Source organism: Numenius arquata, chromosome 6 (genome assembly GCF_964106895.1).
Source record: "Numenius arquata chromosome 6, bNumArq3.hap1.1, whole genome shotgun sequence".
NCBI classification, from domain to species: Eukaryota; Metazoa; Chordata; class Aves; order Charadriiformes; family Scolopacidae; genus Numenius; species Numenius arquata.
The window spans coordinates 4,588,808-4,713,808 of NC_133581.1; the positions used below are offsets into that span (position 1 = coordinate 4,588,808).

Below are 125,001 nucleotides of genomic sequence, written 5' to 3' on the forward strand. Positions count from 1 at the left end.
GTGGGGAAAAGAAACCCACCCAGTTCTTTGTCTTCCCCATTTACATTTTCTCATTGTTTCTCCATTGCAACCCATCAAGTAAGCTCTCATTTCAAAAGGTACAGAGGTAGAAAAGCTAAAGTTTGCTGTACTTTTATTTCCCTGTAACTTCTCTGAAGTTGATGAAGTGATGAGAAGTTAGAGACTGAAAAGAAAAGCAGTTGGGAAAATGGGGACAAATGAATCCCTCCCACTCCTCACCCTGGCATCTCCTCAACATCTTTCATTTTATTTTGTTCAGCAACAACAACAATAGGAAACAAAATTATCTATCAAGTAATCAAATGTCTTTTGTGAATGCTCAAAAAAGTTGATTTTTTAGTTTATTTCCATAAGTATTGGGCTACGTTGCTATACATTCTCAGGGCTATTTAAATGGGGGGTTGTTTTTTGGAAGAGCATGTATTGTGGAAAGGACACCAGAGTTGCCTGAAGCAAATTAATTTCACATTCAGATGAAATAAGGTGAAGGAGGTGGAAAAAAGGGAAAAGTTAAAAAGAAAAGCTTTGTAGAAAAGCAGGTTATGGTATGCATGCTCCCAGCCACCAGGAGCTCGGGATGAATACGAGAGGTGAAGATCCACCCAGAAGCGTGGGAAGACCAGGGTCTCCAGGGCCACACTTGCACTTAGATATTATTATGTCCAACAGACCATATTCTCTCTACAGTATCAGTAAAACCTGAAAGCAGTTTCTTTGTTTGTGCCTTTCCCCAAGTTGGGGCATCCTTCGTTCCCACCTCACACTTGGTCCCTCGCGTGGTACCAGCTCCTTCCCCCAGCTGCTTTTAGGGGACACCCCTGGAGTGTTACCAGAGCCCAGGGCTTAGGCGTTTGCCCTTCACGTCAGGACACCATAAATGCATTTCAGCATTTAAAAGGTGGTTTTATCAGTTTCATTGCCTTGTGTGTAATATATATGTACGAAGTGTGTGTCCATACGATTTCTACCACTGAGCTTCTAACCCTGTGGCAGCCCTACGGCTTAGCAGACTTACAGGCAGCAAGACTCAAATTCTTTCCTTTTAACATCAAATCATTCATTACTGTGTGATTTATTCAAAGGCTGCAGCATGGAAAGTAAGAAATGCCCGTTGTTGCCAAAAATATAATCACGTGTGGGGCTTAATCCTGTAAACATGCACAAGTAAAGTTACTTACATATCTAAGTCTTTGGTGCACTCAGCCATTTGAATTTAAACCCCTCAGCCTGAACGTGCATCTGTACAGTATTTAATGTGAAGGGTTTGAGCCAGCCTGGGGTCTTTGTGCTAAATATATAATAATTATTATAATGAGGGTATTAATGATTTGTTTGTGTGCTGTTCTTACATCTAGTGCCAAATATTCTATAGGACGTTTATCTGGGAAGAATTTAGCCCTTCATATTTTATATCTGTAATAATCCATGACTGAGTTGCTGGATTCCATCTCATTTGTATATGCCATATTTTTTTCCAGAACATCTGTTTAAACCCACACTGGATTGCTGCCAGATTAGTGGAAAGGATATGGTATAAAGAAGACTTTTGTTTCCTCCGAGCAAGGAGAAAAAATAAGTTACAAGTCGGTGCATATTGCCGGGAAGAAGCAACTCTTTCTCTCCAGAAGCAGATGTCCCGTAGTGTTTGAAAATGAAATGTTTTTGTGTCTCGCAGGCAAAGGTTCTGCGCTTCAACAATATTGATTGTCAGTTAGTACAGGCTGTCAGCCTGCCGTGGTTAACCTACCAGTTGTTGGAGAGACAATCACGAGCAATTAAGAATCACATTTCGCCGTTTCAAATGCATCCATATTGCCACTTTACTCAAAATCTTCCTCTTTTTTTTTCATGTTGGAAAGTACGTTGGTGAGAGAGAAGGAGTTTTTGTTTCTCCCCCTGCCAACCATATTTTCACTGCTGGCCAAATTAAGAGAGATATATATTGCTCATAAACTTGCTGCAGTTTCTTGATTAAAATCTTCCGTGCAGCAACTCCTTTCGACATCAATCCATAAAAATAAGGCGGGAGCACATTGCATGGCACGTCTTTGTGTTGCGCCTCAGACGCACAGCACCAGGGAAGCACCAGGGAAAGATGCTGCAGAACAAGCAATAGCACAACGAGAAAAGGACCGTTCTCCACGAGGACGGACCTTTGTGATTTGATTCGGGAAAAGGACAGGAAGATTAAAACCAAGAAGAGCTGAAGGTTTAGCAGCTGAAGTTACGACGGTGCGGGCTGTGGAGCGATTATGGGAGCGGCTGATAGAAGAGAGGTAGCAAAGCGCTGGAATCAACCTGTTAACACCAAATAAAACAGCCCACATGAGGTGAAACGCAGGGTGCTGCACAACCCCAAAATCAGCAGCGCCAGGAAAGCTTGTGGCTCTTGTCACCCTTCTGCGAAACATCTTTCAAAGCTTTGGTAGCTGGTGGCCTTTTAGAGGGAAATGTCAGAAACACTGGGTCTGGGCACTCTCTTGCCGTAACCCAGTGTGTTACAAAGCCTGTGCCAGGCACCATGCACGTTAATGTTGTGACAAACTGTGTGCATACCATCACCTGGGCTGATGGTTTCGGTCCAAACACCTGGGAACCATCTCAACCTCATGAGCCAACATGACTTAGAAGGCAAAGACAAATCCTGGCTCCTTTTCCCGAACTTTTCCAAACCAAATCATTTCCTAAAAGCAACAAAAATCTGGCAGTTCTTCCAAGAGAGCACACCACTCAAGGCCTCAAAAGAGATCTCTGACCATCAGATGACTCCCTCCATAGGGAGGTTTCTCAGCACTCCAAACCTCTGAAGCCCTTCCCATGCCCCTGCCACCCACCCTCTCATGAAATCCATGCATGGTCTGGGTCCATAATGCTCAGGGGAATGGGACGGGGGGCAGCACAGGCAGGTTTTATTGGAGGGAATATGCCCCTTGCAGAACACATGAGGTTCTGCCCTACACACAAGGCAGGCAAGTAAACATAAAGTTTACTTAAGTTAAAGTTTTAGGCAAAACCATATACATCATTCAGAGATTGTCAAGAGCAACTAGCAGAAAATGTCAGCGTACACTTCACAATTAAGAGGCTCAGAGAGGCAAGTTGTCTGTGAGCCCCTCCATGGAAAGGGTTTCTTTCTCACCTCACACTCCTTGTTATCCCATCATCATTACAAACCACCACCCCCCCCCCAAACCTTGAGCAACATCAAAACAGACCAAGCCAGCCACGGACCTCAACCGAGTCCCACAGTGCCACCTTGGCATCGCAGCACCGATGGATTAATCAGGTGAAATCTTCATGATTCAAGATCTCAGGAAAAATATTTCAGAAATGATCGACAAATTGGGGCAGCGCCACCAGCAAATGAAAGGAGCTGAAGATGGGGAATCACAAGAAAAAAGGGAAATTATGTAGCTGAATAATATTGAGAAATCATCTCCCACGCACCAATGTACACAGGTGCTGATACCTAGGCTGGTATGAGTGTAAAAGTGAGGAGTTTCATCTTTAGTCAGGCTTTGTCAATTCAAAACTCCAATTAAAGGGATTTCTGTGCAGTACCTCTTTCTGACCATCTTCACCTCCCCTCTGTGCAAAACACAAGTTTGTGGTTTCACAATCACATTTTCCTATTTTTAAAACATGTTTTCTCTGCTGTCTTGCTTTGTGAGAGAGACACTGAAACTGCAAGAGAAACTGTTCTCGACGGAGGAAACTGAAATGGCTTCGTGTCTGACATGCGAACCATGGAACAAAGTAAACACTGACAAAAATAGAAAGCGGTGCTTGATTTTCTGTCTGATCTTTCATTTTTAGGGGATATTTGTGATTACGGAGAACTTCCAACATTTCAGGCAAACGGGAGATTTTTAAACAGCTGATATAATGGTTCAGGTGTTAGCATGCAAGGAAACTGTATCTTATTCTTCCTGACAGCAGGATACAAAGATTTCTCGTATTTAGGACTCTTCTTGAACCTAGCAAGAACAACGGATAAATGTCTTTAACTGGACTGCAGATCTTACCATCACATGCAATAACTAAATCTTCTGTCTGTCTGATTCTTCTAGGATTAAAAATCCAAGAAAACTGAACATTTCCCCCCTGCCCTTCTGTGTTTGCCTTTGACTTAAGGAGAAGTTTTCTATCAAGTGATTCAAGCTGTGGAAAACATCAAGGACCCTGAGCATCTTTCCTGTTATGTATGATCCCCAAAATCTTGATCCTGAAACCAGAGATAAGAAATTTGGGTCTGCTTTGAGAAAATTATTTGATCTTATGCTAATCTCGATCAGACTGTTGACACTGACATTAAGCAAACATAGTAGGGTGTAATTACATTTTACACTGACCCATGAAATATTCATGTTATAATAACGAATACATACATGCAATCATACAATATCATCATCATAAACTGCGCTCAAATATATATGATATTTGCAATGCTTATGCCTTGTTCATATAAATAAATATTCATTAGGACTGAAAATAATTACTGCGTGGTCGATGACAGCTGAGAATATTAAGCACCGCTACTGAATTATGCCTTCAAAGGCAATTTTGAAATGACATTAATTTTCAAGTTGTGGGTCAGTTTATTTGTCCAGCTATGACAATATTTTTTTTCCAATGGAAAGAACAATGTCTATACTAATTGTCATGAGAACGTCTAAGCACTTTCTGTGACTAATAAGCAAATTAGGGAGTTGTGAGTGTCTGCAAGTATACCAATGTTAGTCTATTTTCATATTTAAAATTGGCCTTTCCCACAGCTCATTCAAGTTTATGTTCTAGCCACATGTCCCACAGATAAATAAACAGATGCTCTATATAAAGCGTTAGATCATACTCTGAATGAGTGAGGAACATATGTCATCATTAAGGGAAGCTTCGGTGCCAACGCTGGCATTAAGGTAGAGGAAAGAAAACAAGGAAGAACTTGAAATAGAGCAACATAATCCCAAGGAAGTTGTCAAAACCAGAAGAGAGGTTATTTGCGCTAGAGTTGGCAAGAAAATGTTCAGCAGTTTTTGTTGCAAAAAACCAAAAGAATAGCAGGAGGAATTTTTGATTTTCAATTAAAAAACCTCTGTTGTTGGCAGCTTTGGGCTGAAACAAAAAAATGGTGGTTTTTTTACCTCAACATGCCCAAACCCTAAGTTTTGTTTGAACAGAACTTTTTGCAAGGGATTTTAGGTGCCCAGTTTTCCAACAAAAACAACGACAGAACAAGCAAAACTGAAATTTCCCAAGAATATTTCTCTTTGGTGAAAATCTGATTTTTTAAAAAAATTTTTTTCAGTAAGAAATTTTCATGGAAGTTTTTTTTTCATATGACACTGATAAAAGGAGGATATCCAGATATAGCTGATGATAGATCTTTACTGTCTTAATACAACTAGATGACATTGTTTTTATTGTTACTATTGTGTCGCGTGCTTCATAAATAGAGACTGGAAAGACAGTTCATGCCCAAGAGATCATTGTAATCTAAATATAAGTCTAGAGGCTTTATTTATAAAATGTACAGAATCAGGGTTTTTTAATTGCATGCAGCAATAGCGTTCGGAGAAAAAGTACTGTACACACACGTAAGAAGAATTTTAGTTCCCATGTTTTGGGAAAATCGTAAGTGAAAAATCATGCTAGAGGTAATAAATAAATAAATAAATAAATAAATAAATAATAATAAAAAAAGAGCTCCCTGAAGTGCCAGAAGAGGGAGAGGAGTCTGTGATGGGCAGAGAAAAGATCGCTGATGCAATTAGAGGGTTTATGTAGGATATTGTTTCAGGTGACGGTTGGTTTCCTAAACCACAAACTTCCTAAGATACATCCGATGGTGCAGTGAATAATAATGTGCAAAGCTCTGGAAGGAAAGAGCTGCTGTTACACTGATCGATTTTTATCTTTAAATTCCCTAAAAAAATGTTTATTTCTTGCATTACATTGACAAGAATTGGGGGATTCAAGGGTGGGAAGGGAGAGGCTGTCCTGAGGAAAGGAAAAGACCCGTTTCCCTGCTATTGGTGTTGGGTGGTGGGATCAGGAAATCGGGGGCCAGGCTGGAGAGCCTCTGTCCGGTGGTCCACAGGGGAGGTGGGACGTTCTGCATCTGCACATCGTGCACCAGCTCTGGAGGAAGTTGCTGGATTTAGAGAGCTGCTTTTGGCTGCCTGTTGCATCGGTCAGCAGCAATGTGTAAAGCTTTGGCAGTACACCGCCGGATCTGTGTGAGACTTGGCTGCCTGCATCATCTTTTTATGCCCTTAATTTGAGAAATGAGTACGCGACAGAAATTTCTGATGGCCCGATGCGACAGAAAACAGTCAGTGCTCTGTAAGCTGAAAACCTCCTATAAAGCTCCAGATCCAGGTGTAGTCCTCCTATCTGAAGGAAACACCGTCCCGGCACTCTGGATTTGGGAAAGAAACTTTGCTGGGGAAGTTTTTGGGAGGTTTTTTGGAGGAAGACCATTCACACCAACAAGCTCTGGGCTATTTCGTGCCCATGACTGTACAACTTCTGCCCAGGTTTTCAGCACTGCCACTAAACGAGTCCCCCACTCGCTAAGGGGTCCCAAATGTTTGGGAGTGAGAGAAAGGGGCAGCCATTCCAGGGTGGCCGCTTAAGTTGTCTTCTCCCAGTCGTTGTGGCTGTCACCACCTGCTCAGGGTCTCTGGGATGGCCAGGTCTTCTGAGGTTGACTGGAAGGAGAGCAGAGCCATGGTTTGCCAAATGCAGTCAGCGGGCACTGGCAGCCGGTCGGCAATCGGGTACATTCTTAACTCGCTCCAGCAATTTCATTTATGTGACAGTTTGTGGGAAACATCTGGCACGGCATCTGACTGACACGTCTCCAGCTACAGAAAGCTGAGAAAAATCACAGCAGCCACCAGGGATAACAAAATGTGGTTTTATGCATCTTAAACCTCGTTCTCTTCTCTCAGCCACCAGACCTCAGCCAGGGGTAATTCAGCTGAAATCAGTGAAGGGCAGGCTAAAGATCAGATGAACTTTGGTTAAAAGGTTCCTGCCTGATGAGACAATTCTTGAACCAGGGCATCCAGGTTCCCCTACTTGCACCATCATTGATTTTGTGTACGACCCTGGGCAAGTCATTTTTCCTTCCCTTACCTCAGTTTCTCTCCGAGAGAGAGAAGGAACTGAGGGAACCGAGAGACTGCTTTGGTCACGCATGTTGATATCTGCCGGTGCAGTCTAGAAGAGTGAAATGTAATTACAGCCATTCTGGCTCCATCGATGATTGCGTGTAACTTTTGGTGAACATCCAAAAGCCAAAAGTAAAGCAGGGCCAGGAATCGGAGGTTGAAACGTTTTTGGTTCAGCCAATGGGTAGAGCATGATTTTAGGGCAGCTGATGAACCACTGCAATGGCTTACCAGTGACCATGGTGGATTCTACATGCACAACATCTACAGGCAGCCTGGGTTTTTTTCTGACATTAAAAATAGAGTTTCTACAGGACTAGAAATGTGTTTTAACAATCAGTTTTCCTGCATAGAATCATAGAATGGTTTGGGTTGGAAGGAACCTTAAAGATCACCCAGTTCCAACCCCCCTGCCATGGGCAGGGACACCTCCCACTAGAGCAGGTTGCTCAAAGCCCCATTCAACTTGGCCTTGAACACCTCCAGGCATGGGGCATCCACAGCTTCCCTGGGCAACCTGTTCCAATGTCTCACCACCCTCACAGTAAAGAATTTCTTCATAAGATCTAATGTAAATCTCCCCTCTTTCAGTTTAAAACCATTACCCCTCATCCTATTGCTCCACTCAAGAGTCCCTCCCCATCTTTCCTGTAGGCCCTTTAGGTACTGGAAGGGGCTCTAAGGTCTCCCCGGAGCCTTCTCTTCTCCAGGCTGAACAACCTCAACTCTCTCAGCCTGTCTTCATAGCAGAGGGGCTCCAGTCCTCTGCTCATCTTTGTGGCCTCCTCTGGACCCATTTCAACAGGTCCCTGTCCTTCCTGTGCTGAGGACTCCAGAGCTGGATGCAGTACTCCTCCTACACCTGATGTTATCGCTACTATAAATTAAAGATAACACTATTATCTGTGGGAAAGCCGGGTCTCTGCAGGGCTCAGACGCACAATGCAGTTACTGCAGGCGAACAAGCTACCTCATGTCAGCTGAGATGCGGTAACTCTGTGGGTACTTGCTCCTACAAGCAATAACAACAGCTCCCTACAGCAACCGTGTGCTATTTCAGTTTTGCTTTCCCCTCCACAAGAAGTGCCATTCCACCGTCTTCACCAGAGATGAATCCTGCGCGTGATGATAGCAGTTGCCCGGCTCAGTTGGGCTGACGGGCGCGAGCTGGTCAAATGCCACTAACTCGATCGAATGCCTGAGCACTAATATTGAAACTTCGCTGAAAATAAGAAGACCTGTTTGGAGATACACTCATTCTTAAGAACGTGGTAAAAGTGGATGTGGTTGTACAGAGGCGAAGTTCAAACAGGTAGCCCACAATCTTCTCCCTGGGTCTACGTGAAGCTCTGCAGCTTCGTAACCAGTCGCAGCTGCTGCTACCCAAAGTCACTGCTTAAAATATTCTCTGCTGTTGGAATACACCAGAACAGCCCTCCTCCCACATCCAGCCCCCATAGAGAATGATCTAAATGCAAAAGAAATGACAAAAAGAGTGTTTTTGGAAATAATTAGGTCAATTAGAATGTAACAAGGAGAGTGGTCTAGACATAGACAGCATTTAAATTAGCAACAAATGGTTCCATTTGGATTCTTCACCTATTTAATCATCAATTCATCTATGCGAATTCCTAGCAAATTAAAGAATTTGCTAATTTAACATACCCTGAAGGTGGTGACTAAATTATGTATCAATGCCACTGATGCCTGCTCTGTCTAAAACATATGAGAAATGCAGCCAGGCTCTTCAGAGAGGCCCTTTGGTGCCATACGCTCTCCAAGGATCACACAAAATGCTGTGTTTTAGAAAGGTCTGTAAGGTTAAAAAAGTCACTTTGGTTCTGCATTAGCCAAACTGAAGTTCATTTTAACCTTCTTTACCCCAACCTGAAGCCCATGCACAAAGCGGCCGGTAAAAGAGCAGGAACTGAAATAAATTTCACCCTCAATATGTCCTGTACTCCCAAGTTGCAGGTGGCCATTTTTGAAGCCAAAGTTTATTTTGAACAATAACCACTTCTATAAGCAGATCTAAAAGTGGGAGATGATACAGGAAACCACAGCGTCCTCTTATACGATACACTAGGAAGCTGATCCCGTGGCTTGTGTAGCACTTCTCCCAGGCCACACCAGATGCCATCAGTCTCTCCCAGTGGGGCTAACCCTCACCTGGGGTGAAACTGGTCCCTGTGGAAAGCCTGCGCAAGAGTTATCCATCACTCAGGTCGCTCCTCTAATTGCAAGTGGCACATAAAAAAAAATCTGTTCTGACTTTATAAATGATGCCCTGCCAGAAGCCTAAGTGTCCTTCCTCCAGGGCTCACATGTGATCCTCTCACGTCCTTCTTCAGGACTGACCCGGACTTCGGTGGGACTGAATTCAAGCTCTGAAGAAAACAAGTGTACGGTGCATCTCTGAAAGGGATCTTTGCAGAAACTGTGGCTGGGGAGGGAATGGACGATGAGGAAGTTGGGCGGGGAATCTGTGAGGAAAACAAAACTGGAATTTCTGAAAAGTCTAATTTTAGGCTGCACAACCTGGATGTTTTACCCTCTTTCCCGTTCACTTTCATTTTAGACTCAGCAGTTTGAGGAAGCCCCTACTGTGTAGCCAGGAACAGACTGAGGATTCAATCTTGAGCTCTGCCTAGAGCAAAAAAGGCGGTATTACCTGTCACACACAGTAGCTCTGCTTAAACATCCCTTGGAAAAGGGCACGCTCCTGCCTGGTGAGACCAGACTGACAGTCCCAGAGATCCTTTCAGGAACAGTGGATGGAGTGGTACCTCTACAGGTAAGAGGCAGCATCGTTCCAAGGTGAGGTGCGCTGTGTCAGCACACCGTCATCTGCAGGGGTTTCCGAGAGGTTACGTGGTGACTCGGTAACAGGCCTTCCGTCCAAGGGTTCAGATGCTCCTTGAGTGGTATTCAAATGCCTAGAGATATAGGGGTGGGTGCAGCCTTGGCAAGATTTTAAAAGCAAGATAAGGAGAGATGAATAATTAGGCATCTGACTGGAGCTGAAAATTCACATCTCTCCTCAGGATTGGTGAACTGCTTTGGCTAAAAGAAGATGCAATTTGAATCTTTGCCAGTTGTCTGTATTAAACTGAACCCATTTTTTTTCTCCCTTAAGATCAGAGATTACTTTGTTCAATGTCGGAGCACGTCAGAAATTCTTTTGTGATCCTTGGAAGTCTAAGTGAAGGGGGATGGAGAAGAAGGAGTTACCATTTTGATGCATTTGGCACCAGGTGCAATCAAGTGAATGCTGCCTCCAGGTCTGGGTCTGTGATTCTGCAAGGATTTTGATAAATTAAAGAGGCTGCATAGATGCAGGTAGCCACCTTGTTACCCCTCCATGCCTGTTTTAGGACATTTAGGTTAAATATATGCTCCAAAGAGAGCCTGCCTCTGCTCACCGTAGGGCTGGCTGTTTTCAGGGAGATTAGCCCTTCAGTCCAAGACCTTGCACAGGCATCAGCTTTCTTCTATAGCCACTTGCTGGCTTTCAAATGTCTTGCTCCCTTCCCAGATGGGCCGGACAACGGCAGGGAGCTGGCTGGCCCCAGGCCCTTGGGATGGTGCAAGGCTGCAGCCCAGAGCAGGGCCAGGAGAAGGGCTACAAGAAAAACTCCCTTGGACTTCAGCTGAAAGGGAGACTGAGCAATAAACGAGTACAGCAACTACATTGCTAACGTGGCCAGATCTGACATGAAAATAAAGGCAATTTTAGTATTCCTTTACTTTACAGTGCCCGATTGAAGAATTTGGTCACATGGCAGGAAAGAAGGTCACTGAAGAGAGCCCTTTTAACAGCAGCTCATTCGCATTTTAACCCAGTCACATGCCTTTTCATTTGTGTCTTCTCTGACGTGAGTCTCCTCTTCCTTCATCTCTATTTACATTGATCTATCTTCACATTTTGCTTTGAATTGCAAGCACACTGTTATCTACTAGCCAGTTTGAAAGGGTGGCAGAGGCATCCCCACTCAACTCCCGTTTGCCCTGTGTCCGACAGGAATCATTTTTCCTACGGAAAGAGCATTATGGCAGTCGCATTGACACGATGCGTTTTATGCTGCCCAGTCAAGATCAATTCTAGAAACAAACAGTGTTTGTTTGGGGTTGGATATGATATGGGGTTGGAAGGGACCTCTGGAGATCAGCTAGTCCAACTCCCCTGCCAAAGCAGGTCCACCCAGAGCAGGTTGCACAGGAATGCGTCCAGGCGGGTTTTGAATGAAAGGTTTGCATCTAAAATGGTGGGACTCACAGTCATCAGAAGTGTTGCACAGTGATGCCACTGCAGCAAAACATAGAATTTTGTTGGAGAAACATATATCAGTGGTGTTTGTAAAAGCATGCAGGACATAACGAGGAGAATTTCGTCATGCAGAGCATGGAGACGTGTCAGCAGCTACAAAGCAATAGATTTAATTCGTACCTGAGAATAATTTGATCTTCGGTTTTCCCCCACACTACTTACTATGCCCGAGCAGCTCATACGAGCTATTGACGGCCAGAAATTGTCGGGGAGTTACGGCTTTTTAAGATCTGACTTTCTCAGCAGTTGCAAACGCAAGAGCAGAATGCTGATGAGCTCTAAGATGACATATGCGTAAAAAAAAAAGAAAAAAAAAAGGACCCCAAGAATATAATAATTCAAGGCTACTTAAAATGAAATGTGTTTTTGTAAACATTATGCCAATAGTGATTTGGGGAATCTGAGCCCCAAGCACAAAGCCGGGCTGAATACATTTCCAGGGAATGTGCAGTTAGTACCTCGACCGTGATAAGATTACAATGAGCATTTTCGACTACTGCTAACTACAAACAGAAATTTGAGCTGTGTGGGTCAATGTGGTGACTCAGCAATCAAAGTTATTTTGTCCTGCTGCAGTCAGAGGACTGCAGTTGGGTTTCCAGCACCACGTTTAGGATTTCCAGGGGGAACAGGAGATGAGTCAGGGAATTAGAGCAACCTTGCGTTACTTAACTAGCGCCTGTGGCTTGATCAATGGCACCGGGAAGGCTCTGCTGTAGGGAACCCCTGCAACAGTGTCGCAGTGTGCTCGCTGGTACAGAGCGCTGTGGAGGCTGCCAGTGCTGTCAGATGAGGCAGGGGATAATAGGGGAGAGAAGAAAAAAACCCCTAATGTCAGCAAATAATGTGAGAATTTACTGTAGCATCACACGGCAGATAATATTTACCTTCTTGTGCATGAACCGATGCCCGCTGTATCCCAGCTGCGATGCAGGTCGACAGAAAACTTTATATCCCGTGGCTCAAAAATGCTGCTATTTTCAAGGTAGAGCCAAACACCGGCAAACTGGAACGCACACAAAACCCACTACATTTCTAGAGCAGGAGCATGTCCTCACCGGTCAGCTGCAGCGTCAGGCAGGTAATTAACAAACGCCTGGATAAAATGAGCGCGGTCTTGTTTATCAATCAACATACTATTAATTAGCTCACATGTCAATTTTAATTGAAGTTATTTGTATTAATAACGGTCGTCTGTGCTAGTTCTATGGCAAACCTGCAGGGATCTGTGCTTGCTCCTGGTCTTAACTTTTGGCAAATATTCTTCCTAGGAAATATCTCCACGATTTCAAAATACTAATTTTTTGAGAGCTGTGTAACTGATGGCTATTTACCTATACATGGTATAGAACCTATGCATGGAAAACCACCACCTAACAACCATGTCTGAAACAAAATCAGAATAACAGTGTTATGTAAGAAACTGTCTACTCAAAGCCATGTCATAAAAAAGCTCCAATGACACACGTAAGGGGGGTAACATTGTTTGCAAATTATAATAATAGCTTTCCACAGCTGTTCTCATGAAGAGGAAAAGCTGAGAGGCTGCTTGTATTTTAGTTAAGGTTTGAATTCATCCATATTGCTTTAAATTTTGTAAAAAATAAATAAATCTAATACTCTCTTCATTTTACCTTTTCTTATTTGTCAGAGGCAATGCTGTAGCTCAGATTACTCTGGGGTTGTCATCATCCCAGGATCAGGTTGAGTCTCTTCTGGAATGGAATTGTCCCAGGTGTGCTTTCAATTTAAAAATGGCTCTATGAGGACAAATATTAGGGCAATCACAGCTGGTTCTGTGCTACTGAACATGATTGTTATTTTATCATTTATAGGATTGCCAGAGCTCCCTGGTGTTGCGCGGTGTCCTGGCAGCTCACAAGAGGCAACGTCTGCCCCAGGGAACCTATAATCAAAAACCAGAGAAAAGGCTGGGGGAAGGGAATTAATCAATGATTGACTTTCTCGGCATTAAATACAGGAGTGTCTGAGGTACAGAGATTAAATGACTTGGCTATGTTATGCAGAGAGTCTATAAAAGAATTGGGAATTGAAAGTAGCCCTCTTCCATCTAAATTCAGACATGTTGAGTCATCAGTCAATAACAAGACTGATTTCCATGGCAGTGGCGTTTGGAGGCTTTAATCAGGTTTCATGTCCTATTATGCTGGGTACTGTGTAAATATAGAATAACAGATACTCTCTGCAGGCATGTCCTTAAACAGATCCCCTCTGATTTCAGTGGAACTCTACACGTCCAGAAGGATACCCTGGGGTAGATCTGATTTTCTAAATAGGGATGAGATGCAATAAGTGGAAGTAAAACCAGCAGGATTTATAGGAAAGAGATTATAGGCAATGGGATCACAGGCATGCAGTGGAGCAACTTTGTTGATCACTTGCATTTATTTTGGATGAGGGTAAATGAACAAGGGAAAATCATAAGCTTTTGGAGTGGGAGTCTGGTACCTATATGTTTTGCAGTATCTGAATCCCAGCGTTTTACTGAATTGCAAAGTTTTCCTGCCCAAGAAAAAATCAAAAAAACACTTAAACAACTGCAGCAAAGCTCTACTCCATATTTTCACACAAATAGTCTTTAGCAAATAGTAACCCCTTTGCTAACTTAAAAGGTGGGACGATGGAAGGTAATCGGAAAATAAAGATGCTATAATGGGAAGAACCGTGAGCGCATTTGGAGGACATCTGCTGAGATGTTATTGGTGGCAAAGAAGCGCTGCCCATTTGCTGACATCGTTTTCTACAACTTCCAGCCTGTCCTGGCAGGCTCAGGGGCTGCAGCGGGAACGCTGTCTGAGAGCTAGGCTGGATGCAGCAGAAAAAATACAGTGGGCCTGATTCCCTCCAGGCTGGCCAGGAGAACCTGGCCAAGGAGCCGCTCGCTAGTTCTCCAGCTGAATGCAGATGATGAGGTTGAGGGCAGTGAAGACCACAAGGCAGGTCAATAGGTTGCTTTCTTTCACAGTTGCCTTTATTATTTTAATATTTAGCACGCGTGTTAGACGAGCGCCAAGAAGCTCTTCCAGAGACTGTGCTCGGGGCTGGACACGGACATGCCAAGAGGTAGGTCCTGTCCCACACAGCCCCAAAGGGATGGCCCTGTTTTGCAGAGCCTCTTCAGACCCAGCTTAATGTGTGAGCCATTCTGTTGAAGGCTGGGCTGGGAAGTTCAGCAGACAGGCAATGTTTGCAGACTTGATGTCCAAGAAAACCGGTGTTATGTGCTGAGTATGGTGAGACATGGGGTGGGGAGGGCAACCAAAGAGGTACTTTGGAAGGACATAGACCTGTTGGGTCCAGAGGAGGGCCACAAAGATGATCAGAGGACTGGAGCACCTCTCCTACAAAGACAGGCTGAGAGAGTTGGGGTTGTTCATCCTGGAGAAGGGAAGGCTCCAGGGAGACCTTATAATGGCTTTCCAGAACCTAGAGGGCCTACAGGAGAGATGGGGAGGGACCCTTGATCAGGAAGTGGAGGGATAAGACGAGGGGTAATGGTTTTAAACTGAAAGAGGGGAATTTTAGATCAGATCTTATGAAGAAATTCTGTACTGTGAGGATGGAGAGACACTGGAACAGGTTGCTCAGAGAAGCTGTGGATGCCCCATCCCTGGAGGTGTTCAAGACCAGGCTGGATGGGGCTTTGAGCAACCTGGTCTGATGGGAGGTGTCCCTGCCCATGGCAGGAGGGCTAGGACTAGATGATAGTTTACAGTCCCTTCCAGCCCAAACCCAAACCATTCTATGATTCTATGACTCTGGATCCCACCACCTCATGTAACAGCAACGTTCTCAGTGCCTCCATCTACGTTAGCAGGTTTGATTCTGGAGTGTGCTTTTGAATCAAATATCGTGATCGTACCGATTTATTGTGCCTCAGCTTATATCATGGACCAGTCTTGGAGTGCGTGAACTGGTCTCCCTTCCAGTGAACCCAAAGCAGTGACGTCCCCCAGACCGGTTCACGTGAACTCTGGCCACCACTGGGCGTGCAGTCCCTGGGACCCTGTTACAGCTAGCCCAAAGAACCCCACTTCACTGAAACACCTCTGGTGTGGAGAACAGCATCCTCAACACCAACTGAATCATAGATATAATACATAATAATAATAAAAAACCATACATTTACATACATACTAATATTTATGTAATATATAAATTATTACCGGGGCTCCTTTCATAGGACTGCTTCTTGTATTATAAATACAGCAGAAACTCCTCTCTCTTGTTGCTCCATAAGCCATTTGGTTGTTGTCTGATGGGCACGACTGCAGAAATGAGGAGGTTCTGAAGTAAAAGCAGCACCAAAGATACAAATTTATCTTTCCTCTCCTTTCCTGCTTTTATTCTTATTTTCATTTTATACTTTTAGTGTCACCTCTTTTACCTATGAAGTGTGAATACAGATGCAGGTGTCACTAAGTGAAGTTTTATGGCTGCAGTAGCCAGAGGGTCAGACCAGAATGATGCTGAAACGGTCACTTCTGCCCTTAAAAGTTTCCAAACTACACAATTTTGAGGAGGTAATTCAAAGGGTAGCAGATTTTCGCATGCGTGCAGACGCCATTAAAAATGCTCTGAAGAAATTAAAAGCAATCCCTTCTCTTCTAGCATTAATATACAAATAATAAAAAAACTTGCCAGCCCACTGGATAAATGTCATATATATATATATACACATTTTAAAGGCTCTCAGAAGCCTCTGTCATGATAATGCCTATGACCTTAATGGTTCAATTACAGCTCTGGATCTTGAGGAAATTGCAGGCATCATGAGGAGGGAAGACTGCTCTGTGCTGGCTTCCACCTGGAGCTCAATGTGGCCAGAACCAGTTCTCCAAGGACCCATTGGCAGCTGCTCCTTCCACCTTTCCACGTGGGGATCTGCAGGGGTAATTGACCACTGAAGCTGCACCCAAGTTAATATGCCCACATCAGGCTTAATTGTGCAATTTTAGGTGAAGAGCATAATCAGTGTTGGGGGTGTGAGAGTTGGGAATGGCATAGGAACCTGGAAGTTTTTATTTTTGTTTAAATATGTGTATATAACTTCAGTATTTCTGACTATGATTAAGATTGTGGTGGTTCCTCACACAGACGATTGGAATTTCAGCATTTTCAGGTATCTTCCCAGAACTAAGAACTCGTGAAATGTTACTTTATAAGCAAGGAGGGAAAGCAGTGATTTGAAGCGGACTTCAGTCCCTCCAGATAGCAGGATCTAGATCCTGCTTTGATCAAGATCAAAGACTGTCTCTTCTGATGTGTCTCTACAGCACCTAATGGTGCCTGGGTCAGACTGGGACTTGTGGTTATTGCTGTAATAACAAAAGCAACTGCGGTGGTGTATGGGACAGAACTGATATATTTGCTATTTCTGTGTGTTCTGTATCTAACTAGCGCGTTTTCTACACAAACCAATTCAGTTCCTGTTTACATACCACTGGGTTTGCTGCCCGCTGTCACAGCTATCGTTACTCCTGGTGAAGAGGACTCTACTGCTCTCGCTTTGGTTTGTCACCAGCGTTCGTGACCCAGCCTGAAATGCTCTTTGCTGGACTGTGAAGTGTTTCTTCTTCCTCCCACTCCAGCTGGAGAAAGCACACTGGTGTCCCTCGGCCGTCCAGCTTTAGCACCTGTGGTGACCAAGAACAGAAGCTGGAAACCAAACCCAGGTCTCCCGACACTTCTCCCAGAGCTTTTAGTGGGCCATCGGGAAGAGCTCCCCAAAGATGCTTCCGCAAACGGGCATCATTCAGTTTGCTGATGCCCAGCCTTGTAGGAAATTCATCGGAGAAGTACAAACAAAATCATACATGGATTTATTCACAAGACAGATTTCCAGAAAGCAAATCTACAGCTTTTCAGTATATTTATTATTTTTTCTGGATAGCCTGCTATTGTTTTTCTGTTGAGAAAGACACCTTCAAACATTGGATACGTTCAATTTTAGAAGCACAGCTCTGTTTATTATATTTGGCACAGCGAAATGCACTTTTAACTTGCATTTTTATTGAGCTAGATTTTTGTCTGAGACCAAACCTGAATTGTTTGTTTAAAAGCTGTTAATGCCTAGACTGAGATATCAACTCTGAAATTCTAACAGGATGTCAGATGGTCTCTTCCTTTGAGTAGAAGCCCAACAGTGAATTCTTTCTTCCCATTTTAAAAGATGGGCTGTACTCAAATTCACTGTTGGGCCATAAGGGTGCTGTCATGGAACACAGTTTGTTCTACTGGGGTTTACCTCAATAATTCCACTTCATCTTACCATGGTAGTCTTTCCTCTCATGCCCGGCTAGATAAAAAAAAAAACCCCACATTGTTATCCAAAGCTGCATAATTTCAACATTTTAAAATAAATTTAAAAACTTACAGTGAATTACATGTTACCTATATGTATGTTAAAAATGGATGGGAACAGGGGTGCCTGCTCCTCTGGTGTGGTATTAATACAAAGTCTAGCCATCAACCGTTCTTTGCCACTAACCCCTACGTTTGGTATTTTCAGGTAATATAATACCAAGGAACAGTTGATGCACCTTATCCTGAAGCACTTTAATAATCCAAAGTCAACAGATGTGAAATTTGAGGAAGCGCTCAGGGAAATCTAGGGACTTCCCTGAAAATTAGGGTTTATAGACTATAATCCCATTGATGATAACTGAGTGATAAAACCCCCGGTTTGCATTTATAACAATTCTTGAGTGATTTCATTGTTCTCAAAGAAAAAAAAAAAAAAAGCAGCTGCTTTTGTTCATTGTTGATACAAAGTCACTCTTGTTGTTGCAGACCAGGCACTTCCTACTTTACCTGGGTATTTTTATCCCCGGCACTTTGCTGTGTTTGAGAGATAAGCCCTTACTCCAGACTCCGAATCACACTTCCCCCTCAAATTTGGGCCATGTCAGATCCAGAACGGGATCCAAACTTTCTAGTTTGGGCCTGCCTTTCATCACAGTAAATCAACAGCCGGCAAATCTAAACAATCTCTTCATGTTGAAATTTTGGTTGGTTTTTTTTTTTTTTTTTAATTGTACTTCCTTTCTAGCAAACAAGGGAGGTTTATTTTCTTCTCTTCAGGACAGAAAACTGTTTACTGTATGACCTTATTTTTTAAGCTGCTGCTTCATTTGCAGGGGGAAGTCCTAATGACCTTGCTCACCGCGCCGCCTGGGAGCTTATCAATCAGTACAGGGTTTGGCAGGAAGGCAAGAAAGCTCTCCGCCAACCACATCTATTACCAGAGATCCCCCTGCCTGGACGCGAGCGTCCTACAGCCAGCGAACTCCTGTACCTACACCCGTTCTTTATTGCCAGGTGTAACTGCAGTCTGAAGACTCAAAATTAGTTCATAAATGAATTTTCTTCTTTTTTTTTTTAAAGTTCCGTACACGTCCATAATTAATTTAATTTTAAATAAATCTTTAGCGGCCACCTACAGTTTAATCGACACTAAATATTCTGAACGTAATGCACGGTAGGTTGAAACGTGATCACAAACCTAGATTTTTCCTTTCCGTTACCTTTGCATCTTAGAAAATTCTCACAGCCCTTTCCTTCTGCCCCAAAATCAACCGAAATCTTTCCACTGACTGCAGCAGACGAAGATCTGACCCTAAAGTCGGTAACTGGGTCTGTACCACGGCGTCTGCTTATTCCGCCAGGCTGCCAGAACGGTACATTTTTAAAACTGTGCTGAAATACGCCCCAGTAAACCCAGTAGAAAATACCACGCTGGTGTAGCAGCTCTGCCAGGAGGAACTGGGCTGTTCCTTGGTGGGAAAGGAGGTCTTGCTCTTTTTTCCCTGAAGACGACCATGAAGATGAGGGAAGCCTTTCCTCCTCTGTCTCACCGTTGGCTCCTTTAGCACACCCAAACCCCAGAGATCCATTTGATGCTTGGGAACCCTGGTGACAGATATGATTAGACACGTGATTAGTCAATCAAAATGGAAGAAGAAAGTGGATTTCACTAAAAGCGTACAAGCATTCAAATTACGTGATAGAAAAGCCTCTTCTTGTATCAAACAAGTTTGCTACCAGTGCAAAGGCAGAGTCGTATTCCCCAGCTTTACTGCTGTAAATGCATTTTATGCCCCTTTGTGCTGTTAACAGAGCTGGGGGAAGATGTGACGCTTTCTAAATTCCAGCTAATTTCCGATTGCAGAAATGCGACCATCAGCGTGCGTTTCTGAAGAAATCCAATCAGTTCTTACAGCCCAGTTGGTGTTTATGGCACTGTCAATTAGAAAATAAACAAAACCCCTTAATGACCAAAGAGGGCAAATTTCGATACTGGAAACGCAGAGAAATAATAAATCTGTCAAAGGCATTTCCACAACATCGTTTTTCAGAGCGGAGCGGCTCTTAAAAGAAAAAAAAAAATCTTAGGAAATAATTTACATGCTGCAACCAATAGTTCCAAGTTATTTGTGATGTTTTGAGCCATTCCTGCTGTGAGAGAGAGCAGGATGGCCCCGAGCGCAGCCTCCAGACCCACCGCCCCGGCCCCATCGCCACCGTGAGCCCCCGGGGGGGCAACTGCTTAACCTTTCCACGCCACACAGGAAAGGGATATTGAAGTATCCAAGGTATGGTGGTACCTCAGCATTTCATCAATCCGTGTTCTGTGGGTGTGAGGGAAAGCTCTGGCACTTCATGTTTTACAGGGAAGCTTGCTGGTGGCTCCCAAAAGGTCTACGGGGGCCTCGGCCCTTCCCAGAGGTTGAAATGCCAGGGGCGGCCCGGGCCTCTGCCCTGCCCCGGGGTCGGGCCTCTTGTTTTTTTGGGGTAAATTGTCTCCGCTCCGGGCACCAGGCTCCTAACGCCGGCGGCTTCCCGCAGGGCCGAGTTTAGGAGAGGCCACATCAACCTCCCAGGGCACGGCGACCCAAACGCCCGGGGTCAAGGGCCGGTCCGGTCCCGGAGCGCTGGGGTAGGGGGAAGCCAGGCCTCGCCGGGGGCCCGGAAACGCCGCCCGTGGGGCCCGGGGCCGGCCCGCCGGGTGGGCGGAGGGGGGCGGCGGCAGGGCCGGGTCGGCGGGGGCTGCCCCGCCGCGCTGAGGGGGAGCCTGGAGGGCGGCGAGTCAGGGCCGGGCGGCGAACCGACCCCCCCCCCCCTCCCTTCCTCCTGCCGGGGAGCGGCGCGGAGCGGAGCGGGGCGGCCCCTCGGCACGGCGGGGCGGGCGGGAAGCGGCGCGGCGGCGGTAGGACCCGGCGGCCGCTCCCCGGAGGATGTGAGCGAGCGCCGCGGAGACGCGTGTGGGACGAGCCCGGCCCCGGCTGCGGGAGCTCGGCCCGGTGGCGCGGGGGGAGGCGGCGGTGGCGGCTGCGGGGGTGCTGCTGAGCGAGGCGAGGGGCGGCCTCCCCCTCCCGGCCGGAGGCAGGGCGGCGGCGGGGGCGAGGCGGAGCGGCGGGGAAGGGAGGCCGGCAGCCGGAGCGGGCGTGTGAGCCCCATGGGCCGAGCGCCTGCGAGAGGGGGAGGAGGAGCCGCCCCGCCGCCCGCCGCCCGGGGATGGTGAGGAGGCGGCGGCTGCCGGGAGCCCAGTGAGGCCTTCGCTCGGCACCCGCCGGAGAGCCCGCCTCGCCAGCCTCCCCCTTCCCTCCCGCTTGCTCGCTGGCTCGCTCCCCCCTTCCCTCCCCTTCCCCTGCCTCCCTCCCCGGCTCCCTTCCCCTGCCGCCGCCACCCTCCTATCACCTCCTCCCCGGGCTCCAGCCATGTAAGTGACCAGCTCCCCCCCCGGCTGGGAAGGGCTGGGGGAAGGAAGCGACGGGGCCGGGGCCTGCTCCGCTCGGCCGCGCCGTGCCCGCCGCATTGTGCCGGGCCGGGAGGGGAGGGGAAGGGAAGAGAAGGGAAGGGGGGCGGCGGCCGCCCTCCGCCTTTCCCGGGCGGCGGCCGCTGACCCGCCTAGGCCGCGGCGGCGGCCGGGGGGCTGCCCCGCCGCCCCCCCGCCCCGGGCACGGCCGGGCTGCGGCGGCCGGGCGAGGTGGGTGGGTGGGTGAGGGGGGGCCGAGCTGCGGGCGGCCCCCGGCCGGCGTCCTGCCGGCGGGCCCGGGGCGGGCAGGAAGCTGTTGGCTCCCCCGGGATGCGGTGGATGAGAGGGCGGCGGGGCGGGGGGCTCCCCCCGGCGGCCCCGGGGCCTGTCCCGGCCTCTCCAGCGCCGGCGGAGGCTGGGGCCGCCCAGGACCTGCCTAGCATCCCCCAGGGAACGGGGGTGGCGGCGGGGGTATTTCTAAAACTGTGGCAATTAAAGTCACCAAGTGCCCCCCCTCCCTCCCCCCCAGTTCTCCTGTTCCCCCCCTCTATCTCGCCTTCCCTCCCCCATTTTCCTTGTCTTGTGTAGCCGCGTTGTTCAGCCCAGCTCCGCTTTGCGGACCACTAAGTGCCGACGGGGGTGTGATTATCTCCGTGGGCATTTGGCGTGTGTAGGTGGCAGTGCAGCGTTTGTGGACTTGATTTGTATTTTTTTTTGCAGTCGTGTTTTGCAGAGCTGTAGGGAGCTGTCTGCAGATGCCCACCCCCCTCTCGCGTGTCCGTCCCCCCCCCCCCCCCCCCCAAGTGAAATTCTGCAGTTGTGGAAATGTTCTTGGAGACTTCTGGGACTTTTGCTGCTGTTTCTTTGTAAAACACAAAATTGTAATCGAGTATATGAATGTACTGGGACTTTTTATATATTTTACTGACAGTATGCTACTGATGCTAATGCAGCTTGCACCTTATCGGTATCCCCCCTTCCTCCCACCCTCCTGGGGAAAATATTTAACTCTTTTTCTTTTTGCTTTGTTTTCCTACCACCTCTCACATATAAGAAGCAAATCCCTGATTTGCTCTTGTTTGTTTTATTTATACCACAGGAGGGATGTACATTTCAAAATACAGTTATAAAGGGGAGTTACTAACACTTAATTCAGAAGAATATTTGTTTACAGGTAAATAAATTTGACATACTGCATGACTAGTAATTACTTTTATGTAGTAGTTAATTTCCTGATGACAGCCACAACATTTGTCTGAGTTAACAGATTTAGTGACACTGTGGAACTACCTTTGATTTTTTAAATAGGAGGGTTTTTGTTGTGTGTGATGTTTATAAAACTGGTTTTGGTGTGCAGCAGTGGTAAATCAAATTTAAGAATTGATCCAATGTCCACAAGTAACTGGTAGCCCCAGCATTCACTTGCTGGCTTATAAAAATGTCCTGTAAGTGATTACATTAAGAATTAAATAAGTTCACAACTGACTTGATTTGTATGGGGACAGAACAAAACTTCTGTTATAAAGACTTGAAAATGGAATTTGATGAAATGCATCTCAAATTGGTACAGAAGTTCTGAGCAGTACAGTTCTTAAATTATATGAGCATAAACTGTAAAAGGACTTGTTCTTGTTTGGGAACATAAAGAGGATTTTGTCTGGGCTGTGTCTTTGACAGAGAGGACATGAAGAAGTCTCTTTTCTGCCATCACTCAGTTTTTAAATAGGCAGCTTAAGTTTGTCCTGTCAAACTATAGTCACGGTTGCAGCTTGGCCAGCTGGATGTCGTAACTCTGGCCCCTCACCTGAGCAATGTTAACCTCTGTCGATTGATCAGCGAAGGCATGAGAGCACAAGTATTTCAAATTACAGTTTGGTAAACCTAGACCAGCCTAACAGATTAGAAGAAAAGTGGATGTGGCTTTAGGGATTTTCCTTTTTTCTCCCACTTACCATTTTCCCTATAGCTCTTAGTATCAGAGAAGCCTTTCCGAACCTTGTGGCAAGCTGCCATGAAATACCAGTTTAGATGTGGCGTCATTCGACACAGAACATATGGTAGCAAATACTAGTGACCACACCTAACTCAAGGCCCACAGTGTGTTTTTGTAAAGTAAGCTAAGATGCTAAGATGCTGGAACATCCTGGTCCTTTTAAGCTTTCTTGAAAGCGCTCTGCCCAGATTTGGTAACTGGGTCATGGTGCGGAGCTACTGCTGTGTGCTTGGAGGGCCTTGAGTGTGTTGGAACCGCTGCTGCTCCTGCAAAACACCCAGGGCAGGATTTGCATAATGCAGGAGATGGTACTTCACTGGCCAAAGCCTGGTGGGGACACCTCTCTGTACACTCTACTTGAAACGTTGGCTGGAGCCCAGCTTTGTTGTGTCTGTGCTGTTCAGGTGCAGTTGGCTGTCAGCTGGGAGCTCACACTGGGATCTACTGCGGGAAGAAAGCTTAGGTTGCTCATCGTATCCCATGTAAATGGGCCTAAACCCACACCGCTCCAATTCCTGCATGTTTCATCTGCTCTTGTGACAGTGTCATGTGCCCAAGGGCTGCTGTGTCCTTTTTTTGCCTGCTCCTGCTTTTGTGCATTAGAAGAAGACGTAAGGATGTGTGGCACATTAATGCTCGGGGTGTCCTGGGAGCATCAGGACTGTGCCACAGCAGGACAGTGGGCATCAGTGATTGGTTGTGTGATGGGCAGAGTGTTAGTCCAGGAGCACGCTTTGCTGTAGCCTGCTTTCTGATCTGGGCTAACGAGTGCAGCCTGGACACTTTCTAACACGCCAGGTGAGGCAGCAGCAGGACCGAGCTTGGTGGGTCTCATCCTCCTTTAGTCTCTTGTTTACTCTTCCTTGTAGACAAAGAAATTACCGCAGATGCTCCTGTATCCTGTAAGCTTAGGTTTCATCTTCGGCATTACGGAAGAATTCCTTTTCTTCCTGCTCTGCTTTAAGGTGTGAGTAGAAACAAGTATAAAATTCCATCTTGGAAAGAGGGCCAGGAGGACAGGTTCATCTCTTGATCTTGTAGAGGCAAAAGAAGGCGGGCATAAGAAGTGGAACAGAGTGAGAGAAGGAGCTCTAACGCCACTCTCCCAAATACGGAAAAGATGGTTCTGCTCCACCTTCTGTTGGACGGTTGGTTTGATTGACTCCTTCAAGCAGGTTTTGCTGCCGCAGCGCCTAAGGAAGTGAGTTATCTCATTATTTATGAAGAAGTTAATAGCCTTTAAGGAATTAATATATGCGTAAAACCAGCGTCACCAAGATACGGTGCTAATGTCATGCCATTCATGATTTACTGCACTTCAGCCACGTGAGAAATACTTTGGCATTGAAAAAGGTATTGCAGAGATGCATATTGAAAAACAAGCAAATAGAAGGCTAAGAGAAAGATGGAGTTGTTTAGCTTTTGACAGTATTCAGTCATGTGCAGACACGGGCTGGAGCAGCCAGGTCATACTTACCTCAGATGCCCTCTGCTCACTGGGAACCATTCCTAGATGGCCATAAATGAGGACTGTAATCATTCCTTTTTTTTTTTTTCCACTCTAAGGATTTTATGGAAAAGGAACTTTCTCTGGTTTACGCATCTTCAGTAGCACGTTGACCTGTAGTTAACTGGCTCTTCTGTTCCCAGAAATTACTCTTACTTGCTGCCACTGTCTTCAATAGCGTCTTTTACTAAAATAGATATATTAGGCACAGCTTGAACGTGTGTTTTAAAATATACCAGATGAAGTGGGTTTGCTTCTGTTGGAGCTGTGTCTACGGGCGTCTTGTTGGGCAGTGAGAAAGGATTCCCAGCTCTTCACACTGGGAAGAAAAATTAACTTTAGATCTCCCTTATAAAATTAGGGACGGCTGATTGAAGGACCGAAGTGGAGCTCATGCTGCAGGTTGGTGTTGAGGAATGTTTAGTGTTAGCCCACCTCGCTGTGCCGTGCCACCCAGTCTTCTGTACGTGCTTCCTTTATAATGCACCCTACCCCCTTCACCACCCCTCTCCCCTTGAAGGAGACGGGCAGGTAAAGACACATCTCTGGTAGCATGGCTGCAGTAGCAGGTGGGGAATGTTTCTCGGGTAGAAATTGTAGGGAAAAGCCAATCCAAACTTTCTGGTCACCAGAGAGAGTAGAAAAAAGTAGTTCCTCTGAACTTTGGATTTCGTTGTTCATCTGCTTTTTTTTGGGCTGTATTGTCATTCAGATTCAGATTATGAGATGACAGTTTAGCCGATGACAAGCAGGAGGCTGCCAAGTGGTAATCTTGGCAAGCGTTAACCCAGAAAAACCTGGAGTAAGTTAGCTGCAGATTGCAGAACTTTGGGCCCGTGCGCTTTTCTCTGTTTTTAATAATAGGATTGTCCTTTCTACGGACTAGTTTGGCTTGTAGCTTCCTTTTTTTTAACTTATGGTTATCGAAAAGGATATTGATTGCTCAGTGCAGCTAAAGAATTGAATTCGAGGTGCAGAGGTAGGTCACACAGTCCCTGCGTTCTGTTGTGGCAGAACCTTAGAAGTGTTAACTTTCACGCCTGGGTGTTGCGTTTCCAGACGTAAGCTGTGATAATCGCAGGGGTTTTGTTCAACACTTTTGCAAATCGCTCAATGCTTAAATGAAGCCTCTTAAACGAGGTCTAGTCTGCTCTTGACATCAACAAGTAGGTCTAGCTCGCATGACGATTGGGCATGCAATTTTGGAAGGAGAACAAAAGCCTGCTGTCTTAGTCAGGTTCTGTCCTAATTGCTCTGGAGCTAAAGGAGTTTGTTCCAAGGTTACTGATCTCTATTCTGCAGCATATGGTCTTCTCATATTTATTTATGAAATTAAGGAATTCTTACATGTCTCTTGTTCCAATGTCATTTTTGGGGTGTTTTCCCTCCCTCAGGCAAACCACTTACCTGTTTTTGGGAGCTGATAATGATAACTGGTGAGATATGGCAGATTCGTAACTTGGAAAAAACCAAAAACCCAAACCCACCTTGTTTCTGGGGAAAAACTAGAAAATAAAATGTTATTGGAAAAGCTGAGGAATAGTGGTAAACAGTCAAAGTTCACAGGCAAAGTATCAGGGGAGTGACCTCCTTTCTCCCGGTCTGTTCCTGCTGGCAGTGATGGGACGTGTTCCAAGTTTGACCTGCCTATTTCAGAGCACTGGGGATGTACAGTACGGAGCCTTCTGTCCCTGCTGGGCTTTCAATTTTAGGTTGGATTCGTTTTGACCACCTGTTTCTTCCACCCAGGGTTGTGTCTTAGTGAGTTATGGGGAATTAGTTGCTTTTTAATCTAGTTTCTGATGGATGGCTATCACCTGCATGTTCGGAGATAATTGATGCACACGTGCCAAATGCATGCAGAGACGGTATAGATTTGTTAGGTGGAAATGTGATGTCTCTGTGGTTGGAGAGAAACTCCAGTAAAAGCCAGGTCTTTGGTGGCAGGTTACAAAATGCTGCTGGGTTTTGTTTTATTAAACTTCGTGGTTACTGCTGGGAATTTGTCACCAATTACATTTTTTTGATCACCCAAGTAATACCAAAATGAACGGCGGTATGGACACTTCAGAGAGCACAGGAGTCATTAAAGAAAAACAAACAGAGAACATTTGTACCACAAGCAGAAAAATAATCAGATTCAATTTAGAAAAATAATAAAAGCTAATGCATTTGGGAAGAGATTACTTTCAATGAGGGAGAGAAACACGAAAAACATTTCTGTGGTAGTCAGCCATGAGCTAGGCACATTTTCAATAAGTTACGGCAATTTTGAGCTATTTGGATAGGGACTTCATCTCATAAAGCAGAGGGGTAAAAATCCCAAGTTGCATTTAGGTGTATTTCATTGCAAGAAAGACAGTGGCAAACTGCAGTGCGTTCAGGGAAGGGCAATAAAATTGATCAGGGTGCTATAAGGGCTGATTTAGGATAACAGAAAGGTACATAAGCTCATCTGAGATTCTTTGTATGCATCTAGGAGAGGTAGGAGTGATAAATATCAGAGGTAGAGAAGACACCTTTTGGGGAGCCAAGGAGATCTGAGCAGGAGTAACAGGATGATGCTGAAGGTAGAAAAATCTGAAGCAGAGTATTGGGAATTTTTATTGGCAGAGATGTATCTCCAAGATGCGCTGTGTACTAGTTCATAGACTGCTATACATCAGGCTGTAAAGAAACCTTCCAGCAGAGGTTCTGGAAGTCTCCTTACCAGGAAATGCTTAAAACTGGACTTCGTGAAATCTCAGAATTTTTATTGTTGTGGGGGGCGAGGTGTTGGAGAAACGGAGGTCTACTGGGCAAGGTCTTGCATCTGCCTCTAATCCAGACAGTCTGCCAGCGATCAGCCTGCTCAGTGAAGAAGCAGGGTTTTAGTGAGCACGTATTTTGGCACCCCCACCCGCCAAGGTATAAAAACCCCTGTGAAGAGTTAAGCCCTTGTTTAGGATTTGTAATAATAAAAAAAACCCCAAACTAACAACCCAGCAATGAAAGCTACTCCCTGTTGTATCCCTTACTGTAAATATGTGACATGCTTCAAAATGATGGTGCGCTCTTCTTTTGACCCTTTTAGAAAGAGCCGAGAAGAGGAAAAACGGAAAAAAACCAACCCCGTCCCTTTTGTGGAGCCTTCTGCGGGAGTTCAGGAATTTCAACAGAGTGATCTTTCGGCATAAACTGGTTTTTCGAGAGACATTCCTGCCATTATGAATGAAGTAGCAATAGTGAAGGAAGGGTGGCTTCACAAACGAGGTAAGTGTCTATTCCCTCCAGCACGGCAGATTGACGTTCTCTCGTGTGGTGATATGTCCCTTAGTAGCGTATCTTCAATAGTCTTGTATTTTCCCATTCACCCTGATGGGAAACGGCATATAAAGAGCGTGCGTGACTTTCTCTCAAGTTTGAGAAAACGCACGTGTAAGGGGTTTTCTTTGGGCGTATGTTGACCGAAAACTGCATCAACTGCTTTGAAAATGATGATAAAGATAGCGACTGGAGGGGATGCTACTTAGAGTGCGAAAGGTTAAACTGTGGCAAATTATTTTGGTTTATATGTAGGTCTGTAGCTTTAATTTTTGTGTTAGAAGGTGGAATTGTCTTGAGGTAAATCTTCGTGTGAACGGTGAAAAATCTGCCTGTATTTTGTGAGCAGTGCTGTGCTCTTGCAGAGACTTGCTGGAGAATGTGCTGTTTTGTTTGTGTCTGAACTGCGCTTGGGACCAGTGTCCTAGACAGGAAGAACAGCCTCGAGTTTGTGCACTCTGTGCATTTCTGTGGTACCACTAATGACGTTTGATTTTTATAAGAAGCCTTTATTCTTAACTGGGCGGCAAAACTGAAATAACCTAGTCAAATGTACCCTTATGCCTTTTGCATTCTTTAATGTTTTATTCCCCAAAATGGTGGGTTTGGTCTTTTTTTTGGGAGGCGGAGGGGTGTTTGTTTTCCAAGTACTACAGCCTTGCTCCTATAAAGTACTTGACTTACCTGTTCCTTTGTATGCTGCTATCTTTTCTTGGAAAGGAGAGAGCAGGCTTAGGTACTTTCCATAATACCGTCATTTTTTTGGACCAGAAACAGAATCCGTGTGCTCCAGCAGGAGGGAAACTCGCGTGGTTCTGCAGACTCAGGATTTTTCTAGAGGGTTTGCAACAACTTGCCTGAAGGTGCAAAGGTGTAGCATAATTATTTCTGGAAGAAAATGGAAATACGTTATCATAACCTTGATAAAGGCCAATGGTTCTGCAACACTAAGAAATTTCTAAGAATTTAGAAAACCAGTTGCTAATCGTGTTTTAAAAGGGTGGAAACATACGTTTCTAACTGCTGAATATACAGCTTAGTTTAGCAAATTGTCTGATGCTTGATGTAAAAATGTTCTCATAAAGTTTTTTCTAGTTTGTTTTGTTTTGTTTTTGTTTTTTGTTTTGGTGTGGTTTTTTTTTTTTTTTCCTTTTCTGGTTTATTTCAGTTAGAAACGCCTTTCCACTCATTATCTTCAATAACTCATTTGAGAATTCTGGTGTACCGAGGCTACCTTGTTCTGATAAAGTATTTGAGAATTGTTTGCTGTGTTTGGATAAAACAAGAGAATGAAATGCAGAATTATGCTTCCCGTTCCCATTTACGAATCTAGAAACTTCAAATCAAAGAGATGTGTTTTTAGGCTGAGGTTTTTTTTTCTTTACCATCTGTTGTTACAATTCTTTCTGCACTTACCTGTAACTTTAAAAAAATAGTTTGTTAATTTGAGGAGCACTGCATAAAAATCTGGGGGAGAAACATGTATTTTAAAACATATGAAAATGGAATTGTATTGTCAGGATGATTCAGAGGCAGATGTGTCTGAAACTTTAAAACAGTCGTGCTGCATTTCAAGCTTGTCTGTATTTACTCTTGAGAATTGAATTTTCATTGTTTCTAGGATTACAATAAAGCTGCTTTCAAGTAAGGACACCTCTGGAGGAGGTCTTAGTAAAGATGCCCTGATCTCCTGATCTGATTTTTTTTTTTTTTTTTAATTACCTTAGAGAAACAGATTATCTCTGATGGTTTGCTGATAATATTATGATGAGATTATCTGCTGAACGCACTTCCATTTCCAAAATATTACTCTGCATATTTGAGACTGCAAATTTGTGCCCAAACGCCCAAACTGTTAAACGTATCGTGGCGTGTTTTGGATGCCTGGTTTCCTAATCTTTTTAACCTGTTCCCCAATGCCTTTTTGCCTTCTTGGTATGTGCGGTGACACCTATTTCATTCCACTTCATTGACTTTGCAGCTGTTAATTTGGCATTGTCCACGGGAGGAGGGTTTTAGAAAGCAGTGCTATCTTTCCGCCTCAGCTTGCCCGTGTCTCAGCTCCGTTACTTTCTTGGTTTTCAAAGCTGTTTCGAGATCAGTTGAGAAATTCAGTTCTTTTGGCTGGGGGTGCTTGTGAGGGGAACTGATCCACTCATGTGTGTGTTTTGTAAAGGATTTTTTTTTTTTTTTTTTTTTTTTCTCAATCGTCTGCATTTGTTGCCAGACCCTATCAGTTTGCTGGCTCTGCAAGATCAAGTGCTTCAACCACAGGATGTTTCCAAAACTGATGTCTGATACTATGAGCTTCTGAAGTTAAGGCATAAACAGTAATTACTGCAGGGAGGGACTGCTAAAGGAGGATTTTAGATGTAGGAAATGTATATTGCTTGTCTTTTGGATCATTTATAAAACTGAAGGTTGCACTGTATTTGTTCCTTAAAGATCCTAGGACTTTTCACATGCAAATACTTTAAGTAATGATTGGCCAAAATCCAGATTGGGCAACGATGTTCTGTCTACCTAACGTTCCCCCTGTAGCTTTGGTTGGATACGGTGTCTTTTAGTTCACGTCCTGAGCAGCTGAACAGCATGGCTGTGTGCAGTTAAACAATTGCTACATCTCGCCCCAGCAGTGGCTTAATTTTGGTGGTTTTAATGATTTGTGTACGTATAAATCAGGCTGCAAAGTGCTCTGGAGCCCTTCTGGATGGCAGGTGTATATAAGCATAAAGCCATCATTAGCAGGAGCAGGTGTTTTGGCCTGGCAGGGAAATAGCAGGGCTTTCTAGAATTGTGGAGTTGTTTTCTTTTGTCGGTGTGCTTTACATTTCTGTTTTTGTTTCCAAAATTAAAAATACAAATGGAGAAATGAAATTAAACATCACTGCCTGGCCGAGAGCTCTTGGCAGTTCTGTAAGTCAGTCGCTGAAAGGAAGTTGTACTTCCAGTAGTGCAGATGTTTGGGGGCCAGAGTCATCTCCATGACATGTCTAACCTCAACCAGGCAGGGATAGAAGAATTCATGAATGAAGTTTCCCCCCCCACCACCCTGTTTCCCAGTTGGCAAGCTCTCCAAGTCCTGTTACTCTAATCACAGTGAGGTGATAGACTCTTGCATAAAGACAGAAACAGTAATTAAAATACTAACCACTCTTCGCATAACCGCGTGGCTGAAGCGTTCCAACGTACGTGTAGAAAATGTGAAGAAACTCAGATGTGGGGTGGGTGTATTGTATGTGTATGTCCAGAATAGGTAGTCCCTGTTTGTATTGCAGGGAAGATTTGTTTAGTGGGCAAGGTTGGGGAAAATGGGTCAATGTAGGGGTGCTATAATTGTGACTGAATGTGAGGGAAGAAGGAGAAAATTGTCTGCCCAAACTGCTGCTTGTTGAGTTCTGAGATTAAGAATACACATGACATGCATCCAGAAAACCAGTAATTTTGGTTGTGTGTTGTGGAGCTTTTTGGATAAAAGAGGTATGCCCAACTGTATTTTATTTGCTTTACTGATCCATTTTAAAGATCTCACTGGATTTCTTGGCATCTTTCTGCTCTGATCCCTGCTTATAAAGGGCCTTCTATTGTCTTCAGTCTTCATCCTGTTTTTTTTTTTTTTGTTGTTTTTTTTAAAAAGTCTTTCTGCAAGGCTAACAAAGAGGGGGATTGTGCGTTTTGATACTCTGTCATCTCTGTCTTCCCTAGTATGTCCGGTTTTCTTATTAGGGCATAAACTTGTATGGAAAAAGGAGTCTTTTGGAGGCAGGGAAAGAGGGGGAGGGAAGAATGTACACTGACATTTAAAAAAGGAAATGGAAATCTTGGTTTCTCCCTCTGAGAACTCTGAAGCAATTGTAAGCAGAGGAGAGACCTGTGTATTTATCTATTAGTATTTAGCAGGAAATGTGGAACTACGTTTGCTTTTGTTTTTAAATAGTATATAAATGCTGCACAGTAATTTTAACTGTGAAAACCAGGACATGCCCTCCAGATGTCGATTTGTGTGGACTTTAGGCAGACAAAACTATTTGACTAGTTGGGAGCGTGGCTGCCAAGCTGATCAGAATTACTACAGCTCCTTAAATGAAAAATTATACAAACGATACTTATTCCACTGCTGGAAATACTATTGGGTTTTTTTGTTAAAAAATTATTTCTGTAATGAAGCAGAGAGATACTGATGTTCTAATAAATAACAAGTAGTCCTCGGTGATTTGTCTTTCCATAGCTTCATTTCATAAAATGAATGCAGGGTCCGTATATAAAATACAAGCCAAGAATTAAACGCTGATTGTTGCTCTTTTAACGCTCTCTAGCAGGATAGCACACACAGTGAACTTTAACTTTGTTATTTTGAGCACAGGTTCATACTTTCAGTATTCTGTTAGTATGAATCAAAACAGGATCTTAGGATGTATGACCAGAAGTTACCTTTTTTTTTTTTTTTTTAAAGCCAGTGGGTCTCTTGTGTTGCTGTTTTTCTTTACCTCTCTTTCTTCTCTCTTTTCTGTCCTTACCACGTTCCCTGCCTCTTTGTGTGTGCGCGTGTGTGCGTGTGTTGTTTTGGGGTGTTTTTTATTTTTTACCTTAGCTTCTATCCGTCCCTGGGATGTAGTGGTGTGATTTCTTGATGACCTGTGTAACTAGAACCTTCAAGGTTCAGATTAGTTCAAGGATCATCTGGCTTTCATGGTATTTCAAAGGAGTGGCTGTGGCACTTGATACAAAGGATCCTCAGATGCATCTGAACTCTGAAGATGCCAGCTATAGAGGGCACAGCCGCTTCAGAGAAAAAAACTGGGGGGAAGAGGAAAGGTAAGACACAAGATAGGGGCTGAACAAAGAACGGAGGGGGGAAGTTTGGAACAGAGGGAAAGAAGCTGATGCTACTTCCAGAGCTGAAGGGGTTGGGTTTATAGGGAAATCTGTGGCTCTTCTTATTGGAAACAAAAGATAAGCTGTGTCAGTTTGTGGTTTTTCTTCTGTGTCTCTTTTTTCAACACAAGGGGCAATAGTTTTGCAATGTTAGCTCTCGGTTGCTTTCATTTTGCTTGCCCTCTTCTGGGAAAAGGGGATTGGGGAGGAACCAGGAAATCATCAACCAATAAATCTGACCTTGGTGGTAGGCAAGATGCTGGAGACATTAAGAAAGGATGAGATCACAAAACATCTGGAGAAATATGAGCTGATAATGGCCAGTCAGCGAGACTTTTGGAGGGTAAATCTCATCTGATGGAATTATTTGTGGAGAGATCATAGGAAACAGGCTGGATCCAGTGTACTGTAAAAAAAGTCTGCTTTGGATGACAGGGAAGTCAGATGCTGAGAATTACCTAGTACAGTGTAACTATACTGTATTACATCTTTTAAAGAGCTAGCGTAGCCTAGAGATTGCTCATCTTCCTTCCATTGAGCTGACTACTTAAGTCTTTGACCATCTTTTTTACTTTCCAGTGTCCTTTTAGAAGAGTCTTTCTCCCAGAACGGTTTTCTTGTAGGAAACCCTGTTCTTTAAGCCACAGCTTCACATTTTTCAAGGGTGAAGTCCAAATGTTTCTTTTTTCACTAAAAATTACTCCCAAAAAATCTTCATTCCAACCTTTTCCCTCACCTTTTTTTGCAAAAAACTTTCAGTTCTTTAGAGAAGTCATGCTAGGTTAGATGTTTTTCTCTTGTGTTTGTAAACTGACTCTCTGGAACTTTCATGCAAGTGACACAAAACACACTCTCGCTTTGAATGGCAAAGAGGAAGAGCTCAGATGTTGATGCCCACGTTATTTCTGTCAGTCCTGGAAGTTTACTTTCGTATTCTGTTTTATTGTACATCAGAAGCAAAACAAACTAGGTCTCAATTTTATCTCTAAAAGTGGGGTAGTGTCATAAATTACTGTTATTTGTCGTTAAAAGAGATTTGAGAATGAGGGATCTAGGACATTTCAAGCCCTGTAAAAATGAGCCTGGGAATGCTTGACACAGTGGATCATCCAGAACCTGCCTGCATTGGCTTTGATCCTCTCTTTCATGGTTTCTCCATTTTCAAGAAGGAAAAGGTAGGCCTGTGCGAAAAAAAGAAAAAAAAAAAAAAGTTGCCCATGTGTGGTGTTCTGTTCTTTTTCTCTCTCAGTAGGCGTATTGAGAAGTCATCAGGTTTGGATTTAGGAAGAAAGAAGTACTAAGTGAGTATGCTATTTTGAGATAAAGAGAGATCAAGAGAGTAAAGCTCGCTCGTTGTTCTTGCAGGAGTGTTTTTAGGCAAGGTGCTGTGCCATACATTTTAAATTTGGCGCCTTGTCCTCACTTGAAGGTGTCTTCCACTGCAGCCCCTGTGTGGATGCCAGAAGGTTCCTTCCCTTCCACCGTTCCCTGCTGGCGCTTTCCCTGTGTGATCACCATCAGCTGCTCTCCTTCCCTGTGCCCATGGCTTCCCCTGCCTAAACTTGCTCTGTGGTAGCACTCTTAGCCCTAGACTTCACCATCTGAAAAGATGGCAAGGACTTTGATGCTGTTACAGCATGTCACCATGTACTGCTCTGTCTCCTCCACTTCTTATGTTGCTCATAATTCCCTTAAAAATTAGGGTGGTAGTTGGTTTCAGACACATTCAGAAAACAAACCGTAGTATGTGTTGGAAAGAGAGATTTCCTTAACATTTGAATATTTAATTTGAATACATTTTAAAAGACAGAGCATTGTAAAAAACAAACAACCAACTCTCAGCCTTGTGGTTTTTTTCCCCTTTTACATATTGAAGTAACTGATTTACTAAGAAAAAGAGTTAAATCTTATTTAAAAAGTCGTTTCTCATGGGGGGAAGACAGAGGCGGGATTATTATTTTCAGATGTATTATGTTGCAGGTACAATGTGCCTCTTAAAGGGGGAACAAAAAACAGGAAACTATATGAGGAAAGAGGAAGAAAAAGAATGGAGAAAGAATAGCACCATATTAGGTGTGAAGTAGTGTGCTTCTGTGAGAAATATTTATTGCAACTGAAAGGGGGAAATCATGAAGACCGACACTGAGTGCAATTGGAAAACATGTTACAGAACTCTGGGATTATTCTGCCACCTCTTCCAAGTTGATCCAAAAATATGAAAAAAAAAAAAAAAAAAAAAAAAAGCTGGTCAAACAATATTGTGAAATTTGTCAATTTATTCAAAAGTGCACGGTCGTATTTGAGGACAGCAGAGGTAAACAATCATCGCAGACTGCAGGCAAACCAGTGACTGTTTTCCTGAGTCTCTTGGGTAACCTGGGAGAGCGAGGTTTGAAGTGCTGCCCAAAGCCCAGGCTTTTGGTGAACTGCGTGTAGAAATATACCTTGGAGCCAGTGGTTCTGTGCGTGACTGCGGTGGTATTTCGTGTTAATATCAAGAACGAGCGCAACATCTGACTCATTTACAGGGCTATCAAATCAGTCTCTTCTGCTGGTTCTTTACTAATGTGCTTTTAATGAGGCCCACAGAACGTGCGTACTGAGGAACCGAGTTTTGTGTTGGTTGTGAACCGTCCGTCTTCCTCACAGGAGATAGATACCTGGTTTGGGCGGGAGCTCCAGTCTTAGAATGATAGAATGGTTTGGATTGGAGGGGACCTTAAAGATCACGTCGGAAGAGGTGGCAGAATAATCCCAGAGTTCTGTAACATGTTTTCCAATTGCACTCAGTGTCGGTCTTCATGATTTCCCCCTTTCAGTTGCAATAAATATTTCTCACAGAAGCACACTACTTCACACCTAATATGGTGCTGTGGGCAGGGAAGTCCTCCACTGCATCAGGTTTCCTAAGGCCCCATCCAGCCTGGCCTTGAACACCTCCAGTGGTGGGGCATCCACAGCTGCTTTGGGCAACCTGTTTCAGTGTCCCACCACCCTCACAGTAAAGAACTTCTTCCTTATATCTAATCTAAATCTCCACTCTTCTAGTTTACAACCATTACCCCTTGTCCTATCACTACAGGCCCTGGGAAAAAGCCTCTCTTAAGTCTTTTTTTTATAAGCCCCCCTTATATGTTAAAAGGCCACAATAAGGCCTCCACAGAGCCTTCTCTTCTCCAGGCTCAACAACCCCAGATCTCTCAGCCTTCCTTCATGGGAGACGTCTTTTAAGACAAGTATTATAATGCTGATAGGAAAGTTTAACTCAACTCATTAAGTTGATGCCGGTGTTATTTTAGCGGACTTCAGGTGCTGATGGGGCAATTAATGAATTAGAGCAATTAATGAATAGAGCAATTAATGAATTAATTCTCTGATTTTTAAGTGCAGCCCTTAAGTTTGTTTTGGCTTTATAAATTGGTTCCCACCTGTAGAAGTCTCAAGATTTTGAAGGTTTTGGCCCTTTTTCTTTCTGACATAGAGGAGCTTTCTAATCCTGATGATGTAGAGGAAAAATATGAAAACATAACCTGAGTGCCTTCTTCACAGTTTAGACTAAGGAGAAGAAAAAGGGCTGTTTAATTACTTCTAGTAAAAAGTCTCAAAAAGCATATGATTTAAAATAATTTATAATGTGTGTTTTTATTTTTCTGAACACTCAGCCTTAGCGGTATACCCTACGATTTCTGCAATTCTGTCAAAAGATCTGGGGATCAAGAAGTGTACCCTGATAACACTTCAGAAAGCAAGTGATGTGAAGGAATAAATTTTGCCTTTGTTGGAAGAAGCTCATGGTCTCATGGTTAGTGTGTGTATATATATATATATATAAAAATATATTTGAACTGTGTTGTTATCCATCAAACTCCAGTTACACAAAGTCTCAAGATTTAAGAGAAAAAATACTTATTTAAAATTTTTGCCATGCGTTTCCGTATCAGCCTTTGTACATGCCATTTTACATCTGCCAAATAAACACTACCTTGTTTGGAATGATGTCGTTATACTGGTGTGGAAAATACACAAAATAGGATTTACGCCCTGAAATGCAAGGACGCCCACTATTTTACATAGTTATGCCATTATGCCTAGGTTGGAGCTTCACAGTTCAGTGAAATTCAGTGAAATTCAGTTGAATTGTCAGTAAGAAGTTACACCCTTGAAGAAAACCATTAAGCAGTTCAAAATCCCTTGTCACGCCCCTTCAGCCCTGCAAAACGGGAATACTACCTTATATTTGCTGCTTGGTTTTCAAGGACTTGCAGGCATGGATTGTCTGGATTGGGGTTTTTTTGTGGGTCATAGATATCCCTGATGCCTGCCTGTAGTCTGTAAATAGCAGTCAGTTAAGCAAATGGAAGTGTTTTCTCTGTGATGCAGGTTTGTGGGCGTTTTGTTTGTTTGTTTAACTTTCGATCATGCAATCTCCTTCTCCTCCTTTCCTCATTGAGGAGAAACGAAACTGTGAGAACACCAAGAGAAGCAAAGACATGTATTTCTTAATTCAAGACTTTACTTAAATGCGTGGTTTTATAGTTTTAGCTCTGTTCCACTGCAAGTTTATCAACAGAGCAGGCTAGAATCCAGTTGTGATAATCTGTGGTGATAATGCTGGTTGTGGGGATTGGAAGTAGTTTTACAGGTGGAAACTGATTTGTGGATGTAGGATATGAATCGTTTGCCGCTATAAATGAAGTAATCAAGTCACTCTGTGATAAGTGGTCTTTGTGCTGCTCTGGCAGTGTCTTGAGAAGACTCTGCCTTAGACTGGGAGGTTAAACGCCCTAATCAGCATGGCTTTTTCTTCAATATTTTTTTAAAAAAAGAAATCTTGTCTTTTTACATGATTGTTAATAGAAAAATGGTTTTGCTGCTTTACTACTGTCTTTGGTGACGTGTTTCAGACAGTGAAGGAGCAGGCCAGTAGTTGACTTTTCAACTTGAAATTTTCTTTGCATCAGAGATCACTGTAGTTCTAGGTCTTTTCTGTTACAGATCCATTTTCACTGTAGCACAAACATTTGAAGGTGTGTAACTGATGTATCTCCTGACTTGCACGATAGGAAAAGTATTTATTGTAAATAAGAATTAGGGAAAAATTACTTTTTCATACATGGAAAATCACTGCAAACATGCCAGCAACAGCCTTCAGCTGAGTTGCAGAGATATTGCCTATTGGGCACTATTGTGACAGCTTGTCTCTGTCGTTTTCGCTGAAGTTTAGCCTGTACAGTCAAGATATCTTGATCGGAGGGATGGGGAGATAGTTAAATTACATCATCATGGAAGAATACCAGCATACTTAGCTTTAAAGCCATTCAAGACTACATTGGCACCCCTTTGTTATACAGTGTAGCTGAAAACGAACTGCAGCAATAATGAACCAATCCATCTAAATCACAGCAGCTGAACAACTGACTGTTCTATCTCAAAATGCAAATGCCTTGTGCAGAATGGATTTAATTGTAAATGTTTGCTTAGTAGGGAATATGAGCCTTTTAGTTTGCGACAATAATCGTGAATACAAAGCGCCACAGAATTTTAGGGTTTACATAGCTTGTCCCTGTTCTCATAACAATATTTCAAAGTCAGTTTTTTAAAATGTACCATTTGGCTTTTTTCTAGCCAGTGAATAGGACTCTAAATGCCCAATCTCTAAGCGATGTTTTAAAAACGGAAAGATAAATTTGACTCTCTGTATTTAGATTAGGCAGGATTTTCTGTTGTATTTCTTTCAAATCCATGTTAGGGCTTTTATATAGCATCAGATAATAAGAGGAAAAAGTGCTGACTTCCAGAGCTTGGATTTGTTTTGCAGTGCAGAAATGCCAAGTGTAACTTATAGGATTAGCATTTTCTTTGAGGTTCTAGTAAGGTGCCTCTCAAACAATTAAAAAGTTACTGTTACGGATTTCTATTCCAGCAAAAAAAATAATCAACACCCCCACACCACCACCTCACCATATTAAAATCGTCGTTTTTTTGTTAAATTCTTGAAACCTAGCTGCTGAATGCAACTAAGGAGGATGACTCTCAATTTGAATGAATTAAAGTAGCGTTGCCATTTTATAGCAAGGAAAGGAAAAAGCTTTCAGAGTTTCACTAGTGAAAAGAGCGAAAGCAGAAATACCTGCCTCCAGGCTGTTCCGAGCTATCTTTCTGTGTGAGGAAAGGCAGATTTGAGACCTTTGAGAACACACACACAAAAAGTGTGCATGTTTATGCTTCTGTTGGCATTTTGTATGTGTGTTCTTTAATAGCCTTCACATGTAGATTAGTCCTTCCTTAAAAAAAAAAAGGCAACCAAGCCCCCTGAAGAATAGGCCTTTGTGACACTGGAGAAGTTTACTGCGCCAAAGTTATGGTAAGAATTTGTAAATTTTGGCTGCTGGAGTACTTCCTTCCCCTGCTATGTTTTTAATGTTGGAAACTTATAAGTGTGGAAGAGAGGGTGTTTTTTGTTGGGCGTTTTTTTTTTGGTTGGTTTGTTTTGTTTTTTTCTTAAATGACAATGCAAACATTCATTTCGCAAATTGAACCGCCCGTTCACATGACGCTGCTGGCCGTATATAAACACCCTGTTGATCTTGTTCTGCAGAAGTCTTCATTGGGCTTCCTGAAATGTTCCACTGCTCTTTTCGGGGCTGCTGGGGATTTAGGCTGTATCTGCTCGAATTTAGTTTGTCAAATTAACATCCCTGAAAGAAATGTTTTTACTTGGAACACGGCCCTCAAAGCCGGGATGATTTTCTATGTCTCTTTTTTTTTTTCTCCGTGTGTTTAAAATCTTTCGTTCTGCTATCTTGGGAATGGTTTTTGTTTTGCCTGTATTCTTCAGATAAAGCTGAACCTGTCGGGTAGATGTTTAGTGTTTCTTAGTTGCAAAACCATCTTCCTCTTACATACGTTGTTGTTTCTTCACGTGGATCTTACGTTGAATGTTTTAGTTTGTGGGTGGGCAAAACAGCTTGGGATGAGAGAGCTCTGCAGAGCACGGAGGGCCAAGAGGACCCTGGTAGCCACATTGCCAGGTGAGCCTTCCCAGTGGCCCAGGATACAGCAATGATTTGTACAACACAGTTGACTTCACAGGGGTTTTCTGGAGCAATAAGGGCAGAATTGGAGTCCAAGGCTAGACTGTCATGGTGACAAAATATTTAGAAAACATTTTCTTGCTTGAAACAAAAGCTTGGATTGTGCAACACGAAATACCGTCCCAGTGTAATAAATGGTGTTGTGTATTTTTAAAGGGTTCTGTGTGTTCCCTGACCATCAGCTCTTGCCAGATTCGGCCTGTTCAGGTAAAACAAGGCATTTTTCCTTTAGACTCTTGCCTTTAAAGGCCGGGTTAATTCTCCCGCTTTACACAGTGGGTTTGAAAAGATGTAATAGCTAAATCTGGCCTCCCATTTTGAACATAGTGAGCAGCCCTGTTAATCATAGAATCATGGAATAGTTTGGGTTGGAAGGTCATCTAGTCCAAAACCCCTGCAATGAGTAGGGACATCCTCAACTAGATCAGGTTGCTCAGAGCCCCGTCCAACCTGACCTTGAATGTTTCCAGGGATGTGGCATCTGCCACCTCTCTGGGCAACCTGGGCCAGTGTTTCACCATCCTCAGTGTACACATTTATTCCTTATATTTAGTATAAATCTTCCCCTTTTTAGTTTAGAGCTGTTACCCCTTGTCCTGTTGCAACTAGCCCAGCTAAAATGTTTGTCCCCATCTTTCTTATAAGCCCCCTTTAAGTACTGGAAGGCCGCAATAAAGTTTCCCCAGAGCCTTCTCTTCTTCAGGCTGAACAACCCCAACTCTCTCAGCCTGTCCTCACAGCAAAGGTGTTCCAGCCCTCTGAGCATCTTCGTGGCCCTCCTCTGGGCCTGCTCCAACAGGTCCATGTCATTCCTGTGCTGAGGGCTCCAGAGCTGGATGCAGTACTCCAGGTGGGGTCTCAGGAGAGCGTAGTAGAGGGGCAGAATCGCCTCCCTTGCTCTGCTGGCCACACTTCTTTTGATGCAGCTCAGGATATGGTTGGCTTTCTGGGCTGCAAGTGCACGTTGCTGGTTCACATCCAGCTTTTCATCCACCAATACCCCCAAGTCTTTTCGGCAGGGCTGATCTCAATCCTTTCATCCGCCAGCCTGTATTGATTGCTGGGGTCGCCCAGACCCAGGTGCAGGACCTTAGACTTGGCCTTGTTGAACCTCATGAGGTTCACATGGGCCCCCTTCTCAAGCTTGTCCAGGTCCTTCTGGATGGCATCCCATCCCTCAGGCATGCCAACCGCACCACTCAGCTTGGTGTTCTCTGCAAACTTGCTGAGGGTGCACTCAATCCCACTGTCTATGTCATTGATAAAGATACCCAACAGTACTGGTCCCATTATGGACCCTGGAGCGATACCACTTGTCAGTGATCTCCATCTGGACATTGAGCTGTTGACCACTACCCTCTGGATGTGACCATCTAGTCAGTTTTTCATCCACTGAACAGTCTGCCCATCAAATCCATACCTCTACAATTTAGAGAGGAGGATGTTGTGGGGGACCACATCAAAGGCCTTACTGAAGTCCAGGTAGACAACATCCGTAGCTGTTCCCTTGTCCGCTGATGTCGTCACTCCATCATGGGAGGCTGCAAGGTTGGTCAGGCAGGACTTGCCCTTGGGGAAGCCATGCTGGCTGTGCAGACAGATGCGATGGAGCAGCTTCTTCAGCTGTGGTGGCTCAGCTGCATTAAGAGCAGTTGCTTAAAACTTACACCTTGTCATTGGCATAGACTGTTTCGATCCCAGGTGGGCTCTAGGAGTAGACTTGGTGATTGCTTTTATTGGGTTAGAACGTGCTGTCTTGCTGCAATAGGGACCTTTTGTACTGTAGGTGTTTCATCCCTCCATAATAACTGCTATAGCTTTTTTTTTTTTTTTTTAACTAATGCCTGAGGTTTTGAGATGTCCCAGCCTTACCGATATCTACCCTCTGACTTGAAAGGAAGCCAGAGGTCTGAAGTGGCTGTAGTATATTGTTTGTCGGGAATAATATAAAATTATTTTAAAATGAGCAAACCTGTGACAACTGAGTGAAGACTCTTGGCCAGCTGGGTACAATTCAGTTCGGCGTAACTGCACCATTTGGAGTTAATGCATTTTTTTCCCAGTCTGATCTGTGTTTCCTGGGTAATATCAGTTGTAATTTGGGCGAAAAGCATGATTTTACGTGTATACTGCCTTCTCTGCTTAGAGCAGCAGGTGGCCAAAGTTCTTTCTGAAGTAGTGACTTGTCTCAGCTCTACAGCAGCTATAACCAGATCGTCTACGGAGACTATTTTTTGATCTTAAAGAAGCTGATGTTTTCAAAGGTGCTGTAGTTGTTGGAGTATACTGTTGTTCATGAAAGTGGAAAACAAAAGCAAAACATGGAAGGGGGGGGGGGGGGGGAAGTTTGCATCATCTTGCATCTTTGTATGCTTGGCATGTCACCCTGTCCCATTGAGCGCTGCCCTGAGTGGGGCAGAGCTCGTTCTTTGGGCTGCTGCTTTGTTGCCGTCTACTAGTTCCTCTGTTGCATTGAGCTGCAGAACCAGCTGCTTTTGCTTTTCATACCTATTTTTACCATTTCTAATTTGCTATTAAGATGTTAACTTCTGCCTCCCGTTCGCCTAGCGCGTCTCTGTGCTGCGACTGCGACGTGGGGGGCAAGCGAGCGCTTCTGGGCTTTCTCTTGTGCTACCCTTTCACACTGGGGAAATGCTCCCTCTAAACAGCTGCGGCGCTGCTTTATTATCCTCTTTAAAAGCTCTCGCTCCTTGTGTTGCTTATAAAAGGCCTTGATGAACTTGCAGTGCCTGTGTACCGAGATTGCTGTTCGCTGCTGTGTATTGATCCTTCTTTTTGTGTGTGTCTGTCTGTCTGTCTGGCCTTCCGTTGTCCCTGTCCTGTGACAGTAAACTCTGCAGAACAGGGAATATCTCGTTTTATTTGTACAGCAGGTGGCTCAGCTCCAGGTATGTATCTGAAGTTGCAGTGTACTGCAGTAATACAAATCATTACATACAGAAAGCGGTATATAAAATAGAGGAAAAAAGAAAAAAAGATCAGATTTAGTGTGAAAAGTTTTTTTTACAGGTTATTTTTGGTGTGGTTTTTTGGTGTGTGTTTGGGTTTTTTTTAGTGTTAATCCTCTGACAGGTAACTGGCAGGAAGGTGTAAAAGTCAGTTTTCTTCCCATTTTAAGGAATCCTCCTCCCCATAGCCAGAGGAAAGCTTTCTTCTCAGCAGCTGCTGCAGGCTACCAGGAATGGGCTGCTTCACAACAGCTCTTGTTGGTGTCTTGGAGAGATTTGTTTACTCCCGCGACTTGACTGTGTGTGCTTATGGCTAAACCTCATCTTTCTGAAGACTTTTCTCTTTTCAGGCACCATTTTAGAAGTGGAATGACACCCAACAGGATGTGGGGTTGTAGATACATGTTCATGGTTCAGAGGCTGTGCATACCTTTTTGACCACGTACAATCCTGTGCTATTTCTCTCATGATTCATGTGGTGAAATGAAACATGGAGGAACACAGGATTCAGTTCTTTTTATGCCCAGCACACACACAGAATGTTTATTGATATTCATCTTTCTGCTGACTCTTACAATCCTCAAACCAGTTACTGGAGGCAAGGAGATTAAGATGAGGGCACGTGGCCAAGCAGACTTGAGGTTTTGTTCCTTGAATTTGATTTGAAATTTGCAGTTTGATAAAGTTGCATTCGTTCTGTTTTTTGCCTTTGTATTTTTGTAATTCTCCTGAATTACCCACGTCCTGTTCGTGTTAGGATTTCTTTTGTAGAGTTTTGAATGGCCCTGCTTTGATGGAAGATTATACCAGATCACCTTTCATGGCTCCTTTCAACATAAAGTATTCTGTGATTCTTGACCGGTTTGATATTGGGAATCGCATGCAAAGCCCAGCCTGATTTTGAAGGCGAATAACAACCACGTTTGTAGAGGTGTTTGGTTTTACTTTTGGTATTCCTTGTGATGACCGTCAAACAGAAAATAAATAGCAGCTCCTCTGTTGTCAACAGGCCTTTTCATTTTTCAGTGTTGGCTGATCTGCTCAAATACAGAAGTTGGGATTTTTCAAGGAAGAGGTTCAAAACATGGAATAATAAACAAACCTTGCTAATTTACTACTTGTTGTTAGTGTTCTGGGTCTGTGCTTTGGAACCAAAAGTTGCTTTTTGCTTTGATTGCTAGACTGTCTGGTTTACTAAGATTGCTACGTAGCTGTGAAGCTGCTGGGAGTTTTGCTCTCTTTTGTTTGCTTGGTTGGCGGTTGCTGCTGTGAGGCTCGCTGTCACAAAGCAGAAATGTTTCTAACCTCATCCCAGCCTTTCTCCTTCACCATTTTGTAGTCCTGGTGTAAAAGAAAGGAAAAAAAAATAGGGGTAGCAGGATGTGTGGTGGGGCTAGCTCCATTCTTTCTGGTCCTCTCCAAGCAAGGCTTCAGTTAATTTATGTCACTGATGGAAGTCGAATTAGGTGCCTTCATGGTCACCTTCAGCAATAGCTGGTTGGCTGCAGCTCCTTGAGAGACTGAGCATGGCAGAGGAGGTATGCTTTAGATTCACGTGTCCTTCATCAAGGCCTTTTCATGAAGATTTAGTAGCTGTCTGTCATCCTTTGGCCGTTATGATGAGCAGCCACCTTTTGGAGTCAGACCCTATAAACGAGGGTATCCTTAGGGTGATGGATCTCCGCTGTTCGTTGCAGGGTAATAGTCACCTCAAACAGTTGACGTTAAATGCAGCTTAATGAATGCCCTTAAGTTGTAGAAGCTTATTTCACAACTCGTGCTCTGGGTGGCTGCAACTGGAGTCCCAGAGGACAGAGTAAATTTTGGACCTCATGTGGCATTTGACTTAGAAAAGAGAGCCTTTGAGGGCAGGGTTGAAGTCTGGCTGAGCCAGAAATGGGAAACCTTGAGCAGTCTCCAGCCTCTGGAATTTGTTTTATCTGAGACGAGATTGTTGTGTGAAGTCTGGAGCCAAGGTCTCTGTATGAAACTACATCAGATCTGTGTTTAAATCTGTGTCTGAATTGAGACAGCTGCAGTTCCAAAGGGATTTTTTTTATTTCATGTTATTTTATAACCTAAAATTTCCAGAGCAGGGAGGTTCTTGTAGGATGCATGTCTAATACCAGCTTCCTATTAAAACTTTCACTAATTATTTTTAAATTGTACTTATGACCTACCATGGATTTTTTTTTTTAATTATTTTTCTACTTTGAACACTTGATACGTCTTCCTTCCTTTTCCCACAATACCAGGATAGTGCTGAGTATTTTGGAAATTGTTTTCTTCGTTCAGATTTGGACTTGTGAGTGCAAACAACGCCTGCAACTGATGCCCTCTTCCATTTTCTTTTTTTTTTCTGGGCTGGAAATGCCATTAATAAAAGGGATAGGCATTCCCTGTTGCCCAGGGGAGATAGGTAGGTCGGTCAAATGGAAGGCAGAGCATCTAGAAGCTGAAGAAGTGGCTGGTGTATTAGAGTACCATCCTGGAACTGAGAATCAAAGCCAGTCGTCCCCTGCTCTGCCACAAACTTCCTCCTATACGAGCATCTCGTATAAGGTTATTTTTATCTTTCTGTGCCCCAGTTCCCTATCTGTAAAATGGTGATAACAGCACTTCCCTACTTCACAGGGATGTTGTGAGGACAAATGTAGCTCAGGCTCTGGGGCTCTGGGATGCTGTGGTAACTGGGGGCACAGATGGAAGAAGGGAAACGTTCCGTGTAAAAGCTTTCTGTTCTTGAAGCCCAGCGGTAGGTTACAGCACTGATGTGAGCGGGGTTTCCACTGAAGTCATGGCTTGGCTGGTGCCACATCTTTTCTCTGAACGTTTCCTTGCTCACCACTGCGTTAGGACCCAGCAAAGCCCTTAACGTCCTGGCTAAATGCTGTTGTTTGCATCCTTGGCTGCGGATTCTGAGAGCCTGAGAACCTGGGTGAGTCTCGCTTACCCGTGTGTTTGCCAGCGTGGGCTGCTCACGGTGACTGAATGGAGTACGTGCTTCTGGCACCCAGCGCATTTCACAGCTTCTCTCAGACCCTGGAAGGAGTTAAAAATACGTACGAATGGATTTTCACTTGCGAAATTCAAATTACTGTAGCAGTTACTCTGAGCAAGCCATGGACTAGAGTCTGACCAGAAGAAAGCAATTGTCCTTGAAATAACTGGTTAAATTTCATAGAAACCACATCCTTTGTGTTGCCACTGACAACATAACATTCCTTAACGTTTGATTTCAAGTGGTGCTTTATTACCCAGCCGTACATGCAAACATACTTTCTTCGGAAGAATTTCTGTCCAAAGACACCGCAGAAGAGTGCAAACCTCTTTCCGTTTCAATGTGGACTTCGTAGTGCTTGTTTATATATAGTACAAGCAGGTAAGGGACAGGAAGCCTATCTGCTCAACATTTACATTGTCACATGTCCAAAGGGAAGGCTGCGGTGAGTTGAATATTTGTTCAATCAAATCTCACTCATGCAAATTGCAGTGTGTTTTGGGGGAGCTTTTTGGGCCGGGAGGTAGAAGTGTACTTCGTTTTATTTCTTGCTCCTTGAGACATATGGCTCATGTCATCTTCCTTGTTCACCTGCTTTGATAAATTCTAAATTTAGTTGTCTCTGCCCATCCACTTGAACAGGACAAAAATAACTTCAGTGTAATCCATCCTCTCTTGTCCTTTCCTCTCCACCCCTTCCCTCCCCTTTCCTTTCCTGCTGCTGGGTTTTGGGCATTCAGTTGTTTGGGAAGTGGTGGATTTTTTTGGTTTGTTTTGCTTTGTTTCCTTACAAGGAGGGTTGGAGGGGTGGGAGGAAACATTTATACCCCACAATAAAATTGGTGCGAAGAGCATGCAAACTGTCAGAAACACTTCCTCCCCTCTTTTAACATTGGCTGAGGGGTCAGAGTGTGTGCAGAGTGCGTGGAGGGAGGTGGAGCAGGGAGGTTGGGAAATGCCTTGCATGTGGCATACATCTGTCTGACAAAAAGCCAACCGTGCCAGGGGATAAAATGGACAAACAAACAGCGTTTCAGTTCTGAACTCGGAGCTTGAACCTAAAGTTTGCGCAGGAGCAACTCGTTAGATAAGTTTCCGATGGACCTTGACTCCTGTTGTGCAAACACGTAGTAGCTGGCACGGAGGAGCCCGTCCTCTAAATCCCTGCTTGGGACAGGATCTCTGCGTAGGCTTTGCTTTGCTCGGCTTCTCCTCTGTCTCACGATGGGCATGTCTATACATTGTCATAAAGTCTGGCACAAATCAGTGCTTTCCTGAACCCCCAGAAGTATTTAAGCTCCGCACCCCTTGACTTTAGCATGAATTTAGCAAATTAGTGAAGCACTTTTGTTAATCTAAGTGTGGATGTTGCCTGCTGTTATCTGCGAATTGGATAAGGAACGTCCACTCAACTTACCAAAATGTTTGCTGTCGGTGTTATCTGAAATATTATTGTCTTCCACTATTAAGCTGATAGTGATTTGAGGGAAGCTGTATTGTGTTGGTGAAACTGCTTTGAGGTACAGCCTGCCAAGTTCTCGTATCTTGGGCTGAGTGTTGGGTACGTTGTTGTTCCTGACAGACACGTTGTCTGGGGATGTAAGGGGAGGGCTTGTTCCCACAAAAAAATTTCACGTTTTGTAACTTCAGCAATTTTTAGGTTGTGTTAAAGGTGGTGATGAGGAGCAGAAAGATTGAGGGAAAACCCCTTAATTTATGCCTGACATAATTCAAGTTGTTTCTTGATGAATTTATTCATTCAGTATATGCTTTTCAAAAGAAAGTGAGAATCTTTTTTTTTTTTTTTCTTATTTTTGCATTCATGGAATTACTGCAGGACAGGAGGAAGAAAGAATTGGTTTAGAAAACCGATCACAACTTTAGAGATTAGAATTCTCCTTTCTTTCTGCTTTTTCACGCCGATGACAGCCCCAAGACAGTGGCAGGGCAGCGGCGCTGCCCTGTTTTGACTTGCACCACCCTGGGTGACACAGGGGTGGAAGACACCAGATCACACAGTGACTTTGTGACACCGTTAACCAAACCTGGCTTTCACTTAGGAGCCTAATTCCCGGTTGGAACCCCCAGGCGATGGATTTGTAACAGAACTACCCGAGCCTGCCTTGCCACCTCACCTCTCCGAGGTGCCATCCCATTGCCTTGGCGCCCGTGCTCTGTCCCGCTTTTAAAGCGAAGGGCGTTTTAGTTTGTAGGAACGTTAATTCCTGACTTTGCAAGCACAAATAGATGCTCTGGGTGTTTGAAAAGGAGCGGGCCCTGAATGGAGAGTGCTCTTCTTGGGCTTCCAGGCATAGTGTAATCCCCTTAGCAGTCTGGGCTGCTGCCATCGTACCCGGCCTCGCAGGCATCTGCCTCTCTGCCTACTGAGTCAAGTCAACATCTTCAAAACTGTAATTTTCACTGTAGTGATGGATTACGCTTGTCACGGTTTACAGAATTTTTGTCTTGTGTGTTTAATAAAAGAAAACAGATTCTAACGCTTATTATTTCTGAAGTCCAATACATCTGAACTAAAGCTCAGTGTACGCAAGACAAACTACGCTTTAATTTTACAATTGTCTGATGGGACTTTGCGATTTATTTGTTGTTACTTCCTTAATGATGTTGCAGTCAGAGGCACTGTTTTGCTAAATGTTGTGTAAAAAGTAAATTGTAGCACAGCAGATGTTGGTATTTGGATGGATGTCGGTGCAATGGGGGGACAGCAACAGTCATCTCTGTCAGCTGTCTTCGGGCTCGGCAGGCCTGCTGCGTGGTTACTTTGGTGTGTAAAAACAGCTCGTTTTGCAACTGGGAAGTTTGGCATTACATTTGGCACCGAGCCACGGAACTGGGTTAACGCAAGTGTTTATCCAGCGATTTTTTTTTTTTTTTTTTTCATTTTTTTTTTTTTCCTCAAAATCGGTAACTTGGAGAAAATGTTTATTAAACTTCAGTACAAAGGAAGCGGGGGGAGGGGGGATATGGCTCAGTCTCTTCTTTTTAAAAGGCATCAATGTTTGTAATGCTGAAAACCCTTTTTTATCACTATTTTTATTTCCTCTACCCCTCTCTCTTACTGTTCTATCACCAACCTTTTTGCAGCTTACTCGTTATAATTTCCTTTTTAAAGATTAAAACAGGGAAGCATACCTGATGAAATAGAAAGTACACAGAGCGTCGTAACTACTTTTCTCTCCATCCTGTGTGCTCTCACGAATTAGGTGCAAAGAATTGAGGACTGCAAATGAAGCTACTTAATTACCATCACACACACCCCCCCCCGTTTGATAGAAAATCCAACTGCAGCATGGAATGGGAGCCCTGATCTGCAGAGTGATTGATTTTTGTATGATAAATTACTGTAGATTTTACCTGTGGGTTAAGTACAAGAGTCCCTGCAGGCCATCGAGAATTTGTCATGGGACTCCTGTCAATATCAGACATATTTCTTTATGGAAATAGAAATTTGAACTGCGTTTTTAGTACAGAGGGGCGGGAGAAAGCAGTAGTTTTGCAAAGCAGTTTCAATCAGATTCTATACCTGAAATTGGGAACCTGTTGATTTAAGGTTCATTGGGAAACTTTACTATAACAGAGACATTTAGTTTGGATTAATTTTTCCAATCCATTTTAATCTGGTACTGCCCCTGTCATTAAATAACTAAATGTCTTCATTGGTTAAAAAGGCTCCCATTTCTTTTGGAAAAGAGAATTGGATTAAACTAGGAAATTTGGATTATCTAGTGAGGGGAAAAAAAGTATGTAGAAAAAACATATTCTTAAACCAGTGACGGTGAACCAGTACTGGACTTGTGCTTAGCTAATTTTGTTGTTGAACTGTAATTTTATCACCAAATATAATAATCAGGATGGTAATTTTCATGTGTGTCCTTTGTTATCCCTTTTTTTTTAAAAAAAAAAAACAAAACAACCAAAACAAAAAACAACAAAAGAAAAGAGACGGTGTTATTTGTACCTTCCAATTTCTGTACCCAAGCGTGGCTTCGTTTAGAAAACCATAATTTGCAAGAAGGTCTGCCCACTGCAAAGATTCATTTACTGTGCTGTGGATAAATGAAAATTGCAGATTAGCCCCTGCAAGTGTGCAGTGACTGCTTTTTGGAAACTTTTTTTGGTCTCTTAGCTTGATACTGAAACTGCAATCCTGATGTTAAAGTGGTTTTCTCACAGTATGGAGGGGGATATATATATACATGAAAGCGTTAATTTGGGAATAATTCAAGCCTGATCGCTTCCCCAGGCCACAGGGTAGGCTGAGGCTTTGTGGCCGGGCTGACTTTTGGAAGATTTCTCTGTGAGCGTTGGCTCTGCTTTTGAAGGTGCAGCGATGTCGTGTGCTGGTGGCCGGGCTCCGTGTTAACCCTCTTTAACATACGTGTGTGCGTGTGGCTGTTGGGCTACGAAGACAATGAGGGGGCTGGAACATCTCTCTTACGAGGAAAGGCTGAGGGACTTGAGACTTTTTAGTCTGGAGAAGGGAAGACTAAGGGGGGATCTGATCAATGCTTATAAATACTTAAAGGGTGGGTGTCAAGAGGATGGGGCTGGTCTTTTTTCAGTGCTGCCCAGTGACAAGAGGAAACGGGCACAAACTTGACTATAAGAAGTTCCATCTAAACATGAGCAGAAACTTCTTCACTTTGAGGGCGGCAGAGCACTGGAACAGGCTGCCCAGCAACGTGGTGGAGTCTCCTTCTCTGGAGACATTCAAAACCCGCCTGGACATATTCCTGTGCAACCTGCTCTGGGTGGACCTGCTCTGGCGGGGGGGGTTGGACTAGATGACCTCCAGAGGTCCCTTCCAACCCCATACGATTCTGTAATTCTGTAAGCTTGCTCAGATTTGACCATGTTTCAAGAACAATTTCCTGAACAGAGGGTAGTACTTTCCCCGTGGCCAGGGCAGGTGGCCACCAGCACATCTGGCAAGGATGGGGGTGAGGGACAGGCTCCCACATCTCCCTGCCCTGCCCTCTGATGCAGCAGACTCCAGCCAGAATTGCGGTAGCCACATGTTGGCTCATGTCTACCAGGCTCTTCCCCTTCCACGAGGTGCCTCTGTCCTTCCCCTTTCTCCTCCTCCTCCCCTTGTGCCTTGCTGTCAGCAGCAGCAGGATTTGCAGGGTGGTCTTGCTTGGCTTGACCCCTGGGGTGGCAGAGGAGTCCCTACCAGCTGCCGTCTGAGCTGATAGCATCAGATTGGGGACCGCTGGAAGAAAATGCTGTAACCAGAGCGTGCGCTAAGCATGGAACGACAAAGCAGGCTTTGCATGCAGGGTTTTCTGTGTGTGTCTGCATGTTCCTTCCTTTGTAGAAGTCCCTGAGGCACCAGGATGGCCCCAAATGACCTTCTTCAGGAACATTACCCCAGGTGACCCATAGGTTTTCGCACACTCTCTTTTTTTTTTAATTAAATATTTTATAAACAAAACAAAGCAAAACCCCCCTCGTATGACTTTTTAAAGCTTTATTTATGGCTTTCTGGTGTTCTCACACTTAAAAGTGTAGGAATCTTCACTCTCCTGGACAGCTACTGGAGTTGTTGCAAGTTCTCCTACAAACCTGAGGGTAGCTGTAAGCCGGCGAGGCAAGGGATGTGTTCTGCTGTTTGTTTTGCTTCTGTTCTTTGGGAACGTGCTAGCAGGAGTGGGAAGATAAACCGCAGAGAGCGGATAACTGTGCTCAGTTATGGGATGGCTTTTAGGATTCAGGTGGCAGAGGGGGCGTGCATGGTGAGGAGCAGTCGCGTAGCGCTTGGAAAATCAGGTGGGGCCAATGCAGCAGTCCCCGACTTCTGAAAATCCAGTGGGGCGAGTGCCAGGTTTGATGCCCATGGAAGCTGGTGAGATGTTTGTTTTTCCTCTGGGCATAGGAGCAGTTTTAAAAGAGGAGATTGGCATTTTTGCCGTGTCTTCCCTAAACAACAGTACAGGGCACTGCAAGCTGGAAAGTGTAATTCAAGCTCCCATCTTCCTGTGCTTATCTGCTTCTCACTTCTGTGTGGTGTATACCTTTTTATTTTTTTATGCTTTTTTGAAATGAAAAGTGGTTTTAACGTACCAAGATGCTGTTGCAACGTGAAAATTAATTCATGGTAACAATGTCAAGGTAGGTGGGTCTTTATTCATTCCTCCTTGTGTAAGAAACAGATTTTCCTGTGACTGACTGGAATGCGTCTCTTCTGGAGCTTGGAGCTGTTAGGGAGAGGTATGATGACCTTACTATAATAGATTACCTCGGGGTTCAAAAAATAATAGTCACAAGAGGCTGAGGGACTTGGGTCTTTTTAGTCTAGAGAAGACAAGACTGAGTAGGGACCTGATCAATGCTTATAAATACTTAAAGGGTGGGTGTCAAGAGGATGGGGCTGGTCTTTTTTTCAGTGGTGCCCAGGGATAGGACAAGAGGAAATGGGCACAAACTTGACTATAAGAAGTTCTACCTAAACGTGAGGAGGAACTTCTTTATTTTGAGGGTGGTAGAGCCCTGGAATAGGCTGCCTGGGGAGGTGGTGGAGTCCCCTTCTCTGGAGACATTCAAAACCCACCTGGACACATTCCTGTGCAACCTGCTGTAGGAGGGCCTGCTTTGGCAGGGGGGTTGGACTAGATGATCTCCAGAGGTCCCTTCCAACCCCATATCGTTCTGTGATTCTGTGAATTATATGTATGTGCTTTTAGTAGTACGTACTAATACATTTTGATGTTACAGAGCTAAACCATGGTACCACTGAAATCCAGGAGGAATTTTGCTGCTTGATTATATCCAGACTCAACATTTTTACTGCTTATTGTCAAAAGAAATGAATTTTCATAGTGTTTAAGGTGACAGAAGTGTGTCTCGCTGGGCCCGTGACCCTGTGGAGGGAGCAGCGTGGATTTGGCTCTGCTTTACGGTGACAACACACCTCAGTCAAGGCACAAAAATCCTTGGCAAAGTTTCTTACGCCTGCGTTGCCCGGCTGAGCTTGGCACCAGGGCTACGGTGGCTGTTTGCTCTCACGTTACTCAGTGGTGAAGTTGATTTTAATAAATTCTCAGCATGCAATGAAGTTACTTTGCAAAATTCCTCTGAACTGAGGCAGGCGCTCCTGTTATCTGGAGGAGACTTAGTTTGGGGTAGTGACTCAGTAGAAGTTATCTGTGGAATACTAAATTTGGAGGCGTAACCAGGAGGTTGCCATGATAACAAATATTAGAACTTGCTTTCTGGGAAGTGCTTGTAATTTTTCCATTGATGGCCATTAAATGGCTCAAGATAAATGAAGCTTTTTATTAGAACTAACATGGTCTCTGTGTGCTCCTCCAGGGTTTTGAGGACTTGCTAGTGATGAAATGAAGAAAGGAAATCCAAATTATCTCCAGCCATATAAACAGCACACTCTTTTTTTTTTTTTTTAATGTTGCTTCTTGTTTTTGCCATTGAAATATTTGCTTAACTTGGCTTTTATGCATCTTTCTATGAAATTTTTATCCAGTAACTGTTTGTATAAACATGTTTAGAATTCTGCATTGATTTTTTTTTTTTCTTGGCACTTTTAAGAAATTTCCTGATGCACAGCATGATCACACAATTACTGGTAGAGCTTTTATTGTAAGTGGCCTAAACCAGCTCTGTGTATTTATGTTGAAAATTAGGATGCAAACCCAGAAGCTAAAGGATTACAATACGATGTGTTAATTTCTTACCCTCCATAAATTGTTTACTTATAAAAGTCCATGTTCTGCAGCTTAGTTTTTACAAATAGAGCTTTTTTTCCCCCCATTTCAAACCGTCTCTGAAGTTGGTCCATATCATCTGTTTTAGAAAAGCTGCTGTTTCCATAAATCTCCCCGAATGTCCCCTAGCCTTTTTTTTCACCATTTCTTTACAATTCCCCGAGGTTTTTGATTCGCTTTGTGAATGACACAATGATCTAGTAATGGGAGCCGAGAAGAGCGAGCCAGGGACTGGCGAGTCCTCGCCGTGGATGTTTTCCGCGTGGCCGCGTCCTGCTTTTTCCTTCCCCTGCTCCTGCTTTCCCTGTGTGCCCCCACCCCCCCGAGTTTTACCCGCTCACCTCTCAGCTCCGCCAACTTTGGGATTTTAACGGTCAGCCTCTGCTGAGTACTTCTCAGGTTTAATGTTTGCAAAGCAAGTAAGTTCATCACAAAAAAAAAAAAACACTCTCACCTGAGTTTTTGGCTCTCTTAATCTTTTTTTTTTCAATGGAGCAGAGGTGGGGAAGGGACCTAAAAGGAATTTTTAATCAATTAATGATGCTTTTCCTGAACATCCTCTATGTGTAGGCAGCCCTAGGAATAGAAACTAAAACTGTGCTTTTGGACTTATTTTGTTTAATCTCTGGAAGAGCTTTGGTTTGTGTGTGTTTCTTTGCTTTGTCCCCTCTTACTCTATCTGTCAGTCTCCGGACGGGATTTACCGAAGAACAGAACTGGGTATGTCGTATTCAAATAAGGCACGTGTTCAGATAAGCGCAGAAGTCATGGGTAAGGATGCTAAGAGGTAAAATAATTAAATCACCTTTTAGATGATGTCTAGAAAAACCCTTCCTTGTTCAAATACACCACGGTGTGGCGTGTTTGGTAGTTTTGGTTTGGGGTTGTTTCCCCCCCCTCCCTTTGTATTTTTAGTAGAGATCATAAAATCTTTGGAGGATTAAGTCACACCCTTTATATAAATACACGCAGTGTATTTAAGAGCCTGCTTTGCAGAAATACTGGTTGTATTAACATCAGATGGAGCTGAAGGAATAGTTACAGGTACCTCCCTCCTCCAAGGAGAAGATATTTAAAAAGTTGCAGGGGCTTATTAGCTTAAGTGCCTTATTAGCTGCTTGTGCTATTTTCCATCATAGTGTCAAGGTAAAAATTACTTGGGGAGAAATAATTGTTCCAAGCACATTTAATTCAGTTCAGTGAATCTGACACCTCCTCTGTCATTTTTATTTATTTATAAAAATGAGGGAGAGTCGGGCACCTGTCAAAAGCAGAGGAATATGTGATGGCACTTTCCATTACAGGAGCATTTTATTTTGTTAAAATGCTGTAGCTGCTCGCGAGCATATTACAGAAAAGATTTCTCTAATTGTGTTGGACACCTCATGGTAGTTTGAAATCCTTTTGCTCCCACCATGAAGTAGTGGAGATGCAATTCACCCTGAGATATTGTTTTCAGTGTAGCTTAAGAAATCGCTTTATACTTTACTGTAATTTATGTAGCTATCCTTAAAACTGCTGTTTTAATGAAACTTCATTTACATCTTCTCCCACTGGAGACAGCTGTAGGTTAGGACTAGCCTGACTAAGCTGTGCCAAAGGTAGGAGTAAGGAGTTTTTTACATGCTGATTAATTCTCTTTCGCTCCTTTGGGAATATCTGGTATTGCTTAAATTGATTGCTGTAAGCAATATGGCAACATTTTTGACCTTCTAAACTGAAATTCAGCAAAAAAAAAAAAAAAAAGATAAGCCTCTGTGTTTCAGTTTTACTTACATAACCATACAGTTGAAATACAGTTATCAAAAAATACAGAGGTGTCATCTTCTGTAGCTGTGGCGTTGGCTGGTGATCTCAAACCCTTTGACAGAGATGGAATTGGAGAACGTGGTAACTGTCCATCCCCTTTGTGGAGAAAGTGTTGGGTGAGAATCTGTATTTCTTCCTCGATAATCTGACTTCTGACCTCTCCCATGGCCTACCTTTGCGAATCAGAGTTGCCCGTTTCTTGCCTTCCTTAGATGTTTCCCATCCGTGCTGGTGTGTAACTAAAGACGGGAGGTAGCTTCCAATACGCTTATTTTTCTACACATCGTGCCCATAGAGCTTTGTGGGAAGCGCTCAGCCAAGGCTGTTTAGTTAATTTACAGGTTCCTGAAGTTAATTTACAGGTGTGAGGTGCCAGGTGACCAGGAGCCATCCTGGCAGGGCTCCCTTTGTGGCTGGAAGGCCAGACCGCTCAGTCCCCCCCTTCGCCCCACCTCCAGCTCCCTTCTTCCTTCCTTCCTTCCCTCCCTCCCTCCCCAAATTCCCCCAAGATATGATAATGAAGCAGGTGCCCTGTATTGCAGCTTTGTGTGAGCGTGAGAAAACGGCAGTAGGTTTAGAAAAGCTGGAGCCGAGCTGGAGGAGGAGGAGGCGGCGTTTCTTCTTAACCTGTTGGCAGTCATGTCAGTCACGGCCGTGCGGGCTGCCGCCGCGTCGCACCACCGTCCAGCTGCCCGAGGGAGAATAAAGCGGGGAGCGGATTTACCGTGCCCTGAATTAGCCCGTTGCGACCGTGGGGGACCTCGTGTTGGGACCGTGACAGGCGTCGGAGAGGAGCCGGGCTGGAAGCTGGGGAGCCTTGGCCCCGGCGCGGGGCCGGTGACGAGCTGCGGGTTGACCTCCCAGCCGGAGAGCATCCCCACCGGCAGCCCCGGCCGCCTCATTGGGATGCAGGGCACGGGCATCGGGATGCAGGGCACAGGCGGCCCCTCCGCAGCTGTACCAGGGAGGCGGTGGCCGAGGAGGCATCCAGAGAGGGGGCCAAAAAAACAACAACAACAACAACAAAAAAAAACCCCATCAAAGAACCGGCCCCCTTTGCTGCGCCTCTGAATAGGCAGACAAACCAGAGGTCCTCCTCTCCCTGCGAGCGTGTTGGGAAAGACATTAGCATAACCTCTTTTTTTTTTTTCTTTTTCTTTTTTTTTTTTTTTCCTTTCCCCAAGCTACTGAAAACCTGGCACTGTGTTTAAATATCTCGCTTTGACAGTTTGTTGAGGGAAGGGAAGAGTGCTGCACCAGCCTGGTGGGTGTCTGTGCAGCTATTTTTAAAAAAAAAAAAAAAAAGCCCATATTTGAGTTGAGAGTTTTCATTGGGGTCACCCTAGACTTGTTTAATTGTTTAGTGTCAAGTCGTTAAGATCCAGAATTAGCTCGCTGCATTTGGAAAGGGCTTTCTTCCGAGTGCTTTAGAAATTCAAAGGCGAGTTTTCAAGCCCTGCTTTCTTTTTTTTTTTTTTTTTCCAAATGTGTTTTGATTTCAGCTGGTTTTGAAGTGAGTGGACACATACCCTATTTACTGGAGCAAGAGGAGACTAACTGTAAATCCCCATCCCGCTCTCCAGCACGCGGGAGATGGCAGCTCCTAAAAGCTTCACATCTTTCCAAGGAAGCTGGCATCTGTTTCGCCAAAAGCCTTATTAGGCCGACAGGATGCGGACCACTTCTCGCGGCCATTGAAGTCCCAGAAATGAGTCATTCCGCCTTTCACCGGTGGCACATTAGCGCTGCAGTTGGCATAACTTTCCTGTTTCCCTTGGAGGGTTCAGGGCTGTACAATCAAGGAATGTCGTACGTCTTGGGAGCATGTGGGAACGTAGCGGAGGCTTTGATAACTCAGAAGCTCTTAATATTTTTTTTTTTTTTTGAGTGTTAATTGTAATTAATGGTGCTACTTCTGATGCTCAGAGAAGAAAGTTTAATGCGCTATTTATCCGTAGATTTGGGGTGCGTTTAATATAACTGAGACCTTGTTTTCAGTTGGTGCTCCTGGGCTTGTTCTGGTTACTTTGGGGCATAAGAAAGTTAATAGTTAGTCTAGTACTTTTGTAAATATCAAGGGTATCATTGAATGCTGACTTGGTTAACCTAATGATTTTTTTTTTTTTCAAACCATTGGAATGTATGAGTTGATTAAAAAAAAAAAAAGGCAGAGGCTTCTTAGATATAGTCTGTTCTGAATTAAAGGGTGTGGTGTTGGCTTTGAATGAGCTTGATGCAGCAACAAGCATGCAGCAGTTGGTAAATAAAGATGGATTTTCTTTTGTTCTGCTGGTGCTTGCTGCTCATTATTCTCCACTTACCCCGTGAGCTTCCCAGGGAGTGGCAGCTGTTTCTGATGTTAGACACTCTATCAGTGGCAGACAGCTCCAGATTCGGTGAGATACTGTTGTGGGGAGGAGAGGAAAATAACCTAACCCTGCATTATTGTAAATCCTCAGTAGAATTAACTTTTCATGAACCAAGAGAGTTTTTGTGTTTAACTTTTTTCTTTTTTTTTTTTTTTTTTTAAATATTCAGGCGTAAGCGGGCTTTGCAGTATGTGTTACTGTGAAAAAGCTTTTCTGGCATGAGATGGATTTACATTCTAAGTGTGTGTTAAGTATTTTAATGCGCAGTGTGTGGGGGCAGACACAAGGCAATAAAGGGAAATCGGTCTATAACAATCTTCGGGTATGTTTCCAGATATATACAGTTTGGAAATCTTTTCAATTTGGAAATTGCTTGGAGTAAACAGAATGGTACATAAAGATTTTAAATAACAAAGCTAGCAAGCTACAGAGGAGTCTGTTTGGTTCCAGGATTTTATATGTAGGATTTATAACCCATGCTTTTGCTTTCCTGTCTCTGCAGTGTTAGCATTCTGTTACTGAAAACAAAGAAGGCTCTGCCAGGGCATTACACAAGCAATGAATCACAGAGGAAAAAATGTTTTGCTTTGTAAATTGTTCACTTTTCCATGGTGGATCATTATTATTATTTTTTTTTTAGTGTTGTCTGATAGAATTTGCCACACATGCTTGCCTTTACTGTACTCAGTACAATCTTCTAGTGTGACTACATGACTGCTAATAGTAGTGACTTCAAGTAACTTCTTGCTTATGATTCTTTAAAAACAAAACCGCAACAGGAACAAAAAACACAGGGCAAAAATTGAAACAGCTCAGTTCACTCTTCAGGCATGACAGCTTACTGAATATATCAGAGGAAGGAAAAGGTGTTAATGTTTTTCAGTCAGCTTTGTCCCAGCAGTTCCACGTAGTTATTTTTTGGCTTTATTGACAAACTGCTTTTCTGCCTAAAGTAACTCGGATTTGCTGTCGTGATCAATGTGGTCCTCCTCACAGGTCGTAGGAAGTTTATAGTGTTTTAGCTAATCGTAAAAATACGAATTTGTTTCTTAAGAATACGTACTTTGTACATTTTCTTGATGGTGAAATCTGTGTTTCAGAACTTCTGTAAAGGAACGCTAGTTTGCTCGGGCTTGAATGTAAAATTATACTTCTTAATCTGGTTGGGAAGTCACACGCCAGGGGATGTCTTGCCACTTTGCTGCAAGATGCAGAAGTATAACCTCAGTGTGTTATATAGTCAAATGGATACCACAGACGCAGCAGTGAGCCTCATGCTGTCCTCGGCAAGAGCAATAATCAATAATGTGTATGCTCGCCATATTACAGGATTCATTAAGCTCCAGACACGTGGAAAAAGAAGTTGAAAATCACGTTACCTATTTGCAAATTCAAAAGGTGGGTCAGGAACCAGAACCGGCTAGAGCAATGGATGAGGGAAGGTCCAAGTAGAATGGTCCATGCAAAAACGCCTGGCAGTAATGAAATACTGGATTTTTCACACAGAAAGAGTGAGTGTGGAGGAGGATGCTATATATGTATGGAACACACCATTTTACAGACTATGTGATTAATCCTGTTAGATGATGTGTTTCTAACAGAGAAACAGATTGGGGGAATAAAGCTGCAAGAAAGTATGAGAGCCAAACATAAGCATCTAATCTAAGAAGAAGAGTCTCTTGTGACAGTACAGTGTAATTTTCTGTAAAATTATGCATACTTCACTGAAAATAATCAGATAATAGTTTCGGAATCTGCAAAAAATAAATGTCTCCTCTGTAAATACCAATGGGAAAGATGTGGAGCATAGATTAAAGAGTAAGGGAAATTGAAACTCTCGATGTCTTGCCCCTCTTCAGATAATTTTCACCCCATCCAATCTGGATTTAGTCTTAAATGTGGGTATGAGAAGGGATACGTGATGGTTTCTAGGTCTACTTTATGCAACAGAAGAAAATACCAATGAGTCAGGTACGTAACAGCGCCTTCCAAAATCGTGATGGTCTGGGCAGCTGCCTCCCCGACCTGCTTACCTGGCAAACCCCTTGTCAGGAGCTAGGCTGAGCCTGCCATGTGTCTTCTTGTCCTCGTCATCACACCTGTGGTGTGATAGTAATGAGATTGGAGTAATCTCACTGATCTGGGCTGGGTTGGACTGAGAATTTAAATGTGAAAGGCTTCATGATCTCCTACTGATTCCAGAAAGTTTGCAGCTTTTAATTAAGGTCAGAATTAAAAAGACGACGGCAACAAAACCTTCTACCTTTACTGCCTTGATTGTAAATGCTAAGCCATGACAGCTTAGGTGAGTTCTTCTGAAGTTCCTAAAGCAATGATGACATTTTTGTAAACCCCTTATAGGTTAATATAAGACTTGCAGCTGTAACAGACATCTCTAAAAGAAAGATGGAGAAGGTTTGTGCTCGTTCCTTTTCCTCCCGTCTTTCTTGCCCTGTGTCCTGTTTCATCAGATGTTTTTTAAAGGCATGGCCGGTGTTGGAGAGGTACCTCTGTGTGACTCTCCTCCAGTTCGGTAACTCTTAGGATTATTTTTTTTGCTTCAGATGAGAAAATTAAAAGCCTGATGAGGGCTAAACAGGTGAAAGCAGCAGTGGCCACCTGGCGTGGGCTTTGGGGTTGCTTTACTTCTGTGTGCAGCAGAGAAAAGAGTGAGTCTGAGCAGAGGAGAAATGACACAGCTGGTGCCCGAAGCGTGTTGAAACTGCGCCGCAGAAGGAGAGGAGGTCTGTGGGGAGAGGAAGGAGGTAAAGCAGCTGCAGGGGAGTTTCTGGGGCAGGGGTGCACATCACTGGGAGAGAAATTACCAGGAGAGGAGAGCCGAGCAGCAGGAAAAGAGGGTGGGAGCGGAGCCTGGGAGAACAGGAGAACAGCAGAAGGTTGCCAGAGCTAATAAATCTGGGGAGCCTTTTCTTCTCCCTGCTCTTGGTGGTTGTTTGAAGAGCTCGCCAGCAGATGAAAACAGTGGGCGCTGGGTACCAGCTGCAGCAGGGGCAGCCTCTTGGGGTGCACAGGCCAGAAAGAAGCTTGGCTCCCAGTCTGCTCCCCCATCCTCTCCCTGGTGTTGAACAAACGAGAAACCACACCGGAGGGAGGAGGGTGGAGTTCCTCCCACCTGTGGGTGCTTTGTAGTGACCACTTCTTTTTTTTTTTTCCTTTTTATAATTTTTTTAGATCGGTGGTTGTTGGGGTGAGCAGAGCTGGAGAAGTGTGGCTGGTACCCCAATTTGAATAGCACCTTGAGTGAGGTTTTTGTGATTCAGCTGAATAGAAATGTTTCTGCAGGACCTTGTAGGACCTAGAGGCCCAGCTTGGCACCCTGTAAAGCTGTTAGAGGTTCTGGAGAGGCTGCCTGAGAAGATGGTAACATGGGCAATGAGCAATGGGGGAAACTGAGGCACACATTAACAATGTCACTCAAAAGAGCCACAGGTGGAACCCCTGTCTTCCTTCTCTGAAGCCCATCTGAGTAAATCCAGTAAGCAACTGAGATTTTGATCAACTTTTTTCTTTTTATTCTACTGCTGGAGATGTTGAGTGTGTCCGTTAGTACAGTTACATGATGGTCACCTGTGCAGGTTACTCAGATGAGCAGCAGCATCGTGTGAGCAAGGGAAGTTTTCTCTGACAAAGAAAGGTAGAATATCTTTCAGAATAGATGTTTGTTTTCTTCTTTGTGGTGGCTATACATCATCCAGTGTTTTCCCCTTCGTATTGTGATATATCATCTCGTGTTTCACGCTTGAGATTTTGTGAGAGGAGTGAGTGATGTTATGTAACATAAGCAGAGAATTATCTTCTTATGCTCTAAAAGTGACTGTTGGTTTGATAAAGCAGTTGACTAATTAGTAAATTACCCATTGTTGTTTAAAATACTTGCGCTGCAAAATGTAAATGAAAAAAATTTCTCCACTTGTCAGTATGAAAAATGACAATAGCAAAAATAATACATAGGACATCTGCTCTGATTTTTTTTAAAATTTAAAATGCATTTAAGGCAGATGTTGCAGAATTTGAATAGAAATCGGAGTAGATGGAAGAACAAAACATAGCTGTTTACCTTTTATCAAGTCCCGTTTTTATGGTTAACATTGCTAGCAATATCTGACTCAGTGCCTGTATTTTTCCACTGTTTGTATCAGAATGAACTGAATGTTCCTAAAACTGCTGCTATGTCAGGATGACATATAGTTTCAATAATTCAAAAGAAAACTGTTGGCGAGTCAGTATTTCAGGGTGTTTTCTGATGATCTTTCCCTTTGTCCATACTTTCTTTCCAGGAGAGTACATAAAAACATGGAGACCACGGTATTTTCTTCTAAAGAACGATGGCACGTTCATTGGCTACAAGGAACGACCGCAGGATGTGGACCAGCGGGAATCACCTTTAAATAACTTCTCAGTAGCTCGTAAGTATTTTTACATGCTCCCTTGATGTCTTCTTGGAGTCGCAGTGCCTGTGATCTGCATCAGTTAGATTTGAATCTGCCCAGAGTGATGTATCTGAACACTAAATGTGTTTATTTGAGATGATGAAACCTCCCTGGTTTCTCAGGAATGACTGCAATGGGAAGGTTTGATGCTCTGCTTTTTTTTTTTCAATTTTCTACTAATTTACTGTTTCTGGTTATAGATTAAAACGGGTTTATTTGTTAATATTTTGTATATCTGTTATTCAGCAAGTTGCTTTACAGTGAAAATTAACCCAGCCACATGTCTTGGCGTTTGGCAGGTAGGCGCAGCCGAAGCGTTTCAGCTTCTCTTCTGTCACCAGGTCTGGGTTCAAGTGGCATTGACACAGGTCAAAGTTATTTAATTGTTAGCATAAGAGAACATGGAGTGAGCAATGTTTTTAATGACAGGCACTCAGTTTTTCTTAATTTTGAACACAAAACCATATTTCTTCTCTTACAGCAATAAAAAGGTTTGGAAATCATAACATTTCCTAAACTCGGCACCCTGTCCCATGCCAACATTTCTGACCTTGCTCAGGTGCTGTAGCACAGGATGTGATAGAAGGCTCTGAAGATAATTTCATTTTCTTGCTCATGTTTTTAACCTTTTGCCTTGTACTTCCAGCTTTTATTTCTCCCCTTCTTAATCTTTCCTGCCTCATGATCTGCCTGTGTCTCATTCCACCACTTAAAGGTACATCATTCCGGTACCTGAAGGGGGCCTGCAGGAGAGATGGGGAGGGACTCTTTGTCAGCGACTGTAGTGGTAGGATGAGGGGTAATTGAAAGAGGGGAGATTTAGATTAGATACTAGGAAGAAATTCTTCAGTGTGAAGGTGGTGAGGCACTGGAACAGGTTGCCCCGAGAAGCTGTGGCTGCCCCATCCCTGGAGGTGTTTAAGGCCAGGCTGGATGGGGCTTTGAGCAACCTGCTCTAGCAGGAGGTGTCCCTGCCCAGGGCAGGGGGTTGGAACTCAATGATCTTTAAGACCCCTTCCAACTCTAACCATTCTATGATTGTAGCACCTATTATTAACAGTGATCTGTCCCCTCTTCCTTACAGGGTAGCTTGAAATACATGGGGTTCATCTTTGTAGTTGACCTTTAAGCAGACAGGTTTATTTTGGAACACCCTTGGCCTAGAAGGCGGCTGGGCAGCCCTAGGAATTAATGCAAATGTTAGTTTTCTTTCTGCTGGTAGCAACATATACCTGTTCTGACTGATGATGGGTATAAATAATGGACGTGCTGTTGCCTGATGCCTCCGTGCAGGATGCCAAGAATGCTTTGGGGTTTTTTGTCTAGTTCTAGAAAGAGAATTGTTGTAGTGTTTTCATTTCAGTAATGACACGGTACTTTCCTCTTTAGAATGATATCTCCTTATGGATCAAGAAGGTAAAGAAAAGCAGCAGAAAGCCATTAATTCATAAATTAATTCAGTATTTGGTCTGTAGCCAGACGCTTTTAACAAATGCACTTTTTGCAGGACATTTCCATCCTGTTGCTGCTAACTGCATTACTTATAATTATTTACTGCAGCTCAGTGCTAAGGAATAAAAAAAGACCTGTCCATTGCCTTCTCTTTGTCCAAGTTGCCTTCAAAAAGGGTTAACTTAAATTGGTTTTCAGAAGCACAGGAGTATGGTACTTTTTTTTTGGCAGATGGAGCCCATCAGTCTTGGCATGTATAGATAAACAAGTTTGTTACCATGGTATTGGAGCATTGTCAAAAAAGACACCATACGTGCCTATTAGAGTGAGGTGTAGCCCCCCTGAGAGGGACCACAGGGAGGGTGGAAGGATGTCTCTGGCAGTGGCTCTTGCCTGGTGACCCAGTGGCAGGTCGGGAAGGCCTTGATGATGAGGGGGGTGGAGGGGGCACTCCTTGCTAGAAGTCATTATTGTGGTTTTGGGCTCACAGAAGCAGCTGTTGCCCCACCAGGATTTAATTTCTCATGTAGGCACTGGCGTGCAGTTCTGCCAGCACCTGATGTGCGGTTCCCTTCTGGGTACCCTCCGCGCTTCTATCATTTGGATGTGTATTGCACCACAAGTTTTCCCTTTGAACCTGCTCCCCTGGTCCTTTCATTTGGGTTAACTTGGCCAGTTAGCGTGGGTGAACTCCAGCTGCCTCTGGAGGAAGGCTTCTGCCAGTGAAAGGTGGGGGGAATGGAGCTTAAATGTTTTGTAAAAATTCATCCTTTTTCTTTTTTCCTTTTTTTCTGAGAAACCGTGATAGCCCTGACTCTTTTGTTAATTAGTGAACTAGATTTTTTTTTTTTTTTTTCTTTTTTAATGAGATGGCAGGCTGTCTCTGTCAGTCTGTTCTTTGGAAGTGGTCCCATGTTTCTGATTAAAATCTTTACCCTCTTCTGCTGTGAAATAATGTAGGCTTTTTAATCTTTGCCAGTAAAAGTTTTGGTGGTTTTTTTTCACAACTAGGGTACTATTCTTACTTGTAGTGTAAAATTCATATTAAGTGAGTTTGTCAACCCATGAGAGGTAGGTAATTCTCAATTCGGGAGAAAACAGTGAAAGAAGATAACCTCTAATGATGATCTGTCTTTTCCTTTAACAGGTATGAAGAAGGTATTAGCAATAAATAGAGTGTGCTTTCGATGTGCTTGACAGTCTCTTCTTTCTCCTACACTAGCCTTTTCCTTTCAGTTTATGAGGGTTTTGATCGTTCATCTTTGAAAACTTGTTTCTAGGGCCCTCCATGGGTAAAGAGAGGCTCATTTATTTATTTTTTTTCCCTAGGTACCTTTTTTCTCCACCTAATTTTCCATTTGAAATAGCCATATATCTATGTTTGTAATGTAATGATATGTTTAGGGAGTTTATTTTCCCTGGAAGTTACCCATTGATGATTTATTTTAAAAAAAAAGGCAAAACTTCTGAAATGTGGTGCCTGAGCATTTAACTGTGATTTCTGAGTCATACTTATGTTCATGTTCTGTACTTCACCACTAGTAAGATAAAAGGAATAAAAAAGCCTGTACCTAAATAGTTCTGCTCCAGAGACCCTGCAGATAAATAACCAATGGAGCCTGTGTTGTAAATCTGCAAGATAAGTAGCCTTCATACCGATTGTAATCTCGGATTATCGTGTGTGTCTGCCTATTAAATTATAAGCCTTTAAAACCATATAGCTGAGAAGAGCGGTATGTTGTGAAAAACCACACGGAGAGAGAGAGGCTGTTCCTGTTAGAAAGAAGGGATTATTTCTCTGACTGGCAAAAAGGAGGGTGGACTGTGGTGGTTTTGTTGTACGGCTGAAAACGTAATTGCACAACAATATGAGTGTTCCTTTTGGGACAGGACTGCGCGTCTGCAGTCGAGCTCGAGCATTTATCAGAGGGCACGGGGTGGCCAGATTAGTGGACAGATTTTTTATTTTCATTTATTTATTTTTTTTTTTTGGGTCTGCTGTTACGAGAGGCCACCTTAGTCCAGGTTTGTAGGTCTGGGCTCCCAGCTCCTCGCTTTTGCCCTGCTGAGCTGTTTGGGGGCGAATCTTTCTATCTGGTGCTAGCAGAAAAGGAGCACTTCAACATAATATTCCTCTTTGCCTTTCCAAAGTTTTTATTTCTTCATCATTCTTCTTGCCCGATTTACTTTTTTTTTTTTTTTTTTTTTTTTTCCTTTCTCCTCCTCTCCCCCCCCCATCCCCTTCCTTGAAGAAACCAAAGCAGGAATGGGAAGGATTCCTCCTTGACATTATTGTTTTAAGTGTGATGTCATTATATAGGGAGCAGAGTTTGACACTTCCATCCCAAGTAATCTGTCTTTTAGCTTAAGTGCTGGGGAAGCAAATATTGTGACATTTTAGAAAGTCACTGGGATAATACTAAGTGTCTTTCAAATACAAAATGGTAATTTACATTTGAATGCCTTGGTGTCTATTCCTGTTAGGAACAATTTCTCTGTCCTACTTACTTTAAAAGACCAAACGCCAGAAAAGAATCATGAGGGTCTTTAGAGCAATTTAAATCATTTTTAACAGGCTGCTGTTTGTAGTACTTACTTTGTTGCAAATGGGGAATACTTACATTGGCCTGTTTGATGGGAAAAACTGTCTTCAAAATGGGTAAGCGACCCCCGGCCTGTATCTGAAATGTGAATGTTTTAATACCAGAACCCCCAAATATGCCATGAATCAGACCTAATAATACACAGCATCTGTATCTGTGTGCTGCATGTTGCCGTACATGATTACAGAAGTCAAGTTTGGTGCTTCTCTAGCTTGCCAACTACAGTAAAGTGCACAGAGTTGGTTTTAAAAGTAAAAGAAAACCCTACTGCCTCATCGTTTCGTTGATAAAATCCATGTGATTGTCGTATATTGGGAGAATTTAGTGGTAGCTTCAAACTTTTCTGAAACCTATGTGGTACTTTAAATTGCTTTCTTAAAGCAATTTAAAAATAAAGCCTTCTGTATTTCTTGATATGTGCTGTTATGATTGAGCAGGGTAATTAGACAGCATATTGTTCACTAAACAAAACACTTCTATGTGACATACTTGAATTATAGTGGTTATTAACTGACAAATCTCTATTATTCATCTTGCTGTATGCCTTAAAGATTGCTGGATCAGCAAGCTTAACAAATATCAATGGACAGTGCTGATTTAGGGGAAAATTGGTGATGTTTAATTGTTCCCCTTCTATGACAGAAAAGGCCTTGTGTGGTTTATTATGCCGTAATTAAATGGTTAAAGTTTAGGGTTCATGGCTAGTTTAAATATCTGTGCTGCTACTTCAGAATACTTAATCTAAAGTCTGTTTTAAAAAAAGTAAGGAAACCTCTCAGTTTATTTCTTCGTACTGTCTCCCTTCTGGGTAAGTATAGGAGAGCAGCTCTGGATGAGCATGAGGTTAGAAATTGCCCGATTTTCTTCTTCAAGTCTTCAGCCAAATTGAGTATCTGTTAGGGCTGTATCGTGCAGGCTCATAGAGGACGACCCCATCTTTTTTCGAGAGGTGATCGTCCCCCTGTACTGGGCACTGGTGAGGCTCCACCTTGAGTGCTGTGTCCAGTTTTGGGCCCCTTACCACAAAAAAGACATTGAGGTGCTGGAGTGGGTCCAGAGAAGGGCAACGAAGCTGGTGAGGGGTCTGGAGCACGAGTCTTATGAGGAGCGGCTGAGGGAGCTGGGGGTGTTCAGCCTGGAGAAAAGGAGGCTGAGGGGAGACCTTCTCGCTCTCTACAACTCCCTGAAAGGAGGGTGTAGCCAGGGGGGGTCGGTCTCTTCTCCCAAGTCACAGGCGACAGGACAAGAGGAAACGGTCTCAAGTTGCTCCAGGGGAGGTTCAGATTGGATATTAGGAAGAATTTTTTCACTGAAAGGGTTATCAAGCATGGGAATGGGCTGCCCAGGGAAGTGCTTGAGGCACCATCCCTGGACGTGTCCAAAAGACGGGTTGACATGGTGCTGGGGGACACGGTTTAGTGATGTTTTTTTTGTTTGTTTGTTTTGTTTGTTTTTTTTGTCAGAGTTTGAATGATGGTTGGACTAGATAATCTTGAAGGTCTCTTCCAACCTAGATGATTCTATGATTCTATGATTTAATCACATTAAGGAGACAAAAATGGGAGGCAGAACAAACAAACAACAACAAAAAAGAAATGCAGCTAAGCTAAGGTGGGTGATTCCGGGAGCAGCCGTGAGATCTTTTGAGCTGAATTTGTCAGAACTCAGCTTACGGGGCTTGACCAGCTCGTGGAGTTGTGTTCAGCTCTCATTGCCGTTCTGCGGAAGAGGACGGAGCTGGAGGGCTAAATCCGGCGCTCGGCAGACACGGCTGCGTCACCCTGTGGAAGTTCTTTAATCTCGGTGAATGAAGGAGTGCTGTTTATCACACTAAGACCTTTTCATGACTCATTAATAAACTTTTTCTTATCTAATTGCAGTGCTTTACTGGGATGCAGTATAACCGCAGCGTGCTATTAAAGAAAAATTAGATTTTCCTGTCATGAAAAATGCAAAGTTACTCGTTGAAAAGCTTATAATTCCAGTAGCAAATGAGGCATGAAATATATTGCCAAAAATACAGCGCCCAAAAACACTGGCGGTAAATATTTTATCTTGGTGCTAATTAAGAGCTTGAATTTAAAACTGTGCATTATAAATTTTCACAATAATAAAATTGACCTAACGATACCAGTGTAGCCTTAGTAACGCTCACTGTTATTCTGGCTGGATTCTGTCCTCGACTTGCACGGTGCTGATGGTGGAGGATGTTCATAGCTTTAGCAGGAAGAAGGAATTTCTTCTTGTCTTCATAGTGCCTTTTTATTTACTTGGAAGTTGATTTAGAACCTGAAGACCAAATAATAGCAAGCTTATGGTTTTACTAACTGCAAGGAAAATACTTTAATGTAAGAAAAAAAAAACCCAAATTATATCTTTTTTTTTTTATTTTATTTTTTTCTCCCCTGCTTACTTGTTTTCTTAATTTGACTTTTCTTTAGCAGGAGCTGTTTAATTAGCATTAGATTTTCTACTAATATAAATCTGAAAAGTGTAGTCTTTTGGCTTCTGTTGTTATTTCATTGATTTTCTTTTGTTTTTTCATATGCTCTGTTTTAGTATAGCTAGGGTACCCTTAATCAGGTGCATTTTGAGGCCCAAATTTGAAGGAGGAACACTCGTAACATCCTATGAAGCTTAAAATAGTAGGTGTGATTTTTTTTAAAAGAAAAAAAGACTTTATGCTCAGCTCGAGAGAGAGCATTTTTATGAAGGAAGTGGTGTTTTTGCATGTAGTTGTGCTTCTGTAGCCTTTTTAGGTTGTGTTTAAGCGCTGGCACTGATGAAGGCTGTTACCTGTATGTCCGTACAGCATCTGACTCCGCCGCAGATGTCCCGGAGGTGTTTTGAATGTGGGGGGGGGTCTTCTCTGGGGGTGCCTCTGCAGTTTGATGTTCCCTCTTGTGTTTGAGGACTGGAAGCGTTGAGTTTGATTTTCGTCAGGTCACTGCAAAATGACCAAACGTGCTCTTGTAGCAACTCCTTGAAAGCCCAAGGACGGGCTTTTGTGTCTGGAAGTCAAAGGGAGGGAACACAGGGGCTTGGCCTTGGTTTCGGTGGATGCAATTGCTGCGTTATCAGCTGACTTTGTCCGTCTGCTCTGCTCTGGATGACCTTTGGAGCGTAGGACCTGAGTCTGAACGGCTTCTGTGTCATCACATCACATTTCTACTTACCTCTCTGGGCAGACCAAACGTGGAGCCTTTCTAAGCTAAGAATTTGATTTTGGTGCTGCTTAGATGACTATCTCCCAAGCTATTTATTGATTTCATCAACACAGTAAATTGTCTCAAGTCTCCTAAAGAAGTACTTGCAGAGATTTCTACGGCTGATTAATCGCAACAGTTTGCTAGATAAGAATAAAGACAAATGATTATTTAAACCTGCTTATGTACCATGACTCTTTCTTCCTTGATTGTGGTAGAGTGCCAGCTGATGAAGACAGAACGACCTAAACCAAACACATTTATCATTAGATGCCTCCAGTGGACCACAGTAATTGAAAGAACATTTCATGTGGAGACTCCAGAGGAGCGGTATGTTTCATTCATATTTAATACATAAACTACTTGAAAAAGCAGATGCAAGCGTTCAGCATTAATAGCGAGTCCTTTGCTGAAGCTCTTATTTATCAGATGATGTACGTCCAGACTGAAAAGCGACAAATAATCTTTGAGCCCCTCAGTTTTAGCGCGTGTTCCGGTACAAAAGGTGCCTTAAAAGGGGATTTCAGAGAGTGGATTTTGAGTAGGATTTGTAAATGAAATGTTGCTGGGTTGGGTATTCAAAATGGACAGGTGCAGGTGTGTACCAGCACACGGGTAGTTATTTCTGGAAACTTAAGGTTCATTTCTCACTGGAAATGTGGTGGAATGTGAAATGAAGGGTTTCTGACCTGGGAGTTTTCTGGAGGGGTGAGCGCAAGTGAAACAGAGATTCAGGCAAAGTTGAGTTGTATCAAAATACTGATCTTTAAAAGTCTTTTTAGACACCTTGTTTTTAAAGGAAAAAAAAAAAAGTTAGTTGTAGCATTGCTGATTGCTAATGTTTTATGCAAATTAGATAATAAAGGTGATAGTTATCTGCTGCAGGTGCAGATTTCTGCTTCAGCTGTTAGGAAACAAAGCTAAGAGCGTGCATCCTGTGCTCTCATCATTGGAGAATTGATCTCTTGCCTCCTGAGAGAACAGTTTTCCAGCACAGCTATTCTACAACTACAGAGTATTTAAATATTTACTTGCTCTTCAGGAACTAAACTTAAATTATTCCAGTACCATTGCCCTAGGGGAAGGGGTGTTTTAAAAGGCTCATCCTTCCTAGATATGATATTGGCACATGTTTATTTTTAAGATCAGCAAATTCTACCTAATAGTCTTTGCTCTTTTCTTTTGTAGCCTTTGCATGCACAGATTTAAAGAAGGTTCCTGTTTATTGCTTTTGACTCTATTACAATGATTAGAAGAAGGTGAAATCAAATTAAAAGCAAAGAAAAAGAAACTGGTCCTTGTTTCTTTTAGTATCTTTGTGGCCAGTGACCCTAAAGGGAGTGAATAACTGTTTCCACTTGGGGGAAGATTTTATTTCGGTCTTGATTTGTTCCCTCCTCGCCAATTAAGTCAGCTTTGTGACACTTCAGGGCTCGGAGTGTTAGTCACCTCTGTTGTGTACGCTGGAGATGTAAAAGCTGAGGGTGAAATTCTGGTCCCCCAGAAATCAAAGCTACTCACTTTGGGAGGGCCGAGATCTAAACCCAAGTCTGAAGCAAATCTTAAAAGAGACATGAAGGTAGATATGCCCGTAGCATTCTCTGTGCCTTTAACACCAATACTTGTTTTTTGAGAGAGATGGAGAGATAAAAATACGGAAGAAAAAGTTCTTTTTGTAATCGTTCTGGATATGAAAAATGACTAGTAAATAAAGGAATTTGGTTTTGATGGTGAAAGAAGTAGTCTGTGCTGGGAGAACGTTCAGTGTTACCTTGCTGCCCCAGACAGGGCTGGATAGTCCACATTAAGACAAAATCCAAGATAAAAAATGCACAGGGCAGGAAAGACCTTATGTGTAATTGTTACAGTTTTTGTTACAACCTTATGTTGAGCGCTTTTTCCCATGGACTTTGCTTCCTCTGGGGAATGATCTGCCTCTTCCACCCATCACAAACTGAAATTCCTATGTTCAGATGTGAATTTTTTTTTTTTTAAATAATTTCATAGAACCAGTGAAAAATTTGATACTAATTAGAATGGAATGGCTTCACTGCAGAGCGTGCACGGAGTTGTTCAGCATTGGCTACTTCTGCTCCTGCTGTAATAGCAAAGTATTTTACTTGGGATGTCCTTGGGAGAAGAGTTTAGCCAGTGCCCAGAAAATATCAACTAAATCACTACATCCCCTTCCCCACAGATAAAAAAGATAATTAAACATGGTAAATTCACATAGTCCACTGAACATGTCTTCAGCCCCTGGATGCCTTAAAGCCTGTCCTAAAACCCTGTAAACCCTTATGAGTTGTATGCTTTATGTTCAATAAGTTTGCAGTGAAATGAAGTGAAGGCTGAGAACTTTCACTTCGGCAATTTCCAAAGGTGTGAAATTTCCCAAAGGACGCTGGAGTGGAAGTGGTCTCCGTGGGAGTTGAAGGGGTCAGTATTAGAGCACCCATTGCCGAACCAGCTGTGGAAACTTCATCATGACCAAGAACTGTGTCTAAGATAAAATGTCACTGCTTTTCCTGACATTCTGCTAAAATTTACACAGGAATTGCTGTGCTTCTGTTGTCATCTTTACAACAGAGGAATAACCTAAGTGTCCTGGGTTTTAATACCTTCTCCTAGAACATCCCTTGTAATTAAAATTCGGGATATGTGTGCGAAGAGGTGGCGTAGTGCCCCCAGCAGTTGGATATATGTGTTTCAGTGCACCGTGGGAATGGAGAAGCTGCGTTTAATTGCTTTGTGCTGCACGGGAGCCTTTTGCTTTTTGGTTTTGGCAAGTCTGGTTTTGTTACGTAAAACTCGGTATCCCCAGGTAGTACCTTGAGCTATTGACTGAATGCCTGTTAGGAATTCTGTAGTCTGAAAAGCCTTGTGTTGTATCCAGACTGGGAGGACTTCAGATGTCTCTTGTTTGTAGTATGATTAATGAAGATATATGTTAAAAGTGCACTTAAAAATGCGTTTTTACAGTGCTCAAAAATGCACGTACTTGATTGTATGTTGCATTGATTCATCAGAGAGCATTAGTTGCTCTGTGTTCCTTGGTGACCCATCTGAAGTCACAAATAACGAATGTCTTTGCTTATATTTTGCCAGGGAAGAATGGACAAAAGCCATCCAAACAGTAGCAGACAGCCTCAAGAAACAAGAGGAAGAGATGATGGATTTTAGATCTGGATCTCCCAGTGATAATTCAGGTGCTGAAGAAATGGAAGTTTCTATGACAAAGCCAAAACACAAAGTGGTAAGTAAGCATAGTGGGAATAACAATATTTTTTAGGTCTTCTCAAACATACACAAGAAATAGCCATGAAGACACATCTGTTCCCATAAGAATTATACAGTTGGCTGTAGGTACAGCTTTTGGAGGAAACAATTGTCTGAGCTGAGCAGGTACCAGGCAAAGCCTGTCTGGGTCCACTGGAGTTCTGAGTTGAGGTGTCCTTACTGGATGGCTTTCAAGGTCAGGTCTGGTTTTGGTTTGCCTATTTCCCTGTGGTACAGAGTCTGAAATCAGAACTCCTGCTGGACCCTGTGACCATGTAAACTCTTTGCAGGCTGGTGCAAAGATATTCCAGTGGATTTGCAGGATTTAGGGTGGGTTCAGTGGATTTAATTGCTCCGGATTAAGGGTTTAGGCTAACTCCCCGACAGCCGCTGCGGTGTCTGTCCATAGTCTTCCTAGAGCTCTGGTTTTTGCATCAGGCACATGCACAGGGCCAGCTCAGCAATGGCCTTGAAAGAAGTATGTGCCAGAGGAGATCTTTGCCCTGTGGAGCCCTTTTGGGTATCTGTCTTTAACCTCCCTTTGCTTCTTTCTCCCCTCCATGGTCTCCTGTTTGTCTCACCATTGCACTCCCCGCTTACTTTCATAAGTTTGTTTCAGTTTGGGGAAAAACGATGAAGTTTTTTAAAGACAAAAGATAGCCACCAATGTGATCACTAAGTATGTGTGCCAGCCTTGTGTCATGTCAGTGATTTTAGACTGGTGTGGGTGGCTACTTACATGTCACTCCGAATTGCAAATGCCATTAGCCTTCTGTGTCCTTGACTGAACAGATACCACTCTTGCTGAGCAGCTCTTCATAGAAATGCAAGAACCACCTCATTAGTCAAATACATATGTTCTTCTGAGACACTGTGTCTCTCTGGGCATGTTAGTGAGGACTACAAAGATGATGAGGGGACTAGAACGTCTCTCTGATGAGGAAAGGCTGAGGGAGTTAGGTCTTTTTAGTCTGGAGAAGACTGAGCGGGGATCTGATCAATGCCTATAAATACTTAAAGGGTGGATGGATGGGGCCAGTCCTTTTTCAGTGGTGCCCAGTGACAGGACAAGAGGTAACGGGCACAAACTTGAACATAGGAAGTTCCATCTAAACATGAGGAGGAACTTCTTTACTTTGAGGGTGGCAGAGTACCCAGGGAGGGCCACCCAGGGAGGTGGTGGAGTCTCCTTCTCTGGAGACATTTAAAACCCACCTGGACAGGTTCCTGTGCAACCTGTTCTAGGTGGACCTGCTTTGGCAGGTGGGTTGGACGAGATGTTCTCCAGAGGTCCCTTCCAATCCCATATCATTCTGTGATTCTGTGATTACTGGGGTCCTGGCATCAACTGTATTGAACAATTAGCAAAAAGTCTCCTCAGCCAGTTCTAGGGAAGAATATGGAGGAAGTTTGCTGTTGGGAGCATATTGATATTTTTCCCCAACCGAGACTGCAGTAGCCTTTAGCTGTATAAATCTTACTGTTGCCTTCTTGGCAACAGTCAGCGATCAGACAGTATGCAGCCTGCAACAGATTCTGATTTTCCTCAACATTTTTGTTAATGGTGAAACAAATAAGAGCAAATGGCTAATCTGTGAGGAATGTGTATTGTCTGTGGGTATTGGTGCTGGTCAGTGAAGGACAAGAAAGCTCATCCCCTGGAGAGGTAGGGAACATCACGAAAAAAATATAGGTTTAATCCCTGGAATCAGAGCAACATGTGCCTTTAAGTGGACGTCTGCACTGACAAAACGGTCAAATGTGTGTGGATTAGTAATAATATGTTGAGTGGTATTTGCTCAGTTGGGTGTTGAGCCACGTGAAAGTGTGTTCTGTTAATTGAAAGCTTATGGTTTTTCCTAAATAGTTTGATTGATTGGTTATCTTTGGGAATGCACTACTATTCATTTTTATGGAAGAATAATTTCTGCTCCTGAATTCTGCTAAGAAAAAGGATTAAAAAAAACCCCATACACAACGTGTGCAATGTATTCTCACATGAATGACAAATTCTAGTCTGAGTACGATATACTTGTTAGTTCACGTCATTCAGTTCTTGTTTACCTCTGTCATTAACAGACCATGAATGAGTTTGAATACCTTAAACTACTGGGAAAAGGCACTTTTGGAAAGGTCATTTTAGTTAAAGAAAAAGCAACCGGACGGTATTACGCTATGAAAATTCTGAAGAAGGAGGTTATTGTAGCAAAGGTGAGTAGATGGGAAACTTGGGAATGTGGTTCGCCCTTGATACAGCCTTCGGGGAAAGTCATACCAAGGATTCTCTGAGTACTTGTAAATAATTGCTCCCTTAGTGTTTGAAATGGACCCCTGAGCTGGGGAATCGCTTTGCTGATTTCCTTCTGCTTGTGTTTCAGGATGAAGTAGCGCACACGCTGACAGAAAACCGCGTTCTACAGAACTCGCGGCATCCATTCCTAACGGTAAGCATTTCTCCCTCTGCTGAGTCTAACTCATGACAATCGAGACTTTCCTTGTTTTTTGTTATTTGTATAGTACATCAAAGATCTGTGTTTCCAGAGTGGCTGTGTATTTTTGTACCCTTCCATTTTTGGGAAGCACAAATTAAAATGCTTTTTTAAATCTTCTGATTCTTGCAGAGCAGGTCCTTGATACCTCTTGAAGACAGTGTTTCAGGGTGTAGTTTGACTTTATGGCTCACCCATTTAATGGCTTGATGTCTCTGAGAGAAGTATCTGCTTTCCTTGTCTTCCAAATGCTTGGTTTCCTCTTTGTAGCAGAGATCAGGGTGACCCTGATCTTGTGACAAACAAGTCTAGGAAGATACAGTGGGGGAAAAAACCTTTAATTTTGCCTTTCTTTATTGTTTTTTTAAGCTCCCAGAAGCAGCTTGCTATGGAATTGGAGCACTGGTAATGCCAGCCAAAGGATAGTGGCAGGAGCGGGTGGGATGGGACAGGGAAGAGCAGGAACATGATTTATCTGCTGCTTTCCTTTTGGACTGGTTTAGCTGTAAAATCAAACCACGCTCTCAGTTTAGATCTCGAGCACCAGCAGTCTCTCTGGGTTTGAGTTCAGTTACCCAAGTTCCACCTCAAGATTTTGTTTCTAGTATTTATTACAAGTTGCCTCTGAATTGTTTCCAACCGCTTAAGCCCTTTAAGAGACCTGTGTAGGATCCCGATTATTTCCTTTGTCCAGGTACACAAGGGCTTAGCTGGAATTTAGACCTTTTAAGTGTGGCCTCTGGAAGTAAATATTGGCTGTATTTGGTATAATCAGCAAATGTTTGTTGACTTGTCTAAAACCTGATCCTCCCTCTCTCTGCAAAAATATGACTGGCTTAAAAATGCCACCCCTGGTAATGAAGACGGTGATATCATATGCGGTATTTTCTTTTTAATGCTTCTCATAAACTCGAATACCCAAAACAAGGGCTGTCTTGAGAAATCAGCTACGAGGCTGGGTTATGACCAAAAGAACTTAAGACTGTGGCAAACAAGTTGATGTTACTCTTGCCGCAGTAATACATGTGACAGGGCTGTACAAAGGCACCTTGTGATGCTCCATCACACCCTCCGTCCGGGCTGTTTTTGTGAATTGCTCACAAATTGATATTGAGTGTGTTGCTCAATCCTCTGGCAGGATGTCAGCGGGGAGCAGTTGGAGGCAGCAGGGCAGGGACCAGAGGGCTGGTGTGTGTAAATATATACATGTTTTGTATAAGAGGGCTTGTAGCCAGCGTGGTAGAACCTTCTGCTGTGGGGTTTGGTTGTGGCCTCTTGTCTGCGAAATGAAAACATGGGAGCTTGTGGCCTGGGAAGGAAACTTCAGAGCCACAATTGTGTGTTTTCTGTCGCTGGTAACGGGCCAGGACTTTCTTTCACAGTGTTATAGGCATTACTGATAGCTTCTGCAAGGGCATGTATTAATGGTTTATTTTAAATGTATTTAATGAAATAAGTTGGCAGTGGATCAGTCCTCAGCTGCAACAGGAAAGGGTAAGTATTACATAAGAGCCAAGGACAAAAAGTCCACTAAAATAGAAAAGTTCATGTCTGTGCCTTTCTGAAAATCTATTAAAAATGCTTCTATAACTGTCAGTGTGATCTGTCTTCTAAGTTTTGGTTTAAATCTCTTTTCAGGCTTTAAAGTATTCCTTTCAGACGCACGATCGCTTGTGTTTTGTTATGGAGTACGCTAATGGAGGAGAGGTAAGGGAAGTGTAATAATGTTTAATACTTTAGGATTTTCCTGTACTACTGCTAATTCGGCTTGACATTATTTAGCTAAGGTCCATGTTTGCAATTCTAATTAATCCAAGTTGTCCCAGTTAAACAGAGCTGTTTGCAGGTTTAACTAATATTAAGAATTAAGAACCTTAATTTTCTTAGCTCCGTTTTTAGAGAATAGAGGGTTTGGGTGTAGGTTCTTACTTTACATGACAGCAACATATTGTAATCTGAGGTTTAGTAATTCAAGAAAGCAGAGTTGCTTTCTAGCTGCCCTTAGCTTTTAACACTTTTTAATGAATATTGTGAGCACATGTTACTTTGGAGGGAGAACTGGAAGCAGCGAATTACTGTTAGACAGCTAAGAAGGAAAAGTTGGAATATCAACTGTGGTTTTAATATGTAATTGTAGTTCAATAAAATGATAATTTTCTGTACGTACAAGAATGTGAAACACACAAACTGGTGATCAGTGTGCATCTGTGAATATGTGAGATGTAGCTGTCTAGTCATTTAATTCATGATGGTTTTTAACACATTTGGTGACACAGCTGGGTGGGGATGGGAAAGGGTTTTCTCTTAGGTAATATCACATTCCAGGCAGGATGGCCTGTTAAGTGCGAGACATAACTCAGAAACACGTGCAATCTAAAGGTAACAAATTATTGTTCCTGCAGTTGTTTTTCCATCTGTCAAGAGAACGTGTCTTTTCTGAAGACCGGGCTCGCTTTTATGGAGCTGAGATTGTTTCAGCGCTGGATTACCTGCATTCAGAGAAGAATGTGGTTTATAGAGATTTGAAGGTATGTAGAAAAATAAATTCATAGGCTTTCTGGCTTTTTTAAGCCTGAAGTGTAAAAGAGCCTTTCCTAACTGAACTTTAACATAACAGTTATTACAGCTGTTGGACTTGACTTTATGGGATGTTTAAATGCTTTTATAGTCTGAAAGCTTGTATAATGCATTTCAGAGAATATGAAGGTGTATTGAGCTACTTGGGTTGCATTTTCACTTGGCCTGCTTGTGTTCCAAGAGAAACCTTGCTGGCTCTTCTGCATGGTGAAATGTAATCCTGGGCTCTTCATCCCAGGTCTTATCAGATAGATGCAAATTTATACTGTGGAGATGTTGTGCCTCCTTGCGATGTGCTGCACAGCACTATCATCATAGTACCTGCTTGCAGTTAGAAAATTGGATAGGCTTCAATGGTGAGCAGAGAAGGGGGAAAAAAACCCAACAGCCAAACAAGAAATCTCAGGGCAAACAAATTTGGAAAATTCTTGAGGAAAATGCAATGATAGCATTTTTGTTTCCCTGAGAAATGTTGTCAGGAGAGGGTAAGACGATACCAGTATTCCATTTAGGAGCAGTCGAAAATGAAGCATTCTATGTAATGTTTTCAGGCTACGTCAAAGTAATTTTTGGGATTCCTGCTGGGATTTTGTCTCCCATATCACCATGATTGCTTTGCAAGTGCACTTTATTTCATACATGGTAGAAACTCTGTCCTCAAATCTGAATGGCCTTGTCAAAAATCAGTGGCACAGGGTAGGATGTCTACCAGGTGCTTAGTAATTGTTTAGAGTGGTTCTCATGTAAAGGGTCTCTTTGGAAGAGATTCCTTGGCCTTGCATTTGATTTTTCTTTCATTTGCTATCTTTTACTGGTACGGAATACTTCATGAAATCGCTTGGAGTAAAAGCAGGGATGAAGTTCTGTGAGGGGAAACACTTAATATATTTTTAAAAGAACTGGTGTTCTGTCGGTGATAATGTTGTAGAAGGATAAATACAGTGCCTACATTCTGCCTTCTTTCTGTATATCTGATCAGTTACCCAAAGACTGCAAATTAGTTACCTGACGTTCCCTAAAGAACTAAGAAAAGTGATATCAATGTATATTTACATCACGCATACTTTGGCAGCGACTGTGGTCCTGACCCCTGTGAGAATAATGTTGAAAACTGATCTCCAGAAATTCCTGTTTTTCATTGACTTGCTCAGGAGCAGCATGTGTTATACGTAATAACGTCTGTCGTTTGGATTTTCTTCCCAGTTGGAAAATCTTATGCTCGATAAAGATGGACACATAAAAATAACAGACTTTGGACTATGTAAAGAAGGCATAAAGGATGGAGCAACAATGAAGACTTTCTGTGGCACTCCAGAGTATCTTGCACCAGAGGTATGTCTATGTTGGCTATTGTACTAAATTATATTCTTAAATGCCATCTGAGATAGCAGTAGCGATGTGGAATAATTCCTGTACCGTAAAGTGTTCATACAGTAACTACTGTTGTATAACAACACACACCGAGAATCTTTTATTCATCGTTTTCTGGGACGTATCTTTAGCATAATGATGTGTGATAATTTTCAGGCAGGGTTGTGTCTTCCTTTCACTTTAGGGAATATGTACATTTTAGTGGAACAGTGCTTGCTTCTTATGACAGAAATCTAATTTAAAAAGAAAAAACAAAACACTTCTACGTTACTGAAAATATTACTTGATGGATCGATGGCTGTTTTGCGAGTTGTTTGCTGTGTGTTGGCCTATTTTGAAAGCTATCAACTGGGCTTTGCTTAAGAAAAAGTAATGTCCAATTCTTACACTCTTTGAAGACAGCGTAAGGCCACGTGTTTTCAGAAACAGGACAAACTGAGCTTTTTCTGCAGTATTTAGCATGGTATGCATTAAAAGTGCTGACTGTTTTGTGACTGTAAGTGCACAAGACGTTTCTCAATGTTAACTTGAACTTTCTGGTTTCAGAGGAAATAAATTCAGGCAGGGAATCTCAGTCCCCAAACTGTATGATTTGGGGATTTTTTTTGTACTGATTTTTTTTTTTTTTTAAAGTTTAAAATGCAAATGTGCGCTTGCAACTTTCATCCTGGAAATGCTCCTGCTGAGAGTTGTGCAACACAGGTGGTGTTACAGCCGTGCGTTAGTTAACGGCAGATCAAAAGCGAAATGGTGTGATGGAGGCTGTATGTACACATGGTGTTTTGCAGACAGACGCTGCGCTGCCCACGCTCCGAGCTGCCTGGAAGCCAACTCGCCGTATTAGTAGCGCACCGAGCCTGAGCTAACGCGGGGTTGCCTCGCAGAGGGGCTTGGTTGCCTTGTGGTGGGTGCTTCGCCACCCTGGCGTTAAGGCTTCCATCCCACTTGAAGCACAGGCAGAAGCAAGTCTTGGGCTGACGGCAGATCGTATGTTGTTGGCACAGCCCAGGATGTAGCCTTTCTCTGAGGTGGGAGACTCAGGCATTGCAAATCTTATCTTGAGTTAAAGTGTGCTGGGCTGGAGCCCCTCTGCTATGAAGACAGGCTGAGAGAGTTGGGATTGTTCAGCCTGGAGAAGAGAAGGCTCCGGGGAGACCTTAGAGCCCCTTCCAGTTCCTAAAGGGGGCTACAGGAGAGATGGGGAGGGACTCGATCAGGGAGTGGAGCGATAGGACGAGGAGTAACGGTTTTAAACTGAAAGAGGGAAGATTTAGACTAGATATTAGGAAGAAATTCTTTCCTGTGAGGGTGGTGAGACACTGGAACAGGTTGCCCAGAGAAGCTGTGGCTGCCCCATCCCTGGAGGTGTTCAAGGCCAGGCTGGACGGGGCTTTGAGCAACCTGCTCTGGTGGGAGGTGTCCCTGCCCATGGCAGGGGGGTTGGAACTTGATGATCTTTAAGGTCCCTTCCAACCTGAACCATTCTGTGCTACTATGCAGAAGTACAAAGTATGGAAACCAAAGTGGAGGAGGAATATTTCTACTGAGAGCTGATGACTTTGCTGATCAGTGCTTTTGTGCTTTCCGCTTGCGTAGTGGTGGCAGCGTGCTTATAGGTTTTGTTTGTTTTTGGTTTTTTTTACCTCCCAGCTGCTTACAAGTGCCTCCAGTCTCTTCATAATAATGAAGAACGCGGGCACCTGTTGGCGTAGCTTTCAGCAAGGAGGTGGAGCCAGTCTCATGGTAACTGCCAGCTCTCCATGGATCACCAGAAGCCTTCAGTGAATCTAAATTGGGGTCCATGCACCACCATTTGAGATGTACTGATGCAGGGAGTAATTAGCAGCATGACAGAGTGTTTATTATTTGTAAAGATGGCTTTTATTTTAGCTTCCCTCTTAAAATCAATTGCTGAAGTTTCTCATCAAGGATTTTATGAAGAGACTAAAAATATTTATTGTTTTGGTTTTGTTTTTGGAATGTGGGGATTTCCTGCACAGGCGTGATGTTGTTCTTTCTGTTATGTTATTTGCTCTTATTTTTCTTTTTAATATTTATGATGAGTTGGCTCATCCAAAAACCTGAAGGACAAAATCCTTTTGATTAACCCAGCTCTCTCCTTTTACTCGCAAATCCCATCTGTGAGTTGGAGTGTTAAATTCTGGAGGCTTTTGTCATCTGCTCGATAGCACTCAAAAAATCTGGAAATTGTGCTCGAGTGATATTCTGTTCATTTAAGGTCATGCATCCTTAAAAGCAGGGGTCTCGTTCCTCTCCTCTGCCGTGGTAACCGGAATCCGGCGCAGCCGGGTGTTTGTACAGTTGTTGCATCGTTGTTTTTAGGTTCATGCTGGAATCTCGTGCGTGGCTGACGGTGACCGAACCGTGTCAACTTTGATGTGTCAGATGCGTCGATGGCTGCGATGTTTACAGCTGTTGTGCCTTCTCTTTCACATTCCCAGTCTAGAGCTGCTCGTTAGGAAATGATGATCCTTTAATTTCAGTGAAATGACCTTCTTACTTTCCTGCTCCCCAGCCATCCTGCAATAAATCATGGATGGGTGCAATACCTTTTATGTTACGGTGTATTTTTGATACTAACACTGTTGCTCTGCTTTGTGCAATCACTAATATGAGCGGATGGTTGTTGTGGTAAAGCACTTGGAAGAAATAAGCATTTTGTATTCTCTTTAGAATTAATGGAGGCCAAGGAAAGAGTTGTAGTTAGTAATCTAGATCATAATACAGAGTATGAATACGCTTACTAAAGTAACATTTGAATTAATTGCTGCCTTTTGAAAGCACCTGTAGCACTTATTACATATGCAACAAAAGTCCTCTCTGGTTTTGTTTTTCTTTCAGTCCTCTCCTATTGCATCTCTTGCAGCAGTTAAAAAAATACAACTCGGAGGCCCCGTGACTGTTTTATTTTGGGTACCGCAAGCGCAGGGGAGTGCGAACAGGAAGCGCCTGTTGAAGGGGGTGACCGGGAGAGCGGTGACTGCGTTGTCACCCAATCTCTCCGGCGAGCCGGAGGGTCACGGTGGCTCGGAAAGGACATGGGGCCGGCCCCCGGAATCCTGCCCGGCCCCCGGAATCCTGCCCGGCCAGCAGCTGTGTGGGCCCTGTACACGTACGGGGCAGCTGCGGGGCCAGCTGTCGCTTGGTGTGAATCATACGGCAGCGGAGGCCCTAAATAGACCAACGTGGGGTAATCCAATACCTGGCAGCCTTTTGATTTTTACTGCAGGCCCTTTCCCTCCTTCAGATAATTAAGGGGAATAATTAGGGAATAAAGAGAGGCAGAGTGCGAACGGTTGTTATGTGGCGTGTCTCAATGCTTCTTTTTTGCGGGCAAAGCCTTTATTAAGGTTTCTAAGAGGTTCAGATCCTGCTTTTGTTAAACTTGTGTCAACTTTCTTTGGCTCTTTCACCCTTTTGATTTTCAGCATGAAGTATGTAAAGCTCCCACAGACACCACGAAACAAGAAAACCCAGTGGCGGTGGGGTCATGGTTTGTGCGCTGAGCAAGAGTAAGCGGTTCAGTGCAGACCCGTGAAAAGAGTAAAGATGACAACTAAAACCCGAGGACAGGGTCTGGAACATGAGACTGTTGGTGTCAGCTACAGACAACTGTGCAGGAGACACTAAGTCTAGAGAAGTCCTCGTAACGTCCACTCCACAAGCCACAAAATGCTCCCCGCTCCCTTCGGCGACCTTCAGTGGAGGAGATCAGAAATTCACTGTGACAGGGCTCCTCTGGAGCAAGCAGGAGAGATGGAGGTCACTGCTGGTGTCCAGTGGGGGCTTCATGAGATGGAAACACCCAGGGGAAAGGAAAAATGAGCTGTGCTGGACTCCTTCCACTGTGAGACCTGGCAGAAGCCCACTCCACTGACAACTCCTGGGTCTGCAGCCCTCTAAGCAGAGGCAGGAGTGTTAGAGCTACTGGGCCAGTACCGTTGGAGGGAGTAGGGGAGAGGAGGAAAAACATCTCCAGACAATTTGGCTGCCATTTTACGGCCTTACAGCCGGTCAAACGTTAGGAGTGGCGTTCTGGCTCTTTAGTGTAGATTAGTCATTTAGTATTTGTGGGTGCTCTTTCAGGATGTGCAGAGCCACCCTTTGGAGGGGTGCGGGTTTGTGAAGATGATGGGGATGTCTGGCTTGTCGCTTGTGAGGTAACAGGTCGACAGTCTTTTCTCCCTGGACTGGCTCCTTGGTGGTTTGAGTTTTGGTTTGTTTTTTTTTTTTAAAAAAAAGAGATCCCATTTGGAGCAGTTTGTGACGAATAAGTGAGAATTTAACAGCTGGCTCTGTAATGTGAGAACAGTTGTCAGCCTTTGGGCTTTCAAAGGTTGTGCTTATCATGGTTGTAATGTGAGGGAGGGTGGGAGGAAGCGGAGGAAGCTGCCATCATGTACCCGCTGCCTCCTTTTCCCCCTCCTGCTCACCTTAGCACAGTAAAAAGGTGGTGAGGGGTCTGAAGAACAAGTCTTGTGAGGAGCGGCTCAGTGAGCTGGGGTTGTTCAGCCTGGAGAAAAGGAGGCTGAGGGGAGACCTTATCACTCTCTACAACTCCCTGGAAGGAGGCTGTAGCGAGGTTGGGGTCGGTCGCTTCTGCTGAGTATCAGGCGATAGGACAAGAGGAATTGGCCTCAAGCTGCATCAGGGTTTAGATTGAATATTAGGAAAATTTTCATCACTGAAAGGGTTATTAAGCATTGGAACAGGCTGCCCAGGGAAGTGAATCACCATCCCTGGAGGTATTTAAAAGATGGGTTGACATAGTGCTCAGAGAGATGATTGAGTGATGATTTTTGTCCGTGTTAGGTTGATGGTTGGACTAGATGATCTGAAAGGTCCCTTCCAACCTGGGAAATTCCATGATTCTATAAATGTGGATGTCAGTTCTTTTCAAATGGATTTTCTTTGAATACTCTGCTGGTAGATTTGGCTGTCACATGTGAAAAGACGACCTTGCCTTTTGAATTCTGTGTTCATGCCTGGTTTGGGAATATCTTCTAAAGTCTTTTCCTTATATTTCTGCAGGTTCTGGAAGATAATGACTATGGTCGTGCAGTGGACTGGTGGGGTTTAGGAGTCGTGATGTATGAAATGATGTGTGGTCGGCTCCCTTTCTACAATCAGGACCACGAAAAGCTCTTTGAACTCATCCTTATGGAGGAGATCAGATTTCCACGCACTTTGTCACCTGAAGCAAAATCTCTCTTGTCAGGCTTGCTGAAGAAAGATCCTAAGCAAAGGTGAGACTGTTGCTTAATAGTTGCACTTTTAAGCACTTGTGCCCTTAGAAATACCAAAAAAAAAAAGGGGAAAAAAAATCTGTTAAAGGCTTCACAAAGAAGTTAATAATTGTGGTCTATGAAAGGGAACTATCCTCAAGACAGGTCACTTAAAAGTGACTGTTTCTGTGCTGCTGTATGAAATGCTCCTATCGCCATCATGGAAAAGCAATTGAAAATGGTGCTGCGTGAAGGGCTTCTGCACACATGCATGCCAGTGATCTTTCTTTATTTGAAGTTGAGGAAAGTATTTCAGACAAAATTGTAGTTGTATTTCTAATCCATTCAAAATAATCATCCACCAGGATGCAGCGAGTGGACCTATTCATTTTTGTTTTAACCTTCGACATGAGCTGACACTGCAAATAGCAATATGAAGCAGCTTTGGTAATCAGAAGGCAGAACTTCAGAATATTCATTCAGAATATTGTTGCTGTTAATGCAGAACTATAGCCAGGGACAAAGCAAGTTAACCCTGCTTTTGGCTATAACGAATCTGATGGCTGCTGTGGGTTATAAGCTGTTCTACACTGAAAGCTTCCACCTTCTGTCCCAGTCCAGTGTGCTGTCCGTTTTCTATATTTTCATTTAAATCTGTGCCAGTGATTTAGCATCCTGCTTTGGACAGTAGGTGGTGGTGTTTGTACCATGTTGGTGGTGGAGTTTGTACCGTGCTTAATCTACTTTTCCTATTTCCTCCTTTTGTTTTGGGTTTTTTTTTTGTATTTTTTTTCTGTGCTGTATTATTTAAAAAGTAACCCTTGATTTAAAAACAGAAAAAACAAAACAAAACAAAAACCCCCAAGCCCTTAATGGCTAACAAAAAGAAAATAGAACAAGATCCAAAAAGGATGTTGACCTTCTCACAAAGATAAACATCAGTTTAAAAACCTGCCATCTTGTCAACTCAGACGTTTTAAAAACAAATAATATTGTGACTCTGCCCCTGATCTCCTGTCCTGAACCTTCTACCGTAAATGGGTCCCAAATAGGAAATCTTTCATGTGAGGTGCAAGCAGAGTATTCCGCTTTGCTTTCTGATGTTTGTTTAGTCTGTGTGTGTGCCTGCCCAGAGCAGGAAAATGATTTTTTTTCCAGTACTTGGATACTTGTAGTGAGGATTTTTGTCATTGCTGCAGCCTATTTCCCTTGCTATTTTTGATGGAAAATCCCACTGAGAGGTGTCTTGTAACTCAAATCCCCAATTTGTACTACCGGAGGATTCAGCTTGGTGGTGACGTGGGGAACAGGGGACAGTTGTAGTCAGGGACACGGGGCCAGCCTTGTCCTGGGTGGCAGCAGCTGCACACCCCTCCTCGGCCCGGAGCCTGCCAGGGGACCTCCAGGAGAAGGTGGTGTCACTGATGAGCAGCCTCCCCATGCGCTGTGCTCTGCGTGGTCACAGCCCCTGCCAACAGGATTCCTGTCTGGGAAAGTGCGGGGTGAGACACAATCCTGACCCTTCTGTAGCGTATTCAGGTGGGGACTTTCAATCACAGGAAACACAAGCAGCATCTGCTGTAATTTGTTCTTAAAGGAGCATCTCTGATGAACCAAAATGCAATTTGTTTACAAACAAAGAACGCCCACTTGTTTCTAATTACAAGGTTTTCCCAATGCCAATAATTACTCCACAATATGCTCATTTTATACAAATAGCCACTTCTTCACACGTATCTTCTGCAGGCTTGGAACCAGCGATGCTCTGATCTGTTGGACAGATGATTTTCATGCTGCTGATAGAAATAACTATAGACTAGACAAGCCTGCACACATGCCCGCAGCTTGCTAATTACACTGGTGCTTCCCAAGCTTTTTTGGATCATGGACCATTCTTAAATACTGGTTTCTCACCAATCACTGTTCACCCAACTTTTTGACTGAAGTTGGGATTCTGCAAATTCCCTGCGCTTCATGGTGTTTCGGGCAGTACGGAGAACTGAGCTGGAAGCACTGGGGGTAGAATTCCTGAGTCCTAGCCTTGTAGTTTTATGTTCTTAAATGTGTTCTTAAATGGGTGGTTTATGTTCTTAATGTTCTTTTATGTGGTTTGTGTGCTGGGGTGGGTGCCTGCCATACTTGCTAGTTGAGTTATAGTGAGTTCATGGAGCCATATTGAAGAAAAACAGTCAGATAGCTATGAAAATACATTCAGTGAGAAGTTAAATAATCTGCACTGATCTGGTTGACATTAGCCCTTTGACGATGCTTTGGGGAACCACTGTGTAATTCAACAGGAATCCCCTCTTCCACAAAGTCTAGCGGCGGCCAGACAGGTTAATGTCATCGTAATGTTGTCTGTGGCAGAAAACATCAGAATTGACAACATTTAGTAACTGCTGATGAAATTCAGAGTGGGACGGAGGAGACAGCCAAAACCATGAGAAAAATGAAACTGGGAGGTGTTGTCCCTTCCCATGAAATTCTCAAAGAAACCCAACAGCAATGAAGGTTGATATGAGGGAGCTCAGCGATGAAGATATTTTAAGTTAAATATTAAGGAGCTAGGGAATTGTGACCCGTATCAGTGAATTGAACGGGAGGAGGGGAGATTTAGATCAGATATTAGGAATAAATTCTTTCCTGTGAGGGTGGGGAGACACTGGAACAGGTTGCCCAGGGAAGCTGTGGCTGCCCCATCCCTGGAGGTGTTCAAGGCCAGGCTGGATGGGGCTTTGAGCAACCTGCTCTAGTGGGAGGTGTCTCTGCCAATGGCAGGGGGGTTGTAACGGGGTGATCTTTAAGGTCCTTTCCAATCCAAACCATTCTATGATTCTGTGACATTTTAAAAATGACCTGTTGTACTGAGCTGGGTGTAAAGAAACATCTTAGCACTCTGTGTTCAGTAATACCAGTTCAGTCTCAAGCTCACAGGCATATGGGGAAAATGTGCAGAACAATAAATTGCATTCTGCTTTTAATCATGGCTGTTTTCTAAATTTGGTCATACAAACTCCATTTTGTAAGAGAAAAGGAATTTTGGAGTTTCTTTTGGGATTGATATAAGTTTATTAATCTTGTAATGTGAGCCCTAATTTTCCAAAGAAGGAAAAAATCTATTCTGTAAATATTTCCTTTTATTGCGAGCTGAAATTCTCCTTCACTGCTTTGTGATACGTATCAAATGGAAGGAGGTAATCAGAGCATTTTTGTCACACATAAACCACCAAAATTTTTAACTTTTATTATTCTTTCTCTGGCTGTGGAGACTGCAGCCTGTGAACGTGGGCACGGATCAGAGTGCTCCATGTAAAGGGGCTGAGTTTAGATGGGTGGGTTTGTAATCAGCAGGGTGTCTCGCAGGCTCTGAATCTTGGCAGGTGTGAAACTTGAGAGAACTTCAGGGTGGTTCCATCTGAGTTTTCGTCATGTGTTTCCATGACATGCCTTCGTGCTCCCTGTCTGGTCAGGGCTATTCAGCCTTTTTCAGATGGCGTTTGTCACAAGCTGCTTCATCTGCTTCTGTCTTCTGTGCTTTGCCATTCGTGAAGAATGAGAGTAAGAAGTGGCAGTGTTTCACAAACTCCTGTTAAAAGATTTAATGACTTCACAGAGTTGCAGTTCTGGCTTTGTAGCACCTGGGCACCTGGCGATTCCATCTTTGCAGCCACACAGAGATCTGGCATTTGGTTCTTTCTGGTGATGGTGGTACTTTCCACATCCAGAGTGTGACTTCGGCTGCAGATGCTCAGGAATATCAGGGTCAATCAAGACTTTACCTTCATGAAAACCAAGCTCCTTGTTTTTTTTCCTTGGGAAAGGAGTCATGGGCTGTTCAGAACGGGCTTGGACAAACTCAGATAGTTGAACCATAAGACATCTAAACTGAAGCTGAGGAAAACACGAAAGGCAAATTTAAAGAGATTTTTTTTGCTCCAGCTTTCTAGAAACCAGTAGTTTAGAGACTTCCCATGCCTCAGCATCCTCAAACGTGACTCCTCTGTGGTTACTAATGTTGTGGAGTGGGAGCTTTTCCAACGTTACTGGATCCACTACGTTTGTGTTGCACACATGTCGTTAATGAAGAAGTGGAGAATTAAAGCTAAGCTCGGAGTTGCGTTAGGGTTTCCAAAAGTTTGAACCTCTGAGCAGGAAAGCCCCCAAAGACCGTTTGTACAAGGCAAGAATGTGGCCTTTTCCTTCCAAATCTGGAGTCATCAAGTCATGCTGTTCCCAAAGCCAGCCAGAGCTTCTCCTTGCTGATAGCGCAGGTCAGAGGAAAGTGATGTAGATGCAGTTCCTAAATCCTCCTGTGGCTGTTAGAGGCCTCTGAAGGTAAGGGCCATAGTGAAAGAAGTTACTGGTCTCCATCCTGACTGTATCAGAGAAGGAGAAATACATGGCTGTGTGCTCTGAGCTGATGCACACCCATAGCTTTGGCTGAGCTGATTTTCTTCAGCCTGAGGGGTATATTTGCGCTGTTGTCCAAACTGTGTTTGGGGCTGGGGGAGTCAGAGTAAACATGGGAAGACAGAATGGCAGCGGAAGTGGTGCCTAAAACTGTGGCCGCCTTCTCAGATATGAGAACGGTGCACGTACAAATCTGTCACCGACAGAAATCTGTCACCTAAAAGTATGACAGTCTTCAGCTGAGGATTCGTCCACGGTCGGAATCTGTTCTGTGGCTCCCGATACGGTGAAGCACAAGCTCATGGATGGGGTTATTTGACCAGGCAGAGCAAAGGCGGTTGCTGCCCGCTCTCCTGTGTTGGGGCCTGGCTGTCCTTACCAAAGAAACTTCTTAATTATAAAAGTAGAAGTTTGTGGGTTTCTTCTTAGAGAGCTGGGAATGGACCTGGGTGCTGAGCACTCTTTACATTTACATGGACAAGTAGGGAAACACTATTTTTCCTGTAATCCACTAATTGCAATCTTCTGGCCTGTGATAACACTTTCACTGTTAACTGTGTGTTTATACACTATATTTAGATATATATGTAAAATTACAGTATATAAATTTAAAAAAAATATTAGCACATGATTTATCTCTGATAGAGGTATCTGATTGCCCTTGTTTTGTGGAGTGCAGGAATTTGTCCTTAAATGATTAAAGGAGCTTGGAAGCAATACGCAGTTCCATAAAAATTGAAAATGGTTTCAGTTTAATAGTGATATTGCACTTTATTAATAATTTTCTCCTTGAGATTTAGCTGAAATAGAGAAACCAAGGCTCTCAAATCTAGATGTAAGTTAAGCGAATAACCAGAATTTTGGCAGGTACCTTTTGAGGAGGCCAATTTAGACAGAAGTTTAGGTTGTGAAGGTTTTTTTTGTTTTGTTTTGTTTTAATTGCTTTTTGGCCTCTACACTTTCTGTTACATTTCCTTGTGTACTGCAAATCTCAGTAGCTTTTTCTTTTTAGGTCCTATTTATACTATTTTTGGTTCTGTCTGAAGTCTTAAATGCACAAAATTTAACTTTATTGTACAGTAATCTTTTCAAGGCTTTTATTCCTTCTCTATTTTTCTTCAGTTGTTGCATGTTCTTTCAAAAGACAAACCTGCTGCTCTGTCAGTTCTCAGTGGTGCTGAGCCATGATTTTTGCATTAGGTGCTGATTTAATTTTGTTCTTCTTGAGAGGGTCCTTTCATAATAATTCTGAAAAACAAAAGCTTATTTTGGAATAAGTCAGTATCCAAAATATGAGGTTTCTATCGTTTCTCCATTCGTTTTTTAATGGATTTGTTTAATAGTATAGATTTTTAAAAGGTAAGTAAAACATCTGGGGGTTTTCTTGGCATTTCCCTGAGTGTGTATTTGTCCTTGGTGGAACAAAGGTTCGTATTCGATAGCGTATTCTCCAAAGCACTCATACGTGGCTGCAGCCAGCCAGCCTTCCTGCCTGCTCCTGCAAAACATGGTTTGGGTTCTTCTTAGCTTGTAGTCGCTCCTGAACTTCTGGGCAGAATTGCAGTCTCTTGACATCTTTGGATAAAGTGGATCAACTCCACCATCTTCTTCACCAGCCATCATCATCATCTGCGCTGGGGAAGCAACAAGGGGCCTGGTAGAGACTTGGCAAAGGCTCTAGACCTGTGGGGAACCAGCCCAGAGATGATTACCCACAGAGTCTGTCTCTGTGCCCAGGCTGCCCTGGAGTTTGTCTCTGTTCCAGGCTGCTCTGCAGCTGTATAACGTGCTGCCAGGCAGATGGGAGAGCCATCGTCTGGCTTGGTTTGGCCTGTGGGGCTCTAGATTGAACTTAGGTTTGGTCTTGGAGCTTACCTGGGGCAGGAGAGCATTACCCAACACTTTGTGACTTGAGGACTTGGGGTCCCTTCCGTGTCCCACCGTGCATTTCCTGAAGGAACGTGAAGGAGCAAACCTCTTAGGTTGCTGTGCTGCTAAATGAAAGAGGGCAGGGAAGCAAGGATGGACTCTCAACTGCCCGGCATCTCTACTGCTTGGTGCGTCTGGTACGGCTGTGGCCTCTGCCACTTTCTGCTCTCTGAAGATGGTGCTCAGGCACGGCTGAGAGAGTTGCACCCACCAGGATCCACTCCCAGTCAGCAGGATGGACAAAGCATCACCATATTTGACTCCTCCTCACTAAACAATCGTCCAATGCTGTCCCAATAGCGTTGTGCCTTCAAACTATGTCCCAGAGCATGCAGTACACTCTCAAGTTGTCAAAACACCACCTCTTCGATGGGCTGTAGCACAGCCTGCACGTTATCTCCGAGATTCTGAACCGAGACCCTTCCCTCCACCCCCAAATAGTCATGTATTTGGGTCACAGGGTGACCACGTGGCCCAGAGGAGATTTGGGGCCAACTGCTCTGCAGTGAGGATGAGGCCTGGCTGGGGAGCTCGACTTCAGGTTCAAAGAACAGTCCTTGGCCCATTCTTCTGTAGCTCCAGCCTCGGTCATGTAGAGCTGTTGTTCCAACCTCTTAAAACAGGGATAATACCTCCTGGTGGCACCAAGAATGGGAGGACGGGCAGGTACCGGAGGTCAGCCTGGATGAACATGGTGGCACCTCTTGTCCTTAAAATCCTGAGCATCGTCTTAACCTTGTAACCTGAAAGTAAGTTCTCCTGCTGATCGCTCAGTGTGTGTTTTGTTTTCTCAGTGCGTGCCTTCGCTTGCAGATGTGGTTCAGTCTTTTAGAGAACATTTTAACCTCCGCAGCAAAATGTAAGCATCTGTTAGCTCAAGCCTGCAACTGAACTGATGGCATCTATAAGCTGTGTGGACAGTTTTATTTTGGAATAAAAGTGCTTTATCTTGATAGACCTTCAGTCAGTATAACACCCTTTGTGCTTTGGGTGCAGCCGAGGAGGAGGAAAGATTTGCATACAGCACGATACGATCACTGCAGTCGTCAACTGTTTTCTTTAATGGAAATTTAAATCAGGTTGCATAAATCAGTTTGTCTTAAAAATCCTTGCCTCTTACACTGCAAAATCAAGTTCAGTTTTACTGCTGGCATCGCTCTGCTCTAGAAAATTGGAAGAGGTAGTCACTTGTTAATTCAGAGAGGGACCTTTTACTTTTAGGACCTGCTGTTGTCCCTGGGACAGCATCTTTCCTGAAGGGCACATCTTTTGAATTGTGATTATTTTTTCCTTTGTTTGTTTAAGAGAGACCTTTATTCTAATTTTTTAGCCTGTTTTCAAATCTTTTAGTGGAACTGTGGTGAAACCTAAAATAGACTATCCTGCAGCCCTAGCACAAAACCAAATACAAAGCAAATGCTAGAACCACTCTTAAATGTATTATAGAAACTCAGAATTCCTTCACTACCATTTACTAAAAATTGTATGAGAAAAATAACTGTACTCAAACATTTAATGATTTATTTTGCCTCACACAGGTTAGGTGGTGGTCCTGATGATGCCAAGGAGATTATGCAGCACAAATTCTTTGCTGGCATTGTTTGGCAAGACGTATACGAGAAAAAGGTATTTATACAACTGTTCTCCCAAGGTGAATTCTAACCATGGATGTACTGAATGTTTCACATTTTATTGCCTTCTGTAAGGTACACAGAAGCCCTCCACGGAAGGGGTTTGCAATTGTTTTTAATGAGGTTAAATCACTTCATGTTTCTTAAAATACTGTAATTGAATTACTTCTGAATCAAAGCTTTTCTTTTCGCAATGAGAAGAATATCTCTCCAGATACCTGTTTCTGTGACTGAATAAATAGGATGTCACCAAAATCGCTTCCAAATTTAGACACTATGTATATATATAAGCTTTTAAAACGGCTTTTCCTGTGAATTCTTGTTGCCATTCTTGACATATCAGAGTTATTGGTGATTCCTGAGCATCTGAAGCAAAACTTCTTAGAAGCCATAGTGGAAGATGCGCTCTTCATTCCCTTTACATTTTTCCTGTCTTGAATGATGAAATTAGACTGAACAGGCAAAGGCAGAGAAGTGTAGGCTCTTGCATCAATCCAAGCTCAGTATTTCTGGGGTTCTTTGGTGACAAAGAGGTGATGGTGGTGTTTCTCATCGGTTTTCCTTGAGACCCACTGAGTTTGTAAGCTTTCCAAGGGGAGCCACTGAAGTCACAGAGCCCAGCCCTTTACTTCTGAGCGTGTTTTATCGGTTGTCTGTGCCTCATGGTCCCTTCGGTCACAGATAACTTATCCTGCTCCTCCGGGATGCCCTGCTTCGTGCTCTCAGGGCGATCTGCTGTTGTGCTCTCCCATTTGATTGGATTGATCTGATCAATTTGATCAGGTGAAATGCAGCAAACTAAAATATGGGTCTGGTGATTCCAGGCTCCCATCTTCTGGTGCCACACGCTCTTGCTCAATCCCAGCCTTTCCTGATTTCCCTCCTTCCCCCTCCAGCCCCTCACGATACCAGATCTCGTTTGCTCTCTAAATACAGCTTAGTTCTCGCTCCAGTTGGCGGGAGCAGGTAAGAAACTTAGCAGAAACTGAGTTCTTTGCGTTCTTTCAGTAAAGCTAATAGAGTGATCTGTTAGCAATGTTTGTGGTTTTAAAAAAAAATAAGAGCATAATACTGCTGGTTTCCACACCGGAGTGGGAGAATTGTCCAGTGCTTGTATACAATTACAGAGAGTGCTCTGTTTCCCTCTCTTCTTTCACTTCCTCACCGAATTGTGTGGTTAAAGGGCACTGAAAAAAAATAAAAAAATAAGTTTTTTGTGCCTTGAAAGTGTAGGTAGAGTTTAGACCTCTATCCTTTCAGAGCATCCCCTGAGAGAAAGCTGTGTGCGGTCACGAGGGCAGGAGGGAGTTGCATGGAGTTTATTCGGTATAATGTAAAAAGGATGCCGGAATTATGGCTCTGAACAGGAGGTTATCCCCATTATCACCCAGCTGACAAGCTGAAGACTTGGGGTTTTGCTATTTTTTTTTTTTTTTTGCAGTTTAAGGTAAAAAGTTGGTAACGAGGCTCAAATGTCTTCAGTGAAGTTATTTGTCACTTGATGGTAGTCTTGGTTCCCTGAATGGAGGAGAAACCAGACAAGCTTGAGACAATTTATTTATCCATAGGACTGAGAAAAGCCTACATAAATTGTCCTGTAGTAGTCCTTACTCAGATTGTTGGGGAAACTACCAGGAAATTCCAAATGTTACACATTTTGGAGAAAACAGTGTCCTAATTGAGACTATTTCTGACCTTGGCGTATCCAAGGAGGCTGGAGGCTGGTTCTGCTCCTGTCCCTCCCGTTAGCCATGTGCTGTAGAAATGAGGAGATTTCAAAAAGCCCGAGAGTAGTTGCTGCCCCTGTTCTGGGTGATCCCAATGGGATCTCGCAGCATTAATGCAGTCTCAGGGATAAAAGCTGAATTTTGTCAGCTGCCTGGAGGTGTTTATGTGCTAAGCTCGGTTACCCACTATCTCCAGATAACGGTGAATATGTTTATGAATATAGGCTTGGGGTAATTGAGAACACTTACTTTGTAATTAAGCTTTTTGGAAACAGAGCTTTGCTTTGAATTATAAGGAACTTTGAAATAACTGGGGCTGTCCCAGGAATTTAAAACATTCATTAGCCTCTCCTGGAAGAGCGTTGTTATTTGTCTCTGGTGCAAAGAAAGGTGCGATTTAATTTGCAGTATTTTGCCCACCCGCGAGCGAGACAGGGGCAATTTTTCTAGTTTTTTTTGTCTCTTAAACCAGCAGAACCTGCGGGTATCGTGCCGCTCTGGAGCGGTGGGAGGCTACAGGTGGTCCCTCTCTGCCAGGCGAACTGCAGAGCTGTTGCAGTGACAGCTTCTCAGCAAACATATTTGCTGGGTAAACCCGGCCCTAGAGCTTTCTGCCGCTTCCCCTCTGTTTCCAGCTTAATGTTCTGAATTTGACAGCCAGGGAGGGAAAAAAAGTATCTTATGGGTGCATCGTAATCTGTCTCAAATTGCTTTTAACAGATACTAAAATAAAAGGGAAAGTGATCCAGGCCGTGCCAGCCCATCACCCAAGTGTTCTGGTTTAGGTTTGCTGCTCCCGGTCCTCCCGGTGTGCGGAGTTGGGGTGTCTGCGGCTGTGCCCAAGTCCTAAATCACTCGGCGCTGGGCACAGGGAGCAACTGGGGGCGTCGCAAATGCCAGAACCACCATTAGCTTAAAAGGACAGACAGAACCTCGCACAGGCAGGCACACGCAGCTGGTCAAAAACAACCCAAAGTTGGCTTTAAGGAATAAGCAGAAGGAGAAAGAGAATAGAGTTAAAATGTGAAGAAGGAACGCTCATCCTCAGCAGGGCTTTTATACATAACACCTGGTTTGACTTGGTTGAGAATAGCGTTACTCACATTATAATGCAAAGCATTCCCTCTTCAGTAGCTTCAGGAGGACTGTAAGGTTCAGAGTGATTCCTGGCTTTGGGACATCCTGTTTCCTTTGCCTTTTTAAATTCAGGACATAAAGCCCACTTCTAAGGACCTTATTTTTTTTCACAGGAACATTTGCCAGGTTCCTTTAAGCCATCCTTGGGCACTGAGGCTCATTAATAATTCAAAAAACTGATGATGAATATGTACTGTAATTGGTCTCTCTTATAACAAACAGAATTATGTCCCTTAATTTGTAAAGATTGGTTTGGAACTGTAGAATGTTTCTTTGTATTTAGAAATACCACCTTATGTGTAGATTTCACTTCTTAGAAGTCCTTACATTGAAAATGAAGGAGCTTCATTGGATTGTTGTTTTTAGGACAGGACAGTGTTTTGTTAGGTATTCTCCAAACAGATCAGAAAGACGATCCCAAGGATAGGGAGCTCGAAGCTAGTGCTTTTCTTAGTTGCCCACTTGCCCAGCAAATGATTCCTCAGATGGAAGATGGAGGAAGAGCTGAGGCTGGGGAAGAGGCGTTTTGTACAATCGAGATTTGCTGTTGTTTTCCGTGCAGTGACTTCTGTCTGTCTCGTTCTTATCTCTGTAAGAGCAGAAGCACGAGTCTCGGGGTCACTCCTTAATTCCAGCTGGAGCAATTTACCGTTTGCCCTGATAAACCTTTCCCAGCAGTTCAGGTTGGAAGCCGAACACTTCCTCAATCACGCTCAGAAATTGTTGCCCGGTGCGGCTCCGTGCTATTAAAAGATGGCCACGCTTAACCCCAGCGGTGGGCGAACTGGAGCCCGGCGCTGGGAGCTATTACATGTCCTCGGTGGGAGGGCTGAGAACGGTGTTTACAGTCTGTTTCTAACCTCATGGAGCAGCGGGGAGGTGAGCGAGGTCTCAAGCCTGTTGCCCTCCAAATTTGTACATGTTCCAGCTCTGGGCATCTGTAGGCGGCCAGCTCCTCCAGCCGCTTCCCAGCCCCGCTCCACCAGCTCCGCTCCATCTGGAGTTCCTCCTGCCGGAGCCAGCCTTAGGTACACACGGATGATTTCCAGCCTCTCTGCCCGAGCGAGTGGCAAGAATAAACCCCAAATAGTGTCACTCGGGCTGTAACAACAGGAGGATGTTCACTCCTCTTTTTTTTATTTTTTTTTTTTTCTCCTGTAAGCACTCCAGATTTTCTAAGTTCAGAGTTGATATCAAACTGCTTTTGGGGACCGGGAATATAAAAGCTTGATGTCGCTGCTGCCTCCTCCTAAATTCTCCCAGGTTGGTCCGACCCACAGTCGCTCCAGAGCTGAAAATTCTTTGTGAACATTACAACCCTGGTGGTGACGCACGAGTCCAGCCGATGGGTTTGCTATCGCTGAGCATCTTCCCGATTCCTTTTCATCCTCCGAAGCGTAAATCTGACTAGATACAATCGACAATTTCCATATAACTAGATGGGGAACCAGTATATACTCTTTATGTTTAAAATTTTTAAGCACATTATTTATTACTTGAAGAAATGTTAGGATTCTAGGTTTTCCTTTGTGCATCTAAATCCTAGAGACAAAATGCCTTAAACACCCTATAAATAGGAAGTGCGCACCTAAATAAATAGGGTTTACTGTACGTGTTCTTTATGAGCTAGCATTTTGAAACTTATTTTAGGAATTTAGGAAAAGGCACTGTAGCTTGTAACTCTGTTTGAAATTCTACCTGTTTCAAACAGCGCTGCGAGAACCTGTAAATGGACAGTAATTCTTTTTTTTCTTGCTTTTCGTAGCTTGTACCTCCGTTTAAGCCACAAGTTACATCTGAAACAGATACAAGATACTTCGATGAAGAATTTACAGCACAGATGATAACAATCACTCCTCCTGACCAAGGTAAAGTTTTCCCAGACGGTGCCCACTACGTTCTCCCGTCAACCAGAAATAATCCGCTGTGATGTTACACCATTCTCTAAATGGTCTCTAAAACAGCTGAAAAAGCACCGGTTTAAACTTGCTGGTTTTCTATATTATGTATTTGACCAAGAAGTTGGTCAACTGATGTGAAACTTGCACCACGTCTTTCCAGTTTGGAAAATGAAAAACCTGGTTTAGAAGACGGTGAAATTGTTGGCATTCTTGTGTTTTCCAAATCTGCACATTCCCACTGGAAAATAATTCCATCTGTGAGACTTAACAGGCACGTGTCTGCGCTCACACTGTGTATGGAGACAGTTGAGTGTGGGCTAATGTCCATATTCAATCCAAATCTATTTCATTTTCATGGTACCTGAGCGTGTTTGATGCTCTGAAGCAGCAATTGCCAGAAATTCAGAACACTGACTATGGATTTAAGCAGTGCAGCTCCTGGCAATTTTATATGGACATGGGACCAACTGTTTTCCTACAACAGTCAGGATCTTCTGATGCCCATCTAATGGGCTGAGATTTAAGACTTCCTGTTTCTTTGTCCTTTCAAGTTGTGGAAGGAAAAGGGGGCGATGAAGTTATCCGAAATAACTTAAATTTGCATTATCTCATTGTTTGTTTACTTAAAACCAAAAAGGTAGCAAAGGTTGTTTACTGTTGTTTTCTTTTTTGCTTCCATTTTTCAGATGACAGCATGGATTGTGTAGATAACGAGAGAAGACCTCATTTCCCTCAGTTCTCCTATTCAGCCAGTGGAACCGCTTAATGTTTTGCAACGTTTTCCCATTCAGAAACAAAAGAGACTGCATTTTGGGGACCTTACTTCAATTCAATGGACACTAGAGAACTTTCTATATTATCTGAATTACAAACTGTGTTTGTATTACGATTTAGATGAATTTGTAGGAAGCCTCACAGATTCTGTATTTAAAACAATTCTTTGATGCGTTTTTTCGAGAAGGAAAACAAATCCATTCTTAAAGTATTACGTCAAGGCTTTTACGCTGAATGACCGTAGGTTTTTAAGGATATACACCAAAACTGTTTACTTTAGAAATAATTAAGGTATTCAACATATCAGCAACTCTGACCAGAAAAATCCCCTTATTTTATTTATTTCATACAGTTCATTATCTAAATATAGAATCTGCACTCTGAACAATTAGATTTATATAGGAAGATATAAGACTTTAGTAGCTAGTGCAATAATATAAGCAACAAAAAGTGAACAAACTCTGGAGGGTTAAGGTTCAAACTCATTTTGGACAGCAGTGAAGTGTCATCCAACTCCAGAAAAGCCGACTGTAGGAACAGCATTAATGGCCTCAGTGAGGTAAATCAAAAAAAGCAAAAGTTATTTTTGTTATAACATCTGCTACAAGACATTACATATCAAACCGAACCCGGTGAAACCGCCACGTCGTACAGATGAGTATTCCATTCTAGACACTGCGTTTAATGATTCCATTCGCGTAGACTTTAGGAATATTTCATGGGATTGGCTTCTCAGAACCTAGAAATGGCTTGATTTACCCAATCTGATACGAAATGCAACAAGGCAAAATCACCCACTTTCACCACTGCATAAAACTACCATTCAGGTCGAAGTGAGAAATCAGCTTAAACGAGTGGGTCAACCAGAGAGAAGTACATTTTGGCACTGAAGTAATGACTTGTTGCCGCTTTTTTGGGTTTGTTTTTTTTTTTTTTTTAATGAAAAGATATATGAATATATATAAACACTTAATGATTTTTTGCGTCATGCCAGATCATTTCTTCTTTCTTGAGTGTGCGTTAAAGGTATCAGCCAACGGTTCATGGTGCCTTCTCACTCTTGAACATCCACTTTAACGGTGTCTCCCATGTATAAGAAAAAAAAAACTAGGTTGAAACTTCATATGTGTTTTGAATAATAATGGTGTTCAAAAAGTGAATTATTTTTTGTTTGTTTTTCATTTTTAATCTTAGTGGAAAATTCCCCACACCCTATTTTTGTTGTATCATGTTTCTTTGTAATTTTCATAAAAGCAGTCTTATTCTGTCTCTGCTGCCAATGAATTTATTCCATTGTAGGTCGCGTTCTCTTGAATTGCTTTTTTTTTATTTTTCATTCTCTTGACTGTATAAAAAATGATGACATGTACTGCAGTTAACTAGCATTTAATTTTTTTTTTTTTTTATTTGAAAGGGAGTATGTTATGAAAACCCTCGCTTCCCCTTTCCATCAGAAACTGCTGTGTTTGCACAGAGAGCCCATCATCTTCATTTTTTTTATTTTTTATTTTTTTTTTAACAACATTCAACGCTAGTATTTCTACTCATGATATGAAAGTTGCCCTCCAAATACTTAAATAAAAATTGCTTTAACACGTTAGGTTCTTATTTCTTGTGCTAGGAGCCTTCTGAATCTCGAGCCTGAGGATCGCATCGCGGAGGGATTTAGGTTTTTCAGCCCCTCCTCGGTTGTTTCATCTCTCTACGGATCCTTACGGAAAGATAATTTTGGCAGATGTTTGTTAAAAGGAATACACCCCGTGCCAGAAATAGGTTTGTCTTGAGGTGAACGAGGACAGGCCTCATTTTGCTGTCCTCCTGATGCCAGCGAGATTGTGTTACTGAGGCCCTAATCTTCCAAGGTATTTCTATCCCAGTCACTGGGGTCGGAGGACAATATATAACACTGCATTTCCTTTCCAGGGACTGATGGCAATCGCTTCGGGGAGGTAGTTACACAAGGCTGGAATGTCCTTTTTCGAACGAGAATACAAAAAAAAAAGATACCAGAAGCACAGAAGTCGCAACTGTAGTAACCCATTAAACATCCAAAACATTTCTTTGGTTCAAGGAATTCGCTGTAATTCCCAGCAGAATTTCCTGCACGCTGGATGCCAGGAGGGAAGGTGAAAGAAGGGCTCCGTGTCTCATTTCGCCAGGTCTCCTCTCCTTCCTTTGCTCCCAAGCCTTCACCTGAGTTTGCAGCCAGCCCGGGGACGCCGTCCAAAGAACTTTCCCGTGGGTCTGCAAGCCCCGACAAGTCCTGAACTCGCCCGCTTCGTGCCTCCGAATACGGGCAACGCCAACGAGCAAAGGTTACCGTAACCCGCCCCAGGAAAATCTGGTCTTCCGAAATGCGGGAACAGACACGGATGGGGTTGTTCTGCTGAGGCTGATGATGTCTCGGAACAGTATTTTTCTGCCAGTTGTTGCTGATGGCTTTTCGGGTTGATTCCTAGGTTTCGAGGGAAAAAAAAAAAAAAGCTGCCAAAAAAAAGTCTGGGAATCCTGGTATTGTTAGCAACAGGGAGCTGTGAGGGCCACACCTGAACGCAGGGTCTTCCGGATATTTCCCCTCATTTTGCCTGTGATTATTCAAAATGCCTTGTCTCTCATCTCTGATTGAATAATTACCGGTGTTACAGCTGTCTGCCTGCAAACCTGAAGTGTGTTCTTTACATTTTGATTTAGCACAGAAAATCCTATCCCAGAAGTCTGCGACCTGAGTGTCGTTCGCCTCGGATCGCTTGTTTACCGTAGATGCAGAGACCGCTTAAATCTTGCCTTTAGCTTTATTTTTTTTTATTTGAAACCCCCAAACTTTTCTAACTCCCTGTACGGCCAAAACCTCCTCGTTCTTCCCTTCTGGCCTTGACGAATGTCATCTCGCTCTGGTGTCGAACATCACGGCGCAGATGGTGCATCCCGAGCGCGGAACGCGGGTAGAATACCTGTGGTACAGCCCGGGAACTTGGTTGTAAACTCAGGTTGGGAGAAAAATAGGAAAAACCCCCACCTTTCCAAGAGCAAATAAGTGCATTCTCCATGAGCCTTTGAGCGCAGAAACGGATACGCTGCTGCTTGTGCTGCTTGGGGTTAAGAGACGTTGGCAGGAGCCAGGTAATTCCGCAAATTCCATTTTATACGCAGCTAAAACACCCCCTGCCATCCCATTAGGACACGCCAGGCTGTTCTGCTGCTCTCCCTTTAAACCGGGTGCAGAACACCGTGGTTTGTAACATTCCCAACTCTGCACAGACTGTGCCCTCTCACCCCCCCCCCCCCCAATAAACTAAACCGCTCTTTCTTCATTTTTCTTCCTGCACCATCCCCTTTCCCGCAGGTATCCTCCGCGTGCTCTCCGGCTGCAGCTCCCGCAGGCCTCGAGGAGCTCGGCTGCCCTTGGAATTCGTTCCTGGTTTTTCCACCCGAGAAATAATTACGGTAGCTTTTGGGGGGAGGTTTGAGGGTAAAAACTTTCCTTGGTGGTTTGAATTGCTTTAACTGGGGGGGCGATTTTCTCGTTCTCTGCTTTGGGTTGGTTACGTGTGTTTAAACGCTCAGTACAAAAATACTGTCGTCTTCGTAATCCTTAAGCGTTTGTGGGTCGGTTTGTGTTTTTTTCTTTTTTATAATGAGAGAAAAACACCCTTTGGTTTTTAGACGGCGTACGCCGAGACGGCTGTTTATCCCCGGTAGCAGGATTTAGGGGGGTGGTCCCAAATGGGAAGTGCTGTAGTGGGAATGCAAACTCCGAAGCACCCCCCCGCCGTGAGAGCCGAAGAGTTGGGAAAAGGACAATTTAGCAGGAAGGTTTGATTTTATTTCGGCGTATCTAAAAAAGCTTTAGAGGTAAAAAAAAAAAAAAAAACAAATTTGAAGAAGCGGGCGAACGTAAAAAGGATCTTGTTTCTTCAGTGTCGCAAATTGAGTGTGTTTGTCTTCCACTTTTAGCTCAATTTTCTTAATAACGGGGAGGTTAATTGCCACTAGAAGTAAAAGGGAAAGAACAGGCAGTGCCTGTAGCAAGTGGGAGCTTATTATCCCCGATGCAGCTGAGTGTACAGCCGGTCGCTCGCTCCGTCTAATGGAACATATGTTGCATTCTAATCAGGCGGTGACTGGTTGCTCCTTGCTCCTGAAATCATTTTAAAACCCAAACCGTTTTGTCACGGCACTCCCCTCACGCCGCTATTTTTTATCCTTTTTTCAGTTTTTAATTTTAATTCTTGTAACTCGGTCACCGTCCCGGTCTTGTGAGCGCGGTGGGTTCTTTCTGGATGGACCGGATCGAGGACTTCGTGTGTGAAAATACGACTTCCCTCAGTGGTTTCTCGGCGAGCTCCTGGCTCGCATCTCAGTTTCTCCTTTGCCAAAGCCCTGCTTCACGTGGTTATCTACCTCCTGCTGCTCACTCCCTGTCTTCTCTAGAGATTGGACTCTATGAACTTCTTCCCGTGTCTAAAATGTGACCCCGGTCTGTGCTAAGATTCCATTTTTATGACTTTTTCCCCCACTGTTTCCTCATGTCTTCTGTCATATCGCCGTGACTGCTTAGATTATCGAGTGCACCCTCAGTAAGTTCGCAGACGACACCAAGTTGGGTGGGAGTGTTGATCTGCTGGAGGGTAGAAAGGTTTTGCGGAGGGGTCTGGACAGGCTGGACCAATGGGTCGAGGCCGATGGGATGAGGTTCAACAAGGCCAAGTGCCAGGTCCTGCAGTTGGGTCACACCAGCCCCATGCAGCTCTACAGGCTGGGGGCAGAGTGGCTGGAGCTGCCCGGTGGAAAAGGACCTGGGGGTGTTGGTCAACAGCTGGCTGAACATGAGCCAGCAGTGTGCCCAGGTGACCAAGAAGGCCAACAGCATCCTGGCCTGTATCAGGAACAGCGTGGTGAGTAGGACTCGGGAGGTGATGGTCCCCCTGTACTGGGCACTGGTGAGACCCCACCTCGAGTGCTGTGTCCAGTTTTGGGCCCCTTACCAGAAAAAGGTAAGAGGGGCTGGAGCGGGTCCGGAGAAGGGCAATGGAGCTGGTGACGGGTCTGGAGCACGAGTCTTGTGAGGAGCGGCTGAGGGAGCTGGGGTTGTTCAGCCTGGAGAAAAGGAGGCTGAGGGGAGACCTTCTCGCTCTCTACAACTCCCTGAAAGGAGGGTGTAGAGAGGGGGGGGTCGGTCTCTTCTCCCAAGTCACAGGCGACAGGACAAGAGGAAACGGCCTCAAGTTGCGCCAGGGGAGGTTCAGATTGGATATTAGGAAAAATTTTTACACTGGAAGGGTTATTGAGCATGGGAATGGGCTGCCCAGGGAAGTGGTTGAGGCACCATCCCTGGAGGTGTTCAAAAGACACAGAGCTTAGTGACATGGTTCAGTGATGGTGTTTTATCAGAGTTGGGTTGGTGGTTGGACTAGATGATCTTAAAGGTCCCTTCCAACCTGACAAGTCTATGATTTTTATGATTCCATTTTGCATCTTCATCAGGCCTTTGAGTTTGTTTCAAGGGAACGACTGCGTGGAACAGCAGTTGCTCTATTTTCTGAATTCTGAGGGTCTCAAATTCTGCAGGTTTTTAAAATAATACATAACTTTCACCCCACAGAAGATGCGATAATTATTTTGAGTACAGGAGTGAAAATTCTTCACAGAAACAGAGGAGACACAATCCCTACCCCAAATATTGTGGTCTTTAGTTAGTTGTAAACTCCCCCTTAGCTATTTCCTCGCACTGTTACGTTCTGACCCTACCGATGCTGTCGGCCAGAAAACTTGGGTCGAGCTGAGAAATCCTGTATCGGAACAAAAAATGGTGATTGTGGTCTTCAGCAGAATGCCTGGGAATTCATCAGAATTGGATGAAAATACAGAAAATCCGTGCTTAAACATTCTCTTGTTATGGGAAAAAAAAGGCAAAGCTGGGTAATACTGTGCTTCCTTCAGCGTATTGGAGAAGAGCGATTGGAAGAAATTGGGCTTCTTTGGGGGGGGTCTTGCTGACGGTGCTCAGGGATGGGCGCTGGGCCAGAGGAGCTCCAGAAATCCCTAGAGCCAACCCCACTTCGTCTGCGGTTCTGTTTCGTGGGTTAGTCCTGGATTTGGGAGCCCACGCTTTAGTGAGGGAGGTCGTCGGTGTGTTTTTTCCTCTCTTTGGTGTGTGTATTTAGACTTTTAAGAACGACAAGACCTGTGGATGACTTCCATACAGTTTCTGTGGCTGGGCGTCAGACGTGCTTTGAGATGCTTTGAGTACAAATCCCACCCTTTTCTCATATTTTTCTAGGGCATCGGCCCTGCACGTCCCAACTTCACTGCACTTCGTGTTCGAAGCAGAGCCTGTGTGTCTTTGTTGAATTCCCGCACGTGTTACTGCGTTACAGTTTTGTGAGGGCTATGAAGAGTACGTGGTATTCCAGCGTCTTGTCACTTGCTGAATTGGAGGGTGTCAGCCACATCCCTCTAAAGCAGGACCACCGTCGCTCGACGTGGGTGCAGGGAGGCTGGATTCTCTAGGTTTCCTCCTGGCGTGACCAGGAGGAAACCCCCCCCTGCCCTGGGCAGGGACACCTCCCACCAGAGCAGGTTGCTCAAAGCCCCATCCAGCCTGGCCTTGAACCCCTCCAGGGATGGGGCAGCCACAGCTTCTCTGGGCAACCTGTTCCAGTGTCTCACCACCCTCAGAGTGAAGAATTTCTTCCTAATACCTGGTCTAATTCTCCCCTCTTTCAGTTTAAAACCATCACCCCTCATCTAACGGCTCCCCTCCCTGATCGAGTCCCTCCCCATCTCTCCCGTAGCCCCTTTAGGGACTGGAAGGGGCTCTAAGGTCTCCCCGGAGCCTTCTCTTCTCCAGGCTGAACAATCCCAACTCTCTCAGCCTGTCCTCATAGGAGAGGTGCTCCAGCCCTCTGAGCATCTTTGTGGCCTCCTCTGGACCCATTCCAGCAGGTCCGTGTCCTTCCTGCGCAGCAAGTTCAAAACATAAAGCCCTTTGATGAACTTTATTAATGAAAAATGGAACGATTCTATTTTTAAGATGGTTGCAGCGTATTGTAACCTTTCCGTACGATACGTTCAGCTGCTGCGATTGTTCCTTATTCTGATATTACTGGGGGAAATGAAACTGAACAGGAAGACAGGAATACCTGCCCGGAGTCCAGTAATGAGTATAAAATGGAACTGAATAAAACCAGAGTGGAAAAAGCAAGGTCACTCGGTGCAACTGCAGACTGGAAAGTTGCAGAGGAAGGGAAGTGTAAGAAAGCAGAACAAAATGTACGTATTTACACAGGTGAGGTTGTCATAAATTTAGTGTGTAACTAAGATAAAGGGATTAAACTTAGTATCTCCCTTTACTTGTTTGTAAAACTTGAAATCACGTTACCTTTCCAGAGTTTTACTTTCTGTGCTCATTTGCTCAGCTGTTAAGGAAGTGGAGATCAAAGGTGACTCCTTGTTGTTTAAAATTGCTATTTTTATTTTTTTTTTTTTTTTTTTAATTCTAGTAAGCAGCAAACTTGAGTTCAAACTTGGAGTGATGAGGGTGCTGCTCCCCGGGCTGCCCAGTAGTTTTTCAGGTAACTTGGAGAGACTTGCGACGCCTGTGCTTTGTTGGAGGTAGGGGAGGTATTTAACGTTAACAGGAGAGCACTGAGATCGAGGGATGAAGTCAGCGTGCGAGGGACGCGGCGTCATCCGAGGTTCCTCTCCCTGCAAAATCCTAGCGTCGACTTTCTTTTCAGATCAGAGCCCCTGGCCCAGTTTTTTAGGAGTAATCTCTCGCTAATGGAAAAAATACAGGCACGTGTTACGAGGAAGGAAAAGTCAAGGGTACTTTTCAAACAAGGAGAAAACCCTAGATATAAATACAGCTTTTTTTCTAACAGGTTCAGCTGAAATTGTCGCAGTACCGGGACGCGTGTGTGCACATGTCTGAGTAGCATATGACAGGGACACACAGGCTGGTGGAGGCCCTGAGCACTGGAGAAGGAAGGCTGTAGCAGCACAAAGAAGCTTCCAACTCCCCATCTGGAAAAATCCCCCCCAGGAGCCCAGGCACTGGAAACGCCATCTGTCTCTGCCGCAGAGCGGATCTCCTCCCCTGGGAGCAGGAGAAAAGCTGGCACAGGGAGCTGGGCTTTCGCTTCCCCGCTGCACAGAGGTTGGATGCAGATTGCTGGGTGGTACCTGCAGAGACCAGGCTGCTCGTTTCTGTCCCCTCTCCCTTTTTAGCCAGTTTTGTCTGAATTCCAGTTCTCTTTATTTCATCTTTTGACTTTTTCCTTCCTCCTTCCCCTGTTTCTTCCCAGCAGACAAGGAACAATGCATTCCTTCCTCTTCTTCTCCCCTGCCATCTCTCATTTTTTTATACTTTCTTGCAGATCTTCTGCAGGGCCTAGAAGGGTGGGTTATGAACTGACATGATATCTCTTTAAATAATTATTTTCTCCTGGGCAGCGTCCTGATGCTGGATGCTCCTTGGTTGGCTGTGGAGACTCCAGCGACCCAATATACATCTAAGCTCCCTTTTAAATGGTAAAAGAAATCTGCAAAACCCTCTTTCCTTGGTCTCTTGGACAAGTGCAGATCTAACGAGCAAAAGAAGGTACGGTAGTTAATAAAGCCTGGAGTGTAGTCCTTCCTTCTCCCACCAGCACTACCTGCTGTGGCACAAACTGGGGACAAGTCCTGGCCACAGCCTCCAGTGTGAATCAGGCCGTGCCTGTTGCCGGGCTGGGTGTGGTGGCCTTCCTAGAAGATAAAAAATACTGAAGACAACCAAGTGTTTGACTTTAGGGATGGACGTATTAGCTGTACTCTGTCAATGAAGTCTTATTCTGGATAATACGGTTCCTTAAGGTTGCGAAGCCGGGTGAGTTCATTTTGTCATCTGACCCAAATCTATGGGACCACTTTACATTGTCCATATAAACCTGTATCCTCAGGGTTTCCTGCAGAGTCTTGACTGATGTGTTCTGGCAGGAAATACCGAGCTTACCAAAGAAAAGAGCATATCTCCCATTGAGTTTTAAAATGATTTCCTATTCCTACTGCTATTTTAAACATCCTTTCTGCTGCAGAAGCGCAACTAGAAATCAGTGGGGTGAGGAGAGAACTGCCCGGCACCTTTCCTCATTCACTCCTGTTTCTTTAGTATAGGTCGAAGGGAGTCGGTTGCTTTCAAAGAACCAATCTGGTCATCCCTTACCATCTGGCATCCATTTCTGTTCCAGGGCATCCCTAAATTTGTGTGGTTTCCAAGCTGGCAAATGTAAGAAACCTGGGGAAAGCAAAACAGACAGTTGTGCTGCCCTTTATCTAACTCACCTTTTCATTGTGGTGTGAACTATCAAGTTTAACCTACCCAGAGTTCTCTAGAAAAATACAGTTAAATCCCTGATAAGACATTGACTGAAAATTGCTGATGGGAGACATTTATATATTTTCTTTAACTCTTTAAAACTCTTAGAAACTCTTAAGAACTCTTTTAAATCTGGGAAACTAACCCCAACCTTCTTCAGCATCCTCAGGTTCACTGCCTCAGGCTGGTGCCTGTAGATCCCGAGACCTATTTAATCCCCTTTTCTAGCGGTGTGACAGGCTCGCAGTCCAACTCAACAAAATCAGTTAAACTCTTGGACAGAAGACTTCATGATGTCCTTTCCCATCCTACTTCTGCAGAACCACCGAGGCTTCCCGTCTCCGGTGCCCATCCCTCGTTATCCCCTGGAAACCCACTGGTCTAATTTTCTAAGAGGAACTGGGGGGAGGTCCTTCCAGGCAGCTCCGTGGAAGTTGCCCAAGAAGTTTCAACACCCTATTCCTGGATGATGCCGTCCCATCCTATAGTTACCCTGCTTGGCTCCTGCTAGTCTGCAGATGCAGCTTCAAAATAAAAATCAAGACAATATAACCTCCATATTGCTCCCTCCTCCCCCTTATTTAGGCAGCTCGGTGAAATACAAACATATGGACTCCATAAATTCTGTTGTGAATGGCCTTGAGTTAAATACTCAGCCAAAGCAATGGTTATCATTAAACAAATAATGACAACACTGGATGGTGTAACACAAATTACACGCAGGACGAGCTCCTCAGCTGTGTAGCTCCGTTTGCCCAGTGACACCAGGCTGATTTACACCAGTCCTTGGGGCTTGGCGTCGGTGCCAGCAGCGAAGTGCTGCAAAACCAAGGAGGCAGCCCCACCGCCCCCTCGCAAACCTTCAAGAAGCGCTCTTGCAGCTTGCAGAACTCCGAATGAAACGGCGTTTCGTAGCGTGTACGGCGCACGACGAGCGAGTCTTTCAATAAACACACGGCATAATCAAGAAGGTATCCACAGCTACGCAAATCAGGCTGAAACAGCTGAAATAAAATCCTGCCGGCGAGAGGTTTAAATATAGACTGACTCAAAAGCATGCGAAGAGCAGTTTTACTGCTGGGGCAAACTGTCTCTCAGCGATACGAAATGCCGCAGGGGATGTGTCACAATAGTTTGCTATAACAAATAAACACACACACACCCACCCCCAGCCTACTGAAATTTTTCTGTAATTAATGGTAAATTCTTATGTACAATCTAGGTATTGGCAAAGCTTTCTGAGCAGCAATGAAACCTCAAAGCGCATTACATTAAAATAAGTATCAAAATAAAGACCATAAATTTACGTCACACCTTCCAAGAAGCTCAGTTCATAGCACTTTTGCTTGTGTGGCATCGGACCAGATTGTCCAAACCCCTTCTCGCGGGGTGCTGCAGGGTACTAGAACTGAAGTGATTCATGCAGGCAGCTGTTGGAGCTGCTTGTGTTGGGGTTGTGAAAAAGCTCAGGGTGCCAAGTGCTGATCTAAGAGAACTCAGATCTCCACCAGCCGGCTTGGCTCGGAGGAGTTACTGAACAACAGATGGGAGCATGAGTTAAGCATACTAAGAAAATATTCTGAGTGGAGGAATAAAGTTAAAAGCTGAAATTCTTGAGAAAATACAGAGAACAAGTGCTGAGGTTTGAACTAGTTTTCGCGTCCGAGTGCTTAACATTAAAGGGTAGTCTCTTTTCTGACAGGGCTCCTGAAGCACTCGTCCTTACAATAGAAAGTTTTTATTTAACTTGGGCAGAAGAGATTACCTGTGAAATTAATATTACAGACAGTTCGGATACTGCTCAAAGCCACAACTCTTGTGTTTTGAGCTCTACTTGCACCATAAAACTCAGCCAAAGACAATACCTGACACTAAGGAAAAGATGAAAGAGCCCCAACTCACGTCACTTTGCAGTAGATTTCAGCAGCAGTGAAGGGCCACCATCGTGACCTTCGATGATCTCTCCAGCACAGCAGGGACAGCACAGCACTTCCACAAATGGAAAAGATCTTAGCGTTAAGGTGAACGGAAGCGCGCAAGCTCTTGCTGTATCCGTATCAGTAGCATCAGCGCAGAAGGGACAAAGTCACTACAAGATGGAAGAAAAAAGGTTATAGTCGTGATCCTAAACACAAATTCGTGGCTATATGAAAGCGCGTGGAGTACACAAAGAGTGGAAGGTACCAGTGAAGAGGGAAAGTCCCTCTAACTTGGTTTACACTAACTGCTGGTTCTTGGTCTCACTAAGACAGCGAGCTCCAACGTTGGATAGGTGAGCTATAACCTATCCAACATAGGTTATAATAACCTATATAGATATTTTCAGGATTTATAGATGCTTGTGTTGAACAGTGCTGATACAAACCCATGAATGAAGCGGTTTTCTATAGAATTTCTTTACTCCACACAATGGCTGAGGAAGAAAGCTCCTGCATTCACTTGAAAACCTGAGCAGTCTAAATACACCGGTATCTCAATCCAGCTCTGTAACGACAACACACGTGACTACACCCAGCTAAGACCAAGTTCTCCCCTTTTCAGAGAAGTGAGGTCTTCCAGGCCAACGTGGAGTTAAACCACTCAGCAGAATAGGAGACAAGGTATGAAGGAAGTATCTGGGCTTTCTTCTTTTAATGTTTTTGTGAGGAGACTGGGAGAATTTGCACAGACTATATATTTTCAGCCTTACATTTTACTGTACTTTAATTCCTTATAGTGTTAATCCAAGATGACTACAGTCCCAGGTTTCTAAGCTTGTTTTTACTGGGTTTAAAAATATTTTAAAATCTAGTTTAGGGCAGTAAATAATCTTGCTATCATGGAAAAAGAAATCAGAACAATCAGATTACTCATTTAGCGAGGCATTACTCAGTGCAAGAAAGCGTGGGAGAATCAAGCTCTTAAAATGAAACTCGCTGGGACTGAGATACAAAAATTAATGCACTTTTATGTATGTAAACGACTTGGTTGAATTATTTCTTTAGGTTCAGGAATCTATAGTCTGCAAAGTGCTGCGCTCTACAGCACAGCCCACAAAAACACTTAAGGATATGAGTAAGTTTCATCATATCAGTAGTTCTAGCAGAGTAAACAGGATGTAAGAGTGGACATTCTCAGACCACATATCCTTTTACCAGTTCCTCATTTCTGACAGCTCCCAGTAATCGACGCTTAGGAGAACCGAGGAAGAATGCAGCAGGTCTAGGAGTGAAGAAGAGTTTCAACAGTCCTATAAATTCCTAAGTGAACTCAAAAGCACCATACGTGAATGCACAGCCTTGGAATCCCAAGAAAAACCATAAAATACTTACCCTTCTGATACTCTGAAGGCCACAGACGTGCCCTGTCTGTGAACTGGAAGTCGTCAGGCTTCCTGTCTGCTGGGGTTGGGTCTTCAGGACCAGTAAAGCCTCCGTGTGCCCCAGTGACACCTCTGGATCTCACACACGAGAGAAATGGTGCTGCCTCTGCTCCTGCTGATGCAGCCCAACAGGGTTTGCCTTTACCACAGCAAGGACACAGCAACTCGGGTGCAACCAGCCACCCAGGTCCTTATCTACAAAGCTGTTTCCCAGTCAGTCGGCACCTGGCCTGGGCTACGGATGGAGTGACCGTCCCCGGGGCAGGACTGCGGTCAGGCCAACCAGCCCCTAATTCCTCAAATTGTTCTCTTCAAAGAATGGCATCATCCTCCTCTTTTTCTCAATCATCAGGACCATCCCCCAGTTGCCGCTGCTATTCAAAGGTGAGGGACAGCGAGGGACAGCAGCCCTCTAGCGCCATCATCCTGCTCACTCAGAACCCCCCAGTACAGTTCAAAGTCCAGCTTTACAGTCCCACAGCAGTCACCAAACTCTTTCCCATCTTTATGAGAAGGAACTTGGGTGCAATATGTTCATTTAATGCAACAAAATGTGGAATGTGGGTGTTTGGGGGGTGTCGTTGGGTTGGTTTTTTTTGTTTTTTGCTGTTGCGATTTGGTTTTGTGATAGAACTTACACATTGCCTGGCGTATAAATACCCCTGTTTATGACACTGATGCCTTAAAATTCAAAGACAAAAATAACGTGGGATATTTTAAAAGACTCCCTCCGCCCTCTCCCCCCCCCCCCCCCAAACTAGCACTCTAATTATAACAGTATCAATCAAGCTGGGAGAACTTGAGAAAAAAAGAAGAACTGGAGTAACAAGCTACACAAAACTAACAAAGCGATGCCACCCTGTGGCTACGACATGAAACTTCTGCTGAAAATGTAGGATGAATTAGGTGTTTTATCTCAAGCCTCTAACTCGATTAAAGCGGATTTCTGCTCAAGAAGCCACTGGCAGTTTTCGGAAGGTCAGTGCCAGTTTAAGAGCACGGGTATTTAGAAAAGACCAAGACAGTCCCCGGTGAAACGATGCTGATTTTGACACCGCTGCGCAGGTTAGCAAGAGGACATCTGGCCCCACTACCTACAAGTGTTTGTCAGGGAAAGAAGAAACGGAAAAGCATCCGTATCTTACGGAGTAAATGACAACAGAACAAAAGAGAAGGGGATCATGATTGAAGAAACAATGTAAAAAAATACAATTAAATAAATCCTAAAGTTTAAAGGAAAACCTACAACCACAAAATGTGTAAGCAATAACTTCTGCAAGAGATAAGTAATAAAACTTCTATCATTTGGTTTTAATGGAAATCACATCCATGAGAACTAAAAACTTGTAATAAAAGTGTAAGCTGTAATAATTTGATTCCAGCTGAGGCTTTTCCTTAAGGGAAAAACAAAACAACGAAAGCCCAGAATACACAACACTAGCAAATATCATTAAAACTTGTATTACAATGGTAGCAGTTCAAAATGCAATCAACTATACAAAGTATGATATTTCAATATCTTTAGAAATAAAGAAGCTACACAAAAGAAGAGTGATGTATGAACTGTGATAGTCATTAAAATATTATAGAATATTTTTATAATAATTTGATCGCTTTCACCCTACTGCAGCCTTCTCCAGGCTGAACAACCCTAACTCTCTCAGCCTGTCCTCACAGCAGAGGGGCTCCAGCCCTCTGAGCATCTTCGTGGCCTCCTCTGGACCTGTTCCAACATGTCCATGTCCTTCCTGTGTTGAGGACTCCAGAGCTGGACACAGTACTCCGGGTGGGGTCTCACCAGAGCCGAGTAGATGGGCAGAATCACCTCCCTCAACCTGCTGGCCACGCTTCTTTTGACGCGTATCAAAAGTCTCAGATTGAAATAGGTAATAGTTGCATCATCTGCCATGATGGAACAATATTACAACTAACTGAAAGTTACAGAGGAGCACTATATGTAACTTCGTACATATACAGCATAGGTGGGATTTTAATATTAGTTAATCTGTGCTAGGATTCAGTTTTTTAATCCAGTCTAACCTTGTCAAAACACAAAACCATCATGTAACTACTAATTGCACGGTGAAAGAGAGAAGTATGTATTATTTGCACAACACTGGCATCTGCTGTTGTCTGACCCATTCACCTAGAGGTGATGCTTGGGTGTTTTCAAAAGAATCAGACCTAACAAACCTAGGGACAAAGATACAGTTTCCATTTCTACTTCTTGGTCGCACCTCTTCAGAAAAGATTCCAAAGAGTTAAACAAGTTGTAGATTGCTGCCGCTTCTTTGTATCTCACAGCCCAGGGTAGCAAATGTAGCATAAATGTCTTACCCATACTCATAAAGGAAAAAAAAAAGGACATCATCTTTCACTTACACCTAAGTAACTTCATTTTTGTGCCCTGTCCCGAGATAGAACACAACTGCATCTTGTCATCAACTGCCCAGAAAGAAGAAGAAAAAGAAAAAGGCTATGGGTTGGCTACAGGTCAGGGTCTAAATGGGTAGGAGACTAAAACGAAAGGAGGGAAAGAGGGTTAGGTGTTGGCTGTATTAAACAAAAGACCTACCAGTCACACCATGGCACTGGTTATATTTGTGTCCTCATCTAAGATACTTTTTTTTTTTTAATTATTAGTAGCGTGTCTGAATCATTTGTGAAATGGCTCACGTTTCTCTTGTAAAACAAACAGGCTTCTGATCTGCAAAACAAATGATTACACAGTGTACGCACAGGACTAAGGTTATTTGTGTAACTACCACGTCTGATCTACCCACCAAGAACACAACACACAACACTGAGGGATGCACGTGATGCATCAATGCTATTGAAGGAGACAACTCAAGGGTAGCTGCTTGTCTTACTGAAGTTCTTCATAATACTGTGTAGTTCTGTTCTAGTGCAGATTGTAGATACTGGAGACTGCCGAAGTCACTTACCACCTTAGACTGTCCTTAATATCTGGTATCTCTGAAACCATACATTTCTAGCATTTACTCACATATTAGGCTTAAAAGAAATTGTTTTATCCTGATCAGATCAGTTGACTTCCTTTTAGACACAAAACTGTGCTTTTTGAGACTTATTTCACCAGCAGTGATCATACAGGCCTCAGAAGAAGTCTCTCATCCACCTGTAAAATCATTACTGTAAGATATTTTCACCCATCGATATTCCGACTCCTCTCCTTCCCTCTGAACACCAGGCAAGCTTTGATTTTAGACACTTTGCACTGAATAGGAGGGGAAGAACATATGATAACAACAAAGCACAGTATAAAAAAAAATTAATAATCCTGCTCAGTTAATAAACCCAACAATTTCTCTGGCTCTCCTACGCAGTCCAAGGAGTATCCAACGTACAGCTCTATGACCAGTGGCAACAGACAAGGCCTTGTGAGTAGGAGTTAATTAGACAAATAATCTTGGAACCTCTCACCCAAAGATTCTTCCCTTCTCATAGTTTTTTTCTGCAGTCAATATAAAGATTTGAAACCAGTCCCCAGTCCTACCTCCCACTGTTCATCTAAGAACTGCAGGCACAGAGCAGGCACTTTCCTCAATAATGAGATTTGAGTCTTTTAGGAGATAAAAGAACACAAGAAGCCGTTTTTCCACACCTTCTGAAGCCAGAGAAGCAAAAGAGCTGGTAACCACTAAAAAAAACCAAACCCATTTCTCACATGTATGATGCACCACCCCAGTACAAGATTTGACACACTGTTCTTTGCCGCTCCTGCCCTGCTCCTCCCAGCCTCTAACCATTCTCTTCCAGCCCTCTTGCTTTTTTCTCCTCCCAGCTCTTCACTCCTCACCAGGTTATCTGTCCTAACGAACAACCACCTTTCAAGGGGCAGGCTAAAGGAAAACAAACAAGAACTTTAAGCTATGAAATCCACGTCATTGTTTACAGAGGACAGCTTTCTAAGAAATACAGCAGTGACTAAATGAGCCAAAAAACCATAGCTATCAACTACTTGGAAACATAAATCATTTGTAAACAACACGTCTCATCTCTCCGGGAGCCTAGAAGCAAGAAAGTATTTTCAGTCTCTCACCCTCAGGAGAGAATGAGGAAAAGCAGATACTTACTTAAAGGTTTTAGTTTGGAAACTATGCTTGACTGAAAAACATTTTTGTTCACTGCTTTGAGCTTCACATAAAACAAAGCCAAGTTTGAAAATTCTTTCCTAAAACTAACATTTAAATGCAGTAACCCACAGATTCTTCCCATTCATAAAACTCATCTTTGTGTTGCAAGACGATTACCACAGGAACAATGTTTTTATCTTCCCTAGGATACCTGGCAGCTGGGAACTGCACCGGAGATCTGCCATCATTCTGACTTAATCTATTGCAGTTTTGAAAAGATAGATAGTTCTGTGGAATTACTGCACACACTGGCTAATACTTTTACTACTGGCTCACCTGACGGACGTAGACTTCTGGCTGGTTGTTGTTTGGTTTGAGGATAGGGACAAGACACATTTTACAGTTGTTCAAAATGAAGACTAGAGTAAGAACTAGTAAACTCCCCCATTTTAACTGGCTACAGAGGGAAACGAACCAGATCCATCAGCCAGACTATGGCAGCACACAGATGGTTGACCTAGTAGTGAAGTGACCCCCCACCCAGACACCCTAAATGTCAGAAAAGCTTTTAAAGTGTCTCTGCAGAGTTATACAAGGTATTACACTAGGGCTGGAAAGGACGGCATCTTGCACTTCGCTGTGGCTGATACATCCCTATTCAGCAACATCTATCACCCCACCCTTTGCTAAAGCATTTACTGTTCTGTTTGCTTAGTTGCAGCGTTCTGAAGTGTAAGAATATCTTGTGTGCTTTCAACAGCACGTCAAACAAAGATGTCCCCACAAGAGACCTAAATCTCTCAGCTTTCATTGCAAGGGCCTTTCAATTTCTTCAAAGAGAAATGGCTAGAGGGGAGGGGAAGAGGCAAAAACTAAAAAGTTACTCAATGCAAAACATACTAATTACAGTTGAGAAGACTGGGAAGCGTGAGTTGCAGACTCCTTTGGGAGTTCAGGGCAAATAATTTGGGAAACAGAGCATTAGCTATGAGCGCCATGAAAATTTATCCCCCCCACCCCCCTCAAATCTGTTCCTTTTTTTCCCCTACAGTCTGAAATTGGCCGCTTAGATCATCATTTTCCTTTCATTGAAGACCACCGTAGTTTTGGCTTACGTATGGTTTGTTTGCAAGATGAAAAGTCTGATGTTTTTATTTTTAAATGTCAGTAATCCTAATATGTATGTGACAATTAAAAAAAGAATATTAACCAGAAATCAGCAAATTCTCTATTTAAAAAAGCCTTCAGGCCTGGCTAATTTTCCTAGTTAGCTCACAAAGAAATTGTTGTGTGTCCAGAATAGATTTACACTCACCTGGAAGCACAAAAGGAGCAACTGATTCTGATCCCACAGAAATGCATCCTAACATAAGCAAAAAGAATTCTGAATTCTGTATCACATAAGGAACACCATGTAAGAGCACAAAGTGGCCCCTTCCAGACAGGCATATCACAACTATGGAAAAGGAGAAAATTGACTCGAAATAATCTACAAATCCTCAAAATATAAAAGTTTATTTAGCTACAATATTAAAAAGTACAATATAAAGATATAAAACATAGAAATTCCAAAATTAATTCACACGCTAAAAGGATTAATTGACCGGCAGTAAGGAGAAGACTTCATGAAAGTTACGGACATCTTAGCCATAAAGGCTATTTCATCAAGTTTCAGACTTGAAATATGGAACAACCATTGCAGAGAACTTGCTCTCCCATATCACCATAACTAAGGGAAAAAAAAAAGAAAACCAAAAGAAACAACGTCAATGTGTCTGCTATTTCTGGAATATAACAAAGAATGTCATCCTAAATGAATGTTCCAAAGAATGCCATTATCAACTGTAACCACGGGACTCCTACACAGCACACTCTTTATATCACAGAACTGTTAACAGTGATGGCAAAAACTTAAGATTACTCCTTGAGAGTGTATTCATTTATCACTGGCCAGCATACTATATTGCTGGTACGAAAATAAAAGGAATTTTTGCCTCCTAGAACATTTAAATGAGAAGCTAAACTAAACTTGCACTAAGACCAATTAGACTACGTTACACAGGCATTTTATTTTCCACATTTCAGACAGCTTTACTGCTGCTAAAGCAACATGAATCATAGAATGGTTAGAGTTGGAAGGGACCTTAAAGATCATCTAGTTCCAACCCCCCTGCCATGGGCAGGGACACAAGAAGAACTCAAGTCCTTCACATGGATGAGCTAAATATCTGTTGTGTCTTAGAATCATAGAATATTTTGGGTTGGAAGGGACCTTAAAGATCATCTAGTTCCAACCCCTCTGCCATGGGCAGGGACACCTCCCACTAGTTGCTCAAAGCCCCATCCAGCCTGGTCTTGAACACCTCCAGGGATGGGGCATCCACAACTTCCTTTCACATCTTCTTATCAGGGCATATATAATTAAAAATTCAAGAGGCACTTACTCGACAGTGGAGCACAGGGAGCAGGTAACTGTGTTACAGCAGCCGCAGAGCCTGCTGCAGTTCTGACAGACAAACCGCTCGCACTGCGTACAGGCTTCCTTCACATCGGCGGTTCTGACACACGAGGAGCAAGCCTTGGAAACTCCCACGGGTGGAGCCGCTAGGAAAAGAGGCGATTAAGAAGAAAGGCACTTTATAGCAATAAAAAAACCAAACACCAGCGAAAGCACCTGGAAGCTCTGAGAAGCACCGAGCATTGTACCCCCCACCCGGCATTACGGCTACAGGCTGGCAGAGCTGCTGACAGGTGTGCTGGTTCTTTTTCCATTCAATGGCAAGACCACTACGAGAGCATCAAGCATGTCACAGTTTGTAAACCCCTCAGTGAAGCCCTAATCTAACACATCCTTTAAAAAACAAGGAAAATAAGGAAGAACTACGGAAGGAGACACACACACACACACGCCCCCATCATGTGCCAGGGAGCCGGGCAGTGCCCGGACACCGGCGGGGCTACTCACCCTTCCCGGTGGCGACGGGCCGCCTCAGCAGCTTCCCGTCGTGGCCGATGAGCAGCTGCCCGCTCCAGCGGCGACCGGCGCCGCTCTCCTGGGCCTCCCCGCCGGCCTCCGGCGAGCGGCTGACGGCGCAGGTGGCGGCGGGGCTGGCGGGCCAGGCGCCCTCCATGTACGCCTGGGCCCCCCTGAAGAGCAGCCGCCGGGTCCTCTCTGCCGGGAGGAGGGAAGAGTTAAGGGCGGCTTTTCCCCCCACCTCTCACCCCCCGCCGCCAGGCCCCGAGCGGCCCTATGGAGGCAGAGGCGGCTGCGGGGGAACAGGCCGGGGCGGCGGCGGTGCCGCTACTTCCACTTCCCCCTCCCCTCACGCCTCTCCCACCCTCCGCCCCCTCACCGAAGATCTCCCGGCGGTACTCCTCGCCCCGCACGCCGCGGCTCAGCTCCCGCAGCCCTACGCGGGTTTTCAGCTGGAGCGGGGCCGCCTCCCCGAAGGGGCAGGAGCGCTTCGGCATGGCGGGCCCGGCCAGGCCCGGCGCCGCCTCCAACTCCCGCCCGGGGAAGAGGCGTGAGGCGATGGGCGGGGCGGGCCCGCCATGGCGGCGGTGCCGCAGGCCCGGCCCCGGCCAACCCGGCCCTCCCCTCCCCTCGCCTCCTCACGCTGAGGTATTTCTGAACCGAGACCCCCTCGGTTCTCGTCGCAGGGGACCGGTCGCTTCGTCTGAGGTAGAATCTGGCCGCCCAGCCCCGCCGCTCCTCAGGCGTCCCGGCGGCTGGAAGTGGTCGGTCCCCTCCGGGCCTTCGGTCCTTGGTTCTTCAGAACCCGGCAGGGAAAAGCCAAGCGAGGTTTTGAAACTCGGCTTTGTCAATAAACCCTCTTTCCCCATCAACCTTTTCCGACTCGTCTTCCTAACAGTCCCAAGGGCTGGTTACCCTTGTGTTCGGGCTGAGGTAGTTCTTCCTAAAACTTAAATGTTTTAGCTGTCTCAATGCTGTAGGAGCAACAAAAATGTGAGCAAGTGCAAGAATTCTTTTTTTTTTTTTTTTTTTTTAAAACCAACAAGGAAGTTGGAGGACGTCCGTCAGGCCAGGGGAGCTCACAAGACGGGGTTCAGCAGTGATGGCGCCCAGTGGGGTTTCAGGGACTCCCCCTTGGTTTCAGGTAAATCACAAGGCTCCCTGAGACCTTCTGCTGTTATTATGTGACAGAGAATTACTACAATTAATTTCCTGTTTATATGTAAACTGTCAAGAGCAGTCTAGGCATCGTTTCATGGATTAAAAGACTCAGGGTCAATTCCAAGTAGCAATAGGTCAGGTTACTATGTATTTTTTGAAAATACTTTGTTTTTGTCAGGGCAAACGACCCTTAAAACCAGTGTTGGTGTTCCTGGCACAATGTTTTGTGTCATTTGAAGAACATGATCTGTCAGGACAGTTGTATTCCTTCCAGAGACGTTTCCGAATTGAAACCTTCACCTTCACGTGTGCTAGGATTCTGGACAAAATCACGATCAAGTACAGGAGTGATTTTTCCATCAATGAATACCAAAACCTTCTTTTCACTGGCTGCTGAACTGCCACTGGTTTGCAGGTACAACCACGCTGATTTAATACAAGTTAATATGATTATTTTTTTCTATAGAGCAGATCATCCCAGCCTTGTGGTCTGTGGAGTGGAAGCTATGGTTGTAATACACAGTAATTCACAAAAATCCCTTCGGAGCTGCAAAGTCTGGCTCCTGCCACACTTTCTTTAGCTGTGAAGTTTTCTACTTTGGCTTTTTCCGCATGTACTTGAAACGGATGCTTAAAGATGCTCAGCAGACAATTTTCCACTGAACACCAAAAACTCATGGTCTTTTCTTTCTCTTTAAGGAAATTTCTTTGTAAATATTCATTAGATATACACTCTTGACATCCCTGAAGCTGTCTGGGGAATATGGAGCCCCGTCGGGATAGAGGGCAGCAGATCACACACTTTTCATTAAGACGGCATAGGGTAAACGTGAACGGAACTCGATTGTCTGAGAACAGGATGAAATCCAAAGGAAAAAAAAAAAAGTTAAAAGCACTGTTTTGCTTGTCAAGAAGGAGCGCTCAGAAACGCTCATCTCAGAACACGAAGCAGATTTTTAAAGTCAGCAGCGTGTGCTGCCGGTGCTGTCACTAAAGGGTAAATTTAAGGGCGCTTTCCCTGAGGGCCGATTACATTCGACACACACCACCATCACCCCGCTGCAGGGCAGGGGTAGAAATCTTGTCGAAGCTCTGAGTCAGCCTCAGGTGGTGACATCTCTTAATTGCTTGGCAAGCCTCACCCTTGGCAACATCTGTTACGGATCAGTTATTTCCTATTTGTAAGTTATAAAGGCAAAATAATCCTGTTTGATCTGTATCAATGCACCTCGTCATTCTACAGGGAGGGAACTGGTTCCTCTGCCAGTCTGCTGACTTGTTACCTAGTAGAATGGGGTTTTTATTAAAATGGGTGTTTTATTAGCTTCGTAGCAGTAAGCCTTGAGGAAGATCCGCTGATGATTTGGAAGTGGAAGAAAGGCTGAGACCTGATCTGGCAAAGCTGCTGGCATTGAGCATTCATGAAAATTAACACTGCCGATTAGGTAATGAGCCCGTGTGTTACGTTATGCAGCTTCTCAATAGGCAAAAGCGACCCAAACAAGTCCCAAACCACTAATAGTAAGGGTGAAATACGATGATTTCGGTTTATCTTTGAAAATGTGTCTGTGAAAGAAAAAATAAAAAGCCAGCGTTTTTCTTGCTACTTTGCTTCTCCTGTGCCTGTGTGAATACTGCAAATAGCCTGGTTGACAGCTTTGTCACCTAGAGAACAAAGAAAAAATGCATTTCATTTTTTTCCAATCGTTTCCATTTCCAGTAATCAAACTTAACGAGCAAAATGGACTGGACTTGCTGAGTTTGTCTCTCCTGATGTTCTATTTCTACCTGTGAGACAGTCAGGGCAGACTCAGAAGGACCCTGGTCATAGTTCACCTTCATTGCTTTTGGAATTCTAGCACTCAGAAATTTTCTGAGCTGAAATTTCCATCTGGATATTAATGATTACCAGTTGTCAGCAGGCCCACTCTTCATTAATTTGTTCAGTCCCCTTCTTAAAACTGGTACCAATGTTTCATTTCTCATTTTGCCTAGCGAGGTCTACAACTTCACAATACATTATTTAAAAAAAAAAAAGTGCTTCTTCAGGTTTGTTTTCAGTTTGCCAGCTGTTAATTTCATTAGGTGTCTCCTATGTCTGGTTTTATAAAAGATAATGAATAACCATTCCCTATTGACTCTGCCTAACATCCCTGACTGCAAAGCACCCAGCACTCTGTGTATACAACCAAGGGGGGTATTTTTCCCCCCTGTGTGTCACCGTGTACTTAAGTGACACTACCCATTTAGTGCATGTTTGGTATAGTGGGAGCCTAGAAAATACACAGCCGTAGCTCTTCCCAGTTGGCTTTTAGATTTGGCTTTTAACAAGAAGACAGCATCTCCCTTCTTCAGAGTACGTATGAATACTCTGAATTGTCAGAACCTTCCTCAGGTTCACTGATACCGAGTCCTCAGGATCACACCAACCCACCTGTAAAATTCAGCATAAAATTCCTTTTGCACTGAGAACAATTTCATTAAATTCAGACCTGAACTACAAACAGACGTTGCCTACCAGAATGTGTAGATTTAGACTTTAAACATTTCGGTAAGCAATGACAGATTTTAAGATTTTTGTTTCTGGTCCGGCTGTAAGAGAGTTATGACAAACGTTTACCTGTCAGCCAATGCTTCCAACGGCTCCAAAGCATACCTAAAAATAAATAGATAGACGGAAATAAAAATTACAGGCAGCGTAAATCACAGACATCGCAAACTGAGACTGGACGCTTTCTTAAAAGGAAAAAAACTTACAAAACTGGAAAAGAGCACATGGAAGAAAATTCCGCCTCCTATTTTAAGCGGGGTCAGACAAAATACCCGCATTGGCTGGTTTGGTTTCGTGAATCTAGTTATTCATCAGTCTTATTTCTTCCTCTCTATGCCTCGTTTTGCAAGCAACCTTTATCCATTTACTGTAACAAGTGTTCCATTTCAGGAACACGAGGTAGATAAATAGCAACCCAGGAAATTATATTAGCTTTTAAACTGCTCCGAATGCCTAGCAGTAGGTTCCCATAAGCATTAGAGGATCTTAAAAATACATTATCCTTCTCTTTAAACTCTGGAGTTTCCTTAACAATTCCTCTCAGTTTGTACTGATGTAAAAAGAGGTTATTTTGGCCAACTTGAGGGTTCTTTTCTAATGCCTTAATATAAAATGGTGAAAGCAATATTATGGAAGTTCTTCTTAGTAGTTGATGTCGTTGGCCGTGCTGGGGTATCAGGCAGCCCACGCATCCTGTTAGGAGTGACGAACAGCACCGCACCCTGTGCACTGGGTCCCGCTGTGCCCCGCTTGAAGATAAAAAAAACCTCCCTGCTTTTACTGGAATAGCTGAGAGCTGTTTCCTTTCTTCACAGAATCATAGAATGGTTTGGGTTGGAAGGGACCTTAAAGATCATCAAGTTCCAACCCCCCCTGCCCTGGGCAGGGACACCTCCCACTAGACGAGGTTGCTCAAAGCCCCATCCAGCCTGGCCTTGAACACCTCCAGGGATGAGGCAGCCACAGTTTCTCTGGGCAACCTGTTCCAGTGTCTCACCACCCTCACAGTAAGGAATTTCTTCCTAATATCTGATATAAATCTCCCCTCTTTCAGTTTAAAACCATTACCCCTCATCCTATCACTACACTCCTTGATAAAGAGTCCCTCCCCATCTCTCCTGTAGCACCCTTCAGGTACTGGAAGGGGCTATAAGGTCTCCCTGGAGCCTTCTCTTCTCCAGGCTGAACAACCCCAGGTGTCCCAGCCTGTCCTCTCAGGAGAGGGGCTCCAGCCCTCTGGTCACCTTCATGCCCCTCCTCTGACCTGTTCCAACAGGTCCACGTCCTTCTTATGTTGGGGGCCCCAGAGCTGGATGCAGTACTCCAGTGGGGTCTCACCAGAGCAGAGGGGCAGAATCACCTCCCTCGACCTGCTGGCCATGCTTCTTTTGATGCAACCCAGGATATGGTTATCTTTCTGGGCTGCCAGCGCACATTGCCGGCTCAATGTTGAGCTTCTCATCCACCACTTTCTGTACCTTTTATTTTCGTATCGTATTGTAGTACGTCAGCACTAACAAACAACATGTTTACAACTCGGATCAAAGGGCTACACACCGCTCAGACATCCTCCGTTCGCGAGTGCACATCACTTTAGTATGACTCATTAGCACCAGAGTTCATGTCCTCATCTTGATGAGTTGGTTCGCGCATCAAAAGACCTTTGATAAGGCAGTGCTATGCAGGATTAGGGGCTGGCTCTTGAAGTACGCTGCTGTCAAGCCAAGGTCCTGCCACCTTGGCACAGCAGCCGGTGCTCGCTCTTAAATTAGCATGACGTGGTTGAATGTCATGATGTGTCGCTATTCTGCCAGCCATGAGACACACCAGTGCCGCTCCGTGGATCAAAATACTCAAAGGTCCCACTTACACCAGAGGGCACTCTCCAGACTATAAATTAGTATTTGCTGCTGCAAAAATGTTAACGTGCCTGGTTTACAAAGAGGCTGGTTTCTCCAAGGTGTTCTGGGCTTTTTTTGTGGTGGTTGTTCCTGGACTTTCCAGTTGTGTGCCTTCATTTCTGCTGCACGCAGTTCCCTTTTATTTTTGCCTCCTTCTAGGTTCTTTTAATCTTTAATCTTAATTTCTAGAATCTTTTAGTAAAGAAAAAAGGAAATTGAGCTCTGTGAGCGATAACCTAACATGGTGCCATGGCGTTCTGCTTTCTTCCTCTGCAGGCAACAATTTTTTTCATTTAATACTACGTGGTTGTCCTAAGAATTCTTTAAATCTCTGTCCAAATGGTGCCATTCCATTATCCAGCATGGATTTACCTGAGAAAGGGTATGGGAACCTCTGCCCTTTCACTAGTCCCACCTGGTACAAAACATCCCCTCCCTCACATATCATGGGAAGGGCTGGGCAAAACCTCCTTCCCTCTGCACTGCAGCTGCACCAGCCCTGGTTTTGTTATTTTGCTGGGGAAATAAATCATAGAGTGGTTCGGGTTGGAAGTGACCTTAAAGCCCAGCCAGTTCCAACCCCCCTGCCATGGGCAGGGACACCTCCCACTAGACCAGGTTGCTCAAAGCCCCATCCAGCCTGGCCTTGAACCCCTCCAGGGATGGGGCAGCCACAGCTTCTCTGGGCAACCTGGGCCAGGCTCTCACCACCCTCACAGCAAAGAATTTCTTCCTAATATCTGATATAAATCTCCCCTCTTTCAGTTTAAAACTGTTACCCCTCGTCCAGAAAACAGAAGCTGCACAGAGTCAAAGCCAGTCCCTGAAGGTTGCCAGGATAACATGCCACGGCTACAGGGACCAGCAGTAGGGCTAATGTGGAAAATTTCTTAAGTACAGCCTTTTTGGTTGAAACCTGTTTATACTGGGAATTCTTGAGGGTGCTCATTCTGCCTCTTTGCTCTCTGCTGAGCAGCTCCCATGAGCGGTGCGATAGAAGCTATAAAAGTTACGTCCAGTCCTAGGCCTACCATCCAGGCTGCCAATTAATAGAACGAGACTTTTTTGTGCTGCTGGTGTGTTTCCCCTGGATGGACATCATCAATACATTTTGCATAGGGCTCAGACTTCCATCAGGACCAGCTTTGGTATTTTAATTATGTAGTCCGGTGCAAATCAATCTCCAATAGACAAAATGTCTTGTCCCATTTGTAATGCCTTAACGAGCAAACATCCTTTATTTCTTCCACTTGACCTTTTTCATGGACATTAAAAGGCATTATAACTTATTCTATATATTTCTGTTCAGCACGTTCCTGCCATGTATATGCATTCATCTTTTTTCTTTTTTTCTATTTTTTTCTGCATGAGAATTTCACAGACGATATCGGTGTCACACAGTCATATATCTTCTTTTCTTCTATTGTATCTTTTCTGTCTGCAAGGTTTGGAAGC

The 125,001-nt window shown here is 43.8% G+C and overlaps 2 protein-coding genes across 3 annotated transcripts; one reads left to right on the top strand and one right to left on the bottom strand.

The window, feature by feature from the left end:
- Positions 1-20,960: 20,960 nt before the first annotated feature.
- AKT1 (AKT serine/threonine kinase 1) lies at positions 20,961-100,800 on the top strand. 2 transcript variants are annotated; one of them, XM_074150030.1, is made up of 14 exons: positions 20,961-21,265; positions 27,875-28,053; positions 62,262-62,390; positions 69,894-70,005; positions 72,781-72,928; positions 75,031-75,162; positions 75,330-75,395; positions 77,079-77,147; positions 77,843-77,968; positions 79,221-79,349; positions 84,441-84,655; positions 92,512-92,599; positions 97,234-97,336; positions 98,056-100,800. In XM_074150030.1, exons 2-14 carry the CDS (start codon positions 28,008-28,010, stop codon positions 98,133-98,135), a joined length of 1,443 nt encoding a protein of 480 aa, XP_074006131.1. In that variant the 5' UTR covers positions 20,961-21,265; positions 27,875-28,007; the 3' UTR covers positions 98,136-100,800. The 2 variants fall into 2 exon arrangements, with proteins under 2 accessions (XP_074006131.1, XP_074006133.1); XM_074150032.1 differs by lacking the exons at positions 20,961-21,265; positions 27,875-28,053; positions 79,221-79,349 and having other exon boundaries at positions 62,273-62,390; positions 98,056-99,741.
- A 15,651-nt stretch (positions 100,801-116,451) lies between these two features.
- SIVA1 (SIVA1 apoptosis inducing factor) lies at positions 116,452-118,462 on the bottom strand. Its single transcript, XM_074149680.1, has 4 exons — positions 118,313-118,462; positions 117,925-118,131; positions 117,404-117,563; positions 116,452-116,688 (listed from the first exon to the last, which is right to left on the bottom strand). Exons 1-4 carry the CDS (start codon positions 118,428-118,430, stop codon positions 116,631-116,633), a joined length of 543 nt encoding a protein of 180 aa, XP_074005781.1. The 5' UTR covers positions 118,431-118,462; the 3' UTR covers positions 116,452-116,630.
- Positions 118,463-125,001: the final 6,539 nt, after the last annotated feature.

Excerpts from the sequence above, each read along its gene's own strand:
- SIVA1 (XM_074149680.1), bottom strand. The coding sequence starts at position 118,430 with ATGCCGAAGCGCTCCTGCCCCTTCGGGGAGGCGGCCCCGCTCCAGCTG. Across the intron at positions 118,132-118,312 it reads GTACCGCCGGGAGATCTTCG|AGAGGACCCGGCGGCTGCTC; the intron begins GTGAGGGGGCGG and ends TCCTCCCGGCAG. Across the intron at positions 117,564-117,924 it reads GCCCGTCGCCACCGGGAAGG|CGGCTCCACCCGTGGGAGTT; the intron begins GTGAGTAGCCCC and ends CTCTTTTCCTAG.
- AKT1 (XM_074150030.1), top strand. The coding sequence starts at position 28,008 with ATGAATGAAGTAGCAATAGTGAAGGAAGGGTGGCTTCACAAACGAG. Across the intron at positions 62,391-69,893 it reads AAATAACTTCTCAGTAGCTC|AGTGCCAGCTGATGAAGACA; the intron begins GTAAGTATTTTT and ends TGATTGTGGTAG. Across the intron at positions 75,396-77,078 it reads CGCGGCATCCATTCCTAACG|GCTTTAAAGTATTCCTTTCA; the intron begins GTAAGCATTTCT and ends ATCTCTTTTCAG.